This window comes from Chionomys nivalis, chromosome 1 (genome assembly GCF_950005125.1).
Source record: "Chionomys nivalis chromosome 1, mChiNiv1.1, whole genome shotgun sequence".
Taxonomy (NCBI): Eukaryota; Metazoa; Chordata; class Mammalia; order Rodentia; family Cricetidae; genus Chionomys; species Chionomys nivalis.
The window spans coordinates 136,224,657-136,345,761 of NC_080086.1; the positions used below are offsets into that span (position 1 = coordinate 136,224,657).

The 121,105-nt window shown below is 49.3% G+C and overlaps 10 protein-coding genes and 2 non-coding genes across 23 annotated transcripts; 4 read left to right on the forward strand and 8 right to left on the reverse strand.

Annotated features, from left to right (window-relative positions):
* Window positions 1-2,375: 2,375 nt before the first annotated feature.
* Tcf23 (transcription factor 23) lies at window positions 2,376-9,065 on the reverse strand. 2 transcript variants are annotated; one of them, XR_009057724.1, is made up of 4 exons: window positions 8,762-9,065; window positions 7,403-7,645; window positions 2,865-5,131; window positions 2,376-2,647 (listed from the first exon to the last, which is right to left on the reverse strand). XR_009057724.1 is itself a non-coding variant. In XM_057780827.1 (3 exons), exons 1-3 carry the CDS (start codon window positions 8,978-8,980, stop codon window positions 4,955-4,957), a joined length of 639 nt encoding a protein of 212 aa, XP_057636810.1. In that variant the 5' UTR covers window positions 8,981-9,065; the 3' UTR covers window positions 2,376-4,954. The 2 variants fall into 2 exon arrangements, 1 of the variants encoding a protein (XP_057636810.1); XM_057780827.1 differs by having other exon boundaries at window positions 2,376-5,131.
* A 9,567-nt stretch (window positions 9,066-18,632) lies between these two features.
* Prr30 (proline rich 30) lies at window positions 18,633-19,841 on the forward strand. The gene has a single exon (XM_057756687.1). It carries the CDS (start codon window positions 18,633-18,635, stop codon window positions 19,839-19,841), a length of 1,209 nt encoding a protein of 402 aa, XP_057612670.1.
* Window positions 19,842-21,732: 1,891 nt separating this feature from the next.
* On the forward strand, window positions 21,733-25,531 carry Preb (prolactin regulatory element binding). Its single transcript, XM_057774591.1, has 9 exons — window positions 21,733-22,057; window positions 22,609-22,798; window positions 23,094-23,314; window positions 23,464-23,544; window positions 23,658-23,785; window positions 23,970-24,143; window positions 24,268-24,340; window positions 24,514-24,673; window positions 24,847-25,531. Exons 1-9 carry the CDS (start codon window positions 21,923-21,925, stop codon window positions 24,939-24,941), a joined length of 1,257 nt encoding a protein of 418 aa, XP_057630574.1. The 5' UTR covers window positions 21,733-21,922; the 3' UTR covers window positions 24,942-25,531.
* Window positions 25,532-25,559: 28 nt separating this feature from the next.
* Window positions 25,560-30,622, reverse strand: Abhd1 (abhydrolase domain containing 1). The gene is made up of 9 exons (XM_057774606.1): window positions 30,453-30,622; window positions 27,538-27,698; window positions 27,054-27,236; window positions 26,871-26,916; window positions 26,581-26,693; window positions 26,302-26,475; window positions 26,137-26,185; window positions 25,880-26,045; window positions 25,560-25,775 (listed from the first exon to the last, which is right to left on the reverse strand). Exons 1-9 carry the CDS (start codon window positions 30,564-30,566, stop codon window positions 25,567-25,569), a joined length of 1,215 nt encoding a protein of 404 aa, XP_057630589.1. The 5' UTR covers window positions 30,567-30,622; the 3' UTR covers window positions 25,560-25,566.
* Window positions 30,623-35,485: 4,863 nt separating this feature from the next.
* Cgref1 (cell growth regulator with EF-hand domain 1) lies at window positions 35,486-48,548 on the forward strand. Of its 2 annotated transcripts, none has more exons than XM_057778633.1 (6): window positions 35,486-35,759; window positions 45,402-45,504; window positions 46,813-46,878; window positions 46,972-47,042; window positions 47,156-47,277; window positions 47,424-48,536. In XM_057778633.1, exons 2-6 carry the CDS (start codon window positions 45,419-45,421, stop codon window positions 47,925-47,927), a joined length of 849 nt encoding a protein of 282 aa, XP_057634616.1. In that variant the 5' UTR covers window positions 35,486-35,759; window positions 45,402-45,418; the 3' UTR covers window positions 47,928-48,536. The 2 variants fall into 2 exon arrangements, with proteins under 2 accessions (XP_057634616.1, XP_057634607.1); XM_057778624.1 differs by having other exon boundaries at window positions 35,620-35,759; window positions 46,953-47,042; window positions 47,424-48,548.
* Window positions 48,549-49,781: 1,233 nt separating this feature from the next.
* Khk (ketohexokinase) lies at window positions 49,782-60,019 on the reverse strand. 4 transcript variants are annotated; one of them, XM_057773054.1, is made up of 9 exons: window positions 59,916-60,019; window positions 59,570-59,799; window positions 56,522-56,638; window positions 54,536-54,670; window positions 52,536-52,608; window positions 51,438-51,584; window positions 50,388-50,476; window positions 50,152-50,309; window positions 49,782-50,065 (listed from the first exon to the last, which is right to left on the reverse strand). In XM_057773054.1, the coding sequence occupies exons 2-9, from the start codon at window positions 59,659-59,661 to the stop codon at window positions 49,980-49,982; spliced, it is 897 nt and encodes a 298-aa protein (XP_057629037.1). In that variant the 5' UTR covers window positions 59,662-59,799; window positions 59,916-60,019; the 3' UTR covers window positions 49,782-49,979. The 4 variants fall into 4 exon arrangements, with proteins under 4 accessions (XP_057629037.1, XP_057629053.1, XP_057629028.1 ...); XM_057773070.1 differs by adding an exon at window positions 54,210-54,344 and having other exon boundaries at window positions 59,570-60,019; XM_057773045.1 differs by having other exon boundaries at window positions 59,570-60,019.
* A 286-nt stretch (window positions 60,020-60,305) lies between these two features.
* Window positions 60,306-67,820, reverse strand: Emilin1 (elastin microfibril interfacer 1). Of its 2 annotated transcripts, XM_057790283.1 has the most exons (8): window positions 67,198-67,820; window positions 66,189-66,314; window positions 65,597-65,817; window positions 62,535-64,460; window positions 62,054-62,170; window positions 61,599-61,616; window positions 61,336-61,473; window positions 60,306-60,975 (listed from the first exon to the last, which is right to left on the reverse strand). In XM_057790283.1, exons 1-8 carry the CDS (start codon window positions 67,365-67,367, stop codon window positions 60,638-60,640), a joined length of 3,054 nt encoding a protein of 1,017 aa, XP_057646266.1. In that variant the 5' UTR covers window positions 67,368-67,820; the 3' UTR covers window positions 60,306-60,637. The 2 variants fall into 2 exon arrangements, with proteins under 2 accessions (XP_057646266.1, XP_057646276.1); XM_057790293.1 differs by lacking the exons at window positions 65,597-65,817; window positions 66,189-66,314; window positions 67,198-67,820 and adding an exon at window positions 64,807-65,150.
* A 5,934-nt stretch (window positions 67,821-73,754) lies between these two features.
* Ost4 (oligosaccharyltransferase complex subunit 4, non-catalytic) lies at window positions 73,755-74,730 on the forward strand. Its single transcript, XM_057765713.1, has 2 exons — window positions 73,755-73,892; window positions 74,496-74,730. The coding sequence occupies exon 1, from the start codon at window positions 73,756-73,758 to the stop codon at window positions 73,867-73,869; it is 114 nt and encodes a 37-aa protein (XP_057621696.1). The 5' UTR covers window position 73,755; the 3' UTR covers window positions 73,870-73,892; window positions 74,496-74,730.
* A 129-nt stretch (window positions 74,731-74,859) lies between these two features.
* On the reverse strand, window positions 74,860-93,112 carry Agbl5 (AGBL carboxypeptidase 5). 6 transcript variants are annotated; one of them, XM_057765687.1, is made up of 15 exons: window positions 92,995-93,112; window positions 91,689-91,946; window positions 91,306-91,477; window positions 90,871-91,034; window positions 90,010-90,187; window positions 89,415-89,593; window positions 88,555-89,017; window positions 87,977-88,146; window positions 87,527-87,662; window positions 86,832-87,040; window positions 85,933-86,147; window positions 77,891-78,046; window positions 76,384-76,496; window positions 75,488-75,621; window positions 74,860-75,121 (listed from the first exon to the last, which is right to left on the reverse strand). In XM_057765687.1, the coding sequence occupies exons 2-15, from the start codon at window positions 91,898-91,900 to the stop codon at window positions 74,950-74,952; spliced, it is 2,673 nt and encodes an 890-aa protein (XP_057621670.1). In that variant the 5' UTR covers window positions 91,901-91,946; window positions 92,995-93,112; the 3' UTR covers window positions 74,860-74,949. The 6 variants fall into 6 exon arrangements, 5 of the variants coding, with proteins under 5 accessions (XP_057621670.1, XP_057621662.1, XP_057621645.1 ...); XM_057765679.1 differs by having other exon boundaries at window positions 92,554-93,104; XR_009056862.1 differs by adding an exon at window positions 76,060-76,106 and having other exon boundaries at window positions 74,989-75,121; window positions 91,689-93,104.
* Window positions 93,113-93,531: 419 nt separating this feature from the next.
* Trnaa-agc (transfer RNA alanine (anticodon AGC)) lies at window positions 93,532-93,604 on the reverse strand. Its single transcript has one exon. It is a non-coding gene; the product is annotated as a tRNA-Ala (tRNA).
* A 328-nt stretch (window positions 93,605-93,932) lies between these two features.
* Trnay-gua (transfer RNA tyrosine (anticodon GUA)) lies at window positions 93,933-94,022 on the reverse strand. Its single transcript is given in 2 exon segments — window positions 93,933-93,968; window positions 93,986-94,022. It is a non-coding gene; the product is annotated as a tRNA-Tyr (tRNA).
* Window positions 94,023-105,898: 11,876 nt separating this feature from the next.
* On the reverse strand, window positions 105,899-115,395 carry Tmem214 (transmembrane protein 214). The gene is made up of 17 exons (XM_057783148.1): window positions 115,165-115,395; window positions 114,153-114,352; window positions 113,588-113,738; window positions 113,264-113,398; window positions 112,966-113,048; window positions 112,481-112,586; window positions 112,315-112,396; window positions 111,935-112,036; window positions 111,445-111,586; window positions 111,015-111,106; window positions 110,703-110,751; window positions 110,414-110,527; window positions 110,095-110,212; window positions 109,280-109,376; window positions 108,968-109,124; window positions 108,683-108,828; window positions 105,899-108,493 (listed from the first exon to the last, which is right to left on the reverse strand). Exons 1-17 carry the CDS (start codon window positions 115,316-115,318, stop codon window positions 108,367-108,369), a joined length of 2,055 nt encoding a protein of 684 aa, XP_057639131.1. The 5' UTR covers window positions 115,319-115,395; the 3' UTR covers window positions 105,899-108,366.
* Between the last annotated feature and the right edge of the window lie 5,710 nt (window positions 115,396-121,105).

Consider the following 121,105-nt stretch of genomic DNA (forward strand, 5'->3'; position numbering starts at 1 on the left):
TTCTTAAGGTATCAGTATTATCTCAGGGCTGGACAGATGGCTCAGTGGTTAAGAGCACTGCCTGCTCTTCCAAAGGTCCTGAGTTCAATTCCCAGCAACCACATGGTGGCTCACAACCATCTGTATTGGGATCTGGCGCCCTCTTCTGGATAGCAGGCATATATTCAGGCAGAACACTATATATATAGTAAATAAATAAAATCTTTTAATAAATAATAAATAAATATTGTCTCAAACTTTATAAGATTAATTACACTTTCTGTTGTGATATTTATGGTCATATAGAGTACTAATTCTAGAAAGAAGCTTAATCTACCCTCTTGTACATTATTTTTGGGCTTGAGTCTCTATCAGGTAACTAGGAATTAAGTTTGTGTACCCTGGATGTACTTAACAAATTGTGGTCCTTTAAATCTCTGAGATCTGATGCATATGATATTTAAACTATTTAAATTTTCCACAGTGAACTGTGACCATTCTTAACAGTACAGATACCTGTAGCCCTTGCTAGTCGGTCAGGATAGTCACGTGGTTGAACTCCAGGTTCAATGAGAGACTCTCTACTGGGGCTGGAGAGATGGCTCAGTGGTTAAGAGCACTGACTGCTCTTCCTAAGGACCCTAGTTCAGTTCCCAACACCTACATGGCAGCTTACAATGGTCTGTAACTCCAGTTCCAAGGGATCCAAGGCTGCTTCTGGCCCTGCAGACACTGCACCCTCTTTGTGCACAGACATACACATAAGCAAAACGCATAAAACTGAAGAAAATGTGGAAAACAGCGGAAAGAGACACCTGATAGCAACGCCCTGCCTTCACGGACGTGTGCTCTCGCACGCTCATGCACGTGTGCATTCACACATTAACGTGCACACACATTCACCGCTCTGAGACACACTCACACAAATACAACGAATCAAAACTTGTGTTAATCTAGGCGCGGTGACAAAGGTATAAGGAGGAAGATCCGGACTTTAAGACTGTCTTTGGCTACATAGTGATTTGAAGGTCAGCCTGGGCTTCGTGAGACCCTGTCTTAGAAAAAACTAGAAAGAAAGAGGGCTGAGAAGATAGCTCACTCTAAAAAGTGCTTACATTATATGCGTAGAGACCCAGGTTCAACTCTGCAGAACCCCTGTAACGAGGTCAACTGTGTGGTGGTGCAAACTTGCATTTCCAATGCTAGGGTGGTCCAGACAGATGCTGGGGACCAGCCGGTCTAGCCTAGGTTTGGAGAGACCCTGTGGTAGATGGCATTCCTGAGGATGAAATCCAAGAGCATCCTCTGGCCTTAACATCCCATGCACGCACGTACATGCACACACACACACACACACACACAGCACTAACTTTAAGAATAACTTTAACTGGCTAGATAGGGTAAACAGACTGAGGCCAAAGCATGCTGCTGAGCTGGTGAAGGGGCTCAGAGGGGAAAAGCTCTTTGCTGCCATTGCTCACCTGAGTTCAGTGCCGGAGCTCATGTGCTGGGAAGAGAACCAGCCCTCATGAGCTGTCTGCTGAGCTCCTGTGTGCTCCAGGGCATGCACAGACACAAATGTGAAAACTGTAAGCAGAGAAGGGGAGAAGGAGGATGGGAAGGAAGAGAGGAACGAGGCCTATAGCATCTTCTATTCTTTTTTTTCTTTAATGCTAATTTATTTCCCCTTTAATCTTCTTTTTTTGTTGTTGTTTGTTGTTGCTGTTGTTTTTAGAGACAGAGTTTTTGTTGTTGTCTAAAGACAGGGTTTCTCTGTGGCTTCGGAGCCCATACTGGAACAAGCCTTTGTAGACCAGGTTGGCCTCGAACTCACAGAGATCCGCCTGCCTCTGCCTCCCGAGTGCTGGGATTAAAGGCGTGTGCCACCACCACCCGGCCCTCTTTAATTTTCTATTTTTCTTTGTTTGGGATTTTTATTTTTATTAATTTTTATGAAATTGTATGTGCATGGGTGTTTTGCCTGTAAGTATGTCTGTGCAGCAGATATACGCCAGCGCCCAGAGAGACCAGAAAACTGTGTTGGATCCCCTGAACCTGCAGTTACAGATGGTTGTGAGCCACCATGTAGGTGCTGAGATCAAACCTGGATCCTTTGAAAGAACAGCCAGTGCTCTTAAAATGATGAGCCATCTCTCCAGCTCTGTATCTTGTATTCTTATATTATGAAAATAATTTTAGTCATTTAGACTACCTAGGGTTCCCAGAAACACTTGGAGTGCCTATGATGCTTTTGAATTACAAGAACAAGGGTCAGAAATGCCCCATACAGTCTGGATAGCCAATGCTCTGGGATTCTCAGTGACGGTCTCAGTTCTTTTCCTTGGCATGAGAAAGACATCCATAATGTTAACAAATGTACAGGCCTGTCCCCAAAAAACTTTATTTATACAAGCACATTGAAGCTGGAAGAAAGCAGAATGGACTAGGCTCACTGGGTGCAGCCATGCAACTGACTCCTGGACCAGGGACTCCTCACACGTCACCTTCAGTTAGGCATAGTCTTCCCTGCGCATACTTGGTCCTAGGGAATCACTGTTGATGGAGACAGATTTCAGCTCCTTCTATGGCCTCTAACTGTCCTTGTCTGCCATATCCCCAGCACTGGAGAGCATAGGTCTTCCAGTCAGCAGGTGCTTTTCTTCCTCCACTGTGGGAACAAAGGGGCTCATTCCTGCTTCTGCTTGGCTTACAGACTCCAAGGGGTCCTTAGAGAGGGTGGAGCCCCAGTCGTGACCTGGGTCTTCCTTTGGCTTTGGCTCCTTTCCCCACTGCCAGCCCCCCTGGTTCCCAGGGGTGACAGGGCCAGATGACTGTCTTAGTCACTAAAAAAAAAGTATTCCCTGGAAGCAGCCTTAGAAACATACCCTAGTTGTGCAGAGAGGCAAAGGCCTGTGAGCCTATCATCCCTGCTGAGGCAGAAGGATTTCAAGTTCAAAGCCAGCCTGGGCTACACAGTGAACTATGTAAAAAACAAAACAAATAAAAACAAAAAGTATCTCCTCTTTGATGGGCTTGTTCTTCTTAACCCAATCCTCTATCATCCATCTTCATCCTCTTTGTCTTCTCCACCAGGGCGCTGGTAAGTGTTCAGCCCTGAGGGGGTTGTCAAAATGAGGCAAAAGCTTGAGTCTGGGCAGGGTGGACACTCCAGGCTCTAAATGTAACTCTACCCGATCACTGGGAGATGTTCCAGGCTGTGAGGGGGCTTCCAGCACATACCCCAAACCAGTCCCTTGCCTTCCCGGAGACTGGGAGGAGATCACCGACACATCTTTCTACCACCCTCCAATTCAACCAGGGAGATGTATTTGGTTTTAAAAATAGAACCCCCCAGGCTGGACTTTTATGGTCTTGTGAAGAATACTGCTTTGCCCTCCCACACCTGGTCACTGCCCCTGCCTGGCCCCATCCAGCTGCCCGCATCAGCTCTGGACAAGTTCTCAGGGTCTCTTAGCAGAAAGGCAGGACCGGGCAGATTTATGCGTTTGGCCTTGGCTAAGGCCTTCTGCGATGGCTCCCAGCCACAGCCCAGCTGCTCTCCCACAGCCCATGCAGCTCTGGCTGGGACGTTCTGTGTCTTCTAGCTACACCCCAGCTTGCTGAGTCACCCCCTCAACCCCCTTTCCCTGAATGCCCTGGTCAGCCCAGGAGGAGCAGACCCATCCCTTACAGCCTGCCTAAACCTCACCCGGCTCACGATCATCCCGTTAGGACTCTAGTTGGCCTCAGTTACTAAAATTTGACAGGAAGGCTGTTCTTCTGTGTCTCGGCTTCAGGAGCCATTCTGAAACTCTACCTGACTTGGAAGGCTCGTCGCACTGCGTGCTTTGTCCTCCAATTATTTCTTCAGGGTCAAGGACCACTGTCACTAAAGCGCGAGCAAAATATTGGCACTCTGTCCCACGACTCGGAGCAGGCCTGGGACGTCAATGTCTGTTGGGGAGAAGTTGGCCTTGGGAGCTGATTTCTACAACTGTATAGATTATACCCAAACCAACAAAGCCACAGTTAGTGATGGCATAGAGGAAAATTTTTTGAGGCGAGGTTTCTAATATAACAGAAATGAAGACCATGGTTGTCACCCCACGAAAAAGATAGACATGCCTCGTTTTAGTCTCTTCCAGGAGACTGCTGAGTGCATGGTGCCAGCCTTTTGGAGGCAGGCTGTGATTGGCTGCCTCATTGAGTGAAAGTAGAGATGCCTTTGGGATAAAACCATCTCCCCCTAGACAGCTGGGAGTTCCCCTGGGATGTAAGCTGTGTAAGTGTGGTGGCTTCCTCTCTAGACAGAGCCCATGCTAAGAAAGCGTGAAAGGATGCAGGGCCCTATGGGGGATGTGGTGATGGGGGGCAGCTGGAGAGACCATATCCAGGGACAAGAACCCTAAACTTTTCGCTTCCTCTTTGATGTCAGATAAGCATCTTGTAGGGCAATTAAAAAAATCACACTTCATTCTTCACTTTTCTCTCTGGCTTTGTGACCTTGTGACCTAGAGGTCACACTTACTGTTACCAAAAGCCCTTCCTGTTCCCTGTCCGGCCAAGAGCACCTGGGGCTACCGCCACCCTAGCCTCCTCCCCCTGAGGCTGCAGAGTTATTTCTGTTTTCTCGCTGTGGGAAGAAGCCTAGGGAAGTAAGGGGAGTGTGATTCCCTAACTTGACTTTAAACCATGTCAAACACTTTGCTCTTTCACTTCCTGCCACTACCATAGAAGTGCCAGGAATGTCCCCTCCTAAGAGCCAAAGGTGAAGATCTTCATCCTGGGTCCCCTCAGAACTCTCCACTATTGATGTCACCATTGCTTCTTCTGCCTGCCGGAAGCCGAGCCTGAACTTGAAAGTTGAGCCTGCGTCAATTCCAAAGGCTGAGAGTCAGGGGAAGACAGGGAGAGCTGCAGAAAATCCGGGTCCTTAAGTGAGAGTCCCAGTCCAAGAGAAGAGGATGGGGGCTGGTCATTTGTTACCAAGAGCTGGAGATACTGGACCGGCGACAAGAACATCTGTGGCTACAGAGACTTGGGACCCCACCTCTTCGTCCCTGGTTCTCTGGCTGGCAGCGGTGGCTATGGTGGAATTGAGGCCGGAGCATCCTAAGCCTCCTGCGTAAAGACGAGATCGCATGGGCCACTTCTGAGAAGACAGAAGACGGGGAATGATTAACACAGCTACTGTGTGGTCCTGAATAGCCTGGAACCATTAAGACCTTAAGTCTGGCATCCTCTGACATGTCCTCTGGACGTCACAGCTTTAGAGGATCTCCCTACTGCTTGGCAGGGACGCAGGAGCCCACTGAGGGCAGTAAGGACCTCAAGAAGAGCAAGACTTGGTTGAAGGAAGGTAGACAGGTGCCCTGGGCAGAGCAGTGTCAGAGGTAGAAGAGGAAGAGGATGGGGCTCTTCGGCTCACACCCTGCAAGGATTTCAAGGTCTTCCTATCAGGAATAAGGGTGGTTTTAGAAAATGCAAGGATTGCTGGGCGATGGTGGAACACACCTTTAATCCCAGCACTCGGGAGACAGAGGCAGGTGGATCTCTGTGGGTTTGAGGCCAGCCTGGTCTACAAGAGCTAGTTCCAGGACAGCCAAGGACTACACACAGAGAAATCTTGTCTCGAAAAACAAACAAACAAATAAACGAACAGACAAGGATCACGCTGCTCAGAGTCTGTCCTCTCTATTGCTCCCCCATTGTTCAGTGCCTCTCTTCACTAATCTGTCAGAGTTCTAGACTAGGCTCCCCCTCCCTTCCGCTCCTCTCCTCTCCCCTCCCCTCCTCTGTTCACTCACCAACATATTTATTTCTCATTTGCTACTCACAGGGCTTTATATTCACCACCATTTTACAGATAAGAACCTTGCTGCTGCCCCATGGCCCTGTGTCCAGTGCTACCTTTAGCATTTTAGACTGACCCCATTTAATTTCGGAAGCCTGCATTTCAGCTATAGTCTCAAGAAACAACAAACAAACACTTCAGGACATTTCAGAAGAACAGCATGTACAAGAAAGAGATGATAAAAAGAAGCCATTATAAAAAAAAATAAAGGTGACAGCTAGAGACGTGGTTCAGTTGGTAGAGCGCCTGACCAGGATGCTCAAAATCCTGGGTTCAACCCTCAGCCTAGTGTAAACCAAGAGCGGTATGCCAGCCTGTAATCTGAGCACTGGAAAGGTGAAGGCAGGAGGAACAGAAGTTCGAGGCCATCCACTGGCTACATTTGAGTTTTAGGCCAGCTTGGAATATATGACATCTCTAGGGGAAAAAAAAAAGATTTTTTAGAGGGCAAAGGTCACCCTTCCTTTATGATACTGCAAGTTCTTTTTTGTTTGTTTTAATTTTAAGACAGAGTCTTGCTACCTTGCTAGACTGACCTGGAACTTGGAATCCTCCTACCTCTGTTTCCTGAGTACTGGGACTGAGTGTGGCCCACCAGACCTGGCTCATGGCGTACTCTCTGTGCAAGTTCCTGTGAAGCGCCTGGGGGCCTTTGGTGGTGTCTGGGAGAGGTCTGTGGCCAGATGCCTGGGTTTGAACTTGCCCTCCCTGCCCTCAGCTCTCCATCTGTAAATCTTCCCTTGCTTGGTTCTCAACAGATGTCAACAGATGACACTGCCCTAAGTGTGTGTGTGGGGGGGCAGGGGGGACTGCCCTAAGTGAGGGGGGGGCGGGGGGACTTCCCTAAGTGGGGGGGGGCAGGGGGACTTCCCTAAGTGAGGGGGGGGCGGGGGGGACTTCCCTAAGTGTGTGGGGGCGGGGGGGACTTCCCTAAGTGGGGGGGGGCAGGGGGACTGCCCTAAGGCTCTCAGCTTGGCCTCCAGCTTATCTTCAGCATCCAGTCTTGGTGGCTGTAACTGCTGTGTGGTTATTGTTGTTAATTATCCTTATTGTTAATTACCCTTTTTCATTCATATACTTTTCCTTCCTTGCTTCCGTCTTGTGCGTTCTCAAGCTAAGGTTCAGGGAACTGGGTAATGGTTTGTCATGGTGCTTGCTGGAAGCCCTCCGACCTACACCGGTGGCTTGCCTTCCAATGGGTGTTTCCAGAGCACTGGGGTTTTAGGATGTTGTCCTCCCAGAGACCAGATGTCTGTAGCAACAGTAGTCAGAGACCAGAAAGGCAGGCGCCACTCGCTACTCAAGGGGGTGAAGTTGCTTGGAAATGGGTGACTCTCCTGGATCCTGGGCCTTAGACCAGGAACCCGCTCCTCTCTTCCCCCGACACTAAGAATCTCAGAGCGTTTCCCTCCTCCTGGAGCAATCACACTCCCATGCAGACAACACTCAGTCACCGCTCCACCCCAAGAGCCAGCCTCTGTCCCCCTCCTGAGAGAACAGGAGGAAAATGACCCCAATTCCATTCCCCTCCCCAAGGTTTCCTACCAAGACCCTAGGCCAGCAACCTACCTTGAGGGGGTGTAAGTACCGGAGTCCACGCAGGAAGGGCGGCCAGGCAGGGCCAGGCAACTCGTGGCCGAGCGTTCGGGTGAGGTGGGCTATGTAGCTCGTGGCCAGCACCAGCACGTCCAGCTTGGAAAGCTTAGTGTCAGGTGGTACGGCAGGCAAAGCAGCCTGCAGGGCCAGAAAGGCCTGGCGCAGTGTCCTCACCCGGGTCCGCTCCCGTGCTGCGTTCTCAGGGCAGGCTTCACTCTGCAGAGAGGTCCCTCTTGAGTGCATCTCACCCTGCCCTCTTATCAGAGTTCCTATTGTTGGGACAGGGTTTCGTGTAGCCTAGGCTAGACTTGAACTCCCTGCGTAGCCCAGGATGACCTTGAATTTGGGATCCTCCTGCTTCTCCGTCTCAAGTGTTGGGACTATAGGAGTTCACCACCACGCCTGGTTGGTCCGGACTTCTAAGGACCCTATTAGTGTCATGTCATCTTATGGAACTAATGGGCCTCACTGGTTTGAAGCCAGGCTTCATAATAAAATGAAGGAAGGCCTGGACTGGGATCAGATGACAGGAAGGTGGCAACACTTGGCTCAGAACCCAAGAGTCCCGTGTTCTTTCTATTATCCCATTAACATCTGTTCCACTCCCAATCTAGAGCCTGCTTACCAGGGTACCCTGGAGGCTATGGGAAGCATAGAGCCATGCCCCTGCTTAGCTGACCCTTGACCCAACTAGGTAAAGAGGAACGGACTCTGCACAAGAGTCAGAACACACAGTCCTGGGCTGCGGATGTAGCTCAGTTGGGGGAATGTTTGCCTAGCATGTGTGAGGCCCCGCGCCCGATCCCTATCTCGGCATAAACTGGGTGTTTATGCACATACTCTCAGCGCTTGGAATGTGGGGGTAAAAGGATAAGAAGTCCAGGTTCTAAGCTACAGAGGACGTTTGAGGCTAGCTTGGACTACGTGAGACTCTTACTGGAAGATAGATAGATAGATAGATAGATAGATAGATAGATAGATAGATAGATAGATAGATAGATAGATGAATAAATAAATACAAATAAATAACAAATACTCAGTCCCCGCCACTGGCTGCTGTTCAGGGACCTTAGGCAGCTCACATCCTCCTCTGGACCTGAGTTTCTCAGCAGACAGTATAGTTAGGTCACCTCTCTGAGCTGTGCTCTGATGGAGTTCTGACCTGTCCTGCCCACCTCCAGCGTGGTACCAGCGTGGCACCATGGGTCTAAGGATGCTGCCCTTGGGCGGAGCCATCAAATACCGATTGAGGCTCTGCCCTCGGAGGTAGCATCTCATTGCCCTCAAACCCTGCTTTCCCCAGCTCCCTCCTCTGGTCCAAAGAGTCCTTACCCTGCCATGAGCTGTTCCCTTAGCTCTGGTCCCTCGAGGGGCAGAGGTGGCTCTGCTCAGTCTGTGATTACTCCAGCTCGTGCTGTCCCATAGGCCCTGCCTTGTCTTGCTGAGGCGGCTCCTCTTCCTGTCAGCACCTAGAAGCAACCGTGCTTTGGCCTTAGTCTGGCCATGCCCTGCTCTTGGCATTGCTGGTGCCCCTGAGGCCTCCTGTGACATGTCACTCTCCTGGGGTATGGAGCTATAGCCCCAAGAGCAGTCACACAGAGCCCGAGGGAGCCCTTAGGCTCAAGTTAGCCTGGACAGGCTGGCCATCCAGCCAGCAGAGTCTGTATCTGAAGAAGCCGACTCAATCCTTCTCTCCTCGCTCTGGGAAAACTGCCCACCCAGCACAGCCCCCGCAGATAGCCTCCGCCTGCCTCCCATTCCAGCAGAGAGGTGGGGGTGCCGCATGCTGGGAGTGGCCAAGCCCTAGGACAAGGCCCATGCTAAGAAGGCCTGGAGATGGGTAAGAGGAGAGTGCCCTTCCACGCCATGACTGGCCTTACCAGGGTCATTTTCTGATGGACCTACTGCTTCAGGTTTGGGGCTCAAATCCATAGTCCGGGGCTCTGGATCTCCAGCCCTTGTGTCAGAGACTATCAGCATCTATTTCACACGGTCCTTTCCTCCTCCCACCAAAAGCGCATGACGAGGCGCTACTCCCCACTCCTCAGACATGCTTCCCAATTCCAACTTGGTGGTTTCTTCCCAAGATTCCAGGGTAATGATGCCATCCTCAGGGCTCTGCCCTTCACTTATGAGGACTTTAGCCCTGCCCCGCCATCAGCCTGTATCCCTGTTTGATGGGCAGGACCACAACCTGGCTAGGATCCTAATAACACTTTGATGCTCCTAGCTCTTGTAGATGCCCTGCATTGTGCCTCTGCGCTTTATATGAATATCTTATTTATTCTCCAGAGCAACCATAAAGAAAAGAGATCGTGTGTGTGTGTTGTGTGTGTGTACCTGTGTGCACATGCATGTGGAGACAAGAAGTCAATGTCAAGCGTCTTTCCTCAGGTGTTGTCCACCTCATTTAAAATCTTTTAATTAAAATATAATCTCATGACTTTCCCACATGCAATTCAGACAGTCTCTCACTGGGACCTGGACTTGCTGCTCAGGCTGGGCCAGCCGACCAGTGCCGCCCCGAAAGCCTTCTGAAAACGATAATCGTTTCAGGTGTGGGGAACTGTACTGTGTGGAGATGAAACAACCTGACCAGTGGATTTTGTTTTGAGATAATGTTACGCTGTGTAGTCTTGGATAGCTGGAAACTTGTTACGTAGCCCAGGCTGGCCTTTGAACACACAACAGTCCCCCAGTCTCTGTTTCCCAGGTGCTGCTGGGATTACAGTACAGTGTCAAATCTTGGAGGCAGTGAGGCTAGAGATGCCCGTGGGACGAAGGGAAAGCTCTTAGCTTCCAGTGCCATCTTCTCTTTCTCGAGAGGCCTTCTTCTAGAAGCATCCATCCGGGACCCTTTAGAAGTTGAATCCGACCAGAGCTGAGGTGAGATTTATAGAGATGCCACAAGAGCGCCGCACACACAGGAGTTCTTTTTCTCTGCAGGAACTCACCCAGCAGGGAAGGAGAGGGCTCTCGCCCTGGCTCTGTCAATCCTGGTAGGATCCACTGACTTTAAGGACACAGGGTAGGGAGAAAAATTATTAAAGCCACACGATAGCTGCATGGAAAGAGACTCTGTACCTAGGTATGCTCTCTGAGTCAGGTAGCTGGGACACCTCCGAAAGGATCCTCTGCTGTCAGTGCTCAGTCCTTGGGAGGGCTGTGAAGTCATGGTCACGTGGGCCTGCAGTCTCAGAGACACGTCCTCCGTGGGGGAGCCACTCAGTGAGAAGCACTGTCACCGGTCAACGAGACAAAACGGCAGCCTATAGAGTGGGAAAAGATCTTCACTAACCCCACATCAGACAGAGGCGTGATCTCCAAAATAAACAAAGAACTCAAGAAATTGGTCATCAAAATAACACATAATCCAATAAAAAGTGGAGTAGAGACCTAAACAGAGAACTCTCAACAGAGGAATCTAAAATGGCTGAAAGACACTTAAGGAAATGTTCAACATCCTTAGTCATCAGAGAAATGGAAATTAAAACAACTCTGAGATTCCATCTTACACCTGTAAGAATGGCCAATATCAAAAACACTGATGACAACCTATGACAGAGAGGTTGTGGGGTAAAGGGAACACTCCTGCATTGCTGGTGGGAGTGCAAACTGGTACAGCTGGTTTGGATATCAGTGTGGCGATTTCTCAGGAAATTAGGAAACAACCTTCCTCAAGACCCAGCAATACCACTTTTGGGTATATATCCAAAGGATGCTCAATCATACCACAAGGACATGTGCTCAACTATGTTCATAGCAGCATTATTTGTCATAGCCAGAACCTAGAAACAACCTAAGTGCCCCTCGACTAAAGAATGAATAAGGAAAATATGGTACATTTACACAATGGAGTACAACACAGCAGAAAAAAATGACATTTTGAAATTTGCAGGCAAATAGATGGATCTAGAAAACATCATATTGAGTGAGGTAACCCAGACCCAGAAAGACAAATATCTTTTGTACTTATAAGTGGTTTTTAGACATAAAGCAAAGAAAACCAGCCTACAATTCACAATCCCAGAAAACCTAGACAAGAGAAGCCTAAGAGAGACATACATGAATCTAATCTACATGGGAAGTAGGAAAGGACAAGATCTCCTGAGTAAATTGGGAGTGTGGGGACCATGGGAGAGGGTTGAAGAGGAGGGGAGAAAAAGGGAGAGGAGCAGAGAAAAATGTAGAGCTCAATAAAATCAATTAAAAAAGAAGAAAAGTAGTGTCACAGGCTGAGGAGATGTGCAGTGTGACGGTGTTTGCTTAGAGGACATGAGGCCTTGAGTATGATTCCAGTATGTACACAAACACACAGAGAGAGCGTGCAGGCATGCGTACAACAGAGAGAGAGCACTCACGGGGAGAGAGAGAGAGAGATCACACATACACACACAGAGAGAGAACACACAGAGAGAACACAGAGAGAGAGAGTGTGTGCAGGTATGCACACAACAGAGAGAGAGAGAGAGAGAGATCACACATACACACATAGAGAGAGAACACACAGAGCGTGCGGGCACACACACAACAGAGAGAGAGAACACACACAGAGAGAGAAATCACATATACACACATAGAGAGAGAACACACACACAGAACACTGAGAGAGAGAGAGAGAGAGAGAGAGAGAGAGAGAGAGAGAGAGAGAAATTACATATGCACACAGAGAGACAACAGAGAGAGAGAAACAGAGAGAATACACACAGAGAAAGAGAAAACACACACACACACACATATATAGAGAATACACTCAGAGAACACACACATGAACACACACAAAGAGAGAGAGAGAAAAACAGAGACACAGGCAGACAGAGTCAGAGAGACAGAGACAGGGGGCACTTGGGAGGCTATACAGGATCACCTCAACTTTGGGCCAGCCTGGGCTATAGAGTGTGAGGCTCTGTTTGAAGACATGAAAGAAGGAAGGCAGGCAGACAGAAAGAGCAGGCAGAAGATTGCCTCAATTTCGGTGCTAACGTGGTCTCCACAGTGTGTCTCAGGACGGCCTAGGAGTTTCTTCCCCACAAAAAAGAAGGAGGAGGAGAAGAAAAAGAAACAAGAGCAAGGAAGGATGGAAAGTCAAAGAAAAGAATACAGGGATACAGCATCTACAAAGATGCAGTGGCTAAGAGTGGGGTGAGACCAATGGACAGAGTTGTGGGTCCCATGCCAGCAAGCAGGGGCCATTTCTAGCACCCCAATATTTTGTACAAATGTTCCCGCAGCCAGCAGGGAAGGCACCAGGACTCTTGAAGGGCTTTGCATGTTGGACATCCTCTAAGGGGGTAGGTAGCTCAGGCCATGCTGGGCTTGGTTCTCTCTGCCGAGGTAGCAGCAGCTATGGGGCAGGCTCTTGGAGAATGTTCTCTGTGACAACTTGGTCTCAGTCCTGTCCTACAGCCTGCTCTCCAGGAGATGGACACAGCAGAGCAGACTCTGTCATAACACTCCCAGGTGGTTTCATACAGACAGCAGCCAGGCAAGAACATGGGATGAGACGCTACTCCCCACCCCTCAAACATGCTTCTACCAGGTTGGTACTGGTCCAGCTCCTGAATGCTGGGCTTCATGGCTTCCAGGGAGTGAAAGCAAGTTTACTTCTGGGTTCCGCTTCAGCCGAGCGTGACGAGCCCCCGTGATAGTTCGCTGAACTGCAAGAGGCTGTCGCGCTGTCCCATCTGCATGGGACTGACTCTCTGAGAAGGTGAAGACAAAACATGCCAGACATGTTGCCCTCTGTGTCTGGTACAATTTGGATATTCTATTATCATCGATGGGTTGTTTGATTGGGATGGCCAAGTACACATTTCTAATCCTGAAATGGGACAGTTCAGACCCTAACCACCACTGTGGACTGAATTCATCCCCCAAAGTTTATGATCCTTAATCTCCAGCACAACAGTATTACATGGTAGTTTGTGTGAGTGCTGGTTAGGTCATGGGGTTCTGTCCTTATACAAGGAAGAATGCCAAGCTCGGGACATAGCTTAGTGGGTAGGATGCTTGCCTAAAACACATGGAGCCCTGGGATTGGTCTCCAGCACGTCACAGATGGTGTATTCCTGTAACCTCAGCTGTCAAAGTTCAAGGCCAGCTTCAGCCACCTTAGGAGTTCAAGGCCAGCTTGATCTGCAGGAGACCCTGATACAAACAATGACAAAGGCTTTAAGGTGATTTCTCTTTGAGATGTCCACACGCTCTTGGCTATTTCCTGAGTGCCTCTTTTTCTCGTAACCTTTGTTCTTTTTTTTTTTTTTTTTGGTTTTTCGAGACAGGGTTTCTCTGTGGTTTTGGAGCCTGTCCTGGAACTAGCTCTTGTAGACCAGGCTGGTCTCGAACTCACAGAGATCCGCCTGCCTCTGCCTCCCGAGTGCTGGGATTAAAGGCGTGCGCCACCACCGCCCGGCTATGTAACCTTTGTTCTTAAGGGCTAGGTTAAAAAGGTCTTCTCTGTTACACAGAGAAACCCTGTCTCGAAAAACAAAAACAAACAAACAAAAACAAAAGAAGAACCTGCGTTGGTGTTTATCTGCTTTACAGGAGTAAGCTGATTGGGCTCAGTAACAAAGTCACAGGAGCTTTGTGAGGGGAAGGGGTGGAAGTGATTACCCGCTCCTGACAGCTGTCCTTTGACCACACACACGCCATATCCCGTGAGTGCCTCCTTCTCCCTCTCACACGTAAAAACAAGATATAAAAGGGAAGGAAAGGCGACAGGGTCAAACTCTCTTGGCCAACTACAATTAGCTTATTCACCCATCCTCCTCGCTATTGGTAGGTTTCAGTGTAGAACGTTTAAAAGAAATAGAACATGATGTTCTTAAGCCTGGAGCTGGAGGAATTTGGGTGGGAAGAGTATGTGGCAGATAACATCTCCCGCAGGAAACAACCAGCAAACCGAAACAACTGCATTACAGCCTGGATGCCAAAGGCTTAGAGGACTTCTCTTTTCTTGTATTTATTTTATGTGTATTGGTGATTTGCCATGGGTATCGGGTCCCCTGGAACTGGAATTGCAGACAGTTGTGAGCTGCCATGTGGGTGCTGAGAATTGAATCTGGGTCAGTCAGTGCTCTTAACCACTGAACCTTTCTACAGCCCGAGGGCTTCCTTTCACTTGCTCAACGTTTTTTTTTTTTTTTTTTTTTTTTTTTTTTTTTTTTCCTCAAGACAGGGTTTCTCTGTGTAACAGTCCTGAACTCACTTTGTAGGCCAGACTGGCCACAAACTCACAGAGATCCACCTGCCAGTGCCTCCCAAGTGCTGGGATTAAAGGCGTGTGCCACCACCGCCTGGCATGCTTAACAGTATTTTACTAACAGTGATTAACACAAAATAAAATAAGTGGGGTCAGTGTGAACCGTAGTTTCCCTAGTCATTCTTCATTCTCACAGTGAGAAGTGCTGCTTCTTCTAATGTTTCTGAAGCCAAATGTAGGGTGTTTTCTGTCACAGCTCCTCCAAATTCTCCAGACACCCACCAGGTGTTCAACAATTCAGGAAATTCTAGCTCTATACACCCAGAGATGTTCACACGGGATCCCACAGCTCAAAGGGACAGACCCCAAAGCATTGTCAGATTATAGTTTTGAGTCCTGGGTCACCTGTGAGTCAGAAGTTCCTGTGACTTCCTCTGTCTGATAATCAGAGCAGCTCACAGAACTCAAGCTCACACCTTTCCTAGCCTTTCTCTGTTGTCATAAAGGCTGGAACTCAGGAATAGCCAAGGGGAAGAGATGCGGAGGACAAGGGAACGTAGAGGGTGAAGGGTGAGGGGTGCGGAGCTTCCTTGCCCTCTCTGGGTACACCATCCACCTAGCACCTCCATGAGATCACCAACCCAGAAGTTCACTGAATCCTATTATTTAGGGTGGTTTTTATTTTAAATGAAGAGTTCATTTAAAACATATGGGCACAGTGATTACACTACTGGCCACTGGTGACTTAATTCAGTATCAACTTCCTCTCTCCTCCTTCAAGGTCAGTAAATAGGGTTGAAATTTGCATCCTTCTAATCACCTGGTTTGTTCTTCTGACTACAGGCTTCCATTGTTATGGTGACCGGGTCTACCGAGAGATATCACGGTAGCATAGGTGCATGTGTGGTTGACTAGGGCTCATTATGAATAGCAAAAGACAGCAAATATTGTAATACGAACAATCTTCAAATTCTGGTCCTTGTATCCCTAGGACATAGACACTTTCCAAAAAGACTCAAATAGTAGGGTAACCTAATAGCCCAATTTATCTGGCATTTTGTGGGTCTTTGTGCTAAAATTCAAGTCAGTCCTGGTGATGAGGCCTCAACCTCTATATTCCTTCCTAAAACTGATATGACTGAAGTTTTTTACTAGATTGTCATTTCTACTACATACCCTTTTATAAGTGCCCTTCCCCCATTGTGTGCGTGTGTCTGGGGAAGAAGTATGGAGTGGGTGCATTGCCCTTGTGCGCGTGCAGAGGTCAGAGGTCAGTGTCGGGTGTTTGCTTCTACTGCAATCCACCTTATTAAGTTTCTTACTAAACCTGGAGTTCACCGTTTCAGCTTGGGAGGCTGGCCAGTAAGCCTCCAGAATCCACCTGTCTCTGCTCCCTGGTGCTGGGGGCACAGAGCTGTGAGTCTCCACGCCCAGCTTTTCTGTGGGTGCTGGAGATCCACAATCACTTTACCATCTGCCCAGCCTTCCTTTCCCCAAGTTTACATAAGCCATGCATCTTACTCACTCTTAATTGTATTCTAGTGCATTATTTGGGGTGAAAGTGCTTCAGGGCACCAAAAAAAGAGACAATAAAAAAATATCAGGGCAGGCAAGATGGCTCAGCAGTTAGATGAATTTGCTGCGAGTCTTGATGCCTTGAGTTTGACTCCCAGAACCTACATGGTGGAAGGAGGGAAACCAACTTGTCCTTTGACTGCCACATATGCGCTGTGTCATGTGAGTGCCCATGCACATACAATGACTAAATTAATAAAAGCAAGAGCTGGAGAGATGCCTCAGGAGTACTGGCTGCTCTTCCAGAGGACCCGGGTTCAATTCCCAGCACCCACGTGGCAGCTCACACCTGTCTGTAACTCCAGTTCCAGGGAATCTGACACCCTCACACAGACATACCTGTAGACAAAACATCAATGCACATAAAATATAAAATAAGCAAATAAATAAACAAACCATTTAATACAAATAATAAAAAAGAAAATAGCTATTGGGCTGAATAGATGCTTAGCAGTTAAGAACACTGGGCTGCTCTTGCAGAGGACTGGAATTCAGTTCCCAGTATCCTTATCAGGCAACTCACAACTGCCTAAACTCTCCAGGGGTCCAACACCCTCTCCAAGGCCTTCGTGAGCACGGGGACATATATGATACATACTTACACAGACAGAAATGCATCTAAGTAAACAAAATCTTAAAAACAGCTATTAAAACATATAGTAATATTCCAAGGATAAAAGGGTATAGAATGCAGCTACTTTCCTCAGGAAGCAAGCCAAGGAGGAAGCTAGAAGGCTCAGCCACCTGAGGAGTGATCAGAGAAGAAGGGGCAGAGCTGGGTTTGTGGGTGTGCCTCCAACAATTCTGTCTACTTGGCAATTTTACCAAAACAGCCTTTGCATGGTCCCTGGGAGAAAGATCCAGCCAGGCAGTGGTGGCGCACGCCTTTAATCCCAGCACTTGGGAGGCAGAGACAGATGAATCTTTGTGAGTTTGAGGCCAGCCTGGTCTACAGAGTGAGTTCTAGGATAGCCAAGGCTTCACAAAGAAACCCTGTCTTAGAGAGAGAGGAGAGGAGAGAGGAGGAGGAGGAGAGAGAGGGGAAGGAGAGAGAGAGAGGGGAGGAGAGAGAGAGAGAGAGAGAGAGAGAGAGAGAGAGAGAGAGAGAGAGAGAGAGAGAGAGAGAGAGAGATCTGGAGCATGGGGGGAGAAGGAGGACGGAATCTATGATGTCATTATCTGACCTCTGTGACATAGGCTTTTGATACCAAAGAAAGCGGCTTCCAGGGAATGAGCCCCTCAGCTCCCACTGGGGGCGGCAAGGCCGCCCCTTAAGCAAAGGCTCAGTCTCTGGGAGCCATTTTACCTGCTGACCCTACTGTTGCTGCCACTGGGTCTGACAATCACCTCAGTCAAGGCCAGGTTGAGTGAGAAGGACACCACTGTGAAGGGTGACAAGTGGCCAGGGGAGCCAGCATGCCAGGAAGTCAGGATGCTTACAAAATCTGTGTGTCAGGGATAGAGGGACAAAACCCTGCACCACAGAAGAGCTCTGCCTAACAGAGGCCTTGAGGCACCACTACGAGTGGAATTCAGGGTAAGAGTCTGTTTAGGGGGTCAGAGGCTGGGGGCAGAGGAGACAGTCTGTTTTGTGGCTCTGCTTTCTCTTCCCTATTTGAAGAAGTGTCTTGGAAACAGCAGAAGGAATCCACATTGGTAAAACTGCCCATTATCTTCATTCCTTTCCCATCTCCGTCCTTTCGCCCTAAGTCACCTCTTTGGACTCCATCCTTCTGATCTGCTCCACTGCTTTACCTTCTCTAGAGCATCTACCAGGTTTTCTGACCTCAAAGGTGACAAACAGCTAGTGCCTTTGCTGTTGTGTAGAGACAGATGCCTGTAACCCAGGTTGGCCTTGTTCTCCTTGTGTCCCTGCTGGGGGGATATAAGCTTTAGCCAGCATGCCATGTTTATGTGCTCTTGGAGATCAACCCCAGGACTTCATGCATGCTAGGCAAGTGCTCTCTCTACCAGCTGAACTACACCCGAAGACCTCACATCTAGGGTCGTGATAAGTTCACACTGGAACTGAGCACCTGGAGCAGAGTCCGGAAGTGGACCGATAGTTCCAACATCCTGATCTCTGTCTTTTTCTCTGCAGGTCTTCCAGACTGGGTCTTCCTCTCGGTTCCACCCACAGAGTTAGAGTTGCCCCTCGGCTCTCAAGGGACAGCTCTCATTCCCCATTTCCTTACATCTCTAGAGAATGGCTAAGAAAAAGTGAAGAGCCAAGCTTAGATGCAGGCTCCGGACTGAGCACGCGAGAGAGAAGCAGAAGAAGCTTTGTGTCCCCTTGGCCTGCTGCTGACGTCTGCAACGAAACTAGGCAGCGGCCACACTGCTGTGGCAGAAGGCAGTCACCAACTAGGAAGGTCTCCAACTAGTCTTGTGGCCCAGCCCACTTTTTTTCCTGGATTCAAGGCGATGTTGCCTCAAAACAAGGACCAGGTGCTGCTACAGAACACAGTGCCCCCAGGGTGTCCCCCTCAGGTCCTCTCACAGTTTGCTGACTCCCCTCCATCCAACTTAGCGTCTCTCTCCCCCCATCAGTCCCTCCCTCCTTCCCACTTACCTTTGCCCTCTCACAGGCCAGCCTATTTTTCCTTCTCTTCTCCGCCACAGCCCCACTCTCCCAGGCCTCACTTCTACTCTTCTGACTCAAATTCTGACTTTGTTTCCCTCCCATTCTCTTCCTCCCTCCCGAGTTCCCCCACTTTCTTTCACCAGAACTACCCTTGTCTTCCTTCACGACACTCATCCCCTCCCCTCAACTACCAGCTGTGCGCCTCCCCTCCTCTTTCCCATTACTCTTCTCTTTCCCAGGTACAAAATTCCTCTCCTCACTCTTGCCAGTCTCCTCCCCACCTCCAGGGCATCCATAGTTCCACGGCCACGTCCCCCAGCCCCAGCCCCCCTTCTGGAGGGATTTCCAGTAACAAACAAACATGGCAGTGTACTCAATCCAAAAACACCAGGTCCCTTGGGGTGGCAGGGGGATGCGAGGCAAGCAAGGTGGACCCTGCAGAATTCAAGGACCCAATGGCCCTCATCCGAGCCCTAGTCGTCCGTGTGGGGCGCTGCAGAATTTCAAGAGATCTCCAGCTACTGTTTCTGCAGCGCCTGTGGCTCGGCACACCCACACCCAGCCAGGCACCAGTCGTGGAGTATCCCATTTGTCTACAGTGCCTCCAGCCCCGCACCCCATCTTGCCCCACCCCCAAGTACAAGACGGGGGCAAGGCTGTTTGCCTTCCCTCAACTACTGCCCTGTGCTCAGGGCCAGGAGTCTGGGCGTCTCCGCATAGGTATTGGCTTCGGCCTCCATTTGTCTCGGGGCCAGGCCAAAGCCTTGCATCTGCTACCACCAAAAAAACGGCAGGAAGCAAGTCCTCAAGGAGAGGTCGTCCTGAGGCAATCGCCTACAACCCAGACCCCAGAAGCTCAAGTTATGGACACACTCTCCCAGGCCGGGACCCTCAAGTTTGCAGGCCTCCAATCACTAAAATCCAGCCAATGTTCCGTGCCTCCAGCTCAGGCACCAAAATGGGCCACTGCCTCCCCAAGGCCCAGATTGTCTACAGCCCCAAAGAGGTCGGTGTCTCCAGAATCTGTTCTCCAAAAGTCACCATCTTAATTCCAGAGCAGCGGAGACCCTATGGAACACCCTCTCCAAACCCCACCCTCCCTACCAGGACTTCTCAGACCTTAGGAAGCCACAGCAACACCTTGAAGGGCTGGCTGGCCGGAGGCCAAGTGTGTTCTCCCGCCCTGAACCCTGGAAACCCCTTGTGGAGTCTGCTGTCCCCTGGTTGAAGACCAGAGGCACCCACAGCCCCATTCAGCCTTCACTGTATCCAATAAAGCCTAACCCTGAGACTTGTGTCTGTGCCCTACTGTGCCCTACTGTGCCCACAGGGTGGAATCAAGGGCTATAGGATAAGGTCCCTCAAGGTTGGAGGGAAAGGAAGGTCAAGGACAGAAAGTGTCACACATCCAGGTGTCTGAGCTGCTTAGAGACCTCTGCAAGGCCCTTTTCCGGTTTAATTCAAGTCTGTGGACAGATAATTGGAATCAAAGAAGAGGCCACTGGGCCCATTTCTCAGGGCATGCCTGGGTGGACACACAGCAGCCCATTTTCCTCATTGGGAAAGACATGTCTAACAACTCATTCACAGGTGAATACAGAAATCCCATGTACAGACCAGAAGGCTCCAGGACTGGAGAGATGGCTGAGTGGTTCGCTAGCTGCTGCTCCTGCGGGTTCAGGTTCAATTCTCAGCACCCATATGGCAGCTCACAACTGCAACCCAGTTCCAGGAGACCTAATGCCCTCCTCTGGCTTCTGTGGGCACACTACACACGCCCGGGGGGGGGGGGGGTGAGGAGAGGAGAGGCGAGGAGAGGCGAGGGAGAGGCGAGGAGAGGCGAGGGAGAGGGGAGGCGAGGGAGAGGGGAGGAGAGGCGAGGGAGAGGCGAGGGAGAGGCGAGGGAGAGGCGAGGGAGAGGCGAGGGGAGGGGAGGGGAGGGGAGGGGAGGGGAGGAGGGGAGGAGGAGGGGAGGAGGAGGGGAGGAGGAGGGGAGGAGGAGGGGAGGAGGAGGGGAGGAGGAGGAGGGGAGGAGGAGGAGGGGAGGGGGAGGAGGAGGAGGGGAGGAGGGGGAGGGGAGGAGGAGGAGGGGAGGAGGAGGAGGGGAGGGGAGGAGGAGGAGAGGAGGAGGAGAGGAGGAGGGGAGGAGGAGGAGGGGAGGAGGGGGAGGGGAGGAGGAGGAGGGGAGGAGGAGGGGGGAGAGAGAAAGAGAGAAGAAAGAGAACTTTAAAAGGGATAGCAGTAGCCCCGCGGTGGTGGCGAACGCCTTTAATCCCAGCACACAGGAGGCAGAGGCACACGGATCTCTGTGAGTTCAAGGCCAGCTAGTCTACAGAGTGAGTTCCTTGACAGGCAGGGTTACACAGACAAATCCTGACTCGGAAAAAAAAAGGGTGGGGGGGTGGGGGTTGGCAGTGGTGAGGTACCGGGTACAGAACACAGAAAACACCTGTCAGAGAACAACCGCCACCCATAACTTCTCTGTTCCAGAACTAGGTGTCAAGCCGTGAGAAAGGTCCCAATCAGCTGCGGAGGATGCCTCAAAGTGGGGAGTGATTTCTTCATATTTAGGAAGCAGTGAATATGATTTGAAGCCAGCTTTGTTTTGGGGTCCCTGCCTTCGCTGTGCCCTGGGAGAAATCCCTTCCTCTCCGAAGCGATAAAGGTCCTGGCTTCTACGAGTCCGTGTATCTATCTCTACTGAAGTGGAGTGGAGAGCGTCCCAATTCGGTAACTTTTTAATTCAATGTTTACTGATCTTCAGTAATCTCGTCCAGCCCCACGCCCCACACAAAGATGGCAGATCCGCCGTCACTCCGGGCTAGGAACCGGATCCGAAGCCAGGGTTCCGTGGCAGCGCGTACCGCTAGTGCTGACGCGGATTGGCGTACTGCGCTTGCGCGGAGAGAGGCCCGGAGGGCGGCGCGTGCGCACTGCGCGTCTGCGAGCCCCAGTCAGACAGCCGCGCGAGCGCAGATCGGAGATCTGCGGTGGTTTGAGTGGTGGCGAGCCCGCCGAGCTGTGTCGGGTCCTCGGTCTTCCAGGCGACGGCGTTACCGAGTTCGGCATCAGTCGAAGGGGCACGGCATGTCGTGGGTTCCGCAGGGCTGACAGTGAACGCGCTTGCGGGATGGGCCGGCGCCGGGGTCTGGAGCTCTACCGGGCCCCGTTCCCGTTGTACGCGCTCCGGGTGGACCCCAAGACCGGACTGCTCATCGCTGCCGGCGGAGGAGGCGCCGCCAAGACCGGCATAAAGAATGGCGTGGTGAGAACGCAAGGCTACTGGGAACTGGTCTTGCCGTGGCCGAGGGCGATTCCGGAGTGGCCGGGGGGCGGGGTCGGGATGCAGGGGTGGACTGTACCCCTGCTTTAGGCCTTGCCGGTTTCTAGCAGGAAAACCCGGCGTAGACGCCTGGGTGCTGCTTTCACCTAAGAAGAACGGTTGAGTCGTCCAAAAACAGACGGAAAGCTGTGCGGTTCTGTGAAAGCCGGGCTGCCCACCCACGCAGGGCCACGGGAGCTGGTCCAGGGCTCTTAGGCTGGTCTTTTCCAGGAAGGCACATTGACTTGTTTGCCTTCAAGTAGCTCGAGCCTGGATTCCTTTCTTCCTGTAATTGGACCTAGTAATCTAAGCCCTGTTTGCTGTATGAATTGGGGAGCTCCAGCAAGAAAATAAAGCTTCAAAAACCCCAAAACCCGTGAGCTAGAGGTGTGGGAAGCAAAGGAATACAACTAAGACCAGGATTAAATGCTAAGACAGGGACCGATGTGACTTCCGGGCTCGCCTGAACTTTGCCCACCTTGGTTCCCTCCCAGCACTTTCTGCAGCTTGAGCAGATCAACGGGTGCCTGAGCGCCTCCTTGCTGCACTCTCATGACACAGAGACACGGGCCACTATGAACTTGGCACTGGCTGGTGACATCCTTGCTGCCGGACAGGATGCCCGCTGTCAGCTCCTGCGTTTCCAGGTCCATCAAGTGAAGAGCAATAAAGCAGAGAAGTCAGGTGAGGAGCTTTGGAAAAATCCTTCTAATCTTGGTCTCTAAAGAAGAGAGATTAGATGTGGGGTCATGGTAGCACTGAGCGCTCTCTGCCCTGTCAGTAAAGAAGGACTGGTACTTAGTACAGAAGCCTGGATTCAGCTAGGTTGTGGTGCAGCCTCAGTACTTAGGAGTGATATTTATTAAGAGGATATTTAAGGCTAGCCAGGGCTACATAGCAAGTCCCTGCCTTAAAAACAAAGACAAAACAAAACAAAAACCCAAAGAAATCTGGATCCTGGCAAATGTTTATGCTGCAGGTTCCAAGGAGCAGGGACCTCGACAAAGGAAGCGGGCAGCTCCAGCAGAGAAGAAACCAGAAGGGGAGGTTCAGCATGAAGGGGTTGAACTCAGAGTAAAGAATTTGGAGGCTGTACAGACAGACTTCAGCGCTGAACCACTGCAGAAAGTGGTGCGCTTCAACCACGATAATACCTTGCTTGCCACCGGAGGGACTGATGGCCATGTTCGTGTCTGGAAGGTATGGCTCTAGGGGCTTAAAGGACATGAACTGTGAGGATTCAAACATGCATTCTGGGAAACTTATGAGTGGCCGTTAGGACAAGAGAGATGGGGATCATAGTGTTCTTGCTGTGTCTGGTCTGAACCATGATACTGGCTTGGCTGTAGGTACCTAGTCTGGAGAAAGTTCTGGATTTCAAAGCACATGAAGGGGAGATTGGAGATTTGGCTCTGGGTCCTGATGGCAAGGTAAGGAGGTGGGAATGTGGGGTGCTGGTGCAGAAGAGGGGAGGCTCTTAGGCTGCTTGCCTAGTAAGTAGATGTCCTAACTATCCATCTTTGGACTTTTTACTCCTGCCCAGTTGGTTACTGTGGGCTGGGACTTCAAGGCCTCCGTGTGGCAGAAGGATCAACTAGTGGCACAGCTCCACTGGCAAGAGAACGGCTCCGCCACCTCTTCTAACACACCATACCGCTACCAGGCCTGCAGGTGTGAAGAGCTCGGGCGGCTAAACGAGGCACACTTCAGCAGTATTGGGGAAGCAGAAAGGGATCAGGAGGGGCTGGGGATGACTGTAGCCTTGTTGGAGGTGGTTTCAGATGTGACCAGGGTACAGGAAGGCACAAACCTGGGGGCTAGCAGCCACTGAAAAAGCCTTTTGCCCGGCTTCCAGGTTTGGGAAGGTTCCAGATCAGCCTGGGGGGCTGCGGCTCTTCACAGTACAGATCCCCCATAAGCGCCTGCGTCAGCCTGCACCCTGCTACCTCACAGCCTGGGACAGTTCCACCTTCCTGCCACTCCGGACCAGGCCCTGTGGCCATGAAGTCATCTCCTGCCTCAGTGTCAGGTATGAGAGACTGCTGCTTAGCTGGAGAGGGGAGTGAGTCCTGACTCAGTCTCTTGAGGACGCCATAGGGGGAGAGGGTGTCTGCACACACTTCAGAACAACGATGCTTTGTTGTGTGTTACAGTGAATCGGGCACCTTCCTTGGCCTCGGCACGGTCACTGGCTCTGTCGCTATCTACGTCGCTTTCTCTCTCCAGGTAATGGGGAGAGGTTGGCACAACACTCTGGGAGGGCTACAGGCTTACTCTACCCTGAATGTACAGGAAAGATTCTGGCCCAGTTCATAGGGGAAGCCTGCTGGGGCTGTGGAACATGTTTCCCAGAAAGAGCCTCCAATTAGGCTTCCCTCGCTTGTTTACTCCTTCCCCAGCGTCTCTACTATGTGAAGGAGGCCCATGGCATTGTGGTGACAGATGTCACCTTTCTACCTGAGAAGGGCTGTGGCCCACAGCTCCTTGGATCCCATGAAACTGCTCTTTTCTCTGTGGCTGTGGATAGTCGTTGCCAGCTGCACCTGCTGCCCTCACGGCGTGAGTGAACGTTCTGTCGTGTGTATCGGGGATACCGCTTCATCTTTAGTTATAGCAAAAATTGACCCCTATTTTTGTCCACCCCCTCTCCCTCCTTGAATGAAGGGGGTTCAGGGTTCTGGCCTTAAGCTCTGAGGCTCCCTTGCCCACTCACTTCTTCCCTTGTCCCTCAGGGAGTGTTCCTGTATGGCTTCTGCTCCTGATGTGTGTCGGCCTTATCATTGTGACCATCCTGCTGCTCCAGAGTGCTTTTCCAGGTTTTCTTTAGCCTCCATGACCAATGGGAATCGGGCTTGGACACTGCCACCTCCCAGAGCAGAGTTGTTGCGGTCCACAGCTGAGGCTGCCTCTGCTGAGACTGATGGGTGCTGCTTGTCCCTCAGCTAAAGCTTTCCTGTGGCCCCATTATCACTCTGGATCCTGGGAGCCCTGCACTCATCACCTGTGGATCCATTTAGGACAGTGTGGTCTGAAGCCCAGGGCACACTACCTGCCTCATTCCCTCTGCCTCCCAGGGCTCCAGAGTTAGCTCTTCCTTCTCTAGAAATATGTGATGGTGACCAAGAGCCTGGAGGCATTGCCATCCTTCCTCCAGAAACTGTTTCTCCTCCTCCCCTTACAGCCATTACACGAGGTCCTTGGCTTTTGTTGAGGAAAAAGTCTGGGCTAACACTTGCTGTTAGGGCAGGAAGAGGCAAAGGAAGACTCAGGTAGCAGTGGTCTGTGGGCTCAGTTGGGTAGCAGCAAACCAGCCAGGCCACAGATATAGTAAGCTCCTGGATGGTTTACTCCGGCCTGAGGGAAGGGAAAGTGAGCCTCAGCTCATTAGGCAGGAAGAGTTGATATTTAATAAACAAAGAAAGATTGAACCGAGACCCCAAACAGCTCTCTTGTCAGCTCTTTCCATCTTCAGAAGTGAGTGCCCCAAGGTCAGGCAGCTCCCCGGAGTGCTGGAAGACGGCTCGGGCATACTGATGCAGGACACGGTTCAGGTAGCTGTGCTGCTGGGGAAGCAGCCCTTCTAGGAAGCCCATGTGGCCACCCCGAGCCGTGATGAGCAGTGCAACGTAGGGAGACTTCTGAGCAGCCTGCAGAGGGAAGGCTGGGAGGGAGTGAAAGAGGAGGTCAGGAAGTGCCCAGCAGTGAGAACCCACATGTGTGGCTTACTAGCCTTGGGATCAGGTCCGCAATGTTGAAGCCACTCACCGTGGGCTGGGGAGAAGGGATCGTCTGCTGCGTTGAGGCAAAGAACAGGGGTATGAATGGCATCTACCTTGGTTCTTGGGCTTGAGGCTTGGTAATAGGCTGCACAGTCTCTATACCCGAAAGCCACAGACGTGTAACGCTCATCCAGCTGGCGGATTGTGCGGGCCTGTATGGTGGAGGTATGGGATAGGCTATGATATTAGAAAATAGGAGACAACAGGAGACCGACACTGGGTAAGGGGATGGTTGAAAAATACCTTTATGGCAAAGTCTACATCCAACACCTTTCTAATTGTCTTTCTGTTTCTGGAAAAGAATACATCAGGGTTTGTCTGGATTCCTGCCCCTCTCAGAGCTCCCAGCAAGACCCCACGTGGAACTGACCCAGGCACTAGCAGAGCCGGGTGTGTCTACTGTCCTACCTGGCGATGAGCCGGCAGAGTTCAGCAGTGAGGGGCCGGTTGAAGAGCAGTGAGTTGAGCGGGGTCTCCAGAGAGTCAACAGTTTGAAAGGAGTCCCAGCATGCAGATATTGTCAGTCCTGCTGCCAGGCCTCCAGCCTTCTTGGTCCGTGCCAGGTAGTTCAGCACCAGCATCCTGTAAAATTGGAGAAAAAGGCCATGGAAAGTGTTGGCGTGAGTTAACTGGGGCAGAAGAAAAGGAAAAGACAGAAGATCTGGAGTAAATCCAGTCAACTCTTACCCTCCAAAGGAGATGCCCACAGCCAGCAGCGGAGCTTGCGAGTAGCGGCGCTTTATGTGCCTCACAGCTGTTTCTAGGTCTTCAGTGTGGCTGGCACAGTAAGCCCTGTGAGTCTGGGGGCAGAGTGGGGCGTCGGCTAGGGAGGGCGGCTCTTGCCAGAAGGCAGCCAAATGGGAGGACTCAGGAGGTAGTGGGGAAGGGTAGGGGGGACAGTAAGTAGGCAAAACCTTAGAGCCAGTGATCTCTAAAGGGAGCAGGTGCAGGGCCACCACAAGAAGGAGGGTACTCACCAGCAGCTCTTCCCCTCTGCAGCCACGGTTATTAAATACAACAGCCCTGGGGCAACACAGGTAGGTGAGCCAAGCCCTCCCAAGAAGACCCTCACCTTTGGCTGTCTGCAGAAAGGCCCCTGCTAAAAGTACTGTACCAGGGTCAGATCCACTTCCCCTTCCCAAGCTCTACCCCATCCTTACCTGTAGCCATCTTTCAAAGCTTGATCAACTAGGTGTAAGATGTACGGCTCCTGGCTACTGCTGATGATGCCTGGAAGCAGCAATACTATGGGCTGGGTGGTGGGGTCTGGGTAGAGACTGTTCTTAGGCTGCTCAGCCCAGTCTAGAAGGAATTGGCCTCCATCGGCGGTCTCGAGGACTTCACTGGGATTCAAGAGAGATGGGTATACAAAGATACTATCAGGAATTGGACTCCAAAGTCTACCCTCTGGCTCACCCACAAACTGCAGGTTGCCATGGGTATTATTTGAAGGCATGCTTTATATAAAACAGTAAGGCTGCCCATATAGAATGGAGATGAACTATTACGCTTGTGTAGGTACCAAGTAAAGAGCCTTTCCGTTTGCCCAGTTCACACCACACTCTAGGGCAAAGATTGCCTTCATTTAAAAAGGTGGATCCGTTACCCCTAAAACTGGCAGCTCTGTGTTCTGACTGTCCTTACCTCTGGTAAGAGACTTTAGCCTGAGACTGCAGGAGGACTCGAAAGATGGTTTGTAGCCGTCCCTCAAAACACCACAATGTGGGGTAGAAAGTCTCCACAGTGACTGGACAGTGTTGTTCCAGGAAGGCCAGGAACTGAGGCCCAGCAATCAGACGAGGCCTCTGTAACCACACAACACACTTGGCTTCATTTTTCTCTTGTCCCAGACATGGGAGAATGAGTGATTTCTTCCCCAGAGTCCAGCCTTAAGGACACGGCTTTGCCATAGTGAAGGGTACAGCATAATTCAGACTAGAATGGCCAGGTCACCATCAATAATACAGTCATCTAGTGCCAAAGAACCCCAGTCCCAAAGGGTCACCTCCAGAACTGACCTGGAAGGGGTACTGACTTCCTCACTCAGCCTGTTCCCTCAAGTCCACTTGTGGGAGAGCAGAGAATATAAACTGCTCAGGTGATCCCCTACAGTAAGGGCTGTGGTCCTCTGGTTGGTTGGTTGGAGTCTGGGCCTTTCTTATGGTTTGATTTTATTTTAATGATGTGCCTCTCTTTGTGGGTAATGTACACAGGTGCAGATCTTGCCTGTGGGGTTCAGAAGAGCTGGAGTTACAGGCAGTTGAGTACCACAACATGGATGCTAGACACAAACTGATCTGCAGGGGCAGTACATGCTCTTCGGGGCTGAGACAGCTCTAGCCCAGGTTGGCTGGTTTTTTTGAGACAAAGTTGTACTATACCTACACTGGCCTTGAACTCATCATAATCCTCCTGTCTCTGTGCTGGGCTGTGTCAGCATGCTCTGCTGGTTGGGATTCTCTACTAGGCAAAGAAATGTCAATACCATGCAATCTGTGACCTTTTGCATTACTGTTGAATTGTCCAGATGCATCTCCTGAAGCTTCCTCTGGTCAGTCTGGCTCTTCCTGGGCCCCAGTGTTTTTAGCACACCCTTGTCTACATTCTTTCTGCCTTTCTCTAATGTGTGTGCTCAGTGCTGAAGGGCTGCTTTTACAAGGGCACCTCATACCGTGCCCCAGTTCTTAGGCTGTGTTGTACAGGAGGAAGCATCCATAATGTGAACAAATATTTCCTTTTTTCATGCCAACTAGGGGAAAGGGAACAGAGATGGGCTAATAGGGATAAATGAGGTCAATGGGCACAAAGCCCTGACTCAGCCTCTCTGCTTGGTTCTGCATAGCCTTACAGACTTAAGAAGAGTATGCCGAACAAAATTGGGGGACTCTACAGACTGGAATTGAAGGGTTGAGGTGTAGCAGCTCAGTGGTAGGCTCTACATTCAATCTCCAGTATTGAGGAAGTAATTTTTTTTAACCATAAGTGGCTTTTCTAAGTAACTTAATCAGATCCTGTTTTATCTACAGTCCTGCTACTCAAGAGGGACTAAGGAAATGACACACTAAAAAGGCCCCATTGATACTGTGACTTGGACCCTGGTCCTTAACCCTGGAATAGCAACAATGAAGTCACTGCTATAATGCAGACTAATCACAACCTTATTTGATAAGAAATCATGACTCTCATAGGTTAATTGATCTGCCCAAAGGTAGAGCAAACAAGGGGAAAGCAGAATTAATAGCTATGAGAGCAACAATAATAAATTGTAGGTAAAGTTGTTAAATGTTCCATTGCATTCCCGGTATTGTGCTAATGAATAATCATGTGATTTTTAAACATTTTTATTTTTTTACCATTTATATTTTAGATTTACTTTTATTTAACATGTGTGAGTGTTTGCCTACATGAATATTTGTGTACCACCTATATGCCTAGTGCCCCTGGAAGCCAGAGAGGGTTACAGACCATTGTGAGCTAGAAGTGCCATGTAGGTGTCAGGAACTGAACCCAGGTGCCCTTAACCACCGGAACACCTTTTTTGATTTACATTACTTCCATTTACCAATGGCCGCAACAGTTCTCTGTTCTCTGAGACAGGTCCCTTGGCCTCACTGTATGGGCACAGGACCTTGCTGGGTTGCCCAGGATGGCTCAAAACTCTTGGGTTCAAGTGATCTTCCTGTCTTAACCTTCCCAGGAGCCAGGACTAATTTAAAGATGTTAAATCAATAGGTTTCTTGTTAAACTCATTTACCTCAATAGATTTTAATGAGATCAAAAATGTTAGCTTTGGACTGGAGAGATGGCTCAGAGGTTAAGAGCATTGCCTGCTCTTCCAAAGGTCCTGAGTTCAATTCCCAGCAACCACATGGTGGCTCACAACCATCTGTAATGGGGTTTGGTGCCCTCTTCTGGCCTGCAGGCATACACACAGACAGAATATTGTATATATAATAAATAAATATATAAAAAATGTTAGCTTTCCTGGATATGTAGATTATACATTTTATCTACATTTCAGTTGAGGAAATATCCAAATTGATCAAAAACAACCTGCTAAGACTTCCTCAGCACGGTATACACAAAGCGTCTAGAATTTAAAACAGGGCTGAGTGTGTAGGGGCAGAATTATCCATCTGTCCTAAGCTTGGCAGGAGCCTCAGCCAGTCCTCAAAGGAAAGGAGGCCCTGCCAAACTGATGGACTGGTGCCAGAACCACACAGACATTCGTTACATTATTCTGTGCAGCTAGCAAACATAATCTGCACGTTGGACCACCTAAAAAAGGAAAGCAGAAAGCACAGATCTCTGACACTCTAGCCTCCACCCCCACCTTTATCAGTCAACAGTACAGGGGGTGCACCCTTCCTGTGTCTAAAAGACCCAGCTAGCAGGGAAGATTCCGAGAATCTAAAGAGCAGAACCGGCTCTCTGGTCATAATAGCAAAATTCACTGGGCGCAGGAGAGCCAACTATCCAAGCTTTCAAAAAGGGCTGAAGACTACCCCCATACATTCTAGAACCCCAAGCGCAGCGGCCAGAGCTCAGCCCTCACCCACCTGGGGCACACATGCCCAGTAGTAGCCCAAGTAGAGAGGAATGCCAAGAGCCAAGAGCAGAGAGACGGTGTCTGACCAGGTGGCGTTCTGCGGGCTCAGGGAGGTACTCAGCATCTTGGTTATGTAGGGGTATCCCAATTCCCAAGCTCCCCGCGGGCTCTAGCTCCTGAACTTTGACTCTTCCGCTTGCGGTTGCCGTGGACCCGCCTCTTGCACGCCATTGGCAGACCTCTGCAGGTCCCACCCTCCATCGGCCCTGCCCGCCGCCAGTATTCAGGCGAGGGGCGGTGTTTGGCTGTCAGGCGAACCTCACAAACCCTAGCGGCCCTGACCCGGTCGCCCACATCCCTCCCTTCCTCCCTCTCCTTGGTGAAAAGCACTGTTGCCCCAGGGTAATCAGCGCCCCCGCAGCTGCCATCTTGGTGCGTGCCTTCCCTGGAGGGTGAAAGCTGAATCAGGCAGCCTGGGAAGGTTCCGCAGTCAGTCCTGTGAGAATATTCTGCTCACTCACACAGCGCAGCCATTCACCGTGACCCTCACACACTGGGCACAAGCACTGCCCAACAAATTGTTACAGACTCAGGTTTCAGCCGCTCAGTGGTGATATTCTACTCCCTTGGTTGAGTGTCTCTACGTTGTCTCTTACGATCCCCATCAATAGAAAGGGTGCAACAGATGATTTGCTCATCAACTCTGTTTTCAGGCGTTGAATATGAACGACCCGGGGATCCTGTCCCTGTTTGAATAGGGAGTGCTGCTGTAGAACCTTGACTTCCCACTGGAATCATTCGCGACTTGTACCACTCCCAGTTTAGGGAAGAGCCACGGCTTGGATATATCAATATATGTAATGCAAAATCTCTCTGTGAGATTTAAATGTTGAATTCTTAGGACAGGAAAGGGTACTAGAAAAAGAAGTACTCCCTGCCGCTGTGATGCCCAAACGTCAATGGGGAAAGGCAGGAAAATGGGTAGGAGTTTCCCAGGAGAGTGGGAGCTCCAGAAGTAAAACTCTGGAGCCAAAAGAAAAGTGTGACTGAGCACGTGGGTGATCAAGGGACCAGGTATTGAGAGCTCCCTGAGGGCAGAGGAAACCCATCAAAGGAATCAGGAACTGAGAGTGGTCAGAGAGATATGTTTTAGATGAAACCCTCAGGTTACTTAGAGAAGGAGGAGGATAAAGACAGAAGAAGCAAACGGGCCACCTGGGTGCTGTTAAGAGCCCTCCGGGCACTGGAGCACAGAAAATAGGTGCCTGCACTGGGACCCGGCAGGAAGAAGAATGAAGATCGTCAGCACAGAAGGCAGGGTTGGCAGGACTCTAGCGTGGTGGAGCTGAGGATGGTTCTCAGGTTTCTGACTGCACAGATACAGGCGTGTCTATCCCCAGGGTGGAAAAGAATAGGAGAGGAAGACAGTGCATTCAGCTTCACACGTGTTAGACTAGAATGCGGGAGTATGTTCTATTTTCTTAGACTCTGCCTTCCTACCTGCATCCATCCATTACTCAGAAGCCAAGCTAGCAGCTCAGGTTATGGACCTCTCCCCTGAAACCCAGAGCCCATTCCCCTAAGCAACTAAGGACAGCCTGTGTGCTCCAGAGCCCTCTCCAATTATTGAATCTGGTTAATCCTAGCCCTGCCCCTGTCTGTCTTCCCTCAGAAAAAAACTGGATTGTGCCTGCCCTTTGCTCCTGTCTGTCTGCCAAAGGACATTGGTGCTTCCCCCTTGGGACTGAGCATGACTCGTTTTGACTTTGGTCTCCAAGGTAACTGAAGATCATTTTCTTTAAAAAGCATCGACCCCTTCAATGCCAGCACTAGCCACAAAACCCAAACCCAAACCCAGGTACAAATCAGTAGGATGTTCACTTCCTGAGGACCGGGCCCTTGTAAGCTAGGGTTAGAGATCTTGGAGTCATTTCCACTTAGTTGGAGTGGGGTGGCTTTTTGTCTTTTTTATTTTGCTTTTGAGACAGGGTCTCACTGTGTATCCTTGACTGGCTCAGGAACTGCTGACCTTGAACGTGAAGCGATTCTCCTGTCTCTGCCTAAACACTGGGTTTCAAGTGTAAACCCACCATGCTCAACTCATCAGCATTTAGATGATGAGTTCATTTTTTGAGTTGATTTTAAAAAGCACTGCAAAATGAATGTTCTGGCAAAAATGTATGCCCCCAGTCTGAACACAAGATCAAGATGTCATCAGGGTGGGTTCCGTGGGGATCTGTGTGTGCGTCTCCCACCGCTCCTGAGGACTGGTTGGTAATCTTCAGTGTCCATGGGCAGTCTGGTTTGTGTCTATCTTCTCATGGCGATCCCATAACAAAATACTACAGACTGGAAACTTTTTAAATATTTATTTTTTACCGTGTGGTTGGGGGGGGGGAGAGTGAGCACAGGTTCCCAAAGATGTTAAAGGAGGGCATTCGAGCTGGAATTTCAGGCAGTTGTGAGCCACCTGGCACAGGTGCTGGGAACCAAGCCTGCATCCTCTGCAAGAACACATTATGCTGTCTTAAACATGAAGCAGTAACCTCTCCAGGCCTATGCTGGACTATTTATAAGCAATAAAAATATGTTGCTCGCAGTTTTGGAGTGTGACAAGTCCAAGATCGAATGCTAACAGAGTTTAGTGTCTGGTCATGACCTGTTCTTCATAAATGATGCCATTCATGTGTCCTTACATGGTGGAGAGAACAGGAAGACAAGACAGCAAAAGGCATAAACACTGCAGCTTCTCCCACAATGCCATTAATCTACGCGCAGAGGCAGAACCTTTGACTTAATCATGTTTCAAAAGTCCCCACCCTATGTTCATAGCAGCTTTGTTTGTCACAGTCAGAACCTGGAAACAACCTAAACACCCCTTGACTGAAGAATGGATAAGGAAAATGTGGTACATTTACACAATGGAGTACTACACAGCAGAAAAAAATAACATCTTGAAATTTGCAGGAAAATGGATGGAGCTAGAAAACAGTATTTTGAGTGAGGTAACCCAGACACAAAAAGACAATTATCACATGTACTCACTCATAGATGGTTTTTAAACATGAAGCAAAGAAAGCCAGCCTACAAACCATAATCTCAGAGAACCTAGACAACAAAGAGGACCCTAAGAGAGACTTACATGGATCTAATCTACATGGGAAGTAGAAAGTAGAAAAAGACAAGCTCTCCTGAGTAAATTGGGATCATGGGAACCTTAGAGGAGGAGGGCTGAAGGGGGAAGGGGAGAGGCATTGAGGGGAGCAGAGAAAAATGTGGAGCTCAATAAATTTCAATAAAAAAAATTTTTTAAAAAGTCCCCACCACTTAGCACCACAACAAAGGGTAAGTCTCGAGACACTAATTTTGGGAGACACTCCAGACCATGGCAGTATTATTCCTGTATGTTACGTGTTCAAATTTCCTTTTTAGCTATGAACACCAGTCATATGGAATATATATACTCCAGTATGACTTCATCTAAGCTAATTGCATCTGCCATTACATTATTTCCAAATATGATAAAATTCGGAAACCCTGGTGGTTACAGCTTTAACAGTTGAGCATTTGGATAACACAGCCAAACCCCTGACTTTTATGAAATAATCTTTGTACACTGTGAAGCTGTGTCTTTGCTAAAGCATCTTCTGATTGGTTAATAAAAGAGCTGACTGGCTGGTAGCTAGGTAGGAGGTATAGATGAGACACCTAGACACAGAGGATGCTGGGAAGAATGGTGGAGTCTGGGAAGTCACAAGGAGACTTGGAAGAAAGCAAAATGAATTTGCCGTACTGAAAAAAAGTATCACCATGTGGCAGAGTGTAATTAAGAAATATGGGTTCATTTAAAATTTAAGAGCTAGTTAGTGACAAGCCTGAGCTATCGACTATAAGTCTCCGTGTGGTTATTTGGGAGTGGCTGCCAGGGCACAAAGAGACTCCACCTGCATCTCACAGATAATGATGGAGTTACAAGAACACATGAACACATGAGAAAATGGAGACTGAGAAGGGAATCCCAAGGAACACCAGTGCATGCGGAGAACTGAGACCAACTGACCAGACAGGGAGGAGTAGCACGGCGGAAACCAGTGGACACGGACCAAACCAATCTTGCCCAACAGCATACCCCACAGGAAGGATAAGGTCCTTCCTTTCACAGGAAGGAAGGGTGTCTTATGGCTGTGATGGCTGCTGACTGAAGGCTCTGATGGAATTGAAGGAGGCTGAAGATTCTGAGGCATAAGATTATTCAAAAACCTAAGTCCATGGACCAGTGGGTGAGATACAGCCCAGGGCTTAGGTAGAAGGACTCACCGCTCGGATAAAAGCAGGCGACACTCCATTTTGACAGCTTTAAGAGCTGCACCGTCTGTATTGGCAATGGTTTCTCCCAATACACAGCCCCATCTGTCTCTCCCCTCACGTGGAACCTCTCCTCCATAATGCACGTGGTCACAGGGACGCATGGACACCTTCCTTGGAACCTCAGCTTTAACAACTTAATAAGAGCTTGTTAGGATGCCTTGATACATATAACCTGTTCACACCCATACTGTTGCACTCCTAGATAACTGGCCATGTACTGGCCACACTGCTCTTTTCAGTGCCGGCCACAGTCACACATACTAACAGTAAGTCATGTTCTCCTCAATAACAAACAAGTTTCTCAGATAAAGTCAGTGGCACCCACAGCATAATCATAGTTAAAGAGGGTTTAAATGAACCCCAGCCTCGTATCTGTCCAGTTGTATCTATTTCTCTCGCGCAACACCCCCTGCGTCACCACTATTTCTCGGTGTCTGTCTTACACACACCAGTCTCACTGTTCCGTGACTCTGCCTTATACACAAGCCAGACTCACCACTTTGACTCGGGCTCATCTATACCATATGCCTCCCCAGCCAGCCACACAAACACCCTCATGAATCCTTTCCAGTCTGTCATACACGCAGACTCCACCTCACCAGTCTGTCACACTCACAAACGCAAACCAGTCTGCCTCCGTCTGAATCCCAGTGACACGCACTGAGGACCCCCATCCATCTTCCCCCTCACACGCCCGCATGGAACAAGGCCAGGTGGAGGCGCTGCAAGACAGGTCTGGGCAGGGCGGGGCGGTGGCCCTCCCGTGGCTGTGTCTCGCGTAGGACTCTGCCCGGGCCTGGGCGGCCGCTGCAGCCTGGAGGGCGACGTGGAAAGGCCACGTGGAGCCGCCCGGGGGAGGGCCGGCTGCGGGCAGCCAGGAGAGGGCGGCGCGGTGCCTATAGTGCGCACGAAGCCGGAGCCCCAGTAGCGCGCAGCGCCACCGCAGCAGGTGGGTCGGACTCGGGCAGGGGTTGGGGCCCAGTGGGCGGCGGAGGTACCCGGCTCCTTGAGGCTGAGGGTGGAGACCTTCTGCCTGCGGTCAGGATGCCGAGAGCGCAGTCCTCCGCATCCCCTGCAGCTTGGACTCGGGCTGGGGAGGTGGCCCTGGCCTCCAAGTACCACTGGGGAAGAGATCATCCCTGAGAGCAGATAGAGAAAGGGTGCAAAGCGCCCCTGAAGCCCCTGGGTTTGAGGACAGGTTCAACAGCCCTGCCCTGGTGTTTCGAGTAGCTAACTAGGGTTCATCCTCATTCGGTAGATGGAGATGATTTAAAGGACGCTGTCCATCGTCATCCAACTGCAGGTGGCTAGTCTCCATCCAGCTCAGGTGTGCACCCCTTAGACTGCATAGCCGCAGCCATTTAGGACTCTGCCTCCCTAGACCGGGACACCAAGGGGCTAAATCAAGGGAGATGTCTAGATTCACATAAGTTCTCCACGGTCAGACTTGTTCAGAAATGACATGGATGCCCTTCACGATGCCAGCTCCTGTTCTGGAAAGGTTCAGGAGAGGCATTGTGGCTATTTGACAGGGATACTGTAAACGAAAAGTATCCACGAGATGGGAAGCCATGCGAGCTAAGTCTCAAAGGCCCCCTCCCATCGTGGGGCATCTGCTAGAACTAGCTTAAGTCTATATTATCTCACTGTACCCTCCCGAAGATCCTAAGAAACACTCTCATCTTAATAGTGAAGATCCCAGGGCTAAAAGGGGTTAAGACACCCTCCTGGACCACGTAACAGTGCAGAGGCAGGATCTGACCAAAGGTCCAACTTCAAGGCCAAAGTTTCCTCCTGTGATCTAGGGCAAAGGCCTAAAGAAACTGGAGGCAGAAGGTTCTTTGTGTGTGTGTGTGTGTGTATGTGTGTGTGTGTGACTTAAGTAACTTCTCTAAGATATATCACAACTGTTATCTTGCAGTTATGGTGGCTTTCAAGTATTTATTAGGATGGTTGCATTTATGCATGTTATAATTATAGGAAGAGGCTACGATCATTTTTATTTTGCAAGCAAGTGTGCGTGTGACTTAAGTAACTTCTCTGAGATATATCACAAGTGTTAACTTGCAGTTATGGTGGCTTTCAAGTATTTATTAGGATGGTTGCATTTATGCATGTTATAATTATAGGAAGAGGCTATGATCATTTTTATTTTACAAGCAATCGTTCAATGACAACTCTATTTCTGTTACTTACATGGGCTTCAAACTGCATAAAGACGAACAGGTCATATTGCATCGCCCTCATTACACCTCACACAGAATGTCGTTTTGATTCCCTTAAACAATGGCTGAAAGCATCAAGAGAATATTAGACTCAAAGTCCTCGTGCAGTGCTTTTCATTTCTGAGGTAGACTGCAATTGAATGCTAAGGTTATCAGGAGGCTCCAGGTGGAAGGTGGAACAGGTCTGGACAAAAACACTAAAAAACAGAAAATAAGAAAATCTAGTATGCCGTTGTCTAAAGCAGTGCTTGTTATAATGGAGCCCTGGAGGATGAGGTAAAGATGGTGTGGTACCTGAGCACCCAAGTGAGGACTGGACTGTGAGGAAAGCAAGAAGCCATCAAAGGCCTTGGTGGGATTGTCAGGTGTGGTGGTACACACCAGTAATCTTAGTGTGTGGATCAGGAGTTCAGGGTTATCCTCAGCTACATGATAAGTTGCAAGCCAGCCTGGGGTACGTAAGACCCTGTGGGATTTTTTTTTAATTAATTGATTATTTAAAACAGAGTGTCTCTGTAAGCCTAAATGTTCTGGAACTCCCTTTGTAGACCAGACTGGCTTGGAACTCACAGAGATCCTCCTGTCTCTCTCTTTGAAGTATGGGGGTTAAAGTTGTATGTCAAAACCCCTGGCCTTTATTGTTTTTATTTTATGTGTGTGGTTGTTTGGCCCGCATGTATGTATACCACTTGTGTGCTGCGTCCTCAGAGGATAAAGGAAGACAGAAGAGGACATCAGGCCCCCTGGAACTGGATTACAGATAGTTGTTAACTAATGTATGTGTGCTGGGAACTGAGCCAATGCTCTTAACAGCTGAGCCATCTTTCTAACCCCTGGGGTTTTTGTTGTTGTTGTTGTTTATTTGCTTGTTTGTTTTTGTTTTGTTTTAAAGAAAAGGTTTTGAATGGATCAGCAAAATGGGTTGAAATACTTGCAAGAGAGGACCTGAGTTCAAACTCCATATCCCACAAGGTGGCAGGAGAGAGCCAACTCCCAAGAGTTGGCCTCTGACCTCCACAGGTGCATCCTGACACACACCGGCTGATACTTATGCACACATATACATAGTAATGAAATAAGCAGTAAAACATGTTTTTTGAGCAATGGGGTTCTAGTAAAGGGAGGTGTATCTGATGTGGTTGTAAGGACAGTCCCACAAGCTGGGACAACAGCAAAAAACTGTGTGAGAAGGAGCTCACTATTCACTGTTTACGGCAAGCTCATGAAAGTGGTTCTGGGTTCTGTCCACTGCACACACTAAATAGTTACATGTACAAGGGACTCAGAGGACAGGGAAGAGGACGGTGACACTGATGCACATGGGGAGGGCTCGGAATCAGCACGTGATTTATAGAGTCCAGTGCACATGTGGCTGAGACTTTCAGGACAGTTGCAGCAGAGCAGCAGACAGCCAAGCCTGTATGTAGGCTCTATAGGCTAAGCAGATCCCACACCTAGGAAGCTAGCTCTCCGGGGCATGTGTTTGGATTATTACAATTACTTAACAAGCCACTCAAAACCGAAACGGTTTTTTTTTTTTTTTTTTTTTTTTTTTGGTTTTTCGAGACAGGGTTTCTCTGTGGTTTTGGAGCCTGTCCTGGAACTAGCTCTTGTAGACCAGGCTGGTCTCGAACTCACAGAGATCCACCTGCCTCTGCCTCCCGAGTGCTGGGATTAAAGGCGTGCGCCACCACCGCCCGGCCGAAACGGTTTGGATTTGAAGATAGAGGAGAGCCCCTGAGTCCTTCAGAACCCCTCCCGGTCTTCAGAAGGGACTCCATACGTGGCAGTATGGAGTGCTCCCAAGTAGTCTCGGGCTTCCCAGAGTTAGGCATGCAGCTTGTACAGCTTGGGCCGAAAGCAGCTCCAGAGCTTGCCTTGCTCCTAGGCAGACTAGATTATCACATTGATGCTTCAGTACCAGCTAGGCTATAAGAATCCTCTGTAGGCTAAAATGCAGGATATAACAGCCAGATATGGGGGCACACTCCTGCAATCAGCGCTTGGCAGGAAGCTACATAGGGAGAGCCTGTTTCATAAAAGTAACCAAAGTTAGGTGTGGTGGAGCATGAACTCTCTGTTCTCGGGAGGCTGAGACAAGAGGATGTCAGTGAGTTTAAGGCAAGTCTGAGCTAAATGAGTTCAAATCCCACCTGGATTGTATAGTGAGACCTTGCTTCATAAAACCAACCAAATGAAACAACTTAGTAGCTTCAGATGATAACCTTAACTTTACTCTGGATGCCGTCTAGGCAAGGCAGTGGGGACCAGCTTTCTTCTATGCATACTGTTGGCTAGGCCAGCTGGAAGGCCCACAATTGAAATGGATTCATTCTCTCGCTTCTCTGGCTGGGAGGTACCTGGCCCCCAAGAGCTCTATCCCTATCTAGTCTTTTAGGGCTTTGCGGGGAGACAGAGAGAGGCAGAGGTGCTACGTGGACCTGGCAATCTTTTCAGCTATTTTAGTCACCCGGAAGCCAGTCACTAAGTCCAAACATGTAAAAAGAAGTGAATTAAACTCCAGGTTTAGTGGGAAAAAAGGTAAAAACAAATTGAAGACATGGACCAGCAAGACAGGTAGTGGAAGTGTTTGACTTTAGTCTGATCCCCAGGGCCTACATGGTAGAAAGAAAGGACTCCTAAATGTTGTTCTGACCTCCACATGTTTACCAGCACATGTGTAAACACACACACACAAAAGAAAGATTTTTCTTTCTTTTCTTTTCTTTTCTTTTTTTTTTTTTTTTTTTTTTTTTTTGGTTTTTTGAGACAGGATTTCTCTGTAGCTTTGGAGCCTGTATTGGAACTTGTTCTGTAGACCAGGTTGGCCTCGAACTCACAGAGATCAGCTTGCCGAGTGCTGGAATTAAAGGCATGGAACACCACTGCCCTGCAAGAAGGACAATTTTAAGTTAAAAAAATAAAAACAACTGTAGGCATGTTTTGGGGGTCCCTGCAGTCAGTCTAATGAATGAATGGATTAGTGGGTGGAAGGGCACTTCCTGCTGGGTCCAAACTGCCACCACCAGGGTTTTCTTTGGAGTTCAAATAACCTCTTCTTAAAAGTGACCTTAGTGGATGACAACAGATTCAATCCAGCTCTCAGGAATTTAAATTTTGTGAGTCCGCTGCAGCCCAGATCCTAGCAGGGAACTGATGGGGAGGAGAAAGTAATTTGAAGGACTCAGGTGGGAAGACCAGAAGGGAAAGTGTGTGCAAAGACAGTGCAGAGCAGCCAGGACAACTTCTGGAAGGAAAAGACCTCAAAGCCTGCATTGCCGATGGAGACGGGAGGTAGAGCAGGTACACAGTGCAAGGCAGAGCCCACGCTGAGACCATGTTCGAACATTGGGTTAGACCTCGTTCTCCTAGCAATTCTGTATTTCTGTGTCCCTCCTTTCCTCTCCATCAGGATCTACATTGCCTAGACTGGCCTCGAACTCACAACTGTCCTACCTCAGCCTCCCAAGGAGCTGCAATTGCAGGCATGTACCACTCACTTCTGTTCATCTGTTCATTCTTTAAACATGTGTGCCTTAGGCTGGGCGGTGGTGGCGCACGCCTTTAATCCCAGCACTCGGGAGGCAGAGGCAGGCGGATCTCTGTGAATTCGAGGCCAGCCTGGTCTACAAGAGCTAGTTCCAGGACAGGAACCAAAGCTTCGGAGAAACCCTGTCTCGAAAATTCAAAAAAAAGAAAAACAACAACAAAAAAACCATGTGTGCCTTTCCCTGATTGTGTAATGGGCTGGGGAGATGACTCAATGGTTAAGAGCACAGTTGTGGCTCTTACAGAGGACCCAGATTCAGTTCTCAGCCTCCACATGGTAGCCCACAACCTTCTGTAATTCCAACTCTAGGGATCTAATGCCCTCTTCTGATCTCTTTGGGCACCAGGCATTCACAGGGTACACATACATACATTCAGACAAAACACTCATACATACATACATATATACAGACATACATACATACATAAGTCTAATATATATTTGAAAAATGGTTTAACAGTACACTTCAGTGGTAGGGCACGTGACTTGCATGTGTGAAGATTTGGACTTGACTTCCCAGCATTGAAAAACAAAGGAATGAACAGCTGGACACCATGGCACACATCTGTAATCCCAGCACTTGGGGGCAGAGGCAGGGGAACGAAAGGTGACATGTGCTACTTAGGGAAAATGTGTGTTTGTATTCTATAAATTATACAGTTGCTGTCCTCAAATTCCGGCCCCGCTGGTCCTGTCATTTGACAGTCACTTTCTGCTACTGGAACAAACATCCGAGACCATCGACTTAAAAAGCGAAAAGGTTTACTTTTAACTCAGTTTCGGAGGTTTTAGCTTGGAGCCAGTTGGCCTGGTTGCTTCTGCACCTGTGGAGAGGCTGGGTGGGAGACAGGGCTGCTCACTTCATGACTAGGATGGGAAAGGGAAGGAAGACAAGGCTGGGGTCCTTTATTCCATGCATCCCTAGAGAGATGGAGATCTCCCACTGGCCTGCATTTTTCCCTTCTCTCCCCTCCCCCGTCTCTGTCTCTCTTTCCCCTTCCCTCTCCTGTGATGTATGTTTGTGTAGGCATTCATGTGGATGTGTATACATGTGAGTGTGAGTGTACATGTATGTTTGTGCGTGTGACTGTGGAGGCCAGAGGCAGACATCGGATGTAGTCCTCAATCACTCTCTCTTAATTCTTAAGACAGGGTCTCCCTGAACCTGGGCTCACTAATCGACTAAACTGACTTGCTACTGAGCTACAGAGATCCACCTGGCTCTATCCCCCTCCAGCCCCACCCCCCCATGCCCTCTAAGTTGGCTGGAGACGGGATCTCCAGTCTTTATGCTTGTCCAGTAAGCACTTTACGGATGGAGCCACCTTCCCAGACCAGGATCAACCTCTTAAAAGTTCTACCCTCTCTCAGTGGTGCTGGGTTAGACTCATGCCTTCACCTCTCATACAGGGGTCTTCAGAGGACCATGCAGATCCATGGTGTCCTCTTTCTTATCTAGCCCAGGGTCCACACATCCTGGCATTCTTCTGACCTCTCTGGCAGCTAGCTCTCTCAATCTCTATGGACCCCTTCTTTTCATATTGAAAACTGGACCCCAATTGGCCCTTCCTTATTCCAGAGACATGGCATACAAAGAGCTTTTAAAGTTGCCTAGTTCTCCAAACCTTTGCTGCCTGCCACAAGGTCTCTGGGGCAGGGTCTCCTCTCTAGCTGCCCCTCCCCCGAAAGGAAACAAGTGGTCAATCTGCCGAGCTTGGATTTCCTTCTGTTGACGTTTCTGCCTTCTGCTTCCTTTTGAGGCACCCAAGTGGCCTCCAGACTCTGCTGTCAATTCATTGAACTTCATGATTGCAGAAATTTAGACTTTTGAAATTCTCAAATCTGTCCTTTTTTCCCCTTAAATTTTATAAGTTTAGGAAGCTGGAAAGATGGTTCAGCAGTTAAGAACTCTGCTCTTCAGAGAAAATGTATAGATCAATTAAAAACAGCAAAAACAAAACAAAACAAACAAAAACTCTGCTCTTCCAGATGATACAGATTCACATGGTGGTTCACATCTGTAACTTGGGTCACAGGGGATCTGATGCCATCTTCTGGCTTCTGTAGGCATGAGGCACGTGTGTGGTACACAGACATACACGCAGACAAAGCCATCTACATATATAAAATACATAACAGTTCTGAAATTTAATTAACAACTGGTAAGTTTAGACATTTTCTTTTATCGTTCTGGTTGTAGTTGGTGGTGATGGTTTTTATAGGACAGGGTCTCACTCCGTAGCCTTGACTGGCCTGGAACCAGCCGATGCTCCGAAGCTAGAGTTCCACCTGGTTGTGAGCTGCTTGACACAGCTGTTGCGACCCAAACTCAGGTCCTCTGGAAGAGCCACAAGCGCTCTTAGTCTCTGAGCTGTCTTTTCAGCCCCTTTTGTTCACATGCACGGAGTATAGCTGTTGGAACCTCAGCTGGATATATGGAGCCTCTTCTTTGTCTGTTCCTATAGGCCAGCCCCTGCTTTATCTCTGGTCTGCTCTGCTGCATGGACCACTCAGACGGGTGACTCTGGTTCACATGGACTGAGTCTGACAGACACTCCTGACGAGGGTGATGTCAAACTCACCCCCATGACTGGTTCCACTGTGCTCTGGTAGACTGAGAATGTCGTGCCTCCCAGTGCTCCTGGAGGAATATGTTCTACTTGTATCCAGCCCTGTACCTACTTTCCCGGGGACGTTTGCTACCATACTCTCAAGTGTGGCAGTCTAGCTCACCCTATGACTGGGCTGTGGCCCTTTGGGGTTTAATGTTAACATGGAGAACTCAGTTCTAGTTGCCTACCTTAAATGACCACGTTACACTGTCATCTCTCCTTGGTACAACTAGAACCCAGGCTCTCCAATCTCAGCTAACGCTACAAATACCTTTCCGGCAGTAGTGGCTTCAACGTCTCTTCAGCCATTGGGGCTTAGAGAGATCAGCAAGCTACGTGTACTCAATGTAGCTGTCAAGGCCAATCATACACATAGACAAACGAATATAGCAATGAGGGTAGGAGGGTAGGGGGTGCAGAGACAGCTTAGCTGGTCAAACACAGGCATGAGAACCTGATTTCAATCTTCAGCACTCATGTAAAAAGTCAGATTCAGGGCTGGGAGGTGTTCACTTGGTAACATGCTTACTGCAGATCTGAGTTCAGACCTCCAGAATTTATATAAAAAGCCAGGCACAGTAGTGTGTGCCCGTAACCCCAGGGCTGGGGGAGTGGTGGGGGATAGAAACAGGTGGATCCTTGAAGCTTATTGGGCAACCAGTTTAGCTGAACTGATAAACCTGAAGTTCAGTGAGAGATTCTGTCTCAAAACATGAAAGTGCTTTGGCAGCTAAAGATACCTACCCTGCAGGCCTGGGGACCCGAGTTTAATCCAGGGAATCTATGGAAATGCAGTCTCCGTAAAGTTGTCACCTGACCTCCACATGCCCACCGTGGCACACACGCCCACCGCCACACCACTCACAGCAGTAACACATTTCTAAATCAATCAGTTTCTCATGATCAAGGATAGTGCTTGCCCCCTCCACCCCTAGGCTCTCAGGGAACTGATATTTATCTTTTTTTTTTTAATATTTATTTATTATGTATACAATATTCTGTCTGCAAGCCAGAAGAGGGCACCAGACCTCATTACAGATGGTTGTGACCCACCATGTGGTTGCTGGGATTTGAACTCAGGACCTTTGGAAGAGCAGGCAATGCTCTTAACCACTGAGCCATCTCTCCAGCCCCCCTGATATTTATCTTGAACGTGGTTCTGGACCTTGTTAGGATCATGGACCTTTCAGAGAATCCACTGAAAGCTATGGAATGTCCTTTAGGAAAATCTAGTGCTTGCCTCAATTTTAGGTTCTGTATACAAGAGGTCCTGACCCTTTGCTTGGACCATCAAACATCTGGTTATTTTTCTGCACGAAGATGGCTTTTTTTTGGGAGGGGTGTCTCAGTTTAGGTGGGTGTCTGCCTCCTTGGAAATTCATATTATATGTGCATCCCTGGGATGAGCCAGAAAGCTTAATGCTCTGTGTTTTCAACAGGCTCATTTTATTTTTGACCATTTCCATATAATCAAGTCCACATAACGTAGAAACAGCCAGACTGGCTTTGAACTCACAATCCTCCTGCCTCAGACTCCTGCTTGCTGGGTTTGTTTGTTTGTTTATTGGGTTTTTCGAGACAAGGTTTCTTTACATAGCTTTGGCTGTCCTAGAAACTAGCTCTGTAGCCCAGGCTGGCCTCAAACTCACAGAGATCCACCTGCCTGCCTCTGTCTCCTGAGTGCTGGGATTAAATGTGTCTGCCACCATTGCTGGCTGAGTGCTGGGATTATAGGGCATGTACCACCACACCAAGCCTCGGTAGGTTTTTCCTAAGTGCAGACTCCCTGGTCGTCTCCCTCTTTGTCCCTCTGCATGTTTTGGTCTTTGGGGAGCCCCAGCATTCTCATTCTGATGTATCCCCATCTGTAAGTGAAGTGGGCGCTCTAGAGCAGACATACATAAGCAGCACTTAAGGCCAATGGGACACAGGGAGGAGCCCTCACCCCCAGAGCTGCCTCCCACCATGCAGCTCTGCTTCCATGCACTTAAGCACTGGAGCAGGATTTATGTGTTTTTCTATAATCAGGATTTATGTCAAGCAAAGTTCCATGGAGGTTTCCGGTGTGCATGTAGAGTCCTCCCAGGTGTCCTTCTCTGCTGCATGCTTCCACATGCAAGGAGGGAAGTCATTTCTGTCTGATCCGTCTGACTCCCGACGCTGCGGCAGATACCCCTCCCCTGATTCTCTGATTCTGTTCCTAGCTCCAGTGTCCAGAAGGATGTTCCATTGGCTGATGCAAGCGTTGATGCTGCCACTGTTGCTGCTACCTTTGGGTCACACTGCTCCCAAGGATGGAGCCGCAAGGTAAGAGGATTAGGAGGGCAGGGCCCTGAGCTGTGGTAGGGAGAGTCTCTAAAAAGATGTCAGAACTCCTCTGAGGAACCAGTAGCCCACTGAAGTGTAGCCTCCTTCATTTCTGTGCTCACAAACAAACCTGCCTTGTGATTGTCAGAATGTCACAAGTAGGGATTTAGTGCGTGCGTGGAGACCCCTTTGTAGCCAGGAGTTCAGCTCCAGTCCTGTGTAAGGCATGAGGAGGAGGCTGGGACATGGGCTGTGGTCTGTGAATCAAGACCTGACATTGGGAATACCAAAGGAACAGGGATCGTTAGCTAACATTCCTGACTTCCTAGAACTGCTCTCGTATACTCAGTATGTGCAGTAGAAGAGCGAAGCTGGAACAACCTTGGCAACAGTGACCAAAGTGGCTGCAACAACTCCTGTTGATTCTGCAATTCCAGGCTGATGTGGGCACACAGGTGCCCCGTGCAGAAGTAGGGACACTTCTGAGACCCCAGGCAGACTTAAAGTCCAGGCTGACATCCATGCCCTCTGCTTGAAAAAGGAAGAGGCAATGATGTGTCATAGGGCATCGCTACCAGCCTTAGCTTGAGATCTACTCCTTGGGTCCTGGCATTGAAGAAGCAAGACCACCATCAGCCACTGTGTCTCGACACTCTTGACTGTCTTGACACTGGATTGACTATCTTATTGGGCCACCACTGTGTGTCTACTATGGTGGCCTCGATCTCACCAAGCATTTTCTTCTTTCTTTTCGATTTTCTATTTATGTACATGGATGTGTCTGTGTGTGCATGAGTGTGGGGATATCTGCAGAATCTAGAAGAAGGGGTTAGGTGCCCTGAAGTTGAAGTTATAGGTAGCTGTGAGCCACCCCGTATAGGTACTGGGTGAACTCAGGTCCTCTGGAAGAGCAGCAAGTGCTGTTTGTTTGTTTGTTTGTTTTGACGTTTTGAGACAGGATTTCTCTGTGTAACAGACCTAGCTGTCTTGGAACTAGATCTTGTAGACCTGGCTGGCCTCGAACTCACAGAGATCCACTTGCCTCTGCTTCCCGAGTGCTGGGATTAAACGTGCAGCAAGTGTTCTTAACCACTGAGCCATCAGTCCCTTCTTTGGGTTTTCTAGAACTAAGGCACCTAAAAACAGTCTTGGGGTGCGGGGTAAGGTTCTGTTTCCAGTGACACCCGAAGAGTTTTTTCCCTACAGCCTTTTCTGGGAAGTTAAAGGGACAAGTCCTTTTGGATCTAGGGAAATATGCAGGTGGCTGCTAAGCTAGGCCCTGGGCTGACACCTCTCTGCCTGTTCTAGGCTGGACCCTGAAGTGCAACAGCAGCTCACGCCCAACCCCTTCGAGCCAGGCCCTGACCAGCTCCAGTGAGTAAACTGGGGGCTTTCAGTAGGTATTACCTGGTCAGACCTTGGGTCACAGGCAGGACTCTCCTGACCAGTTCGCCACTTTCTCGGCAGACGGCTGCGGAATTACCTCAAGGGACTAGAGAAGATGGAAGAGGACCCAGAGCAAATGGACCGGGAGCGCGGTGAGGGGCTGGCGCTTGGCACCAGCCCGGGAGGCTCTGGGGGCCAGAGCTGGGGCTGAGCACTGGCTGTCCTGTGGGTTCCCACCTCTTCTAACCCAGATTCTCTTCTCTAGTCCTGCTCTACCTCTTCGCTCTTCACGACTATGACCAGAACGGACAGCTGGACGGCCTGGAGCTGTTGTCCATGCTGACGGCAGCTCTGGCCCCTGAAGCTGCACACTTTCCCATCAACCCGGTAAGCACTGCTGGAAGCTGAGGGAGTTGGAGCTTTGATCCTTTGGTAGCTCCCTGGAAAAGGAAGTTCAGACCCAAGGCAGCAGGGATGAGGCTGTTGGGGAAGGGCTGGGTTCCTGAAAATATCTTTGGTAACTGTTTCCACAGGTTATTCTGGTAGTGGACCAGGTGCTTGAGACCCAGGACCTGGATGGAGATGGGCTCATGACTCCCGCGGAGCTAATCAACTTTCCAGGAGAAGCCCCCAAGCACGCGGAGCCCCTTCCCCCAGGTCTCCAGGAGCCACAACCTGCTGGAAGGCCACTGCATTTAGCTAACAGTCCACTGCAGCCAGAACCCCAGCAATCCCTGGAGACTAGAGAAGAAACTAGGGGCCAGGTGGAGGCCAAAAGGGAGTCCTTAGAAGCTGTTCAGGAGGCTGGACATCAGACAGGGGCTAAAGTAGATAGCCTCAATCATGAAGGGGAGACTAGGAGACAGGTGGAGGCTGAAGGAGAAGTCCCAGGTCCCAGAGAGGATGCTCAGGGGCAGGGCGGGAGCAAGGGCAATGAAGGGGAAGCCAAAGAAATGCCAGTGGAAACATCAGATACCATAAACACCCCAAATGCGGTTGAGGCTCACAGTATTCAGCTGGAGAATGATGAGATATAAACTAAACGGCACAGGCTCCTGTCCCTTAAAATCTCAGCGCAGAGCAGAAGCGTGAAGAGAGGGGCATATACGCTGGGAAAAGTCACCTCTGACACGGGTACGATGGCACAAGCTAGTAATCCTAGAGCTTGGAAAACAATAGCAGAAGGATTGAGAGCTCCAGGCTAGCCCAGGTGACATAGCTAGCTGGGCTGATTAATAAAACCCTGTCTTGATGAGAAAAAATAAAAAGCAACTCCTACATTTCCTCTCTGGCCTCAAGAGGAAGCAGGACTTTCTGTGTGGCTCAGGGAGACCTAAGATGAGAGGCAGCTTCCAGGCCCCAAACAACCAATAAAGAACAGAATGAAGTCGTCTCCATAGTTATGTGTCCTTGATCCAGCCCGCCCAGCTCCGTCTCTCAGAACACAAGGGTTGGGGACTGGACCAACTTATTGAAGGGATGAAGACTCAGCTTTCTCAGGGTTTCTGGCCAGGCGTGCTGAGACAGTAAACACAGCCAGCTGCAAACAAGCCCAGGAAGAGAGCTCAGTCCACCCTGGGAGTCAAACTCTCTCCCGAAGTTCCCTCTTGACTTGCTATTCAGACCCCTGTGATCCCTGTAGCTCAAGGCCGACAGATGGTCCCCACTCCCTGCTACCATCCCCACCACCCCCCTTCTCTTCCTCCTCCTCCTCCTCCTCCTCCTCCTCCTCCTCCTTTTCTTCCAGGCCCTAAAGCTATGTAATGGCCGCAGTGGTGAGGGAGTCTGCTTTCTGGGTCCGTGGGGCTTCTGTGTCCAAAACTACCTTTGTTCCATGGGCTTCCCAGGAGCCTAAGTGTCCTCAGAGCTTACCTTGAGTCAGGTTAGTACTTCAACCACAAATGTAGCCTGACACAGGACGCTGCTGTCCCTTGGGAAGGCGAGATCCAGGTGACATATTGAGATCAAATTCTATTATAAGATTCTGGACAGTTGGACAAAAATGAAGACTTCCTTGTCAGACAGATGCGAATTCAAATAATATTTGTGTACCACCTTAGCGCCCATTGCTTAATCCATTGTCTTCCCATCTGTCAAATAGAGCTGATTTTTGCCTGGATAAAAATCAGATAAAATGCAGTATTACAGTGTCAGCCTGGCGCCTGACGTGTACAAGGTTCTCAGAAGACAGAGGAGTAAGGAAGCCTATGCTTTTGTCCAACTGTCTGGAATCTCAGCTTAGAATTTGATCTTGACATGTCACCTGGATCTCGCCTTCCCAAGGGACAGCAGCGTCCTGTGTCAGGCTACATTTGTGGTTGAAATACTAACCTGACTCAAGGTAAGCTCTGAGGACACTTAGGCTCCTGGGAAGGCTGTGGGACGAAGGTAGTTTTGGACACAGAAGCCCCACGGACCCAGAAAGCAGACTCCCTCACCACTGTGGCCATCACATAGCTTTAAGGCCTGGAAAATTTTTTTTCTATTGTTTTATTCTAGAGAGGAATGGGCTGTTCTCCATGGACTGGATGGCTCAAGGCCCCTACCTTTCCTGAAACTCCTTTGGGGACAGCTGAGGAGCTGGTGAGGCCGGAGAATGCCTGCTACTTTAGCCATTGTAGCCCCTCCTCTGGGTCTGGGGGTGGGGTGGGGCTAATTTGAAGAATGAATAAAAAAAAAAAAAAAGATGGAGGACTGTGGTATAAAAGGCTCCGGAATCTCAACCAGAGCAGTCTGAACACCAAGAAGGACAAACGAGCCCGGCCTGTGATTCCAGCACAGGGAGGCTGAAACGTCAAGTTCATGACCAACCCTGGGCTGCAGGAACAGACAGAAAACAAAAATAGACCAATAACAAATATCAGACAGACAGACAAAGATGGCTTGGGGAAGGTTTATTTGCTCCGAGCATCTACAGAATGGAGTTGGAGGTATCCAGAAACATGAACAACACAGAGTTCTCTTCGCAGACGCCACCTGCCCAGGAAACGGGGCAGCTGGATGCCAGGCTGGCTGAAGTGGAAAAGGCAATGGCAGGCAATGGCGCCAGCCTCTGAGGTGTTGAGCTGGTGCCTCTTACTGCCCACCTCTCACACAATGCCCTCAAAGCCCTGCAGGCCGCACTTCCTGCCAGCCACTTGGCAGCCGAATCTCAGGGCCTCCTGCATGCTGTTTCCTGGAGAGGAGACAAGTGGCAGGGTCAGCCTGGCATTCAGAGAGGGACGGGACCAGCCTGCCCTGATCCCAGGCTGAGGGACTCACCCTTTGAAAGGCTGAAGATAACAGAGGCATTGAAGGTGTCTCCAGCCCCCAGGGTGTCTACTACTCGGGGCGGTGGGAAGGCATCCGAGTGCAGCAGCTGGCCATCAGGGCCCAGGGCATCGGCGCCCTCCTCAGCCCAGGCACAGACGAGTGTAGCCCTGTAAGACCCACTCAGTGGGTGTTGATCCCCTTCATCCCCCAGCCCCCTCAGGCTCCTCCCTGGCCTCCCCACTCACCCTTTCTTCACACGACCATACAAGCCTCTCAGGGCCTCTGCCGCTGACTGGAACCCCAGGTGCTTGGCCACATCTTTGCTGACAAACACCTGTGGGCAGCGAAAGAGAGGTTGGCAGTCACTCTGAGTCACTCGCTACTACCGGCCAGTGTTACCTCCAGGTTATAACCTCTTCTGGCACAACTCTTCCGACTTAGCCACGTAAATGCCTCGCATGGCATCTCACAGGGACACATTTTATGCTTGCTTAAGCTGTGCTAAAATACAGTCTGTGAATTGTAACACTGTGGGCCTGGTATTTTTATTATGGGCTGAGGGAATTCAATTCCAGAAAGAGCCTGGAGCGCCATCTTGGGGAGAAATCAAACCAGGCTGGCTCTCAAGAGTGGGTTCTGTTTTGTCTGCTCCCCGCACAGCCTAACCCTTCAGGGAGAGTTTCTTCATCAGTAAAATAAGTCAACTGGGGCTCTAGAGCCCTCTCCACAGTGGCTTCATAATAGAGTCCCTAGGGACAGTTCTGGGGGAGGGAGGATCAGCCTGATATATTTTTAAACTGTGCACCAAAGCCAACAAACAGCGTCTAGACAGTGTCCAACTAGCTTTAGCCGTGATCCTGGGATTATCGCCTGAGTTCCCTTACACACAGTGCTGTCTAAATCTTCTTTGTACCCGGCTCCTCCTCACTCTCCTCTCATTGCTATGACTCTCACAACCTACCACCCATTGGGGGGGACACACAAAAGAACTGGGAACCTCAGAGCACAGAGGTTCCCTTCTTCATTTTGCAGAGGGAAAGACTGGGGGTGGGGGATGGGGCACAAGGAGATGCCCATGGCTGTCTGCGTTCTATCCATCCTCACTCCTATGTATTTACCTGAGCAGGAATGTTCTGCTTCTAAGCTACTTTCAGCTACCATAACTGAGGAGCTGTCACCTGCCGGGAGCTGCCAAGCTGATACTCAGAGCCTGGTAGGCAGGACTAGGGTCCTCTCTAGTTCTCTTAAGAATCCAGTCGGCTAGAGGTGACCAAGAGAAACTGCAGGGCACTTACCACCTCACCATAGCCAAACAGCTGGAAGAGCTCTTCCCGGGGTTTCTCGATCTCCACCGACACCCGAACTCTCTGGGACAGAGGCTGCTTGGCGTTGTACTGTTCTATCCGCTGCAGCATCTTCACCTGTTCCGATGCATTCCGGCCCTGGGGAAGGACAGGGCAGCTCAGAGCCCGGCTGCTAAGAGTTCCTTCTTCCCTCCCTGATATCAGGAACTCTGGGTGAGGAGGGAGGGGGTTGGAGGAGCATGGGCTGGAACTCCACTGGAGAAGCATAATTCTAGGACTGTCATGGGCCTTGCAGACCTGATCATCCTAATTTTCCATTTTAAAATTGAGACTGAAGAATAAAAGAGGCTGAACTTTGCACGCCTGTGACCACAGCACTTGGGAGATTGAGGCAGGAAGGACTATGAATTCTGGATCAAGCTGACCTACATAGTAAGACCCTGGAAAGGCCGTGGTGGAGAAAGAAACAAGAAAGCAAAGGGCAACTGGGTGTGGTGGCGCACACCTCTGATCCAGCATACAGAAACTGAGTTGGTCCGATCGCCGTGAGTTCAAAGTCTGCCTGGCCTACAGTCAGACCGTGTCTCAAAAAGCAAGACAAACAAACAACAAAAATCCCAAAGGGACAAACAGAGAGAAAGTGAAGAGGAGATGGAAATAGGAAGAGATAGGAGGTGGAGAGACACGGGAAGAACCTACATTAAGTCAAACGACAAGCCTGGACTTCTCAAGGCTTCCTCTCATCTGGATCCTAAAACTTCTCCCTTGAAAAGAAGGTTCTAGTTCCCTTCAGGCCCTCTCCTTCTGGTCTCCTCAGAAGTGAAAGAAGTCAACTCCTAAGCAGCCAGCACAGGCCAATACCAGGAGGAAGCCAGCTTTGAACTTTGCCTGGTGCCTATATGATGTACCCCCCCCCCCCCCCGATCTTTCTGCACCTCAGTTTCCTCAGAGGAAAACATAAGAAAGGGTGGAGAGGAATGGGGGAGGGCTATTCATTATCCCGATCGTACTCCATGGTTCAAAGAAATCATGGAAGAGGCTGACCATAGCAGGCTAAGCCCCTAGGAACACAGGTGGGGCAGGGCTTGCCTCAATGTGGATCCACTTGAACCGGGTCAGATCAACCTTCTCAAAGTCCTTGGCAGACACATCTGGCAGGTTCCTACATCACAAGACAGGAAGGAAAGAGAAGCGTGGTGAGGTCAACCATGGCTAGGTTCTCTGCTGGGACCCTGTGCCTGGTAGCGATACCTGCAGCATGGAAGGAAGCTGGGAAACACAGGGCTGAGCCCTGTCCCACTTTGCTATGGGTTTTTTGTTTGTTTGTTTGTTTTGGTATTTAGGTGTTTAACGTTATCTAAGGATAAACACAACTGCAACCTGTGACAGTCCCTCTCCGCGTTCCTCGGAAATCACAGCCCCTAGAGTGCAAGAAACTACGTTTCCCAGAAGGCCCTTCGCTGGAGCACACAGCTCCCAGCGTGCAATGGCCCCGCGAATTACAAAGCCCAAGACCGCCCAGCCCAAGCTTTCCAAAGTGACAGTCTCCAGCTGGGAGCTTGCCAGCGATGGGACACGTTGTCCCGAGCTGCGCTTTACACTTCATCCCTAAGGTCAAAGTTGGCACTCTGAGGAAGAGTTCATGTTTGGCTGGTCTAGGTGTGGAGACCCAGGAAAGCGTTGGCCTCGACACGCCTTGATCGCACAGCCTGTGACCTCTGTAGTGCCGCGCGGCACCTTCCATCCACTTCGCTAGTGGCGTGGGCCTTTCTGGGGCTGCTTTCTCATCGGTACACAGGACTGAAAGTCCTTAGCCTCCGGGGCCTGCTGCAGTTGGAGTGATGTACAGGAATATACCTGGACCCAGGCCAGAAGGCAATAAACACTTCTCCCGGGCTCCTCCTGTCCCTGCTTGAGAGTACCATGTGCGTCCTTGCTCAGAGTTGCTGCTGATCAACACTTGCTTATCAAGCAGATGACAAAGATCGCCTAATCTGAAAGTCACCTTTAATACGTGAATGCCCACTGATTTTTGAGATGCATATAGCTTACTTAGGCCCAGTGGGCATGCTCGGTAGTAAGGAAGGCATGAACCATGGGGCCCTTAGCCTTCTCCCCCTGCCAGCCTTTGTCCAGTACCTGTCATGTACTGGGGTTCTCGCTAAACTGAATTTCTGGGTTTGTCCAGGAGGCACCTGGGAGTGGGACTCGGAAGGAATGCTCATCTGTGTATTAGAGAGTCCTGACCCGCTGATCTGGCGTGCCCTTTCTCCTTCCTTCAGCCGTGCATACCAGTGGTGTGTGCCGTTTGGTTTCATCCTACCAGGACCTTTGGAGGGGCCCAAACCTCAGCTCCTTGATGCCATGCTGCAGGCTCAAAAACGCTGGGGTTGGCCCCAGAAATCCCAGTGGGTCCCTTAGCCCTTCAAGGCTTTATTAAGTTGTCTCCATCTCCCACACCCAGACCCAAGCTGCTGATTGACTAATTTTGAAGCAATCATATCATCAATTACAGTTTTACAGGTCTGCCTGCTTGCCCACCCTTGTGCTGGGCAAGAGCAAATTACCAAGCAGGGCAGAGCTGACCCCTTCCCACCTCTCTTTTCCCCTAATTGAAAACAATTTAAAAAATTTCCCAACATTTTGGCATGGGGACAATTTCTGGTGTAGAGAAGCCATGGACAGAAAGCCATTGGTTTGCCCAGTGGTGAGAGTGGGCACTGATTGGTGGGTTGTGGTAGGGCAAGGCCAAGGGGCCCTTACGTGTCGTAGAGTATTATGGTACGGGAGCCATTGGAGTTGTTGACGATGCAGCAAGAGCAAGGGGTATCTCCCTGGCTCTGCCAGGCCACTTGAGACACATCCACGCCCCTCTGCTTGAAGTCAGCCACCAGGAAGCTTTGGGGGAGGGACCCGAGCCAGGGAGAGGGCAAGGAGACACAGGTTAGAGCTACACATAGCCTAGACCTCCCCCAGGAGTGGGAAGGGTGCACTGGAGCACATGGGCCTGTGAAAGAAGAAGGGTCCTGTCCTAGGAGTGTAGCGACGGCAGCGACAGCAGCTGGCAAAGCGCAGACAGCTGTACAAACCTGTAGGCGTGCAGGATGGTGCGGCTACCGCTGGCCTCATTGATGATGACCGTCGAGGTGGGGATGGAGCCCTCCGTCTGAAGGACCGCGTATTGTAGGTCCACAGAATGTCGGCGGAGGTCATCCAGGACAAAACTGCCGGGGTGGAGTAACCCCCCCGGAAGGGCAGTTTGGCAAGAGTTTAGGGAACTAGAAGGGAGGGCCACCAGGGACCCTGAAAGGCAAGGGGATGAGCAGAGGAAGTAGGAGGGGACTGGCAATCTCATTCTTGCCACAGGTCATGATGGCAGGGGGCAGAAGAGGCAGGGTGCAGAGCCTGGGTATCAGAGAAGTAGGAACACCAACATTCCAGGTCAGTCTCAGTCCAGTTCAAGCTTCGCCCCCACCCTTAAAGCCAGAAGGGGTAGAGGTAGATTTGGGGCCCAGAGCCTGTATTGAACTAATTGTGTGTGAGTCCTGTGGCCTGGTTCCTGCGAGACCCAGGCAGAATTAATAATTAAATGTCAAGGCGATACTTTGCACCCCTCCCAGCTGCCCTCTGCGTGTTCATCCTCTTGGCATGATGCTTTCTGGGGTCCCTTCCAATCTTTCCACGGTACCTTATCTTACATTTCCTCCCAGCTGACCATCCCGGAAGTGGTGCTGCCTTAAGGGACCTGTTCAGTACTGGCTTCTCAGATGTGAACTAGCCCCTATGGGCAATGGACTGGTACACTTGTGGGAGACTTGTAAATATGCACCTGGTCCAGGACGAGTTCACACAATGCCCTCTACTTAGCATAAGCCTAGGGACATCACTTAAGATTAGCCCAGCGGGACAGCACAGAGGCTGGTGCCACTCCTCCCAGGAAACCCCAGAGCAAGCAACTGTGCCCAGCGGCCCAGCTGCCCTATGAGCAGACTCCCTTTCAGCAGCACCTAAGCTGGACCGAGCTGTAGGACCTACAAGTGCATCATCCCTTGACTACTTGAGGGTCCCTTTAGAGTTTCCCCAAAGCGTTATAAATATGGTTTGGTTTGCTAACTGACTTTTTGCACCCACCATGCCTGGCCCATGGTAGGTGCTCATTAAATGTTTGCTGAATGCATAGAGAGAACTCTGACTAGCTCACACACCAATATGATTGCTCCATGAAGGAGAGTCCACCATCTAAACAAGACCCAGGGTCCTGCTTCCACCTAGGAAGGAACTACTGTCCCATCTGCAGGACAGGGTCTCTCACTCTTTTCGCTTTGTTCCAGTTCACCAAGACTGGGAATTTGACTGGCAACATCCCCCTCAAACTAGGGATCAAAGGGCGCTGCTTTACAGTCCAGAAACCTGGCAGTCTGCCCCAGTGCCCACAGTGGGCAAAGTATGGGCCACACCTCCCGATAAGTGTGTGCTGAGTTGACTGCCAGGAGTCAAAGGGCTCTCGGGTCCTTGCTACAGTTGACATGGAGAAGGCGCGTGGGTCACTTGTGGACCGCGGTCTCCACCATAAATGGGTTTTGGGCCCAATGCTAACACGTGACCTCAGGATGTCCTGAGCAGTGTGCTCTTCGTACTTACTTACAGTGAGGACATGGGCAGTGGCCCTAATCCTCAGCTGTGGGCCCTCATCCTGTGACCATGGATGCTGGATGCCCCAAGGCAGGGAAGGGTACAGCATGTCCCTAACTGCCTCTTACATCAAACACAGCAAGGATAAGGGTACTGAGAAGGGCAAAGGCAGATTCTACAGGAAGCAAAGAAGGAGGTGGGAGGTGGTGGGCAGCCTAAGCAGGCTCTGCAGCAGGCTGTGGAAACAGAACCCTTATAGGAATGGGGTTAGCACCCGACCAGCGGACGGATCACCCCAGAAGGATCAAGGAATCTGGGACTCCCCTGTGGGTCACCACCCACCATTCTTCTACCCTGCCCATCCAAAGTTCAGGCAACTTTCCTCTCACCCTACCCTGCAGGCAAGCATCCCCTCAACAGTTACTCCCTCCTCCCCAACTTACTCGGCAACATGGCCAGGGGCCAACGAGCCCATGAAGGCGCAGCGGGCTCCGAGCAAAGAAAGGACAGTGCAGGAGTTGGACGCGTTGCCTCCACGTTGCCATCTCTGGGATAGGCACCTGGAAAGCACAAGGCACATCCCCGCAGCCTCAGCAGACTGGTCCTGGGGGAAGCAGGACCAACCCCGGTCCCCAGTGTAGGAGTCCACAGTGCAAGAGCTGTGATGAATCTGTTTCAGCTCAGTTTCTAAACGGAGCTGCTGAGACTCAGTCATGGGACAGGGCTGGGCTGCGGGACTGCCCCCACCCCATCTTGGGCTGTATTCAAGTGTGTAACTGTGTCCACCTGTTTTAGTGAACCAGGAAACCTGCTGGGGCCTTCTCAATTCTGGGACATCTCTTCCTCAGTGGCAATGAGATGTCACAGTGAAACCCTTCAAGGTCCTGCTGAAGCTTCAAGCTGTGCAGAAGTGCTCGGCGTGGGGATTTTTTTCCCTCCTCAGCACGCACTCTGGGAAACAGGAGTCATCTCTCAGGTCATCTCCGACTGTGAACCCCACCCAAGCTCTGAGAATCCTTGGGTCAGGTGGGGTGGAGATGTCAGGAAGGATTGGGTCCTATTCAGTCTTGCTCTTCTGGGTGGCTCAACAGAACCCAGAGATAGAGATGCTACATAGCCACAGGTCTGCAGAGGGGGGTACACCCTGAGGGCAGGAACCTGACAAACAATGGGGGGCTCTTCCAGAGGCACCTCTGACAGTATCTATCTTCCACATGGAACCTGTCCTATCAGCAGGGGATAAAGGGCCCCCCATTCTCTTAGCCTTCAGGCAAACAAGCTCAAGGGAATGTGGTGTTCAGTTCTAGCAGAGTGTGGTGCTACATGTCTTCTGATTCTAATACAATCCCTGGAGAACTGGGAGGCAGAAACACACAAGTTCTCCTGGAATAAGAAAAAGCCTAGGGCTGGGGAGATGGTTCAGTGGTTCAGAGCATTTGCTCTTGCAGAGGGCCAGGATTCAGTTCCCGGTACCCACACAGTGACTCACAACCATCCATGCTTCCAGTTCAGGGCATCCAAAGCCCTCTTCTCCCCTCTGCAGGCACCAGGGACACAAGTGGTGCAAATACAAACATGCAGACAAAATGCTCATACACATAAAGTCAATAAATCTGAAATACAGGGCCAGAGAGATGGCTCAGTAGTTAAGAGCACAGAGCACTGTCGGCTCTTCCAGAGGACTGTGTTCGATTCCTTGCACCTGCTTGTCAGCTCACAACCGTCTGTAGCTCCAGCCCAGAGGATCTGACACCCTCACACAGACATACATGCAGGCAAAACACCAGTGCACATAAAATAAAAATACATAAGTCACTTAATTAAAGAGAGAGAGGAGGGTTGGAGAGGGCTCCTCAGCAGTTAGGAGCACTTGTTGCTCTTGCAGAGGATCCAGGTTCAACTCCCTGCACCCACATTGTGCACACAACCGTCTGTAACTCTAGTTCCAGGGGATTCAGTGCCCTCTTCTGACCTCTTCAGGCACCAAGATTACATGTGGTGCACACACATGTAGGCAGAACACTCACATACATAAAAATAATAAACCTTTTTTTTTTTTTTAAAGAGAGAGAAGAAAACCTTATCTCCCTACCGAGCACCAAGTTGTAGGGGTGGCTCTATTTCGGTAAGTAGGTTGGGTCTCCTCCTTCACCACTATCCCTGCACCCCTGGCAAGGGCTCTAACCTCGGGCAAATAAAGCAACTCAAAGCAAAGGCTAAACTCCACGGGCCCGGTGGCGACAGAGGCAGGAAGAGTGCACACTGAACTGGAGACGTGCGTCGTAGTCACCCTGACACTTGTTTGGTATGTGTCCTGATAAACATGGTTTGGCTCCTCCAAATCTTCAGCTTCCTCATCTAAGGAAAGGATCGGAATGGTGCTTTCACGGTTCCCAGGGAGCCCGAGACAGCACAGGGGACAATACTCTGAATCCAAAGCGCCAAGAGCACCCAGCCTCCCCACCTCTGTAAGTTCATTGCTTTCAGCGCTCAGTGTCTTGCCAGAGGTCAGCCTTGAACTTGCTTTCGCCCAGTTCTTCGCTGAGGCAACTAATAGCCAAGAGACAATCTGTATTGTTCAGAGTACCAGACCCCACACACCAAGAGAAAGCCAATGTTCCACTCCGTAGCCATGCCTTCACGGCCTGGCAGCACAATGGAGTGGCCCTTATCAGGAGTAAAGATAAAATCTGTCAAAGGACACTTCAGCTTCCACCAGACAACTGGTGGATGTTCAGAGTACATTCACTAAGATGTTCGCCCGTATTTGTAAAAAGACTTCTGGTAGACTTCGTTTGGCACTTAGTGCCAGGAAAAAACTTGAGCCAAATTTCTCATTATCTAACCCTGAGAGACTCCAGGTTTGCTTACGCTGCCAGCTAGCCCTGAGCTAGGCAAGGTTCAAACGCCAAGCTTTTAAATGTTTGTGAGTGATTTAATTGCACATATCACCCACTGTTAGCTACCCATGTTTTATTTTAGCAGTAGGCGGTAAATTGGAAGTGCATAGGCTTGCCGTTGGCGGGGAGGGGAAACTGAAGAAAGTATGGCACCTTATCAGCTGTTGTGCCCTTGGGAGGGAAGAATCATGTCAGCCCAGTTTCTAGAGTGGGGATTCTGACAATCCACTAGGTCCTAGGATTGAGATGGAACCAGCTAACAAGAGTCATGTCCCAGCCCAGTGCTGCACTATAGTTAATTCCAGACGTTGAAGGAGGAGTTTAGGACAGCTTGAGCTACATAGCAAGACCCAGTCAAAAGAAAACAACAAAACCCCTGGGTCTTATTTTTAATGTCTTCCAAGTCTCCTGTCTTCACTCCCGCTGAGAGCCCCTAGGCTCCCCTGGCAGAGAACACCCGCACTCCAGCTGGACTCATGCCTCACTGCATGGGGACGGGGATATCCCTGGCTTAGCAGCCAGTTAGCAATAACAGGCACGAAGACAGGGCTCTGAGGCCCTGGGGTCTCCGAGGGGCCTGGGCGCCCCTACCTGCGATCCGTGTCCTCCTCGGGGTACTTGTCCACCACATTGATGATGTCCAGCACCACCAGCCCCACGCACAGGATCTGCTTCTCTTCCATGTGGGTGCTCCCCAAGCTTCCTACCAGCAAGCGGAGGGAATTCCTACTGGGCTCTGCCTCTTATCAACTGGAGGTGTCCCAGCTTCTCAGGGGCTGCCCTGGCTCCTCCTCCGCCTGCGGAGCTCCTCCCGGAGTTACCTAATCCGGCCAATGGCAGAACCTCTTACTTCTCCGCCTCAGTTGTCAGACAGAGTTCGGCTAGTCCCATTAATGCAAAGCAAAAACGCACTACTAATGCATCGCCTTTCCGGTACCTCTGCACCTGCGGCTGACTCCACACCCTGGACCACCCAGACGAGCTGGCTCAGGCAACTGAAACCCCTCCTTCGCAGTAGAAGCACCGAAGCACACGCTCCCCTTGTCCCCGCCGCTGTGACCCACCCTTCCCAGCCGAAGCCCCGCCCCAGCCAGGCCAGCGAGCCTCACGTGACTGGGAACACTGCCAGCCGGCGAGGTGGTGCTGGCCCTGCACCCCCTGGCGGCCGCCGGAGGACCGGCTGCCGTGACCTGCCTTAGCGGAGAGCGAGACCACCAGCCAGGGTTCCCACCATAGAACTCCGTCTCCTCCCGTCCTGTCCCTTATCTACCCCCGAACAAGTACCGGAGCAGAATAGCTATGTTTTGTAGAAAAAAATTAAGTGTCTTTATTCCTGAATAGATTAGTACGGCGGTGCGGGCTCGGGAAAGCCCTGGACCCCGAGGATTGCGGAAACAAAAGGTGCGAGGGACGGTTCCTCTTCCGCAGCCTGGGTCCTGGAGAGGGCACTGGTGGGGACGGCAGTGAGGCAAAAAGTCAAGAGGAGACACCTTGGTCCAGAGACCACGAAGTCGCTGCGTGCTTAGCGGCCGCTCTGGACGCCTGAACCGCAGCGGGGCGTGGTCCCCGGCCTTGCCTCGCCCCAGCCTTGGTGGGGAGCCGCGACCCAGGTGGCCCTGTGGCCTCTGTGGATAAGTTTGGTGGTCTGGCCGACCCTGTCTACTCCTGTTCAAGCTCTGTGTCCTCGTAGAGCAGGGCTCCACTGAAGATGGTGAGCGGCTCCTCCGAGTGCGCCAGCTGCCCCATGACCAGGTCGATGCAGACAGTGTCTCCGACCTGCAGTGGCAGGATGAGGCTGAAGACGCCCAGAGCACCCGGGCTGGGCTGACTTTCGGCCACAGGCTTATTCTCCAGTCCCTCGGGCTCGTAGCCTCCCGAGTCTATGCGGGCCACACCCAGGTTGGAGCGCGACAGTACTGCCTCCACTTTCTCGTGCCGGTGCCCAGTTAGTACAGCGCTCAGCAAGTAGCGTCCAGACAGTGGTGCAGTGAAAACACCTGGGGACATGAATGACAGTCAGGAGGGGAGACGGTATCTGGGAAGGTTTCTCGGGGAGGGAGTGGGTACAGCACCCCTGGACTGTGGAGAGGCCCGCCGGTCCTTTCATAGCTATTCCACTGGACTGCATCTCCAGCACTTACTGCAGGACGCGTGGGAGCCTGTCCCTATAAAAACCTGTGGCCTGTCAGTCCCCTTCCCTTCCCACTCTCTCCGTGTCCAGCTGTGGTGAAAATGCATGGAGAGGAATAAAGGTCTTTCTAACTGACAAAATGAAAAGATGTACTTGTCTACAGCGGCATGAGCGGGGCATTAGCACTGCCCAACCTCACCCATTTCCTCAGCTGCTCCTAGGTTACCTGTCTCTGGGTCATAGTAGCCTCCATCATTGAGCAGGACTCTGTCGAAGGGGACTGTGCCAGGTTCCGACCGAGGTAAACTCAGGGCAGCTGAAAATGCCACCCTCGGCACCGGGGCCGCTGGAGCTCCCTCCACTCCTGAATAGGGGTAGAAAGAGTTAGTTCATAACCTCAGCCCCCTTCCCCGATGTCCAGGTTGCCCGAGGACTAGCCTCCTCCATCCCCAAGCTCGTTTCCTCCTTCGGAGTCTAGTGAGAACTTACCCTGTTCACCTTGAGGACCTGTGAGAAGGAAAGGAGACAACAATGAGTCAGGCATCTCTCCCTATGCCTATGCCACTCCTCAAACGTTGCTGTCTTGCAGGACTCTGAGTGTAGGCGTGTTTCCCAGGAGGAGTGAGGTGCCAAGCACAGTATAAGTAGGGTCGAATCTGTGCAGCTGCTGGGCCATAGCCTTAGCCCTGGGCTGTGCATACCCCAGATGGCCCTTGTAGGCTAAGCATTAACCTGCAATATGGCAGGGAGAACAAGATACCCGGCAGCCAAATGGCCATCTCAGCTGCTAGTCACTTTTCTCTCTACTCACTGTTAGACACTAGGAGCCCCCATTGCCTCGCTCCTTTCCCCTTCTCAGTCAAGCTCCGTTCGTGTGGAGCGTTACACCTGGGCTGCCGGGAGAGAGGCAACCCTGGTTGAAGCAAGTGTCTCAGCCACTATACCTGGAGGTCCAATGGGCCCCTTCTGTCCATCCTTGCCAGGAGGTCCTGGGGGTCCTGCAGGGCCTGGAGGCCCCTGTAGCCCAGGAGGCCCAGGGGGCCCAGCCTCGCCCGAAGGCCCTGTGGTGACAAAAGCCAGTTGAAGGACAACCGTACAGGGAGTTTCCGATGATAGGAGAGGTGGCGGTTCCCGTTAGAGAGGCGACTGAGACACAGGGGCCTGGAGGACTGTGGAGACATGGGGTCCCCTGGGCTGCAGGCAAGGCACATCCCAGCTCTCAGCAGCCAGAGGAAGGCAGGGAACTAGACCCTGGCAGCTTCTCTGCAGGCACACTTCAGCCTCCCAGAGACACAGTAAGGGCTATAACTGGGGCAGGGCAAAGTGGAGGTGTGGGGGGGGAGAGACCAGGCCTCCTTGCTGCTTATTGTAGGGTGGAAGGGAACAAGGCTTGAAAGGGGACCTTCTCACGCCTTCTGTCCTCACCAGTGAAGTCCTTCAGGCTAAACTGCTGCAGACGGTCTTCCAGGAGTAGCAGGGAACTGTTCAGGGCACCAAGTCGTCTGCCCAGGCTTGCCTGGCCCCCCAGCAGCTTCTCCAGCAGGGCTGCATGTGTGACGCTGGTGCTGTTGCTTTCCCGTAGGGCAGCCCAAAGCCCAGCCACATGCCTAGAAAGGCCTTCACGCAGGCCCTGTAGTCCCCCTGCCACGGTATCCAGTCGTTCACAGACTCCCTCAAGACGGCCTAATCGCCCTTCTAAGCTAGGGCACTGGCCAGCCTGTGCCTGGCCCTCCTCCAGGCTTCGGAAGCGCTCCTCACTCTCTGTAACGTGCTCCGTGGCCTCCTGCTGAAGCCTGTTGATCTCAGAGATGATGCTGTCCTTGGTGGCCCCCAGGTCGGCTAGATCGGCACCCTGGCCCTCCACAGTGGTCTGGAGCTCATGCAGTGTGTCATTGAGGGAGCTGAAGGTGAGGATGACCTCCGAGAGTTCTCCCTGCAGGGCCTGGAGGGCTGAGCCCGAGCTGCCCCCAAACACGCTGAAGCCATCCAGAGGCCCGCGGCTTGGTCCTCCAACAGCTGGGCCAGTTCCAGGGCCCCGCGGAGGTAAGAGTGGACAGGAGCAACATTCCACGCCATCCCGAAGGCGGCCCAGCTCCTCCTGGACACCGCCACAGGCCCCACAGCCCTCGTCCCCGCGGGCTTGCAGCAGGCCCTCTAGTTGGCTTAGCCGGGCTGCTGTAAGATTGAGGCGCAGCAGGAGCTCTGCTGCTGTCTCCTCCTGTGCGTCCATGCGCTCCTGCAGGCGGCCCACAATCCCTTGCAGTCCCTCCAACATGGCCTGCTGGGCCTCCCCTGCTGCTCCAACTTTGTGCAAGTCTGAGCCCAGCAGCCGTAGCTGGCCCTCGCCATCCAGCACCCTGCGCTCCAAGGCACTGAGGGTCTCACTGACCCGAGAATCCTGTTCCCCAGAGCCCCTAGAGCAGAGCTGTCCGCAAGCCTGCACAGCCCCTGGCACCTGCTCTTCCAGCAGATCCAGGCGGCCACCCAGCTCCCTGCTCACATTGGCCATGAGCACCTCCAGCTTTTCTAGACGTCCTAAAGCATCAGGCAACCAGTGGCCCAGCCTCCCTGATCTCCCAGGCCAGTCCTTCTCTTGCTCCTCTGAGGGACCAAGGGTAGAGTTGAACCGGTCTTCCAGGCGGGAAAGGCGGGAGGCCAAGCTGGTGTAGCCCGGGGGGTAGCCCCCCTGCCCAGCTGCTCCTCCCAGCTCAGAACCTCGGTGCCCACTGAGCACTGTCACTGAGCCGGCCACCACATCCAGCCTCCGCTCCAGCTCTGACAGTTGCTGGCCCAGCTCTGGGGGACAGCATTCCTGAGGGGGTCTCCTGGCCATGGCAGGTCCCAGGTGCTGCTGCTGACGCTCCTCCATGGAGGACAGTAGCTTCTCCAGTGTGCGCAGCCGCTCCCTATCCTCTTGCTGCTGCTGGCGGAAGCCATCCAGCCCTGCCAGGCACACGGAGCAAGACTCCTGCAGCTGCCGGTCCAGCTGCCGCAACACCTCCTCACTAAGGCCAGAAGGGACTGGGACAGGGGCTGGGGACCTGCCGCCTTCACCGGTGCCTCCGTTATGATGGTTGTTGAGGTGGCCCAGCTCCTGGTCATGGGTGGAGACGCGGTTGTCAAGAAGCTGCAGCTGATGCTGAATCTCATTGAGGGTTTCATGCACACCCGGACGGGCAGCCGCATCTGCCAGCTGCTGCCTCCCATTAAAGGCCGTCTCCACAGCCCTCTGTACGTCTTCTGCCAGGCGCCCGTTTATTCCCTGCAGAACACCTCGAAGGCCTTGCAACTCTTTGGTCATGCTCTGCACCTGCTGCTCCAGCTGCTGCACTTTCTCTGATTCCCCAGGACCTGAAGACAGAGGACAGCAGATGACTGAGGGCCCAGGCCCTGCTCCCCCAACTCCAGCAAGAGTCAGGGGCTCTCCTTTGCACGATTTGGGCAAGAGAAAAAAAAAAGAAAGGAAACACTGTCCACCGAATGCCTTGAGCCCAGTTTTAAATCACAGCTCTTAAAACTTCTACTAGGCAGATACTCTTACCATTTGATGACATGGGAAGCCAAGAACCAGAGGAATTAGGCTGGTAGTCCCAGCAAGAGTCAGAGGCATTCCTTGGATGGTTTGGGCAAGAGAAAAAAGTTTGACAAGGGGGCCGTGTCAAATTTCAAATCCAGACCATCTGGCCACCAAACCTACCCACATCGTTTCCACTTGTCCTTAAGACCTCTTGACTTCTTGGAAACTGTTTCCTTATCTGGGAAATGAGAATGACACCATGTGTCCTCCCTCTTAGGGCTGTCAAACAGTACAAAACGGGAAGGCGAAGTACTTCACATGCCACTGTAGCAATGACAGGGCATTTCCCTATAGCATCTCAGGGACAAACAAGAAGCCTTTGCAGCAAGCCTGCCAGGGTGCTGACTGGCTAGCCAGTCAGCCAGAAGTTCCTGTTTCCATAATTATAGTTCAGTTATCTCTTTGGCAGGAAAAGAGCGTGCATCCGGTGTGCCTGTCCTAGCACATACACATAGGAAAGAAAAATGCAACAGGGACTATTGCATTCTGGGACCTGCAGTCTCCAGGGGCCAGAAAGGGACCTGGGACCTGTAGTCAGGTGCAATGCATGCTAGGATTTGTAGTCTTAACTGTCTTCAATGGGGACAGACAGAGCTTCTCAAAGGAATTCCCCCGCTTCTCCCATAGCCTTTCCCGACTAGGAAGGACCTTGGCCGCATGAGGGCGTATGTGAGCAAATCCTCTTTATGCCTTCTTATTCAGCTCTAGGTTTTCAGGTCTTTCAATCAATCTACCCCCACTCCTGGCCCCCCACCACACAACACACTCAACCCTCGCAGGCATAAACACACGCAGAATCTCAGGGACGTCATTACCTCCTTTCTGTCCACCTCCCTCCAAGTTGGAGCACAGCGGGGCCCCACATTTTACCACCCGGGGTCTCCCCATCCCTAGTAACCTGGGGACTCACCTTCTCCCCCTAGCCCACTGAGGTGGCTGCCTGCACTGGAGCCAGATAGGTTGGGGCGCCCAGGCCTGGGCCGGGGGTGTGGCGTGGCGGGTGCAGGGCCCAGAGCAGAAGAAGGACCCTCTCCGCAGTCATCGCCCCCATACCCCTGACAGCACCTCCACTCCATGTCTGTCACTGTCTTGTAGGCCACCCGGTAGCGAGGGCGAAGGAAGCTCCGGTACCTGGCCAGAGGAGAGGGAGACTTTGTATTCTCTTGGTTCTGCCAGGTTGTCTCCCTCTCTGGCCAGTACATGTGTGGCCTTGCTCACTTGACAGATATCAGATTTTTAGCCCAGGGCTAAATCCCGGCTCTTCCTCCCCTTCCCCTGTGCTAGAACCCTGAGCTCCTGGGTATGAGGCTGGCCTGACCAACAGGCCTAAGGACTGGAGACAAGGGAAGTATGATTGGAGCAGCTCCCCAACTAAGCCAGGACCCTAATCTTTTCTCAAAAAGTCTTGTCCTGCCCCCTACTCCCTGCTTTGCACAGTAGCCACCAGCTGTCTGCCCTTGCCCAGCTCCCACTAAGTATCCAATGTGTTGAGGGGGGCTCACATGATGCTTCGGGGACACTGGGGCTGGCCCCAGCCACAGGGCTGATAGTCTGGCTTGACGATGGTCTCCACTCCATCCTCAAGGACGCAGCTCACTGTCCGAGTCACCACGTAGGCACACCAGTTCCTGTAGGTACAACCCTACCTGGGCCAAAGGACCAAAGACACAAGCCCCAGCGGGCCCAGAGACTGAAGGAGGGTCAAAAGATGAAGGGGTCTTGAGGACCAGTGAAAGGTAGGGGGTTTGCAAGGGCAGCCCCGTCCCACTTCTTAGTCATCATAGTAGATAAAGACTTTTCAAGACAGGGAGGACGGAAGAAAAAATAGACACAAAGGGAGGTCAGGTCTCATGACTGTGGGGTCCTGGGCACCCTGGAGTTCACGCTCCCTTGTGCCCTTCCTTGGGCCTGTCTCAAGTCCCAGCTGTGTAAGCCAACCACCGGGGATACTGGAGATAATTCCCTGCGCGTGGTGCTTCCACCCAGCCCTCGCGGAGGAGAGCAGGGGCAGGCAGATGTCCGGCCTATGGTTAAGTAGAGAATAAGCCACTGATGGTTTCTGTCCCCCTGGGGCTTGTGGTGCTGCACTCTTGGCCCCGTTCACACTGACTTCTAATCTGTGGGCTGCTGTGGAGCCAGACGGAGGAGCAGAGCAGAGGGAGTCATACATTAGTGGAGGGGGGCTAAGGAAACCCTAGAGAGGGACAAAAGGTCTGCCTGATCCCGAGCTGGCTGGTACACAGTTGGCAGGAAGGTCTGATTCATGCCTCTCAGTGTAGTTTCCCTGGGCACCCAACTGCAGGCCTTCGTAGGGAGATGGGTGTGAGCTGATCCCCCTTAGGCCACCAAAGTCCTGGGAAAAGTCCCGCAGGAAGGTGCACATGGGAGGGTCATTGATGGACCGGTGTCCTCTCTCCTCTTCATCACATTAGGGAGATAGCCTGTTGCCCACCTTCTGAGAACCTTCCCCAAACACAGCCTTCAGCCCTGGCCGGGAATAGAGACTCTTACCTGTGGCGGCTGGTAGGCCGCGGTGAGTTCTGGGCCTGGGGTCCCCCAGGACTGAGGGCAGAACTGCCCCCTGTGTAGAGGCTGTAACCTCGAGGAGGGTAGCTGGCAGCCTCCGTGGCTACAGTCAGCAGGTAGCAGAGATAGCAGCTCCAGAGGGTGCTGGGGGCCATGGTGAGGTGTTCCTTGCCGCTTTTAGAGACACATCCCGGCTTGACAACTGGTGCCTAGACCCGTGCCTCCAGGGGATGCCGCTGCTCCTCTTCAGGGGACAGCCGGCTAAACCAGCTCCGACCCCCGCTTCCTGCCTGCAGCCCCCAGCCACACGCCTCCTCCTTGGCTGCTAGGCCTGACCCCTCTCTCTCTCTCCCTCCTCTTTCCTCCTCGGGCTCCTGTCTGTCCCTCCCTCAGTTCCTTCCGCTCTCCTCTTCTGCACTTCTGAGGGGAGTCTGTTCTCTGGGCCCCTGGCCTCCCGTGCTTGGTCCCTGCCCCTCTCAGAGACTGTTTCCTGAGCCTCCACCCCCTGGCTCCAGCTGGCCCTCTTCTGGTCTCCCTGTTCTGTTCCCTGGTGACTGGATCCTAAGGATGACAGAGCTTTGCCCCTGTGGCTGTTGAGAGGCACAAGAGTGACCACGGGGCGGGCCAGCCTCCTCCCTCCCTTCTTTCCCCTCCCTTCCCCCTGTCTGGCTGGCGGTCCAGCCTCCCCCTTCCTCCCCCACCTCTCCAACCATCGGGCGCCACATCTGCTTCTTGTTAACTCCGGGAAAGAGGGGGGCAAAAAAAAAAAAAAAAAGGAAAAACAGAAATGTGGAGTTGCCGCCGGGCTTGAGGCCAGCCTCTCAGACAGGCCACATGGAGCTGGGACCAAATCTGGACAGGAGACACAGAGCTGGTGGCTAGAACCAGGAACCACTGTCAGAGACCCAGCTCCCCTGGGTCAGTCAGAACAGAACCGGTGGGAGAAGATGAAGAGAGAGAGAACCCTGAAGACAGCAAGAAGGCAGGACTGTGCAGGGGATAGCACACATGGGGGCTCGGCAGCCCCTCATCATCACTGGGTCCTTCTGCCTTTTTAGAGGCTCATGGTGGGAAAGTAAGTCATCTGTCCAAGGTGACACAGCAAGTCAGTAACATGGCTGAGATTAGATTCCAAGTGATTCTAAGGACTCAGAAGAAAAAAGGAGGGGGACAGGGGGCACTCCATGAAAACAGATGGGAAACCTAAGAGAGAGAGAAGACGAAGGAATCAGAAGACAAAGGGCAGTCTTTCTCTAATGGAGGAGACAAGAGGAGAGGCCATCTCCTTCCTGCCTGCCATTGGGGAAGGTCAGGCTATAGCCAGGACGGGTGATTATGGTGATGGTAGAGGTGAGACCTGGTTGCTCTCTGGTTTGGGGACCAGTCACCTCTCTGCCGTCTACAGAGAATCCTCAGCATAACCTGAGAGCTCTTGGTGAGGGGCCTGCTGCCTCTTGCCTTTGCATTGTCTGTAGTGTGCTCTGGGCCTCCGTCTCCCGGAGGACACTAAAAGGACTAAGCTGAAGTGCAGACAGACACCGGCTATGAGAGGCTGCCGCCGCCAGGCCCTGGGTAGGTGCCAATGTCGCAAAGGCAAGTCTAAAGCTCTATCACTGTCAATCAAGGAACAACGTGGGCTGTTGGGGGAATGGAACAGGACCCCCAAACAGACAGCCACAGAAGCAGGACAGACCAATTGCCAAGAGGCCAGGACAAAGGGATGATGTGTGTGCTGGCGAAGAGCAGGGGAGAGACAGCTGGCTGTTGGGGGTAGGAGGAAGAGCTGCTGGGAAAGGCAGACTTGGACAGTGTGGGGCAGGATAGGAGGAGGAGGAATGGGGACAAGGGAAGGGAAGAGAGTTCAGGCTCAGGGAAGAGTTAAAATAAAGTTTCTGCCTCAAACGCAGGGATAATATAACTTCTTCCATCTTGGGTTTGTGAGGATTAATACAATTTAAAAATTCCAGAATAGTGCCAATAATAATAATAAAATAATAATAATAATAATCAAGGCTTGCTATATGTTAGCGCTTTTTCTTTTAGACTAGAACTTGTGGGAATCCTCCTGCCTCAGCCTCCTGAGTGCTGATACTACTATACTCAACTTCTGCCAGCTGTTAATTGCTAGGAAGAAGCAGGGCAGGAGTCAAAGGAGGTAGATTATGGGCCAATGACAGCAAGGCTTCCCATGACTGGCCGGGCTGTTAGATCGCAAGGTTTGGAGTGAGTACGTGCAATGAACCCAGAGTGAGGTTACAAGGACTTCAGCCTCAATGTCTGGAGCTTGTAACTCTGAAGGCATCCCATAGCACCCCTGGAGGTCTGTTTGCTCTCGAGGACCTCTTCCAAACTCTGCACTGGAAAGTGATGCAGAGGGCTGTGCTGGTGATCGTGACCATGGAATAAAGAAAGGTTATGCCTGCTCGGTGACTGAAGACAAAGGAAACACCACAGAATGTTCCAGAGCTAGAGCTAAAAGGAGGAGATTGGAAAGAGTAGGCTTAGCCTACACATACTGAAAAAAATGTAGAGTAATACATTCTAGTAGAAATAAATAACTGTCTAGAAAATAGTTAAATGAGAACCATTTACAGAATGCTAACTGGAAGCCATGAGAACGAATGTCACCAACTTCTGTCCATGACTGAGTGACCTGCCTCTGCTTCTGAGAGCCACAGACCTAGAATACGCCCTTGGTGGCTAGAAGAAATACTGATGCCAGTCAAGGTGTTGGGAAAAAAAAAATCAAAAACCAGTGGAAGCAGCAATGTATTTGCTCTTCAGGAACCTGGGAACTAGCACATGAGAAGATTAAAGATGTTCCTGGGGGCCCTGCCAGTGGGAGGTGGGAGCCTTGACTCTTGGTCTTTGCATCAGCTGCAGGCCCTGGCCCTGGCAGAAACCAACCCACTTCCCCTTCAGATTGCCCTGACTGCCACTATGAGTTTTCTAATTTTCTTCTTCTCCTTTCCTTCAGGAAACCTAAAAAAAAAAAAAAAAAAAAAAAAAATCAGCTAGGCTGGGCAGTGGTGGCACACACCTTTAATCCTAGCACTTAGGAGGCAGAGTCAGAGTCAGGCAGATTTCTGTGAGGTAAGGCTGGTCTACAGAGCGAGTTCCAGGATAGCCAGGACTGTTACACAAGAAACTCTGTCTTGAAAAAACCATACCAAACAAAAAAATCAGCCTAGCCTTCTTGGGTTTTGTTGTTTTGGGTTTTTTGAGACGGGTTTCTCTGTAGCTTTGGAGCTTATCCTAAAACTCACTCTGTAGACCAGGCTGGCCTTGAATTCACAGAGATCCTCCTGCCTCTTGCTACTGCCCAGCTGCCACCCAGTCCCTCCCCTGAGCGCTTGTGTTATCCATTCTTCACAGTTTAAATGTGTCACATGGAAGAGTGCTGGCTCTGAGAAGTCAGTGCAGGAGATCGCATTTCACTTTGCCTTGTAATTAGGAGCCAAGATCTAGGGTCTGACATGAATGTGAAATCTCCAGACCATCCTTCACTGGCAAGGAAAATGCCAATTGCTGGCCTCAGGGTGAGCAAGCAAGTTTCAATGGTGACCAGTGTTGGCTAGGATAAAGTAGTGGTGGTAATGGTGGCAGTAGCATTGCTGTGGTAGTATTGGCAGGCAGCCACAAATTTCCAACGTAATTGGCCAGAATTTCTCTCTCTCTCTCTCTCTCTCTCTCTCTCTCTCTCTCTCTCTCTCTCTCTCTCTCTCACACACACACACACACACACACACACACACAAAATGCTAAGTCCCTGTAGTAAGACAGAGTCTGTTTTTATACCAACTGTAAGATGGGGGATTTCCAATGACCTAGTGCCTGTGGGAAATCTTGGCCATACTAGGCAATTAATTCATTTCAGCCATCACTGACTTAGCAACGAACTGAAGTTCTCAGAGCCAGGATAGTAAGGAGCTCCAGAAATAAGGAACATTTTACATCTAAGGTCTCCTGTTAAAGGACTAAATGCTGGGTGGGAAGAAGGAGAATCGTGTCAATTGTGTCTCATGTCATGCCAACATAGATGGGGAATTCAAGATCACGAGAAGTTTTAAGACAGACGTCATGGCTGCCCAAATGCAAACACACACGCACGCGCGCGCGCGCCTTCTAGGCCTTTCTCCAGGTATAATGCTTTAGGATCTGACCATTCTGGGACTCAGAGACCAGTATCCCTCCTTTCCCAAGGATTTCTCACTCCTAAACCTGACCCTGGACTCTTGTTCTGTCCTTGCTCATACCAGTAATCCCAACACTGGGGTAGCAAAGGCAGGAGAACCCTGAGTTTGAAGCCAGCCTGGGCTATACAGTGAAGTCCTATTTAGACGGCAGCAACAACAGAACCATCATATAAATTAGAGATTAAGTTTCATAGGTATCTTCCTAGCACCGTCCCCAAGTCCTGCCAGGCTGAGGCCTGGCCACCTCACTTCCCACATACTTTCCCATCGGGGCTTTTAATCAAGATTTGTCATTTCTCCGCTGAGTCTAGTTCAGTTTTATTTCAGCTCCTTTAGGCACTAGGCCAAATGACCCGTTGAAGGCTGATAAAGTCGTTGACCTAGGCACAGGAAGGGAAAGAGAAGGGACATTTCTGGGCAATTCTAAAATAAATCTTTTCCCGTTTCCCCCTGACCTTTGGACAACCTCCCAAGGCCACCTACTGTGGGGGGAGGGTAGGAAGAACAGGTGACATTGTCTGGAGCCAGTTGTAGGACCTTGACTAGATTACCTTCTGGGCTGGTTTACTTATTTACCAATAAATAAATGAAATGACAAATCATGGAGGTGCCTTTCAGCTGTGGTTGTCTAGGATGCTATGGACCTGGCTCAGCTGTTTTGAAATCCGAGGTACTTTCTTGGGCCTTCTCTTGAGGTACAGCTTCTTTGAAAACTATAGTCTAATTCTGATTCAATAGCATACCTAAGTGGTTGGACTTAGATCTGCTCCAATTTTCCAGGAGACATGAAGCATAATAATGTGTAATCCTAAAATCTAGACATCATTCCTTCAGGGCGGAGCTGGGGACACACCAGCTCAGGGAGGAACGCCTGGGGAAACACGCCTGGGGTTTCACCCATGTTATGTGGAGGGCAGTAGGCCTGGCATTTCTAAATATGAAACTTCTGGGAACAGTGGGTGGGGGCTGGGGCAAGAAGTGGGAGGAGGCATGGAAAGCTATAAATTAACTACTGACGGCAAGTATTGAGTTTAGGAGCAAACTGGACACAAACTGCTGGTGGTCTGAGACCAGAGAAAGCAACATTGGAATAGTGCAAATCCAGCTCACTGTGCACACTGGAGGCAATCTGGTCCCCTGTCCCAGCTGCTCCAGTCCTATAGCAGCTCCCGTACAGTTTTCTTTGGCTCAGAGAAGCAGAGGCCTCCCCCGAGCCCCGGCCCCCCTCTACTGCAAAGCAACTGGCTTCCATTACCCCTGACAGCTCCAGAGTAACAGTCCAGCCCCCGGCCCTGTCTGGCTCCACATCATTCCCTTTTATGGTGAAGCTGAGAGAAAGCAAGAAAGGGGAAACCCTTTTCTAGCTGAATAGAGGGCTGTAGAGATTCAGGGTGCTGCTCCCCCTCACCAGTGACCCTCGTTTGTCTGAATGTCTACTGCAGCTCTTTTTCACCACAAACCCACGACCCCTCTGGCTTATCCCAGCCCTTCCTTTCCTACCCCCTCCTTCACATCCGGGGGGTGATTTCCAACTTGGCCGAGGTCCCACGTTTGGTTTTTGATTATGAAAGGATCCGCCCTAATTTCGACGCCCACCTCCAGGAGTGGGATGGAGGCAGAGAGCCGGCCTGAGACCGGCACTGGTCAAGTAGTCAATGATCCGCCTGTTTGGTAGGACATGGATTCAGAAAGATTAGCACCCGTGAGAGCACCAGCATCCTCGATCCTATCCATTCTGCATCTATCTATCCATCCCCACCGCCGGCGAGCCTGGGAGGGGACTGGGAGGGGAGGACCCAAAGGAAGCACCTGGCTGGGTCGGGTAGGGAAGCGAAGGGTGGCAGCATGCAGGAAAGTGGGTCGGAGTCTGCGGGTCAGGCCCGGCCTCCCGCCCGCCGCACCCTCGCCCTAGCCCACTCCTCGGCTCCAGGGAGGCTGCCACCACAGCAGCGCTAGCTAACCGCGGCTCCTGCCGCGCCAGCTGCTGCCAGCTGCGGAAATCCCAGTCCCGCCCCGCCCCCCGCAGCTGGGCGGCCTCCTCGAAGCTCCGCCCAAGGCCCACTCTGTGTGCGCGCGCCGCCGGAGCAGACGAGTCGGCGGGGTAGAGAAGCCGGAAGTTCCTTGCCGTTCCCCAGACTAGCGCTACGAAGTTCCGGCTCAAGTCTCCTACCTCGAGCTGTACAGCGAGCGGTAGCGTCGGAGCCGAGTGGAGCTGGTCAGGTGAGAGCCTCGCAGGCGCCGTCTCACACGCGAGCCCGGCGGAAGCTGGACCGCGGTGGCGAGGACCGGGCCTGCTAAGGGCAAGGAGAGCGCTACCCGAGGCTCAGTCCCTCCCCTTGTCCGCAGGATGATCACGGACGTGCAGCTCGCCATCTTCGCCAACATGCTGGGCGTGTCGCTTTTCTTGCTTGTGGTTCTCTATCACTACGTGGCAGTCAACAATCCCAAGAAGCAGGAATGAAAGTAGCGCTTTCTCCGCCCCAGGTAACGGTCCGGGCAGTAGCGCCCAGGCCCCAGAGAGCTGAGTGGTGAGGCCGCGCCAGGGCCTGCAGGCTTAGGAACTTGAAGTCAGAACGAGTCTACCCAAGCTTAGTCCAGAACCGGGCCCCTTTGTTTGCACTCTGTACACTGCCTTGAAACACTGCTTCTTCCCATAAACGGCTTCCTACTACAATGAGGATGGGTTTCCGGATCCTACGCAGGCTCCAGTTTTGAGGTTCCCAGTAGATAGAGTGCCAATTTACAAGGAGTCGTTGACACCAATACAAACAAAGGCCGTAACTGTGCCACCCAAGTGTGGGATCAGGCCCTAAGCCTCACTTTCCCACGGAGCCTGAGGCAGGGTTGGGGGAGGAGCATGGTAGCGAAAGATGTAGACTTCCATGTTCTGAAACCAGGGACCTTGTTTTTATGGGTTATCTACAAACACAAACAAGGTCAAAAGGGAGGGGGCAGAGTCTGGGAACCAAGTGTGTTTGAGAATGTAAGGGGAACCGGGCTAGATGGGGGTGGGCTCCTGAAGGATCCCCCGCAGGGAAAGAAAGCTGCAGCGTTTTCCTTACTTCGGGTCTTTCCCCTTTTTTCTAGGGTTCCAGGACATAGTCTGAGGCAAGATGGAGGGTGTGCAGGGCCTTCACACGTCACTGCATCCCTCCTACCCATCACAACATACAAAGCAACTACACCTGGATTTTTCCAAACAACTTTTATTTCCTCAAAGTCTTCCTTAACTCTATGGAACAAGAAGCTGCCACTGAATAGGGCCCAGTATAGGGGCTGCTTTCTTTTCTATTCCCTCCCCCCAATACAAAAATATATATTTTTTGTGGTCCCAAAATCTTGTGCTGTGGAGGGAGGGAAGGGGTGGCAGGTCCCTGTTTTGTTCTGTCTCAAGGTGATGTTCTGCAAGGCCTCGGACGCGTGGTATCCCAAGGAGCTACGTTGTCACATGATACCAGCAGCTGGAAGACGGGACTAACATATCGTTCACTGTGTTCCCTCACCTTAGGTCTATGTCCTGGGCATGGAGGTAAAGGCATGGTCAGACCCTGGGAGAAATAGTGAGTGATGGAGATTTAGGGACGAAACAAACCTCACACTGGTTCAGGGGCCCCCTGCTGTAACAAATCCGGGTTGGGGAGTCAGATAGAGTACAGGAAATAGGAGAAAAGGCAGGGGCAGAGTGGGGCCGTGGGGGGCCGGCCTGAGGCAGCCTGTAACAGAGAAGAGAGAGGAAATCAGGGTTGTGGAAACAGCCCCATTTCTGGTCTGTTAGCCAGGGGCTGGGAGGTGAAGAGGGAAATGTGAAGATGGGTAGGACTAGGTAGATTCACTACTGCACAGAAGTCTGCTATCAGAACTAGCAAGCTAGTGCCTAGCTAGGCCTTAAGGGCCTAACTACAAGTTACACTGTGAAGTGAAGACAGGCCATGGTGGAATAAAAATCAGGGACTAAATTAATAATGAAAGTGCATTTAGTCTTTGGGATCAATGAGAAAAGGAGAAAATTGTCCTGCATGTGGAAATGGGGTGAAGGGGTAGTAGAAATGAAGGACGGAGGACTGGACTCCGGTGCTCACCCTGGTGTAGCAGAGCGGGGTCCCGGCTCCAGCTCACTGCTCTCTCTGGTCTGGGGGATAGGGGATATGGGGCTTGAAGAGCCTCTCATCCCTCCGCGAGTCGGCGGTGAGCTCCGGCCCAACCTGGGCCTAGCCTGTGTGGACAGGGTAGTCTAAGAGGTTTTTTGTTTTTTTTTTCTCCCGTGAGGCTTTTCTTTTCTTTTTTTTTCTTTTTTAGAGTTTCCGTGCATAAGAATCTAGCACAGGAGTCCTGAGCACTGTTCCTCGCTGAGAGGATGAGGCAGGGTGGCAGCTAAAGAACTTCCAGATTCAGCTTATGACAACATGCCAGTCTTACTTATCTAAGGGTGGCAAAGGGCCCAGCATTTCACCTCCATGGGTATCCCATGGTTAAGAGGTGGCTGAGTTGAGAAGCCGTATAAATAAAGATGGTAGGGGACTGGCAGACCTCCCTCAGCTTTCTGAGCCTCCGCCCCTGCCAGAGCAGCTTAAACTTCACCCATCCAGAGGAGCTTGTCTAAGTTGGAGGTGATAGTAGGGCTGTTACTAGGAGCAGTAACCAGATGTGTTACCTGGGGAATCCGGGACCCCTCCTGGCGGAAACTCTCCTCGGGCAGGTCTGGTCAGAAAGAGAGGAGACGCTAAGGACGGGTAGGGAAAGCCAAAGCTAGCAGGCTGCGGTTGGGGCGCATCTGGCAGGGACAATGGAGTCTGAGATACCTGGCTGATTGGGACTGGGTAGGTTAACACTCAGGTACCATGCAGCTCTGATAGGCTGGTGACAGAGGCTGTAAAGCAGGACTCAGCATTTCCCTCCCAGTGCTCAGGAGAACAGTGTCTTCCTGGGCTCTGCTAATGTTAAGGACAAGGAAAGACCCCCCCACCCCAAATTTTACCTGCAAACGAGTCCTAATGCAGGGGATCCGAGCACCAGCCCCTAGCAGACTTTTCCCAATCACCATGACAGCCTCTGGCTTGTCCCCTGAAGACGAGGATGAGCAGCTGCTCCCTAGAGGACAGAGGAAACTGATCATCAAGGCAGGACTAGAAGAGAAGGTAACTTCATTTATATCAGTTTCTTGACCTTGTTTTGTTTATGGTGCTGGGGATTAAACCTAGGGTTTCATGTTAAGCCGGTGCCCAACCACTGAGCTATATACCAGCAGCCCTTCACTCAGCATCATTGAATTAGCGGTACAATCATTTGTTGTTGCAGTGATTTTGTGCATAGTAGGATGTTTACCAACATCCCTACCTCAAATTGTGTGTGCTGTTTCCTCCCTAGATCCTTCCCTATTGTAATAGCCAGAACCTCCTTGGATGTTGTCATATGTTCTCTGGGTGGCAGAATTGCTTCTGAGGGGTTCTAATCTGACCCAAGAAGTGAAGCTGCCACTTTGAGTTAAAATTAAACTTTCAAGTTTAATGACTCAATTTGTAAACGTTAGAGCCCACTCCAATCAGATGTTTAGGTATTTAGGCATGGTGGTCATGCCTCTAATCCCAGCATTCCAGAGGCAGAACTGGAAGACCAACTGGTCTATATAATGAGTTCCAGGACAGCGGGCTACATAGACCTTGTCTCAAAGGGGGAGTGGGGGAGTCCATTATGTGCAACAGCTGGACTGAGGACTAACTTGATTAGAAATTGGTAGGTTGGTACAGTATATGTTGGACTCAATCACAGGAAACAATCCTGCTGGGCATGGATTGTTTCTAATAATTAATTGTTGATCTTTAATTCTAGCACTCAGGGCAGTCAGGTAGATCTCTATGGGTTTGGGGCCAGCCTGGTCTACAAAGAGTTCCAGGACAGCCAGAACTACAAAGAGAGACCCTGTTTCAAAAGAAAAAGAAAATAATCCCATTTATTTCCTTATACCACTGGGTCTCTAACTTAAAATACAAGTAGGTGCCTTTAAGTTTAGTTGTATAGGATGCCATTTATAATCATAGGTGAAAAGCCTGTGTTGTTTTAAATGTTCCAATTTTATCCCTACTCCTAGCTCTTGGAGTTAGGGAACTTGATTAAGTAGCACTTTGCAGGTAGAAAGTCCTCACATTCTTGAGCTACAAGCGAGGACTAGATAGTATAGAGCAGTTCCTGCACAGAGTGAACGTTCAATAAATGTTAACTGTTACTTTATTTTACAAATTCATTTCATTGAATTCCACCCTCCCATACAAAGGCACATGTGTTAGGAGTGTGAGGTACCAGGAGAATAACTCACACCTGCTCTGAAGTGGCCTGTATACATCAGGTCAAGAAAGGAAGTCCAGGTTAGGTAGCAGTATGGCTGAAGGGTTTCTTCTTGAAGCTTAGTTGGTAGCCTGTCTAAGCCCTGGGTGGTACAGAAGACAAGAAGCTGGGCAACTCGGATTTCAGGGGCAGTGGGTACAGACCTGATAAGCTGAGTGAATTGGGCAGTAGACAGGAGCCCAGATTTCGTGAGGAGGCTGGGCCAGAACTAGCAAGAGTTGGAGATGGGGCCAGGCTGCTTGTGGTAGGACGATGGTTCAGTGGCTGCTGCCGCCGTCTTCTGTCTGGGCATCGGGGCTCTGAGTGGAAAGGGCACAGCAGGTAAAGATAAAATAAGTGAGACACCATATGATGGGCTTCACTGACTTGCTGGCTTCCCCTGGTCAGGCATGGTCAGAAGATGCCTGTTTTCAAGTTTGTCAACAAAGCAGTCACCTGCCCTGTTCTGGAGCAACTGAGATGAAAGACATCTACTATTGACTCCAGCCATCTAAATCTCAGCCAGCTCTCATCCTACCAGTTTGTTCTGGTTAAAAGTTGCAGCTTCTAGAACATGGCCTTACTAGACTTTTCCCTCACCTCTAACTGCTCCTTTTCTTACTGATCTTCCTGCCACTTAAGGACCAATGTTCCAGCCATCTGGCCTTCCTCTTTTCTTAAGTCCTGTAATCTCTAAGGCCATTTTCTCCCTAAGTCTCTGATTGCCAAACCAAATCTTACTGCCTTTTCCCCACTCCTTTGCTGTGTGCTAGGAAGCTCACTTCATTTTCTCCCTTGCATTTCCATTTGTTTAGTCAAATCCTGATGGTTCGACACTTGCATCTTATTCATGCAGTTGCCAGGGTATAAATGGATATTTTCACTCTCCATCCTCTCCCTTGGTTTGATTTAAAAAAAAAAAAAAAAAATCATACTTTTACATAGGTGCCACCAAGTTATCCTAAAATAGAAACTTTTTTTAAAAATTATTATTCACTGAGGCTTGGGTAAGGGAGAAACAGTTTATCTGCAGACAGATCCTCACTGTATAGCCCAGACTGTCTTCACTGTATAACCTAAGCTAGACCTGAACTTTTGGTCTTGCCACACCCTGCCAAACGCTTGGACTGTATGCATTCACCACACTACTACATGTAGCTAAATTCTAAAGGTCTTTTAAAGATAAAGTCCATTCTAAACCCTTATATTCAGGGTCCTATGCTGTTTCTTGGCTACCTATCATTAGGATGCTAGCTTCATCGCTCATAACTCAGCCATGGTTGCTACTAGCTGTGTGGTTCCTTTGAAATTTGTTTTTCTTTAGGCAGTACCTTGAGTCTCTTCCATGTTCCATCTCAAATGTCAGCTCCCTGTAAATGTTAACTTGGCCATTTACAGGCAAAATTAGTTCCCTTTTTCACATGGCTAGTATAGTTGTTTATAGATCAGTCACCTCTTAAAGTTTATGGGCATACTTCTAGGGGTAGTACTCCGACGTACTCCTTTGGCCTGAACTTGACTACTACAGGTTCTGAAGGGTGTGGCACCAGAGACAGATGGTAGGTGAATGGGACAGGGGACTTACAGTACAGGTTCAGTGGCTTTTAGCAGGTGCCAGGTGCTCTTGAATTGTCGTAGAAACAAAACACTGGTGTCAGTATTCTAGGTGTCTTTTAATACAAGTACAGGTATGAGGTGACTGTACTGGGTTTTAGCAGGCTGTGCCACTGTTACATACGAAACAGTGCAAACCTGTAATCCCAGCATGCAGAAGGTTGTGGCAGGCAGGGTGACTACAAGTTCTAGGCCAGCATGCTCTTCACAATGAGGCCCTGTTTCTTTTCTTTTTTTTCTTTCTTTCTTTTTTTTTTTTTTTTGTTTTGTTTTTCGAGACAGGGTTTCTCTGTGGTTTTGGAGCCTGTCCTGGAACTAGCTCTTGTAGACCAGGCTGGTCTCGAACTCATAGAGATCCGCCTGCCTCTGCCTCCCAAGTGCTGGGATTAAAGGCGTGCGCCACCAACGCCCGGCTGAGGCCCTGTTTCAAAGACTATTTTGATTGATCTTAGGATGGAAGCCCTTCTTGCTATGTGTCCCTGCACTGGATAGCAATTAAAGTCTAAATTAGATTTGTAAGAGTATAAAACAACCAGACCTTAGGGGGCTAGTGAGAGCCGAAATGCTGGTAAGAACAGGAGTCGGAGAGACTTGTGGCCACATCAGCCTGTAACATTAGTCACCCTCAGTGACTTGTGGGTACTGGTGGTATGGATTGAAAATGTGAGTACTGAAATTGTCTTTTAGAATGTGTACCTTCAACCCCATAGGTGGGCAGAGTTCTCAAGTTTGAAGCCAGCCTTATCTACATGGCAAGTTTTAGACAAGCCAGGATTATACAGTGAGACGTTGTCATACAAATGAAGGCATGTTCCTCAGCACAGTAGGCAGAAATAATGGGATGTGTAGATCAGAAATCATGTCTACATACGGGCAAGCTAAAATCCCGTGACAGCACGATCCTTCACCTTACCCTCAAGTAATGAAGAAGCAAGAACATGGTTAAGAGTATGGGAACACACACATATAATCCCAGCACTCTGGAGTGAAGGCAGGAGGCCAGTTGTCTACAAAGTGAGTTTGAACCCAATCTGGACTATATGAACTTCTGTCACATTAAAAAAAAAAAAAAAAGCCGGGCGGTGGTGGCGCACGCCTTTAATCCCAGCACTCGGGAGGCAGAGGCAGGCGGATCTCTGAGTTCGAGGCCAGCCTGGTCTACAAAGGGAGTTCCAGGACAGGCTCCAAAGCTACAGAGAAACCCTGTCTCGAAAATAAAACAAAAAAAAGACAAACCTTTGGGACACATGTAGGTTCTAGTAATAGAGTGCTGAGTGTCACTCTGGAAATAATGAAGCAAATCAGATAAAAAGATTGAAAAAAAAAAAGGCAACACAAAATGGGAGACTAGAACTTGAGAAAGAAAGCAAGGCTTAAAGCTCAGGTTTTGAAAAAAAAGGCAAGGTCTGGTGAGTCTGGGAAATATAAAGACAAGCATTTCAATAAATTACTTAAAGACTGCCTTAACACCTTCCTGTAATTTGTCAATGGAAACACAGCTGGCTCACTTTGAAAGGGGAGGGAGTATTTCAAGACAAGTCTCTTTAACAGCCCTAGCTGTCCTGGAACTCTGTAGACCAGGCTGGCTTTGAACTCAGATTCGCCTGCCTCTGTCTCCTAAGTACTGGGATTAAAGGCATGAACCATCACCCTGTTCTAGCTCACTTTGTGTTTTGACTTTTAACTCCTCTTAATCCAGGTCTTACCCTATTTCTGTTAAGAGGATAAAAGGAGCCCCAATTCTGTATTTAGTTTTGAGTTACAGTCAACAGTGTAATGCCGATTTCAGAGTACTGTGATTGGCTCTGCTTCCACAGGTGGTAAAATGGTATTTTATGGTAACAAGCTGGGACTGGCAAGATAGGACTGGAACCACACTAAGTTGAGCCAGGCTGCCCTCATGTGAAATGAGTTAGGGTGCACATTCCTAAGGTGTCATAGTTGGAAATATTAAGTCTGTTGCTTTATACCTAGAGTCTACATCATCTCTCCAAACATCTTTGGGACATCTCTCAATGTAGTACCCTAGATATTATTGAATCTTTGGAATGCTCACACAGCTGGTTCTTACAACCCTATGAAAATTAGAAAGATTAGATTAAGCATTAATTTAACTCCCAGCTAAACTTTTCCTTCATCACATAGTAAGCATTTGCTGAATACTGAAGTGCTAGGCATAGTGCTAGGTCCTAGTGTTGGTGGATTTCCTGATACTGGTCAAAGTGGCAATGGTGATAGAGACAGCAAGTCCTATTGACTCACCCCAGAGGAACTCATTGCCACTGAGAGCTGGCCATTAACTACTCTACCAAAAGTTGCCTGTTAGCTGAGCCAAGGCACTGACTAGGCCAGGCAAGAGTTCTAGTAATAGCAGGTTCAAATGACAGAACTGGGAGTCAGATGAGAGGTGCTGGTGAGAGGGCGACAGTTAAAGGCTCCTGCCTCACCTTTCACAACATCTGGCTGGATAGATAGGCTGAAGGGGCAAGACTAGAATCATGCAAGTGAGAAACCTCGGATGCAAAACTGAAAGGGGCAGCTGCATGAGTGTGGAATTTTGTGTCCTGGGTGCATCACCTGCCTCTGTATAATGTTACCCTGACCCCTTTAGCTCTTGCAGTTTTTCCTTCCTTCCCTTCCCTTCCCTTCCCTTCCCTTCCCTTCCCTTCCCTTCCCTTTCCTTTCTCTTTTTCTTTTTTGTAGTTTTGGAGCCTGTCTTGAAAATTGCTCTGTAGACCAGGCTGGATCTCTTAACTCACAGAGATCCCCCTGCCTCTGCCTCCCAAGTTCTGGGAGTGCGCCATCACTGTCTGGCAACTTTTGCAGTTCTTGCATGCCTTTGCCTTTTCTCACTTCACTGTATTGCTCTCCAGTGCCCTCTTTCCCTACAGTCACAGCAGCTACAGATAGTCTTGTTGGTGTCTGTGAGATGGTAGATTATAGCTGTGCTACAGATCTGGGAAGGTAGGAGGAGCACGGTTTGTAGCTGGGAGTCAGGTAGATTCTGGCCCTAAGGTCAGGCACAGGAATTAAGACCAACTCAGAACTGTTTGGCCTCATGTGGTAAGAGCTTTCCTGTCTGAAGTTGGCTTTCATTGGCCTTCTACATCACCATCTCCCAGCTTGAAATGGAGCCTTTCAGACCAGTTCCCTGTCTGCCTTAAGCTGCTGGCTGAGCTGCCCAGATCTTTACCTTGAGAAAACTCCCTGGAACCCCCAATATCATGTTTGTTCTAGTCAATAAAACCAATAAAATATATAGTTAAATATGATAATACAGTAATTGATTTTTTTTTTTATGGGGAATGGGTGGGTAGAGCCTTAAACTCACTCTGTAGCCAAGGGATGACCTTTTCTTTATCTTCCAAGTGCTGGGATTACAGGCATGTACCGCCACACTTGACATAGAAATTTTATAAATTCACAAATCAACAAAATTATCAAACCACAGTTCAAATTTTGGGAAAGTATAGCTCATTTACAGTTAAAATTTCTGTGTTCTGGGGGGTCATGTTTTTTTCTTTCTAGCTTTGAAAACAACAGGCAAGCCAGGATGGCCGAGTTCAGTATCCAAGACCCACATGGTAGAGAGGGAAGGAGAACTCCCATCAGTTGTTCTCTCGCCGCCACTGGGGGCCGTGGCATGTGCCCTTGCCCATAGACAACATACACTCACACACAATAAATAAATGCAAATAAACAAAGCATATAGCTTGCTGTGGTAGAGGCCAGAGAGCCAGAGACGTGAAAACAAATGTCACACTGTAACATTGCAGGACAGATCACCCTAGACAAGTTTTCTCAAGAGTTGATTGAAAACACCATGTCCAGATGTTAGTCTGCATTGCAGCCCTATCTAAAATCAGAACCAGCCTCCCTTCCTGAGGGCCTTCAAAGAACAATGCCAGCAAATGCCCAGCAGAACACTTTTAAGATTCCTACTTTTTAACTTTTAACTCCCTACACTATTTTGATAGTAACTTTTATCTTGACCCTTGACTTCAAAGCCATAGTTCTCTGCTTTTACAAGTATTTATGCAAGTCTTGGGGGCATCTCTTCTCTAGTCAGCTCTTTTTGTTCCAAGCTCGTTCACCTGAGAACGCAAGAATGCCTTCTCACTTAGCATTACTGGCACTTCGATGTGGTGACTTAGTTCTCCAGTCCTCCACTTGCCTACAGGACATCTCCCCAGATAACTTAAGGAATATAAGTGTGTCTAAAATAGCTTTTCATGGTTTTCCCCAAAGTGTCTTGAGTGTCACCATAACTTTCCTCTGCATATAACTGTGAAGGTTCCTAGCTCACCTGTTTTTTACCATTACTGAATCTTGCTGCTTCTGTTCTAATGCTTAGACGTCTCTGTTGCAGGCCTTGGTCCAGGCTCTAGTAGCGCATGTGTAAATAAATGACTGCAAGCCAGTCTCCCCTCTCCCTTTCAGGCATGCAGTGCAGTACTTTGTTCCTATTTTTCTTAGAAGCATATCGTTGTTACCATATGCCTTATTTTAAACATCCTTGTTTTCAAAACACTTCTACTTTCCACGTTTCTTCACCAGATTTTGTGGTGAAGGGTGTAGCCCTTGTATGTCAGCTAAGTATACATGCTTTTGTCCACCCAGGAGATGTGTTTCTGATCATGGCTGTCATTTCTCATTTCTGGAATGTTTTTGTCAAGCCACATATTATTTGTTTTTCAAAGCCGTTTCTCAACTGAACTTCTTTGCTTCATTACTCATGACCTACCACAGCAGCCCCCCAAGTGCCCTGAATGTTTATAATGTGCATGTATTTTTAATGTATATTTACTGTCTTGTTTCCTCTGTGAAGCTTCTCGTCAATCAAGCAAGAACTACTTGGTGCTCAGGCTAAATATTTTCTATTAGTTCTCTGGGGAAGCAACAAGAGAAAGAATACCAGGCCCTCACATCAAGGATTTCAGAAAAATTTTGCATCAGGAAGTGAGACTGGAGGGTGTCACTAAAATACTGATTACAAACTGGGAATGATAGCCTGCCTATAACCCAGCATTTGTTAAATTGAAGCAAGAGGATCCTAAGCCAATCTAGGCTACAGAACAAAACCCTGCCTCAAAAAAAAAACAAAAACAAAAACAAAACAAAACAAAAAAAACCCTGCCTTGAATCCTCATGCAAGTGATATAGAAAAGGCCCTTTGTGGTCAAGGAAGGAAAATTTATAATGCTGATAAAGAAATGAGCTATGATCTAGGAAAGGCTGACAAAAAACAAAACTTCATCCAGATTTGACTATGGGAGACTAGATATACTAAAAACCTAGAAGACAAACTGGAATAATTGCCATTTAAGGAATAAACAATTCTTCACCACTTCACCCCTGGGAGAAGAATCATTAGGGAGCCCAGATTGGCCTTCAATTGTCATTTTGCTTCAGCCTACCAAGCCAGTGTTACGGGTCTGTGCCACCACACCCAGCTGGACAAGCCCTTCCTAAAGCAGTCTAAGTCTCATCAGAAAAATGGGCGCACTCTGCATCCCACAGGACCTGCTTGGATGAAATGAACCTATTTATGATACTGTCTTATTCTTTATTAAATGCTATCTAATATGAAGCATTACTGTTACTAATATGTTAAAGCATAGTGCTATGAGTTAGACTGTCAATGGGGTTGGAATATAAACAGAACCAAGTTTTGTATCAGAAATAAGAACATTCTAATTAGCTCAAGCTGAGCTTCCTCTGCAGCTTCTCTAACTAGCAATCAGATTTATAGACACTAACCAGTGCATATCAGGGCATTCCAAAAGGAGGGTGCAAACTTAACAGTAGAAACATGCTCACAAAAATAACAGCTCTTAGTTCCAGCTTACAAGTCTCCATGTTTTGACAAATTTCTATAGCCCACAAGACATCAACAGTACTGATTTGTGGTGTCTATTTCTAGAACTAATACTATAAAATTCTCTTCCCCAATCACAATCCAGCTTCCTGCCAGCTTTTGTTCCCTGCCCCCAACCCCATCCCTTCAAACCCATGATTTGGTCATAAATTTCCTACCCAGAATCTCGTCAAGTGAGATCTAAAACTTACTATTGCCTAGTTGTGCCACTGTGCACACTGATGAGGATAGACTGCTGGTTTGTAAGTCTGTGAGAGAAGCTGCTTCAGTTTTTCCTTGGAAGAATGGAATCTTGATATTACTATCTGAGTAGCCGTGAAGCCAGGAAGTTTCAGCCCACAGAGGCCGTGGACAGTGCTACAGTTTGAATTTCCTCCTACTGCCAACATGAAGACACTGCTACATTGTCCTTGATATGGAAGTCCCATGTCTGTGTTTGGCACTGCTTTAGCTAGTGTTTTGTCCTTGGAAATGTCCCTGGCTCCTAGCATGTGCTGAAGCTACAATCCCCAGGACTTCTTCCTGTGGCCGGCCATACACAGTATTGTCCTGAAGTCAAGCCGTAGGGAACAACAAGGTCACAGGAGAGACTGTGGATTCTTCTGCTACAGACTAGTTTTATTGATTTACCCCTTGCACGTTTTCAAGCTCTTTTCCCCCAGCAATGCCCCAAACAACCGAACACCTGCTGCAGGGGCTCCCAGACTGGCTTACCTCTGACAGGGCCCAGCACCCGATGGCTGACCTTTTGGGTGCTAGAGCCCAGGCCTGGCAGCCCTGCAGGCCGACTGCCATGAAAAGGAAAGCTGGGAGAGTTCTTCATCTGTGGAGAATTTTGTTGGCTGCTGCTGCTACCACCACCACTTGTGCCAGTGCTAAAACTTCGAGCCCGGCTCAAGGTGTTTTCAGAGCAGGAAATGGGCAATCCACTGCAAAGAAGCAGATACCAGTTACTCTGCACCTGGGAAGAAGTGTCCTCAGGCTTCCTTAGGATGTAGCAATTAAAATTCACTTCCGGAGTTAAAGGGCATAAAAATCCATTGCCAGGAAGAAAGGAGGGAATGCATATCCATGGATGGAGCATTTAACTTGGGGGCATACCTCCTAATCTTGGCGGTCATCCTAAGTAGCCGTGGTGCTGGCTCTAGAACCCTCTTCACTTAAGTCATTTACCTTTGGGATCAGACCTGCCACACTCTGGCCACACTTCTCTGGATCTAGGAGTCCCTTGGCCTGATTTTCAACTCCCTGAGATATAGCTCTAGGTGAGAGGGACCAGGCTCCCTTCTCAAAAACTGAAGTAATTCCACCAGTTTTCTTTTTCTTTCTTTTTTTCTTGGTTTTGTGAGACAGAGTTTCTCTGTGTAGCTTTGGAGCCTGTCTTGGCTGGCACTAGCTCTTGTAGACCAGGCTGGCCTTGAACTCACAGAGATCCACCTGCCTCTCCCTCCTGAGTGCTGGATTAAAGGTGTGTGCTCCCACCGCCCGGCCCACCAGTCTTCATTTACCCAGAGCACAGCACCCCTTTAGAGTCTGCCAACCTTCCTGCACTCGCCACGCTGCTGGTCTTACTTGTTACTTTTGGGCGGAGTTCGCCACGCTGCTGGTCTTACTTGTTACTTTTGGGCGGAGTTCGAGCTCCTCTCTTCTTGCTCACGCCCACGCTCACGCTCACAGTGCTGGTCAGACCTCTGCTGTTGCGCACGTGCTTTAGCATCCAGGCCCGCAGGTTAGTGAGACTGTTGTGTTCTGACAGCACAATTCGGGGCCAGGGGTTACATTCTGCCATATCCAGAGCTGCGATGGCCATAGCTCGTCCCACCTGTGGGGAGTTGTATGGTTTAGTATCTTTGTCCTCTAATCTAGCTGCTGGTTAGGGGAGTGGTACACAGCACAACAGGCAAGAGGAAGCTAGACGTAACAGTGGGTACCCTGAATTTTGTGCCCAGGTTCTTTATCTCAAGCCTGTTTACAGCTTGCTGTTCTGAGCAGGGACTGGTGTGCTTTTGGTTGACACTATGAGTTTGTATCTTTTACAACCTCAAGTTTTATCTCTCTTACATGCCTAGAAACAGACATACCAAGACTATAATAATGGGTGCTTTTGAGCCTAGGAGTGAATGAATCCATGAGGAATATCAGCTCAGGCCAGGTGATTTAGTTAGCTGTCCCAGGGTAATGTCTGGGTTGGGGGTCAGAAATCATGCCTGTGTTTTTGCCATTACCATGACAGTTAACTGAAGAAAATCACACAACTCTGCAGAGCATCAACTGTTCCCACTTCCCCACTTAGTCTATGGATTCATACCTGCTCAAATAGTTCCACAGTGTATCTGGAGGGGAAAGCTGGCGGCGGAGGGGGGCTGGCGCGCCCATTGTCATGGCAGGCAGCAGGGATGCTGTTTACTGAGCGTCCAGTGTTGTAGTTGCATTCAAGTGTGTAGCTAAGACACAGAGACCTTTGTGAGTGTCCTGTCTGAACAGGTGCTGGGGCAGAACAGCGAGGGGCAGTGAGATGGCTTAAGAAGGTGATCACTTGGAAACAAGTAGACCAAGAGAAAGTGCTAATAATTCCCAACTAACTACTGACCGCGTGCCCAGGAAGTCCTCCAAAAATAAGACTCCGTGATTAATGCCAACTGTGCTAATTGAGACTCTTTTTAAGACTTGGGTGGTTCCAGCCCCTCAAACACCTAGGAATAAGTATTTTTTTTCTTTAAATAAGTTATTTTCTCAACTATGCCAGTTTCCTCCCAACCTGTGTATTATCCCTGAGGCTTTGTAGATTGCAACACGACCGCTTCCCTCTTTGGACTGGCCATCTCTACGGTCTCGGGCATACATGTTCTTTTCTGAGAAATTGCAGCCCTGGAAGTCAAAGTGGGCTGAATTCAAGGAGATGAGCTTTGGATATAGCATGTTTTCCACCTGTTTGAGGGAGGAAAAGGCAACTCAGAAGACAATACAGAAAAAAGGGATAGGGGCAAGAAAACTAAGGCAGACAGTCATGTGACTATGTAGCATATAGCATTATAGCCATCGGCAGTAATCAATGTTTCTTGAAAGTCTCACTGCTGAACATTATTTCTTTTAAGCTCTTAGATTTCCTGCCACATTTTCCTGCTCTGGTTCTCAAGCTCTATAGAACTGGGGTGCCGGTAGCTTGCTCTTCACTCAGTGGCTGTAAGGTGCTAGTGCCATCTCTTTGTCCTTTGAAGCTTGTGCAGAGGGAGTGTGCACAGACCTTCCTGCTTGCTTCTCCAGAAGGCCACCTTCCCACCTTGCCTGTAACCTAACCCTCATCTCCCAACTGCTACACCGTACCTAGAGTCCTACCTGGGTGCTCTCATCACTAAAGCTGTTTCCATACATGAAGCAGCCCCTTTTGGAAGCATGCCCATGCAAGTCCACATAGTAAGCAACACCACTCTCTTTTGGGGGGATGGTGTCAGGGGCTGGCTCTTCCAGTTCAGGAGACTGTTGTGGCGGGACCCACACAGTGTCAGTCTTCTCTTCTGCTGCTGGCTCTGTCTCAGCCCAGGTCTCAGGGCTTTCCCCATCAGATGGCTGTCCAAGGTGAGCTTCATTGTGGAGGTTGTTGACTTTCTCAAGGTCAGAAAGAGGAGTCTCAGGCGGCGGGAGATGGAGACTGGGCTGCGGGGCACAGGGACTCTTGGCATTGAGCCGGGAGTGCACGTGATGGTAGAGAAGCACAGCTTTCGCGCCATAGATGGCTGGGTGCAGGATGGCGTCAGGCTTCAGGTACTGACGGTTGAGATTCACCCCACGGGAGTCTGTGCTGTAGGAAGACAGGACTGAACAGGGTCTAGGTGTCTGGGCCAGCAAGAGACACTAGAGTAGGTGATAAGGAGGCTGGAAGACTTGTCGAGTGCATGGCTTAAATTATGCTGGGAAAGAAAGGAGGACATGACCCTTCCTTGACTTGTTGTCCTCCTACTATAGAAATCCAAGGACAGCCCCTACCCAAGTAGTCTTCACCTAGCCTACTTTTGCTTCAGCCCAGGAGTGCATGTAGATGCCATCCCTTCTCAGCTCACTGGAGCATTAAAAGGACTCGTCCTTGTTAGGGTACAAGAGGACTAGGAATACAGACAAGTCAGAAGGCTGTCTATCTGTCACAGAGACGTGGGACATAAGAGAAACTGAGGAAATCCAAAAAGGTTTAGGCTACTTACCGGTAGTGGCCCCGAACCACACCATCAGGGTTTAACATAGGAATCAACTTAAAGACAAAGAGTCGACGTAGGGTTTGCGCCCGGGGGTCATCAGGTCGAAGGATGAAGTCCAAAAAGCCATTGAAGACAAAGCTAGACGGAGTCTCTCCAGGGTGTACCCTGCTGCTTAAGAAGAAGATCTGAGGTGGAGAGGAAAGCAGACGAAGGTCAGTAGTGCTGTAGTTCCACCCTGACGTATGTGGGCAGGAGTGGCTGTCTGCCAGAGCTACAGCACTGCAGCCCTCTGCCCTGGGCTACAAGCTAAGTTGGGTCCAGAATGCATAGAGGTAAAGCTTTAAATTATCCACAGTGGCTGGAGCTAGAATAAGGCGAGAGTACTATTTTGTTTTATTTATGTGTATGTCTGTGTGTCCGTCTACAAGTGCCTGTGAAGTGTGGAAGTTGTTATACCTCCTGGAGCAGGAGTTAAAGGCAACCACAGACAGCGTGGGTGATGGGAACCAAACAAGGATCCTGTGTGAGAGTATCAGGTGCTCTTAAACACTGAGCCGTCTTCTCCACCCAAGAGGACTGCTCCTATGTTCTCCCCACTCACCCTTTTGCCTGTGAAACGGAAGGGTCGGGGAGTGCTAAGATCAGGGAATAGCTGCTCTAGACGGGGCTCCCGATCTTCTCGAAGCCCATGGCAGGAAGTGACTGTTAGTAGATCTACCCGAAGTCCATCCAGAGAATAGCAGAGAAGTTCCCGGTGGTAATAAATGCTATCCAGAGGACTATGGGGGATAAAATCATTAGTCATAAGTCCCTGAGGTCCTGGAAAGAGCAGCGTCACCAGCTCAGGACTTGTATTATCTGGTCCCTCCCCATAACCTTTGGGACCTCTTAGTCCCTTCAACTGGTGAGTCTAAGGATATTTGTGGGCCTGTACTGCCAGGTGCAGAATACAGGACTGAAATGGGAGTGCATGCGTGCACACGAGCCCGTTGGAGTAGTTTGCAGAAGTTGGTTCTCTTCTATCATGTCAGTTCTGGGGACGAATTCCTATCATCAGGCTTGGCAGCAAGCACCCTTCTTTACTCACTGAGCCATCTTGCTGTTGTTCCTTCACCCCTTTTATTTAGGGTGAACTTCCTGTTTGATTTCCTAGTTTGTGGGGCTTTAGGATAGACTTGCATATACAGAGTTGTCATTGGAGGCAGATGAAGAAGACATGCTGGGCAGCCACAGTACTGGCCAAATTCTAGATAACTCGTGAGAACCGAACAGGACATGAACTTGGCACATGGGGGAAGGAGTGTAGGTGGTGGTGTGCTGATTGTGGTTGTAAAGGAACACCTTTTTCAGAATGCCGCATTCACACAGGGAAAAGACTGATGAAGTTCTGGCTAAGAGCCAGAAGCAGTAGAGGTACTACAGGATCTAAGGCAGTGTGGCAAGGGTAAGGGTTGGTTAGTACCTGCTATGGGTAGAGTGATTCTCTGGAAAGCGCTGGTCTAGCTGGCTTAGCAAATCCTGGCAGTCGCTGTAGGAGAAAGGATAGCAGAAGGCGAAGAAGGTGGTGGCTCCCCGGCCCTCTACGAAGCGGTGAACAAAGGACAGCACAAACTGTGTCTCTGTCATCTGGGCAGCAGAGGAGGAAGAGGAGGGGTATGGTCATCTGTCAGAACTGAGCTCCTCCTGTTAGGAACACCTTTACCAACTCCCCGCCCTCTGATACTTTCCATGAAAGCCAGCTTCTTCAGGCTTGCTGAAGTAGGGGCTCATCCTGGACCCCAACTAGGGGTGGAAGAAAGAAGATACTAAACTCAGGGGTGCTACCTGCCTCATACTCTCTTTCAGGAACTTGTTTCCTGTACTAGCACTTGGTCTTTACCCCTAATGAAGAACTTACCTCGAAGGTGGGCCGGTCTCTAATGCGTTCCCAGCGTGGCCGGGAAGGCAGCGTGCGCACAAAGGGGGCCATGCCCTGAGAATATAGCTTGCTTTGCTTGTTCATGTTCATAATGTTGATCTTGATAAGTTTCCCTGGAGTTCCTCCCCGGACACTGAAGTAGAACCATGACCTGAGAACCAAGAGAGACCAGCTGTCAGATGTGGGAGGGCTAGAGAGAGAATGTGTGGGAAATGGGGGTCAAGTCAAAACTGCATAGAGCTATTTAGTAAAGAGGACGGGAGGGGTTGGAAACGAGACACTACGGTCTGTAAGTCAAAGGACAGACTACACTCTGCATCAGGGCACTTGGACATTCCCGCCCACCCTCTCACTTCTCATACCTGTTCCCGTTCTCAAATTCTGTTTCAGCACAGTCCGGCCGGGTCCACACGTTGAACTCGTAGTCAGGGGAAGCAATGCTACTAGTGGGGGCTGAAGCCCCCCCTCCTACTCCTTCCCCATCGCTAGAAACCGTTTCCACCTTTTCCACATGGGCTAGGTTCCCTGAATCAAAGCGAGAACTGAACAGCAATCCCCCACAGCGCAGCTCCATGGTGGGGCTGGGAAAGCATCCTCTTGCCCCACACAGGCCCTGAGAGCTGGGGGAAAAGGAAAGGGTTTGTAGGCAGGCGGGAGAGAAAAATGCAACAATGTTTTTGGGTATCTTTGGATAGATGAGAAATGCTTTTAGTATTCTATGAAGCAAAATACTCCCTTTCTTAGAAAACATGGAAGTAGCCTTCCAGCAAGATCAAGAGAAAGCAGAACTCTGTCCCTGGACACCCAAAGGTTATGAGTAACCTGAAAGACCCCATTTAACTACACGCAGCTGCTGCCAAATCAAATGCTCAATGGCTTCTTTGGCTGAGTTGGCAAACTCTAGACTCTCATGCTTCTCAGAAACCTAAAGAGCAGAGACTGGACGTCAGATGGCTGCCACCGACTCTATGAGGGAGGGGCCATTTTAACATTTCCTAGATTGGCTTTGTACTGTGCAGCCCAGAGCAGAAAGAACTAAATTTCTAAGTGTAAATGGTGGCTTCCTTTCTTTACCCCTTTGTCTTCACAAGCACTGACTAGAATCATGCTGTTGTTTCTATGAGACCTTCAAGAGCTGTTTCTGTAGTTGCCACCCCCTTTCTATACTATGCCTATTATGAAAACTAGAAAAACATGGCCTGTGCCTGGCCAAAGCCACTTGCTCACCTGCCCTGAACCTCAGTTCCAATTAGGGTCTGTTTCCATCCTCCCGCCCTGTAGACACTGGAGCCTGTGCAAAAGCTACCCTCGAAGATGTGGGTAACGGGTGTCCTAAGCACCCTTTGGAAGGCTGGGCCAGTAGAATCGCGCTTGGAAGCAGCAAGCAGCTCCTTGATTCGCGAGGACCCTCGCACTGACTGGCTGGTCCAGGGCAGGGAAGGGTTTGGAGGCGTGGGAGGGGTCGAGACAGAGACACTGGAGGATGGGAAGGCTGGTCCTAGGGGTCAGAGGTGAGGCCACGGGCTCGGAGGTGGTCAGCCAGAGGCGGGGTCGGCCGACCGCGCCAGGCCGGGGGGGCGGGGTGGCATTCGACAGGGGCTCGGGCGGAGCGGGCTGAGAAGGGGGCGGGGCCGGCCGCGGGGCCGCAGTCCGCGCAGAGCCCCTCACCTCTCTCCGGGCCGCTGCTCCCGCTCCCTGTCCCGCTAGCGAGGCGGCACCTCGGGCCCCGGCACCCGGGCCCTCCACCCAGGACCCACACAAAACCAGAGAGCCGCGGTGCCGGGACCCCGCTCTGCCAGGAAACAAGAAGTCTCTTGCCTATTGGCCGCAGTCGCAGCTGGCTACCCGCCCAGTAAAGCGTGCTGCCATTGGCCGGCGCGCAGGGTTCCGTGCACGTTGGCAGGTACCTGTGAGGGGGCCGTTTGGGGGCTTCCCGCGGGCCAGCGCCGTCCGCCGCTCAGGCAGCGTCTTCTCTGGAGGCGGTTAACGGCCCGCCACCCCGAGGCGGGAAAGACAAAGCCAGGGCGCGGGCAACAGGGAAAGACTCACCTGTGGACAAGAAGACGCCGTGTGAAGCGGATCCTTGCCTACCGTGCCCTTAGCGCTACTGTCTAGCAAAAGGCCAACAACAAGTTGTCCGGGAACCTGCCAGTGTTGACCTGTCTAGTGTTGACCATAGCATGGCTGTGGATCGCAAAAGGAAAGTGGAGGATGCGGGCATCGATCCCGCTACCTCTCGCATGCTAAGCGAGCGCTCTACCATTTGAGCTAATCCCCCAGCTGTTGGACTCTGCCTTCCTATTGCCTTTACAAGGTTTGCCGGAGGCCCATTGAAACGGAAAATTTCTAACGTAAAGTACGTTGAAACTCTCGGCAAGGTTTTGAAACTGAACCATGTAATAAACACATAAGCAATAAGGACTTTTCTTGCAGTAATCATCTTTACACCCATTGCTCGAACAAAATGCATTGTACTTCGACTATTCAACTGCCTTCGGCCGCACCCCAGGTCAACAGTCGTCAAGCAAATACATTGCCTATAACCAAATTATAGCTTTTCCCCGCGAATAATTGGAATAGGATGAAGCGAAAAACAATGTACGAAGTCCTTCGAGCCGGAATCGAACCAGCGACCTAAGGATTGCTAGGGCTTAATCCACTACAGTCCTCCGCTCTACCAACTGAGCTATCGAAGGCTCCGCTGCTCCTGGAACTTGCCATTTTCCTTCTAATGCTTATCGGGAATTTTTCTGCGTTCTGGCCTGTTTCTCAGCAGTTTTGGGCGAGCCGGAGCCGGAAGGAAGACGAAAGAGCAGGCTCGCCGGTTTGCACCCTGCGGCCGGCCAAGCTGAGCAGGCGTTTCCTCCCGCTATGCTGACACCACTCTTGGTGTTTGGGGACTGCGAATCGTGTTCGCTGCTTCAGATCCAGGTTTCTTTTGGTTTTTGGCGTGGTGCAAGTAAAAAGCATGCTCCTGATGGTGCGAAACACACTCACTCAGGCCCTCGCCAGAAGGAAACGCCGAGCCGCGGGAGATGAGCGATCCCTGTGTCCCAGACCCTAGGATATGGCGGGGGACGCGGATTCCTGATCCCGAGTACCCTGGGCCGGCTGGGTGCAGTCTCCCGAACTGCCCGATCTGCAGTGCCCAGCGCTTGTTAAACAAGTTCACTGGTTTTCGAGGTCTGGGAAGGATTTCCGTCCCACCTGGACTCCTTCGCTGTCATTTGGTAACCAAGCGTCTCCTCTGGATGGGTGGACCTTGTGTCTACCCCGACCCTGCTCCTTATCTGAGCTCAAGTATTTGTTGCTCTTCCTCACAGGGCCAGGCCACTGTTGGCTCACTGAAAGCTACGAGATTTTTTATTTTTATTTTTTAAGGAACAGATTCAACCCCCTGGTCCTCCGCGCAGCCGGCTCTGTCTGGCGGAGTGGGTGTGTCCAGAGACCTGGTCTCCAGTTCCAGTTCTGGAACGTCCAGCTAGGTGGAATGATGGTTTGAAATCTTGTTTACGATTTCATTCTGCTGGGGGCGAGGGAATGCTGCCACAGTGCCTGGACCTCAGCTGTGGAGAGTTTTCAGGGCACACGTTTAGCATTTTTAAGTAATTCATATTTCTCTTTCCTTCTCCATTATTCCTGTCCCCATTATTCCCGCCCCCTCTCCTTCCTCCCTTGCTATATTTAATTCCGACGCCTTTAAAATGTGAGATTCACAAAACATACTTATCTATTTGTTTCTCAGACCTACAGCACAAAGTATTCCCAAAGGGGTCTTCTACGCGAGTGCTAACCAGGCCCAACACTGCTTAGATCAGAGTGGTTTAAGGACTTTTAGTGCAATGACGACGCTGTCTGTACAAATGTACGCTCTACTGGAGGTTTGGTTTTTTTGGTGTTTTTGTTTTGTTCCGTTTTTTTAGGTGTCGGGCTTGAGTCTGGGGTCTTTCTGGCCTCGAACTCGAAGAGCTTCGCAGGCCTCTGCATCCAGAATGCTGAGATAAAAGCGTGCAACACCACACCCGCCTCTGTTCATTTCCTTGTATCATGTTAATGCAGTTTTTTTTAAAAATCTTACTCCTACCTTTTGGGGTCGGGGTATTTTAAATAATTGGAAATTAAACGCAGGCGATTCCAGCATTCTCTGGAACACCCTCCCGGTACTATTCTGTGGTTTCTGTTTTATTATTTTTGCATCTTCATACTTTTTACGTATATTTCTGATCCCCATGATGTCCCTACCCTGGCAAGTGGTATTTTTGTCGAAGCTGGTCCCTGAGACCTGCAATCTGGGCATAACACCTCCATGCCCAACGTGCACAGCCTTAGAAATCTTTGCCCATATTTCTACTTACTCATCTAGAAAACTTTTAGGAGCGTACTTGTTTGACCAGACAATGTGAGACTTTTCTACCTTTTGATAAAAGTTGCCAAGTATATTCCTAGAATATACAAAATTCTATCATGGCATTCACTGGTTTAAGTATTTTTTTTTCCACTGGTTTAAGTATTAAAGAATCCTTCAGCACCATTAAGATGGCTTAGCAGTAAAGACATTTTCTGCCAAGCCAGAGGGACCCGAGTTTGATTCCCTGGACCCTCATGGAGGACGAGAGAACCAACTCTTCCTAGTTGTCCTCTGACCTCCACATGAATACCAGGACATGCTCAAGAACAGACCTGCCACAGACCCAGACCATCTCAGCAGCAATGGCGGTCGGGTCACCAGGTCCTGGGAGAGGAAGCCTCAGCAGCGCAGCAGGCTGTGCTAACAGCAGTTCCCTCAACACATAATAATCGAAACACTAGACATACAGAATAAAGAAAAATACTAAGAGCTGCAAAGGAAAGAGGTCATGCAATGTATAAAGGCAGCCCTATCAGAATTACACCCAACTTCTCAAGGGAAACAATGAAAGCTAGAAGGTCCTGAACAGGCATCATGTAGGCACATAAGAGACCACTGACGCCAGCCCAGACTACTTATCCAGCAAAAGTTTCAATCAATATAGATGGAGAAAACAAGATATTCTATGACAAAACCAGATTAAATCAATACCTATCCACAAATCCAGCCCTACAGAAAGTACTAGAAGGAAAACTCAAACCCAAAACTACATCCACAAAAACATAGGAAATAGATATTCCCACACCAGCAAATCCCAAAGAAGAGAAATGCACACACAATAACACCAGTACCAAAAAAATAACATGAACAAACAATCACTGGTCATTAATAACCCTTAATATCAATGGACTCAATTCACCCATAAAAAGACACAGGCTAACAGACTGGATATGAAAACAGAATCCATTCTGCTGCTGCATACACAAAACACACCTCAACTACAAAGAAGACATTACCTCAGGGTAAAGGATAGGGGAAAGATTTTCCAATCAAATGGACTTAAGAAACAAGCTGGTGTAGCTATCCTAATAGCTAACAAAATCGACTTCAATCTAAAGTTAGCCAAAAGAAATGTAGAAGGTCATTTCATATTCATCACAGGAAAAACCCATCAAGATGAAGTCTCAATAACGAACATCTATGTCCCCAGTATAAGGGCACCCTCATTCATAAAAGAAACATTACTAAAGCTCAAAGCACACATCAAGCCCCATATATTTAACAGTGGGAGACTTCACCCCCTCACACCACTGGGCAGGTCTGCCACACAGAAACAACAGAGAAATGAGGAAAATAACAGATGTTATGCCTCAAATGGACTTAGTAGACATCTATAGGACATTTCACCCAAACACAAAAGAATATACCTTCTTCTCAGCACCTCATGGAACCTTCACCAAAATCGACCACATACTCAGTAACAAAGCAAACCTCAACAGATACAAAAAAATTGGAATAATCCTGTGTCTTATCGAATCATCATGACTTAAAGTTAGAATTCAATAACAAATACTAATTTCAGAAAGTCCACAAACACATGGAAACTGAACAATGCTCAAATGAATCACCACTGGGTCAAGGAAGAAATAAAAGACTTCCTAAAATTCAATGAAAATGACCACACAATATACCCAAAGTTATGGAACATAATGAAAGTAGTGCTAAGAGAAAAGTTCATAGCACTAAATGCCTATATAAAGAAGCTGGAAAAATCCCACACAAGTGAGTTAACAGAACACTTGAAAGCTATAGAACAAAAAGAAGCAGACTCATCCAGGAGGACTATATGACAGGAAATAATCAAATTGAGAGCTGAAATCAACAAAAATAGAAACAAAGAGAACAATACAAAGAATCAATGAAACAAAGAGTTGGTTCTTCGAGAAAATCAACAAAATAGACAAACTTCTATCCAAACTAACCAAAAGGCAAACAGAATATCCAAATTAACAAAATCAGAAATGAAAAGGGGGACATAACAACAGACAAGGAGGAAATCCAGAGAATCATCAGGTCATACTTAAAAAACCTGTACTCCACAAAATTGGAAAACTTAAAGGAAGCAAACAATTTTATGGATAAGTACCACATACCAAAATTAAATCAAGACCAAATAAACAAATTAAATAGACCTATAACTGCTAAGGAAATAGAAACAGTCATCAAAAGTCTCCCAACCAAAAAATGCCTAGGGCCAGATGGTCTCTGTGCAGAATTCTACAAGAACTTTAAAGAACTAGTATCAATAATCCTCAAATTGTTCTACACAATGAAAACAGAAGAAACATTGCCAAACTCTTTTTATGAGACTACAATTACTCTGTTACCCAAACCACACAAAGACATTACTAAGAAAGAGAATTACAGATCAATCTCCTTCAAGAAAATTGATGCAAAAATACTCAATAAAATACTGGCAAACTGAATCCAAGAACACATCAGAAAAATCATCCACCATGACCACGTAGGCTTCATCCCAGAGATGCAGGTATGACACAACATGAAAACCTATCAATGTAATCCACTATATAAACAAACTGAAATTAAAAAAAACACACACACACACACACACACGATCATCTCATTAGATGCTGAAAAAGCCTTTGACAAAATTCAACACCCCTTCATGATATTTTGGAGAGAGCAGGGAGGGATACAAGGTACATATCTAAATATAATAAAGGCAATATACAGCAAGTCAACAGTCAACTTCAAACTAAATGGAGAGAAACTCAAAGCAATCCCACTGAAATCAGGAACAAGACAAGGCTGTCCACTCTCTCCATATCTATTCAACTTATACTTGAAGTTCTAGAGACAACAAAAGGAGATCAAGGGGACAGGAATTGGAAAAGAAAAAGTTCAACTTTCACTATTTGCTGATAACATGACAGTATACATAAATGACCCCAAAATTCTACCAGGAAACTCCTACAACTGATAAACGCCTTCAGTAATGTAGGAGGATTGTCGTGTGGCCTCTTGTGCTATAAACGCTGACATAAAGCACGTGCGCGCTCTCTCCCAGCTTCGGGATTCGCTTCCTCTTCCCCGTTCATGGAGAGGACTGTGATCTGTGAGTCTACCCCTAAATAAATTATCCCTTATTATACTCAATTCTGAGTTAGTGTGGGATTATTTTATAGTGTCCATTTTCACATCAACATTTATAATAGCCACAAATAACATAAAATATCTTGGGGTAACTAACCAAACAAGTGAAGGACCTGTATGACAAAAACTTTAAATCTTTGAAGAAAGAAATTGAAGAAGACATCAGAAAATGGAAAGATGTCCCATGCTCTTGGATAGGTAGGATTAATGTAGTAAGAATGGCAATCTTATCAAAAATGAAAATCCCAACGAAATTCTACACAGACCTTGAAAGAACAATACTCGACTTCATATGGAAAAACAAACCCAGGAGAGCCCAAACAATCCTGTACAATAAAGGAACTTCTGAAGGCATCACAATCCCTGACTTCAAACTATAGAGCTTTTGGTATTGGCATAAAAACAGAGAGAAGGATCAATGGAATCAAATCAAATACCCAGATATCAATCTATACACCCATGAACACCTGATTTTTGACAAAGAAGCTAAAATTATAAAATAGAAAAAAGAAAACATCTTCAACAAATGGTGCTAGCATAACTGGATGTTGACATGTAGAAGAATGAAAATAAACCCATATCTATCACCATGCACATAACTCAAGTCCACATGGATCAAAGCCCTCAACATAAAGCCAGCCACACTGAACCTCATAGAAGAGAAAGTGGGAAGTATATTTGAACTCATTGGCACAGGAGACCACTTCCTAAATATAACCCCAGTAGCACGGACACTGAGAGAAATAATTAATAAATGGGACCTCCTGAAACTGAAAAGCTCTGTAAAGCAAAAGACACAGTCAACAAGACAAAATGACAGCATACAGAATAGGAAAAGATCCAACCCCACATTGGACAGAGGTCTGTTCTCCAAAATATACAAAGAATTCAAGAAACTGAGCACCAAAATGGTGTGGGAAGTCCTTCTGTATATGTGTTGCTTTTATGGTTAATGAATAAAGCTGCTTTTGGCCAATGGCTTAACAGAGTAAAGCCAGGTGGGAAATCTGAACAGAGATGGAGAGAGAGAGAGAGAGAGAGAGAGAGAGAGAGAGAGAGAGAGAGAGAGAGAGAGAGGAAGAGTTGGGAAGAAGCCATGAAGCTGCTGCAGGAGACAGATGCCTTCGCCTGAGCACACCAAAACTTTGCCTGTAGGCCACAACCTCGTGGTGATGCACAGATTAATGGAGATGGGTTAGTTTAGGATATAACAGCTAGCTAGAAATATACATAAGCTAATAGGCCAAGCAGTATTTTAAATAATATAGTTGCTGTGTGCCAGGCGGTGGTGGCGCACGCCTTTAATCCCAGCACTTGGGAGGCAGAGGTAGGCGGATCTCTGTGAGTTCGAGACCAGCCTGGTCTACAAGAGCTAGTTCCAGGACAGGCTCCAAAACTACAGAGAAACCCTGTCTCGAAAAACTAAAAAAAAAAAAAAAAAAAAAAATAATTGCTGTGTGATTATTTAGGCTCTGAGCGGCCGGGAATTAACAAGCAGCCTTTGATCACATCAAAATACCAAATAATCCAATTTAAAAAATGGGGTACAGATCTAAACAGAGAACTCTCAGTAGACGAATCTCAAATGGCCAAAAAACACCCAAGGAAATGCTCAACTTCCTTACCATGAGAAAAATGCAAATCAAAACAACTCTGAGATACCATCTCAGATATACCTGCCAGAATGGCCAAGATCAAAAACACTGATGACAGCTTATGCTGGAGAGAATGTGGAGTAAGGGAAATGCTCCTCCATTGCTGGTGGGAGTGCAAACTTGTCCAGTTGTTTTGTAAATCAATATGGTGGTTTCTAGGAAAATTAGGAATCAGTCTTCCTCAAGACCCAGCAATATCACTTTTGGGTATATACCCAAATGATGCTCAATTGTACCACAAGGACATTTGCTCAACTATGTTCATAGCAGCATTATTTGTCATAGCCAGAACCTGGAAACAACCTAGATGCCCCTCAACCAAAGAATGGATAAGGAAATGTGGTACATTTACACAGAAGTGTAAATTTTTACTGAGAAGTGAAAAATAATGACATCTTGAAATTTGCAAGCAAATGGTTGGAACTAGAAAAAGCCATTCTGAGTGAGGTAACCCATACCCAGAAAAACAAATATAGTATATACACATTCATAAGCAGATATTAGACATAAAGCAAAGGGCAACCAGCCTACAGTCCACAATCCCACCGAACCTAGACAACAAAGAGGACCCTAAGAGAGACATACATGGATCCATTCAGGAAGGAGAAAAAGACAAGATCTCCTGAGTAAATTGGGAACACGAGGGGCAGGAAGTGAGTAGAAAGGAAAAGGGAGTAAGGAAGGGGAATAAGAAAAAATGCATAACTCAATAAAAACAATAAAAAAGAACACAATGCACCCCCATACAATACACATGTAACACTAAATAATAAACGGATGTATAAAAGAGAAATGTTTTATTAGTGATACGCATTTTATACTATAAATATCTTTTATATATAAATATGCATCTTATAATATAAATAATATAATATATAGATAGTACATAAATAATATAATAATACAATAGAAATATATAAATATGCATCTTATAAAATAAATACGTAATATATGCATCTTATAATATAAAATACATAATATAAAGTAAGTTGTGTCTTATTTTATATTTTCACTTTATTGATGTAACGGATCTTTTTACAAGCCTGCCATTCACTTGCAGAATTACTTATGAATTATGTCTCTTACACACAATTTTGTGTTCAGAGCTTTTTTATATTTAGAGTAGATTTTTATATTTTTAACATCAAGGGTGTATTTCTGGCAAATATTTTTCTCTAATTTTTTGTGTGTGATGCTTTATGATATAGATGCACCTTAAAATTCTGTGTACAGTCATTTATCAACCATTTCCTCTAGGACCTTTCTCCATTGCTTTGAAATTTAGCATGTTATGCAAATGAGGATTAAATATTCACATATTTCTTTTAAACTTTTTCCTATTTTCTTCTAACCTATTTGAAATATGCTTAGGTATAGGCAATCTATTTTAAAACAAAAGCACTTATACTGTCAGGATGGCTCAACAGGTAAGGGCCTTTGCTACTAGGCTGACAACTGGCCCCACGTGGTGGAGGGGGAAAGAACCAGCTTTTGCAGATCATCCTCTCATTTCTCCATCCCCAGACACACACATACTTGATGCTCCAGCACACGAATTCACACATATGGACACAGGCATGCTAAATGATGTACTTTTTAAAGAGAAGCATATAAGGTAAAAGAATTTAAAAAATAAGTTCTATATGTGATTACATAACAAAATTAGGCAATCTACTTACTGATGACAAATTCCTGGAAACACACAAGTTATCTAGAATGGCTCAGAAAGATACGGAAAAACTTGAAGAACGAAAAAGGATTTCAGTACTCAGAAACATCCAGCAGAAAGAAATTCAGAAGCAGAGAACTTCAATGTGAATTCTATCAAATATGTAAAGAGCAATGAACATAATCCAAAAGCAGAAGAAACTCTTCATTGTGTGAAAGTCAGTTTCTGGATGACCTGACTTCAAGCCCCCAGGATCTCACAATGGAAGGAGAGTGTAGCACGAACAATATAAACACAGAGACTGAAGATCGGAAAAGCCAAGCAGCCAAGCTACCAGAGAGTTCTTACCTCAGCAAGGCTCAGACAAAGGGCAATCCTGTCCTAGCGTGCCTGTAGACTGCGATGCTCTCCACCAGACCTCAGACTGCTCTGAACTCCTCCTGCCTTATGCCTCTCTCTAGTGCTGGGACTAAAGGCGCGTCAGCCCAAGTGCTGGGATCAGAGGTGTGAACTACTTGAGGCATGCTCAAGTAGCTCAGGCTGGCCTTGAACTCACAGAGGTGCGTCTGCCTGCCTCTGTCTGTGCTGGGATTCAAGAACTTTCCTCTATGGCTAACTAGTAGTTTAGGTATGTGACTAACTAGTGGCTTAGCTCTGCTCTTCAGGCAAGCTTTACTTGTTAATAATACAAATAAAATATCACTACAGGCGAGAATCAACTCCCTCCGCTTGGACTGATCATATGCATGCCCCCTTACAATTATGAAGAAATTGAAGACCTTAAATAAATGGAAACACACGCCAGTTGGTTTGGAAGGTTTAATATTGTTTAAATAGCAGCCTTACCTAGAAAAATCTATAAATTCAATGCAATTCCTGCCAAAATTCCAATGACATTTTATTTTCATAAATGAAATCTATAATCCTTAGATTCATGTTGAATTACCTGGTTCTCTGAATGACCACGACAATATTGAGAGCGGACAACAAAGCTGAAGGACCCATACTACCGATTATCAAAATGTCTGATCAAATCAGCATAGGTTTGCTTCAGATAGTTCTTTCTGACTTTGTTTTGGTTTGTTTTTTGATTTTTGGTTTTTTGTTTGTTTGTTTTGTCTTTTGTTTTGGTTTTTCAAGACAGGGTTTCTCTGTAGCTTTGGAGCCTGTCCTGGAACTAGCTCTTGTATACCAGGCTGGCATCGAACTCACAGAGATTTGCCTGCCTCTGCCTCCCGAATACTGGAATTAAAGGCATGCGCCACCACCACCTGGCTAGAAAAATCTTTTTTAAAAGATGATCTGAGTAAATGCTGTACACTTCTTATTAGTTGCCGCTAGACTTTTCACACACCCCGCTCCAAAAGGAACCCTTTATTGCCTTTTTGCTCTATTATCTGAAGAAAGACTGTTTTAGGTTCCCTAACAATGGTTAAGTTGCTCAGAAACCCTGACTTTTTCTGTTTAGTGAGTTTATGAACTCTGTCTGGTCGCTGCTGTGGCATCGCAGCCCATCCCCCACTCCATCAAGGACAGTTTAAGTGAGAGGGGAGGACAAACCCTAGCAACACAGCCTGGACTCCCACTGAGGCCCTGCAGCTTTGTGTTTAAATCCAGCTGTGTCGCATCAATCACAAAGGCGAGTGACATTGCAGCATCACAACCAGCACAGTTGAATCTAGAGGATTTCTGTCCAGGACTCACTGTGTAGACCAGGCTGGTTAGAACTCAGAAATTCACCTGCCTCTGCATCTTCAGTGTTGGGATTATCTTTCTTTCTTTTCTTTCTTTCTTTCTTTCTTTCTTTCTTTCTTTCTTTCTTTCTCTCTCTCTCTCTCTCTCTCTCTCTCTCTCTCTCTCCCTCCCTCCCTCCCTCCCTCCCTCCCTCCCTCCCTCCCTCCCTCCCTCCTTCTTTCTTTCTTTCTTTCTTTCTTTCTTTCTTTCTTTCTTTCTTTCTTTCTTTCTTTCTTTCTTTCTTTCTTTTTTTACAGTGTCTCTCATAGACCAGGCTGAAAATGACCTTGACGATTGAGCCTCTTGCCTCCACCTCTCAAGTGCTGGAATTAGAGGTGTGCCCCTTCATGTTTAACAGTGATAGTTGTAGGCCTGTCCAAATTCACAACTTGTTATAGTCCCAAATGCTTAGCTTCAGTGAGATCAGTGAGCTGATGGTCCTGACTGGGCATTATGAGATTCACTTAGTGGTCTATTTATTAGCTATGGAGAGGAATTTTAACTGCTTCCTACTGACTTCAACACTACCATCATAGTGGAATTTGCGTGTGCCTTTTCTCCCATCCTAAATTGTATGGACAATGGCTCTTCCCCCACCAACCTGTGCTGAGGACAGCAATATGACATCTAACTGAACATGAGACCACACACAACTTTCTTCAGTACTGTCAGCATTAATGCATCCATTCTCAAAAGTATCAAATATGACTTTGCTTCTGGAATCTCTTTTTTTTTTTTACAAATATTTATTTATTATGTATACAATATTCTATCTGTATGCCTGAAGGCCAGACCTCTTTACAGATGGTTGTGAGCCACCATGTAGTTGCTGGGAATTGAACTCAGGACCTTTGGAAGAGCAGGCAATGCTCTTAATCACTGAGCCATCTCTCCAGCCCTGCTTCTGGAATCTCAAGACATTTCTAGAAAGACATTTCTAGGTCATTTCCAACTCTTTACCGTGACAGTCTTTTACAGCAGCATTCTGTTCCCTACAACGTCAGGGGGTCCAGGAGTGTGCCGAGCCAAACCATCGAGATGTGGCTATGGCCCAGAAATTTGTAATATAGGGTGTAATAAGAACATGGTGAATGTAACGGGAACCACTTACTGAACTGACTCTTCGTTCTGAGTTGTTAGCGCTGCTGGCTGATGTTTAAAGTTAAGGGTTCTACCTCTTTTGAACCACCCTTGGCTCTTTTTGGGAACAGAAACTTTTTTCTGGGGTGGGAGAGATAACTTAAAATATGTGCAGTAATTAATGCCATGGCAGTGTGAGAAAGGCAAAAGTCTGGCGATTGTCAAGATCAGTGACCTCCAGTGTCTCTGAGGAAGCATTTCTAGGTCAGTGACACCCACCTGACTGCAGAGTGGTGGACACATGCCATCACAGTTAAGACTTACTGTATTTGTGTGTGTGTGTGTGCATGAGTACAGCTGTCTGAAGACACCAAAGGCATCAGTGACCCGAGCCAGAGTTAGAGATGGCTGGGAACCATCCAGTATGAGTGTTGGGAACCGAACACGGGTCCTCTCGCGGTATGTGCTCTTGACTACTGAGTTGTCTCCCCCAGATCCACAACAGGCACTTCGTGTAATACAGGCATTTCGTATAACCTAGTTATAACTATCACATGTGGTGGATAGTTAAGGACAAGCCTCTATTTTTGCCCTTGACCTGAATCTGAAATTGCTTTTTGTTTTTAAACTTTTTTTTTAATTAATTTATTTATTATGTGTACAACATTCTGCTTCCCACACACCAGAAGAGGGCACCAGATCTCATTACAGATGGTTGTGAGCCATCATGCGGTTGCTGGGAATTGAACTCAGGACCTCTAGAAGAGCAGTCAGTGCTCTTAACCTCTGAGCCATCTCTCCAGCCCTGAAATTGCTCTTAAAATAACACATATTCAAAAAAATTTACCAGTGTGTTAGCATCACTTACAGATAATATAGTACAACAGGTTTGTTTGTTGGAGACAGGGTTTCTCTGTGTAACCTGGCTGACCTGGAACTCACTCTGTAGACCAGGTTGACCTCGGACTCAGAGATCTGTCTGCCTCTGTGTCCCAAGTGTTGGGATTAAAGGCATGCACCACCACATCCAGCTCAGCACATTGGTTTTTATTAAGGGACAAGATCTGTGATAATAAGTATTCACCCACCCCTAAATGATGGGACACTAGCACAGAGTAGAATGGGCCACTTTCAGCATCCACACAAGTCCCACCTCTCTCAGATGACATTAAAATGCTCAGAAGTCACCCAACCATATAGACACCTCTGTGAAGGACGCCTGGGTGATTTGGATTGGTAAGCATGCCCATCACTGTGGAAAGCAAGCCACACTAAGGTGCTGAGAACGGATTGACAAAAGCTTCAGGTGTGGACTCAGGGACATTGTCAGGCAGAGACCATGTTGCCCTCATCTAAAACAAAAGCTGAAGACTTGAAACTACCAAAGGAAGGTAGACTCCTGAGAACAGAAATACTGTCTATGACTCATGGGTTTCCACATTCGCACAGGAACTGCCAACAGCGAGACAGACACACTCATTCAAATTGCCCTTCAGTGTCATGGCCTGTTACTTGTTGAACTGCTGCATGAGGCTGACTAAAGGTCACCCCTCTCCCACCCCCGGGCACTGTTGTCATTGGTAGCAGTTGTCTTCACCACTGGGACAGGCGGGCTTCACACTGGTCTAATTGACCAGCTCAGCTTGGACTTCTATGACAGTTTTGTAAAAATGAAACACCTGCCTTTACCTTAACGAAGTGTAGGTGAGCCTCGACTACAGCCAGAAAGAACACTGTACTATCCCAGGCTTGGGGTGGGGGAATCTTTTGAATAAGAGTCACTGTCCCCAACAGGCTTGTAAAGCCAAGGAAAGCTGGTTTCAGTGTCCCCAAGAGAGGCAGTGGCAATGCCAACTGATCCAAGTTGAAGAAAAATGCTGCATTTAAGGATTGTTTTTTTGAGACAGGGTTTCTTTGTAGCTCTAGCTGTTCTGGAACTCACTTTGTAGATCAGGCTGGTCTTGAACTCAAAGAAATCTGCCTGCCTCTGTCTCCCAAGTATTGGGATTAAAGGTGTGCACCTGGTACATTTAAGGGTTTTAACACCAGAAATTATGAACTCAAGTTAAATCACTAGAGTAGAAGCCAACAGAGAATCATGGCATGCTCAAGGATGCTGAACTGAAACACAAAACACCAGGCTAGCACTCTCTAACTCTGCTTGAGACAGTCAAGTATCTTGTCTTGTGCTGTGGCTGCACCTGGCTGTCAAAAGTCCTCTCCAAATCATGAGATAGGGTTGATTTGTTTGTGGCTGATGGACAAGAACAAACAGAATATGTTGTGGGACACTTGGACCATTGTTGGACAGTCTAGCCTAGCAGGCCACATTTGGCCCTTGGACAGCACTTTTTCTCACTGGGTACAGGGGTTATGGTGTATAAACCAGTTTCATAAAACAAACCAATTAATAAATGAAGGACTGGGAGACCTCCCAGCTCTGCCCGTCTTCCCAATCACATGGAGGAAATTTCTGGATAGGAATCACTGACAAGTCAGACAAAATCAGCAGAGCCAATTGAATCCTGGGAGTCTCGTGGTGAGTGACAGAGATGGTCTTTCTCTGGCAGAAGCTCAATCATCAGTGCAATACCCAGGACAGAGGCCCAAGACTGCTGTTCTGTCCCCAATCATGGAAATCCCCACATGAAGATAAGAAGAAAGGAAAGCTAGAAATCCACTCTGTCCTTTATTCTTCCCAGGAGCCATCCGCTGACTCTTTGGCAGGCTGAGGTAAGGGCGCTGCTCTCCAGGTGGGTGGTGCTGCGGACAGCTCTTGCTGAGGCGCGAGAGAGAATCCGGCACTGAGGGGAACAGCACTGGGAAGCCAGGACGCTGACAGAGCAGGGCTCCAGGGGCCTCAGAAGGCTTGCTTGTTCTGGGTGACCTGAGGTAACAGGCATTTCCACGCGGCCTGCATGTCCACTGATGGCTACCCAGGCTGCTGGTGGAGGTGACGCTGCTGTCCCAGCACTATGGTGCTGGCCCTTCTGAAGTCCTTCCCTTTTCCTGCTGTGGCTTAAGTTATGACTAGGAATGAGGAAAGGAGGCTATGTCCCTTCTTTGGAGGTGGGTTGTGGGGGCGTAAGTGGTGAGATGGAGGAACAGAGAGGGGTGAGAGATGTAGAGCAAGGCTACCAGCCCAAAGGATGCCGGGAGCTGCTGTGCAACTGGGGCTGAGACACCTAGCACACCTGTGAGCGAGAGGCTGAGAAACTCTGGCCACTGTCCTGAAGATGGGAGAAGTGAGGCAGAGGCACCTGGCCCCTCGTCTAGGAGACAGAACTCAGGCACCAGGTGAAGAGAGAGCTGCTTTCTCTACCCTCCAGCAGTCTCTGATAGCTTGCCACCACAGAAACCAGTGGTCAGGCAAGCAGGGTCTATTGCTGGGATATCATGGCGAGTGCCCAGTCCAAGAAAGCCACTGTGACATCCTGTAGGCAGAGCCATGTCCATCGGGCAGCTTCGCTGAACTGTGTCTTAATGCAGTCCCAGGTCACTTTTCCTCTACGAGAAAAGCAGAACATTTGAAAGGGCTGGGTGTCATGTGTGGGACTGTGTCACTTTATAGGGGTGCAGCTTGAACCTATAATATTCATCCCAGAGTGGCTGTAACAAAAATGAATGGTGTACCCTTATCCCCAGGGTCAGAAGTGGGTCACCAGGAACCTGTAGAGTCTGGAGTAGAGGTCTTACCTGCAGGCTTCGTGGCAGTACTCCTGGGCTTGGGCCAGGGCCACAAGCAGCAGGTGCCACATGGGCAGCAGCACACTGTGGTGGAAGAGCAGCAGCAGCTCCTTCAAGGAGTGGAAGAGCTGGTGCAGGGCCTCAGGGAGCTGGGCCTGCAGAGGACCATGGAGAGTGGTTGGAACAAGATACCCAGGGCAATGAGATTCTGCCTGTGCTGGACTGCTCCCTCCCAACAACTCTGTCTCTGGGGGGATGGGTCTTCTTCTGACTCCTCATCTCCAGCTTACTTACCCTCTGCAGGAAGCCAGTGAAGCTGTCACCAAAACAGGCACAGTGGGCAGAAAGGAAGCTGACTGTGGCATTGGTGTATGTCCAGGCCAGTTGCAAACCGGGCTGTACCACAGCAATCAGGTGGGAGCTATAGGCTGGCAATGTTTCCTGCAGCCAGCTGTGGAGAAATCAGAGGACAGAGGCATACTCTGAGCCTTCCCAGGCCAACTTGCTCACCAAAGGAAGGACAAAAAAGAGAGGACAGGAATAGTTAAGTACTTCCCACTGTCCATGCCTGCCCCGACCACCCTGCCTTCCTTGGTAGGAGCTCACTTGTAGCTTTGCAGGCTGTAGGAGTAGAGCTTGGCACACACTTGCTGGCCAACAGGCAGGAAACCAGAGGATCGAAGCAACCGGCCTGTGAGGGAGGCTGCAAAGGGAGCCTCTGGTGAGCTGGGAGAGCAGGGGCAGGGCTTGGAAGACAGACATTCTAGGTGCTGGGGCAGGCACAGGGAGGCAGTGGGACAGTTTCGTGTGCTCTCGGGTCTAACTAGACAGGTCTGGAGGGAAGATTTGCAGGCCAGATTTGAATAACTTCTGCTGGGTCAAGAATAGGAAGAATGGGCCATTGGTGGAGTTTTGGACTGAGAGGTTAGAAGACCTCAGGCTTGAGTATCTGCCTTTTACTAGGCTGTGATCTTTCTTCCTTTTTAAAACTACCCTTAGTGATTTATTTAGTGCACGCATGTGGATATAGCACAGCGCGTACGTGAGGTCAGGATTTATGCTGACCTCCACCATGTGTACCATGGGGATGGAACTCAGACTGTCCTATGTGGCAGCAAGTACGTGTGGCCACTGTTATCTTTCTGTTCCTACTAGCTACGATCTTAATCTGAGACTAGATCTTTCTTCTTCCTCAGGAGTTAAAAGGAGAAAACACGTGTTTAGGAGCTGTAGATTTGTAAACATGTCTCTCCTGCAGAGTATCGTCCAACCTGAAGGGAATATCCAACCTGCACAGAACACCGAGGTCAAAGTGCTTGCATTGTGGCACCGAGAACTCATCAGGACAAGGTGGGCCCTGGAGATGCGACACAGCTCTGTGCCCACCATGTTCTCTTCCTAGACGACCAACCACTACTTACCCTGGAAGGAGCTGTGCGACCGAAAGTCATGGCACAGCAATCCTACTGCAAAGACCAGAAGCAACAGGAAGAGCCGGGCCCAGGGTGGCCGAGGACCCCGTGCCTGTTGCAACAAGCCCTGGCAGCAGAGAGAGGACAGTGGTCAGAGGTAGAAGGCCTGGTTTCTGCTTCCAAGTGCAAGCCCCAAGCTAGGCCTACACAGAAACTTGAGGTAGAGGGGGATCCACAGACAGGTGGGACGGGGATGTAACCCAAGCTCAACCCAGGGTGTGTCAAGACAGATGCAGGACTGTATGGACTGGAGAGCTGGGTATCACACCTTGCAGGCTGTATCACAGCTGACAACATGTTCATTGCTGCTACTGCCCTTTTTTAGAAGTTCCTGGTTGGCAAGCCTGAAGGACTGAATGGTTTCTTGCAAAGACTTCCGAGCCTACAGAACACCAAGAGATGAGATGAGAGTGTGAGTCTTGGCCTGTAACAACATCTTGTGCCGCAACCTTGCTTAATGCTCAGTGTCAAAGGCACAGAAAAGGGAGGGCAGAGGTCAAGGGGACCAACTGAGAACCCAGACAACTCTGGTCCCCCACATCCTCTCAGCTGCTCACCTTCTTGGGAATCTGCTCCCAGGACTTGAGCAAGTGTTCCAGCAGCAGGCTGTGGAGGAGCAAGCTCCCGTCAGTCAGCAGCCCACTGGGCCTGCCTCCCTCTGCCACCAAGACCCTGGGTTCTGAGTCTCGAAAGACCCCACCCACAGTAGTTCTTTAAGGCCACCCAGCTGTGTTCTCAATGAACGGAGAGGTGGGAGCCTGGAGAATAGTGACTGGTGTTTCTGGTATGACACGCCAGCCCTAGTCTGGAAGCATACACTAGGAGGCTTCTCTGTGTAGACCAGAACAGGTGACCCCACCCCCACCTGCCTGGATTGGGACAGGTGCTTGGGGTACAGCTGTTTCCAGACGCTGGTGCTGAGGGGGTCTGTAGTCAGGCACTGGGTCAGGCTGCCCAGGAGCTGCACAGAACAAGAGAGGATGATGATGATGTAAAGGAGGGCTGGGGCTTCTAGTAACAACACGTCTATCATGAAGGCTGAGAGATCCTGTCAAGACTCCTGAGAAGCTGAGACGCTGTCACGGGGTAGGTGTGGTTCCTGAGCTGCAGCATTAGCTTACAGATCTTGTCTACAAGTGACAGGCCACCACTGACCACCCTCCCACCTCTCAGGCCCATACTCGCTTGGGAAAGCACAAGTGCGGGGCGCAGGTGGCTGTGGAGTGAGCTGCAGAACCAGGGAACATCCATGGATGAGACTAAGTGCAGCTGCACGCTGGGCAGGGAAGGACTGCTCACCTCTTTCTTCATTTCGGGAGGACAGTTAGGGGTGGCTCTGGACAGGAACGAAGGGAAGTAGGTGTGCAGGGTAGATTCTGGCTTTGCTCCAAACGCCAGCACCTTCAGTCGGGGAAAGAGCTGGCACAGCTGCTCCTGCAGGCTAGGGGAGGAGGGCCAGGCTCAGGCTGTAAACGGAACTGTGACACTTGAGCTCATCCCTGGCCTGAAGGGAGAGTCACTTAGTGTCTTGGGACGGTTCTGAGTCTTTGCACACAGAAGCACCTTGCAAAGTTTGTCTCCTTAAGTATTGCCCGATGTTGCATTAAAAAAAATTGTTGCATTCAAAGACATATATAATTTCTGGGCTTCACAGGCCCCTTGAAACTTCCTGTGGAGCTTTCCAGTTGTGAATCTAGGGCTTTGGAGGAAAAGGGGATGGAAATGCACTGTGGTGTCTCAACTTTGCACTGGGAACTCTCCCAGTATGCATGTTCCAAAGCAGTCCTACCTGGGGGTTAGGGAGTTGTTGGGCATATAGGCAAAGTCTAGGAGTGGGAAGAAGTCCTTGGGGCCAATCATGCCAAAGCCTTTGGTGAGGTTGGGATGCATCCTAGAGAAAGGAGAAACAGTCTTGTTGGAAAGCACTCTGGTGCTCCAGTCATGAACTTGGCTAAGCCAGTGTCCAGGGAGAAGGGCATAAACTCTACCCCATCCCCAGCCCTCAATGGCTCCCTCCCTTTCCTTCCTCACCATCACACTTGGAGGTGGGAGGAGCTGGTCCTGAGTTTCCTCGCATCTATGGAGACCAGGATCACGGCATCCCCATTTTGCCGAAACAGCCTCTTGTGGACACCCTGGGCCTTCCCCTCGCTGTCCCCCATTACTCACAGGAGCAGCCGGTCCAGGTATGCGATGGCAAAGGGAGACAAAGACTTGATGCCCAGCACAGGCAGCATGATCCCCAGCCACACTGTAAAGTCAAAAGTCAGCAAGTCTCAGGCTCATGCACAGGGGCATCAGAGAAGAGACCAATCCATCCTTCTCTGTCTGTTACCTTTCAGTCCCTCGGTGAGGTTAGCAAAACCTGCTTGCCCCAAGGCCCACATGATGGTCAGGCACTTTGCTGGTCGGCTCTGGTGGGACCTCAGAAGTTCTAGGAACTGAGGAGATGGGTAGAAGGGGCAGGTTATAGGCTAGCACACCAGAACTACAGATCCGAGCGGGAAGACAGGTATAGGTGGGAAGGGTGTCAAGAACAGTGGAACCCTATGGCAGTGTGGCACAGCGAGCCCAATGATGCTCTCCCCGACTCTCAACGCACTGGCTGACCAGTTCTAGGAAGACTATGGCACCTCTCTATGGTCCAGCCATTCTATAATACCAACAGAGTATTCCATAATGCCAACCTTATCCAACAGAGACCCACAGTAAATGCTAGTGATATTCTGTGTTACTCCCTCCACAACCAAACCTAACGACGTAGACTCTGTCTAATTTCCCAGTCCTACCCCAGTGTCCCCAGTACCACCCAAGGCTCACCTTGCCCAGGTCTGAGGTGACAATCTTGGGCTTGTCCTTCAGAATGGCCTGAATACAGATGCGGTATCCATGTAGTGACTCCCCTAGAGAGACGTATGCTCTTAGATCCACTTATATGACTTGGCACCCCACACTTTTTTTTCCCCAGCTGTGATCCCAAGCCCTATCTCCTCCTCCCTTCTCTCCCAGAAACGTCTTAGGAGATTAGGACATTTCTTGTTGGGAAGGGAACTGATGACTACAGCAGCGAGAAAACAAGGGTAGGCTCTCAAGACGGCCACCTTTCAGACACTCCTACCTGGAGTCTTATCCAACCCTTGCAGCATGGTGAACAGACAGTGATCGAAGAAGAGCTCCAGAGACCCTGCAGCTTTGGTCAGCAGCCCTCGGATGATCCCACGCAGCTCTCGGTTCACGAGGCTGTAGGGATAATCTGGGGCCATTGGCCTCTGTGAGAGCTAGGACAGGTTGCCCTTGCACCCAGGCTGGCTTTCTCTTCCCCAAGAAGATCCCGCCACTTGCACAGCCACATGTTCGAGTCAGAACAGTGGAGGTACTGGGCTCTCAGGAACATCTGCCCTTTCAGAACGTCCTTATCTGAGCTGAGGGGTGGGGGACTAACCATGCGGATACTGGCTCAGGGTGGGCTCGCTCCGGGGACACTGGAGCTTGTAGTTGAGATAGCTGGCCAGGTCCTTCAGCCACACAGAGGGGTTCCCAGTGAACACGCTCTGGCTCTTGTCCAGCTCCTTCTGCAGAGCGGCCACATCCAGCTGTCAAGGAGAGACTTCTCAGGTGAGTGAGCAGGGGCAGTCGGTGGTGGCTGAAGGAGGCTTGCCTATGTGGATGCTACGACTTTGCCACACCCAGATCCTAAGTAAGTGTGGGGCAGGACAGCTGAGAATGCTGGTCTCAACGCCATACACCTGTAGGCCCTTCACACGTTTGAGGGCGAGAACAGAGGGCAGACGGGAATGAAAGACGACAGCTTCTAAGGGACAGAGGACCCAAGCCAGCCTTTCCATCACCTCCATCTTGTTTTTGGGTTTCTGTCACTCTTCTTGCCTAAGGTTCTTATGAACATCCCACTTCCTTCTGTCCCTTGCGTTCCATCTTTTCTGAACTCCTCTCGTCTGACAGTCCTACCTTCCACACCGTCTCTGCACCCTACGCCTAGGTCCACTTACAGCTCTCAGGGCGTCCTCCAGGCTTCGGAATGGGCCCTGCGTCTGGTTTTGGCTGTTGACAGCTGCCACCTTCTTTGGCTGTTTCTTGTTTGCTGGCTTCTTAGGCTCCGCAGCTGGGGGTGGAACTTGCTCTTTATTCTGTCCCTTCATGACTGTCACAAAGCCACGCTCATAAAGGGTGCTCGTGGTCTGGATTGGCGCTGGAATGATGACAGGCAGAAAACAGCAGACCCTTAAGACCCCAGGGCTCAAGGCACAGTGGTCCCTTCTCTGCAGGGGCACCTAAGTCATTTACTGTGAGATGCTGTCCCCAGCTCCTCCCTTGGGAGCTTTAGAAGCACAGCAAAGAGCCCTTGTGGTGGCTGATTTCAGTACCCACCAGCAGGTCCCTGGCTCTTCCAGTTCTTTATCAGATAAAGCAAAGCACGTGGGAGTTCAGCCAGTCTCGAGTACAGAGGGTGGGCTTCAAGGGCTCTGGCTACTAGTCTCTGAGGGTGGAATTTTCCCAGCATGGTTCCCACTCCCAGTTCTTGCTGGTTCTGAAATGACAGCTCTATACTCAACAAGTGGCAAGCTTTCTCCCCTCCTCCGGAGACTATGGGGTAGGTGACCCAGAGATTAACTTCTGGTCGGAGTGTATTTCGGGTCATTCCTACCAGTCCTGGGCTTCGCATCCACCCTTCCCAGATACGCTAGTTACTTTAGAAGGAGCACTGTGTGGGATCCCCAATGCCTCTGTCCAGTCACTCAGACACCTGGCCAACGAGGGCCGGGACAGCTGAAAGTGCTGTGTGCAAAGGCCTGAACAGATGGAGATCGGAATTCCATTCTCTTCCGACTCGAGAGTCGGCTTCGCTGGGCCTCCGCTTCCTGACCAGTGCGGTGAGGATGGCTACCTCTCCCGGCACTTCAGGCGGGGTGGCCGGGGTCCCGCGGATCCGCTCCCGGCTTCCGCAGCTGCTCCGCCGCGCCCCTGCCCCACAGGCCCAGGTGGGCGGCGGCGGGTACTCACAGCTCAGGTCGTATTTCCACACTCCGTTCGCCTCCCCGAGCGCTCGGCGATCACCGCCGCCGCCGCCGCCTCCTCGACCACCGCCGCTTGCTCCAGGTCGCCGGCCCTTCTTCACCACCTCCCAGCCCCCAGGGCCCGCTGCCTTGGCCGACATGACTTCGGCTCCACTACCTCCTGGCTTTCCAGCCCGCACGGCCTTCCCCGGGTGCCACGTCGTCGCTGCCGCCGCCGCAAAGCAGCCTGGGATTCGTAGTCCGTCCGTGCCACCGCGTGGCGGGTCTGGGGAGTGGCCGGCGGCAGTCAGGCCCCGCCCCTGCGGCTCAAAAATTACTACTCCGCCCGCACCTGCGGCCTGGGCCTGCTTGGAAATGGGACTAGTCCCGTTTTTTCTTGTTCTGTCGTCCCTCCTCCTCTTCATCCTCCTTCTTTGGATTTTTCGAGACAGGCTTTCTCTGTGCAGCTCTGGTTGTCCTGGAACTCGCGCTTAGCCCAGGCTGGTTTCAAACTAACAGAGAGATCCACCTGCCTCTGCCTCCCGAGTACTGGGATTAAAGGCAGTACAGTTCAACTGTGGGGATGAATGAAGCCCTAGAAGGACGAAGGCAGTGTTCCTGAAACAGGTGGCAGTTGAGATGGCTCCTAGGAAGGGAGAATCTTCATTGGTTGGGGATCACGGCCAGTGGAGAGACTACTTCACCTGTATGGCTTTATTAATTTAGACAAAGGTCTAGGGTGGTAAAACTACAGGTAGTTCAACATGACAGGGCTCGAAAAGAATCTTCCTCTTTTTCTTTATCTATTTATTATTTAAAGTAAATAAATTTATTATTTAGTATACAGCTTTCTGCCTGCTTGTACACCTGAAGGCCAGAAGAGGGCACCAAGATGGTTGTGAGCCACCATGTGGTTGCTGAGAATTGAACTCAGGACCTCTGGAAGAACAGCCAGTGCTCTTAACCGCTGAGCCATCTCTCCAGCCCTGTAAAGGAGTCTTGGTTGCCAAATCTGGACTTTATTCTCTAGACCTTAGAAAACAATGGCTAGGTGACATGATCCTTACAAAAACAGAACATGGGGCTGTGTGAAGGATGAGTCACAGAGGGGGAGGCAGGTGAGAAAGGACCTGCAGCCTCCTTCTGGGATCCTCCATCCCAGTCAGGCCTGAGCATGGCTGACTGTCTCAGGGAGCTCCAAGATGAAATGTCTTTGAGCTGATCACCAATCTGTTAACTTCTCAGTTCACTGTTCGCCTCTACTCAGACACCAACAATGCTCCTTTTGTTCCATCGCCGATGTCACATGTATGGACACAGAAGAGGTCCTATTTTGTGTTGAGAAACACTCGGTTTTCCCACTCCAGCTCCAGGTTATCTAATGCCCTCTTCTGGCACCAGAGAGCACACACATGCATGTGCACATAGCCACACACAGATACACACATGTACATAAATAGCGAATTCTAGTCCAAGATCTCTACCACCTTAAGCAAGCCTCGTTATCATGGTCTGGGTCAATGGTTCTCAACCTTCCTAAAGCTGTGGTGCTGGGATATAGCTCCTCATGTTGTGGCAACCCCCAACCATAAAGTTATTTTTGTTGTTACTTCATAATTGTAATTTTGCTGTTATAAATCATAATGTAAATATGTGTTTTCTGATGGTCTTAGGTGATGTTAGTCTTCAGGCATCTGCACTGGCCTGATCTTGGATATATGTCCTCAGCTGTAGCCACTAAGAGCACCTCTTGTGCACATTCACTACGTTCCTCTTTAAAAGGGCCCTGCCCACCGCCCATCTCTCTCTCTCTCTCTTCCCTTCTGCTTTTGTCCCAGAGGCCAGTCTCCTTCTCTCCTTCCTCCCCTTTCCCATTCACTTTCCCCCAATAAAAAAACCTCTCCACCTGAGCTCTGTTGCATGGGGTTTTTCCCTCTCATGCTGCTTTTTTAAAATTACAGCAGACGATCCCTGTGACAAGGGTCCTGACCCCACAGGTTGAGAACCACTGCTCTCAGAGAGTCCCAAGGGGCTGGCATTCACTTCAGAATTCTTGGGCTTCCAAGGCCTTGGCTACCATGGCTCTTCAACAAACATGCTCCAGGAGTGTGGGTTCGTGTGGACGGCATGGAATTGTTCCTGAGTCCTTCCTCCCGTTACATCCTGCTCTGCAGAACAACCCGCTAGGGGGCTGGAGCATGAGATGGGTACCTGGGTATTGCTTTGGTTTTTACCCCCGGTATACACACATGCACACACAGATAATAAAGCAAAGGGAACCACATAGACACGGCTGTCCTCTGGGCCCCAGGCTTGTCTACTGCACAGCTGCTGTGAGGTACGAGCACTTTGACAAGCAGTCGAGGGTTATCATGTAGACATTCCTTAGCCAAGTATACCCTATCACCCACAGCCACTCTCTGGGCTGCCCATCTTACAGCCACAGCTGCAGGCTTTCTCCTTCTTCCTGAGGGCCCCCTGTTGTGGTGAGACCATTCCAGATCCTAGCTGGAGTAACTGTCTTGCAGCAAGCTACCATTTGGTGGGTCTATGTGCCAGACTGCAGCAAGGCAGGCCATCCTTGATTTCATTCCTTACTTCAGCTGGATGGTGTTTGCTGGAACTGGCTCAGTTCCTGGCAAGGACAAGGACTGAGTACGTGTAAACACAGTTATTTTATTGTCTAGTTTTGTCTGAGCCTTATGCTGTCTGAGCTTTAGCCACCTTTGATGTCTTAGCATCAAGCAGTACTCTGAGCCCAGGTTTGCATCAGCTCTGCTCTAGACATAAGAACTGTACAAAACTGATCATAGGGTTCTGTGGTGTAATCCTTTTGTACACTGTGAAGGTGCTTTGCTCTCATTGGTTTTAATAAAGAGCCAAATGTCAAATAGCTAGGCAGAAAGAAGTTAGGTGGGAGAGTCAGACTGGGAGAACACTGGGAAGAAGGAGGGCGGAGTCACCAGAAGATGCAGAGAAAACAGGAGACGAATATGACATGTTGAGAAAAGGTACCACCATGTATGGTAGAGTGTAGATAAGAAATACGGTTAAGTTGAAAAAGCTAGTTAGTAATAAGCCTAAGCTATTGACTGAGCATTTATAATTAATAATCAGTCTCTGTGTGATTATTTGGGAAACTGGTGGTCAAGATAAAGAGACTGTAAAAATGCTCAAAGCAGCGTAGAACCAAAAACTTCCTAGGGCATGAGGCTAGGCTCTCAGGGAATTGAGGGGGGAGAAGACATCTGGCAGTACACCATGAGCTAAACTATGCAGTGGTTTAAGGTTTTGGCCATGCAGACAGAAAAGATTGCAGATACGCAGTAAAGACAGATCCAGATGGGAAAAACCTCTAAACGGGTTATAGTTTACAAATGTACATAGACTTGGGAGAGAAAAGAGAAAGAGTATAGACAGTCCTAGAAAAAATTAAAAATAATAAACTCTTTAAATAAACATTAAAGTAATATAAAGGAAAAGGGCCATGAAAAGATGAAAAATACTAAGGGAGTCTGGATTCTGTATGTTACTGTGCTGTCTTGAATTTTTTGATTGCTGATGAACAAGTGATAGTTGCTAAGAGACACTGGCTTGTGATGGCTGCTGGATTAATCTAACCTATGTATTTTTAAAATGTTTTGACTTCAAAATGGAGATCAAAAGGTGTGTTGCTTTGTGGAAGGGGTTATGCTTTTGTTCCCATAGAAAATGAAAGGCTATAGATTTGTTCAGGGTTAGAGAAGATCATGTTTGATGGAGGAAGACCCCTGAAAATCTTGGCTACAGACAAAGAAACAAACCTAGAAAAACTATGACATACAACATGTATTTTACTTACTCAAACATAAAATAAGAATTATCTTTGGCTAACTTGTGTACAAGTCTATACTTGTATTAATGCAGATATATATCTTACCTGTGACGGTTTATGTATTTTCAGAGCAAGGGAACCAGATACCAATAAAAATGAATGGCTCAGGTGAACCAGCATCTCAGAACGCCTCTGTTGTAATTTCTTCAGAGTTATGCATCCAGAACAACTTCAAGGCTGCTGGCTGAGGTGGTCTACCCTTATATAGACTATTCCAGCCAAGACTTAACCATTATCCTGATATCCTCAAGGTTGCCCCCCAAATGCCAGGGACAATAGGAACCACTCTAGAGAAAACAATGCCCACATTCCCAAAAGATGGGTTATGGATGTTTGTCATCATTTAAGGGGAGTTGGTTACAAGTTGTGTTTGGTCATAGTCAGGAATAATGCTAAACAAAAAAGTTAAATCAAAGATCTCTTTCTAAAAAAAGGGGGGGGAATATAATACAGACAAGATGAAATAAAAAGGTAGATTATTAAATCTACTTTAATCCAAAAAGCAACTATTAATCTTAAATATTTTACATTGGTATGGATTTTGGTTTATTAATACAAATTTAAAGTTATTTTTGTTACACTGTATGTGTGTTCTACTCTTGTTTGGGTTTATGTGTTTATGCAGCTCATTACAAATGTAATGTATAATTAAGAAATACAGATTTGTAGTCATCTAAGTAATCAAACTTGTAGTCTTATTAAGTATATTTTCAAGATTAAACAGATATATTTAAATAGATAGGTGATCTTCAAATCCTTCAAAAACCTAAAGAGTATAACATTTAAAATGTTTTAATAATATAACAGTGAGACACATCTGCTCCTAAAAGCACCAATTTACTTCAGAGAAGATGATGGACATGGAAGAAACTCTGCATGGAGTTTGCTTTCTTTGTGGCAAAAAGCTAGCCACTATGCAAAGAAACTGCCCTTGCCTCAGTTGCTGAGAGTATGCTGTCCAAACTGGACCAGCAGGATGCAAAATAGAGTGACTGCCAAACTCTGACAAGGCAGGACAATCCATCAAAATTCCTTGTTTCTCAGAAATGTCTGTCAGATATACTAGGCCTGTATGTTGAAGATGCATATGCCAACATTACAGAGGAACTTTGGGTGACTGTCCAGGCTGCCAGATGTCTCTGCCATTAGGTAATATTATATCCTTCTATGGTCTTTGGTGGAGTTTAAAGACTAAATAGTTAGACTTAGTTTTCCTTAGTTATGATAAAAATAAATTAGGCATAAAACTTTAGACTCACAAAGATAAGATAGATAATAGAGTATTTTCTCTAAATTTGCCAAATACAAATGGACTGGATAGTGCAGTTGAAATTCTTGTATATTAAAGCCTTCCTTTTTAATTAGACAAAAAGGGGAAAATGCTGAAGAATAATCCTTTTGTATACTGTAAAGATGTTTTACTCTCATTTTTTTTTTTTAAGACAGGGTTTATTTGTAGTTTTTGGAGCCAGTTCTGGATCTAGCTCTTGTAGACCTGGCTAGCCTTGAACTCACTGAAATCTGCCTGCTTCTACCTCCCAAGTCCTGGGATTAAAGGCGTGCACCACCAAATAAAGAACCAACTGGCATGAAGAGGTTAGGTGGGAGAGCCAGACTGAGAGAACACTGGGAAGAAGGAGGACAGAGTCACGAGCAGACACTGAGGAAACAGGAGATGAACATGCTGTGCTGAAAAAGGTACCACCACATGGTAGAGCATAGATAAGAATTATGGGTTAATTTAAGCTGAAAGAGCTAGCTAGTAATAAGTCTAAGCTATCGGCCAAGCATTTATAATTAATAGTAAGTCTCGGTATGGTTATTTTGGGAGCTGGTGGTCCTGACGAAAACCTCTGCTTACAGTAGGGGTGTGTGTAGAAGGTGTTTTTGTCATCCACTGGCCTGTAAGCTGTCCCTAATAAACTCATGTTACTCATCAAGATAATGTGATTATAATAATAATAATAATAACAGTAATACTATATCCCTAATAAACTCATGCTACTCATCAAGATAATGTGAGTATAATAATAATAATAATAATAATAATAACAGCCATGAGTAACTCATGCTA

Coding starts and splice junctions, on each gene's coding strand:
- Agbl5 (XM_057765662.1), bottom strand. CDS start 92,077: ATGTTTTCTAAGAAAGGGAGTATTTTGCTTCATAGAATACTAAAAGCA. Junction 86,148..86,831: donor ACTCCGCCCAAAAGTAACAA/GTAAGACCAGCA, acceptor GCTTCTTTGCAG/TGGATTGCCCATTTCCTGCT. Junction 75,122..75,487: donor CCCCGCTCTGCTACACCAGG/GTGAGCACCGGA, acceptor TCTCTGTTACAG/GCTGCCTCAGGCCGGCCCCC.
- Khk (XM_057773070.1), bottom strand. CDS start 59,661: ATGGAAGAGAAGCAGATCCTGTGCGTGGGGCTGGTGGTGCTGGACATC. Junction 52,609..54,209: donor ACCATAATACTCTACGACAC/GTAAGGGCCCCT, acceptor CTTGTGATGTAG/GAACCTGCCAGATGTGTCTG. Junction 50,310..50,387: donor TATGGTCGTGTGAAGAAAGG/GTGAGTGGGGAG, acceptor TGGGTCTTACAG/GGCTACACTCGTCTGTGCCT.
- Emilin1 (XM_057790283.1), bottom strand. CDS start 67,367: ATGGCCCCCAGCACCCTCTGGAGCTGCTATCTCTGCTACCTGCTGACT. Junction 65,818..66,188: donor CAGTGTCCCCGAAGCATCAT/GTGAGCCCCCCT, acceptor TCCTCTGGCCAG/GTACCGGAGCTTCCTTCGCC. Junction 62,171..62,534: donor TAGCCTGAAGGACTTCACTG/GTGAGGACAGAA, acceptor TTGTCACCACAG/GGCCTTCGGGCGAGGCTGGG.
- Abhd1 (XM_057774606.1), bottom strand. CDS start 30,566: ATGCTGAGTACCTCCCTGAGCCCGCAGAACGCCACCTGGTCAGACACC. Junction 26,917..27,053: donor GCTTTGAAAGATGGCTACAG/GTAAGGATGGGG, acceptor GTGTTGCCCCAG/GGCTGTTGTATTTAATAACC. Junction 26,046..26,136: donor ATGTAGACTTTGCCATAAAG/GTATTTTTCAAC, acceptor TCCACCATACAG/GCCCGCACAATCCGCCAGCT.
- Prr30 (XM_057756687.1), top strand. CDS start 18,633: ATGTTGCCTCAAAACAAGGACCAGGTGCTGCTACAGAACACAGTGCCC.
- Tmem214 (XM_057783148.1), bottom strand. CDS start 115,318: ATGTCGGCCAAGGCAGCGGGCCCTGGGGGCTGGGAGGTGGTGAAGAAG. Junction 113,399..113,587: donor CCTGAGCCAGTATCCGCATG/GTTAGTCCCCCA, acceptor CAATGGCCCCAG/ATTATCCCTACAGCCTCGTG. Junction 112,397..112,480: donor CCTCACCGAGGGACTGAAAG/GTAACAGACAGA, acceptor TTGACTTTACAG/TGTGGCTGGGGATCATGCTG.
- Tcf23 (XM_057780827.1), bottom strand. CDS start 8,980: ATGTCACAGGAGGCCTCAGGGGCACCAGCAATGCCAAGAGCAGGGCAT. Junction 7,646..8,761: donor AGGGAACAGCTCATGGCAGG/GTAAGGACTCTT, acceptor ACCTCTCTGCAG/AGTGAAGCCTGCCCTGAGAA. Junction 5,132..7,402: donor GGTACTTACACCCCCTCAAG/GTAGGTTGCTGG, acceptor CTGTCTTCTCAG/AAGTGGCCCATGCGATCTCG.
- Cgref1 (XM_057778633.1), top strand. CDS start 45,419: ATGTTCCATTGGCTGATGCAAGCGTTGATGCTGCCACTGTTGCTGCTA. Junction 45,505..46,812: donor CCCAAGGATGGAGCCGCAAG/GTAAGAGGATTA, acceptor TGCCTGTTCTAG/GCTGGACCCTGAAGTGCAAC. Junction 46,879..46,971: donor CCAGGCCCTGACCAGCTCCA/GTGAGTAAACTG, acceptor CTTTCTCGGCAG/ACGGCTGCGGAATTACCTCA.
- Preb (XM_057774591.1), top strand. CDS start 21,923: ATGGGCCGGCGCCGGGGTCTGGAGCTCTACCGGGCCCCGTTCCCGTTG. Junction 23,315..23,463: donor GCCATGTTCGTGTCTGGAAG/GTATGGCTCTAG, acceptor GCTTGGCTGTAG/GTACCTAGTCTGGAGAAAGT. Junction 23,545..23,657: donor CTCTGGGTCCTGATGGCAAG/GTAAGGAGGTGG, acceptor ACTCCTGCCCAG/TTGGTTACTGTGGGCTGGGA.
- Ost4 (XM_057765713.1), top strand. CDS start 73,756: ATGATCACGGACGTGCAGCTCGCCATCTTCGCCAACATGCTGGGCGTG.